General features: G+C 39.4%; 1 protein-coding gene across 2 annotated transcripts; it reads left to right on the forward strand.

The window, feature by feature from the left end:
• The first annotated feature begins 12,316 nt into the window (after positions 1-12,316).
• On the forward strand, positions 12,317-113,268 carry NOX4 (NADPH oxidase 4). Of its 2 annotated transcripts, XM_036385659.1 has the most exons (18): positions 12,317-12,373; positions 13,114-13,209; positions 22,271-22,381; positions 23,278-23,362; positions 24,019-24,116; positions 25,975-26,002; positions 28,229-28,301; positions 32,774-32,854; positions 36,710-36,938; positions 38,933-39,097; positions 39,228-39,290; positions 54,606-54,666; positions 77,194-77,275; positions 101,492-101,611; positions 105,005-105,113; positions 105,666-105,734; positions 107,805-107,905; positions 112,788-113,268. In XM_036385659.1, the coding sequence occupies exons 1-18, from the start codon at positions 12,317-12,319 to the stop codon at positions 112,906-112,908; spliced, it is 1,749 nt and encodes a 582-aa protein (XP_036241552.1). In that variant the 3' UTR covers positions 112,909-113,268. The 2 variants fall into 2 exon arrangements, with proteins under 2 accessions (XP_036241552.1, XP_036241561.1); XM_036385668.1 differs by lacking the exon at positions 101,492-101,611.
• The last annotated feature ends 16,379 nt before the right edge of the window (positions 113,269-129,647 follow it).

The following is a 129,647-nucleotide window of genomic DNA, read 5'->3' on the forward strand; positions in this document are numbered from 1 at the left end:
TGTGGATTTTTGCTAAAAGAGATTAAATACATTTGGTTTGCCATCCTTAATCCTGTGGGACAAAATCTTATAAAGGATAAATTACACATATTGTAATCCTTTAGACATAAGCTTTTGACCAAGTCTGGGGCTAAGATTGGATCCAGCTGCACCTAGGCTTCTTTCTGACAAGGAGTTTAGAAAGAGAGGGTGTCCCTTCTGCACCTTGTGACACAAGAGAAGGATCTCCCTGATGAACTTTGTCTGAAGCTTCCATTCTGCCCATGGCAACTTCCACTTCTACAGTATTCCTTTACTGCCCATCACTGAGTTTCTTAAGAAGCTGGTAAAGGAAAGGAAAGATCTTTTTCACAGAAGACATTGGTATTTTGAATCACAATGAAAACTATCTAACAAAGTCTTGTTTGAGAAAAACAAAAAAGTGCCTTTAATTTTTGTAGTTGCATTTTTTAATGCCTTGCAAATGTTTATTATATCATCTTGAAATGTATCACAGCATGTCAGAAGATACACTGTGAAATTCTGTATCTCAAATTAAAACATTAATTGAATACTAATAAAAATACATGATTTTCTGAATCTACGGGCTTCTACTGTAATAGTGTGACACAAAGGAAGAAGGTTAAGCATCTGGTGAACTAATTTAAGAAGCTCCTGGTTTTGACAAGTTGTGTTAGCTTGTTAATGTTCTACTCAGCAGCAATGTGAGGAGCTGGGACTGCAGGTGCAAATTCATACTTTTTATACTTTTATTATGCTTTTCCATTGTAGCAGAGTAAAAACATTACTTGTTATTGTCTTCCTTTTTGCTGCCTGAATTTTGCATCATTTAGTGCATTGGATGAGAGTTTCAGTGGCATGTCCACATTCCAGCCTACCCTGGAAACTGGTGGTAGGGGAAAAAAATACAGGACTAAATCTCCTTGGACTGAGGACTAAAAACATAGGTTCAATATTGGATGCCACTCAATTATAGGCTTTAGATCTAATGGTCATCCTCAATGAGCATGTCTTGGTGGAAGGACAATCTAGGTGACATGTAGCTCTACCTGCAGAGAAATATGATGAGAATGTGTCCGTGAATTCCTTCGCCAATGTGTAGCAAGGCAAAGAAAGGAGACAAACATTGAGAAACAAAGTAAACAGCAACCAGCTCATACAAATAATTTTATGCTGAACCAGCTTTTTCCTATTGAAGCATTCATTTCTGTCAAATAAAATCTTATAGATTTACATACTTAAAAATGCTAGTATCTTAGTGTTTCAGCATTCTCCTTGTAGATGCTGGAGAATGTTAGCTGATGAAAGACTGTGGCATTGAACTGAAAAATTTATTTCCTCTGGGAAGCAATTTAATTACAGAAAAATATTTTTCATTTTCACAGAAAATTGACTATATCTTGTTTGTTTATTTCTTTTTGCTTCTGATGTCAGTCCATTACCATAACTGGAAGGAAAATGTAAATGCATTTCATTCCTGGCAAGCGTATTTCACCTTCCCCTTGTGTTTCTTAATCAAACAGCAAAATTAGCTTGGCATTAAATATTGAAAAATTATGCTGTTTATTGACCTTTGGATTTTAAACATCTTTGTAAATATTTCCACTCTAAATTCTTGAAAAGTAATTAATATTAACTGTTTATTTGATACCATAATTCACATTTTGGCCTTCCAAAGCAGGCAATAACAGACAAAATTCCACTGAGGGTACAGGGCAATAAAAGAACATCCAAAAAATCTGCTCAAGAATACTCAAGCATATCATTCACTATTTAAATGATTTAATGTACTTCAAATTGAATTTGTAAGAGAAAAAACTTTTGCTTTTTAATAACACTTAAAGACTGAAACTGCTTTCGGGCAATAAATGACCAAGTAAGGAGGAATTGCTGATGTAATTCCAAAAGCCCAGCATAGCTGAAAGTAAATGTTATTCATCTATTCTAGTTTATAAAGTGTTCATAATACTTCACACAAAAATAAATGAATAATGATAAGAAAAAATATTTTTGGCAGAATGAGAGCATTTCATTCAAGTTATATATTTTCCTTATGATGGAAATTGGAATTAGTAATCAATTAATTTTGTATGTAAATGAATTGAAGAAAACATGTAATTAATATCTATACTATTCTTTTATTTTATTAATCAGTGGAGCTAGACTTGCAGAAAGTAAAAATGTTCAAAGAAAACATGCATGAAGAAACTAAGCATTTGCTCCTAGAGTATTTGCAAAAAATGTTTGTTCATAAAGAATATATATTTATTTTTTCCTAGCAAGGCATCCAGTAACAAACAATATTATCTTCATATGCATTCCATGCTTTCTTCATCAGCTACAAATCTTGACACTCTTGTTGAAGGTGTCACACCTTTTCTATTTCTTCCATTTGTTTTTTCTTTTTGTTTTTATCCTGCAACACATTCACATGGAAATGTAAATTTTCCTCTGCTTAATATGTAGCAAACGCTGCCCTGCAATAAATTCAGCTTTTTCATACTTGTCTTTTAGAGCAGTAATGTGCCTCATATCTGGGGATATTTATTTTCAACAACTTTTCATTACTGGACCTCAGTGACTTCCTATGCTTCTCTCAGTGGAGGGAATAGAAGCTGGTTACAGCCCTTAGTTTCAGTAAGGCTTAACATAATCCACAGTGCCACTGTTCCCAGGGGAAGCATTTGGCCAACATTTTAGACCTTCAATACAGCAAGGTGACTGCAGCAAAGATTTCAGGGGCACTACATAAATAAGGGAAAAGACAACACTGCTGTCATATAACGTGGTCAGGGTGATACTAAATGGTTATGGAAATAGGCTACTCTCTGCATAGCTGAGGGGTGCAACTACCATACTAGAAGTTTAATTTCTCCGTTGTGGAATTGGTCTCACACAAACTCCAGACCTTTCATTAGCTTGTTGGTAGGTTCAGTTCAAGTAGCCTCACCAGAAACAATGTTTCGTTAATTTGCAAGGGTTTGCATAGTGCTTGTGACTCCAGAGGAATAAGGAACATTAACTCTAATATAAGACTCTGTTATACAGTGAGGAGACTTTCAGCTTCTCCCAGAAGACTGTCTAGTACAAAAGCACAAAAAAAGTAAGTTAAGACTTGTCCCAGTTTTCTACCCAGATATTTTTCAAAGTAAAGGCACATTCTGACAAAAAAAAAAATTGTATCAATAGCAAATCATAAGCCTCTAGATATTCAATAACTCTTAAATGTATTATTAAACTTGAAATACATTTAACATTGTCCTGGTTTAAGATGAATTTGGGAGTCGCCCCAGGACGCTCATAAAGGTTCTCAAGCCAGCAGCAGCATTTTGTGTCAAGGTTTTTCATAATGGCTTTCTCTAATAGAACTGGCTCTGTTACTCAGAATACTGTGAACAAGGAGAAATACAAGCCACATTATGTGCCCAGCCTAACTGACATAATTCCATGCACCTCAGCAATGTTGCTTCCCATTAACTCCTGGGCAAGACTTTGGTTCAACAAAGAGGTTACATATGTGCTGAAAGCCCTCACTGAGCAAAGAAATCCCTTTACTTAACTGTAGGCAAAATTAGACTGGATCTAACTGTGCTTGTTTTGGGGTTTTTTTGTTTGCTTTTTTTTTTTTTTTAAGTTAAATGTGTGCCTAAGACCTTTACTGGATGAGAGCCTAATTGAATAAAACAGCATATTTGAGTCGATCCCCTATAATCTTCTCAATAATATTCACAATCTTTCTTCTCTAAACTATCTTTCCTGACACCGTTTACCTTGTCTTAGCACTAAATGCAACATGATCCCCTGAAATTTCCATATGGCACTGGGCTTCATAAAACTGAGTAAGGGGTGGGGATCCTCTGATATTATGCGATTGCCTTTGTCAGTCATACTAAGCAAGAAATATGAGTTGAATTTGCAGTGAAATTAATTGCCAAGCAGGAAAATTAAGTATTGCTTTTACAAAGATAGCTGAACTCTGGTGTAAGGCCATTAGTTCAGAAAATAAGAAGCATATTCTCAAGAAATTTCATGAGAATTTTAATATAAGAAAGAAGAGAAATGTTGTTTTCAATATTAAATAAAAAATAAAACATCAGAATTAAATTAGCAATTCTGACCCAAAAACCTGCTGCTGAAACTGGAAGGAATAGTGAATAATTGTGATCATTGTGATCATTGTGATGACTTCTGAAGATGTGTTTGGAGTGGAAGGCCTTTTCTTAAACTGGATCATTTATTAGTCTTCCACTTACTCTGAGAGATATATACAGTCATTTTCATAAAACAATAGAGCTCTAACACTTAACAAGTTCTTTTTTCTTTCTTCGCTACTCTCACTGGAAAGCTGTTCCAGCACACTGCTGCACCTTGTATAATTTCTGGACTAAATTTAACCATGACCAAAGTATAAATATTTATTCACATACTGGTGTTCCCCTTTATTTAAAGGCTGGTAGAGAGCTTTGCCTCATTAGTGTTTACACTTTCACCTCCAAGCACAGCTGCTTTGTCTGACTGAATCCCATATTTCTCTCCAAGCCAAGCAGATCTTGCTCTTTCAGTGAAACTGCATTAGTCCTCACCTGCCCAGCAAGTGCAGGTGTATGGCATAGACAACTTTTCTGCCTGAAGTCTGTACTAATGTCATGAAGGTTCCAGTCTTTGCTTATGTGCTTTTGGGTTAGTTTTTTCATTGGATCATTTGCTTTTGGTTTTGTTTTCTTTTTTTCCTGTTTTGTTTGCTTGTTTTTGTGTCGTTTTGTTGGTTTGTTTTTTTTTTTTTTCTGGTGCTGTTTCAGGCCTTCACCTTCATGTGGGCATTTAGAGATTTTTGTATCTCTGGCCATGGCAAGTACTACACTTCAGATTGCCTATCTGTACTGGCAGCAAGACACATCTTGAAGGAAAGCAAAAGGCCTCTTTCAAAAAGCAAATTTGAAAGGCAGAGTAATTAGGAGAGATACATCTGAGCAACTATTCCTTGCATCTCCATGTGAACTTCTTTCTCAAATGTGCAGACAGAAGTGAACTTCCACAGAATTAATCTACAGGACACATTCAAGCAGGTTTTACGAAGACAAATGTAATCCCGAAGTAAATAAGAGTAATAAAGTTGTGCATGGAACCTAATTATAGAGAATTGAGACGTGTGACAATGTGAATAAACAAAGAATGAACTCTCCCTCAGGTAGGAATTTGTAATATCTGGAATATCTGACTAAAATATATCTTGCTATGTCAAAACTGCTTTTCTGATTTTACTTTTTATTGTAATCATAGATAGAAGTCAACTTTATTTCTCAGACACCCTTTGTTAGCTTCATGCCCTCCTTTGCCTTGCCTTTCTGATTTCTTTTTTCCTGCTCCACTAACTTTGTAGTAAAAGTGCAAACACCAGTTTGGCAGAACTAATGCAGAATAACGTGCTAGCCTCTCAGATCTGCAGTCTTGATGCTTTTAAATTTATATTCTTCCAAGGAAAAATGTTTTTTCTAAGAGTTGGGGAAGTATGAATGTTTACTCAATGTTGATACTTATGATGTTTGCATAAGCAAGTTTTTGGATGTTGGGTTGTAGACTTTAAGAGTTTCTGTAAACTATGGTCTGTAAACTATGAGAGTTGTAGTTTGTACTATAATTGTTTAAATTTTTTTCCAGTTAACTGAGACTGATGTTTTCTTGTTGAGTGCCCTGGAAAACTTGGATACTGCAGATTATTTGGCATTGACTTTAGTATCCTGGCACTGAATGATCCCCTCTGACATAATGTCAGCATGCACTACGTCACCTTGGGATGTGAGCTATGAGAAATGTTTTATTTCTTGTCTGAAGTTACTGCTGCACGCTCTTAACCAATTCTCCTTTTCCACCTGAGTTGTGACTGTGTTGATATGAAGCCTTTCTTGATCAGTTTTTTTCTTAGTTCATGGATTGTTCAAAGAAAGACTATTAATGATTCCACAAAAACTATGGTCTCTCTTTGAGGGATTATCACCTTTTTATTAAATACTGAAAACGGATTGATATTCAGTGGTAGTGTGTTAAAGCAATTGCTCAGTGACTTTTTTTTTCCACACCAGCTCTGTTCAATAACTTTTATTCATGGTCTGGAAGCATTAATAATATTCAGTTCAGTGCTGTAGTTAAAATGGCTAACACAGTAACTTTGCCAGTCTTCACCAACAGGTGCTCCAGACACACCATTGAAATCAAGGAAGACAAAGGCAGAGACTGGGAGGATGCAGAACCACCTGACTGTAGGAGAAGATCAAGTTTAAGATCACCTGAGGAAAAGATGCACAAGTCCATGGGACAGGGTGAGATGCATCCACGGATCCTGAGACAACTGGTGAATGAAGTGGCTAAGCCTCTTTCCATCCTATTTGAGAAGTTGTGGCAGGCCAGTGAAGTTCCCACTGACTGGAAGAGGGGCCACATGACCCCCATTTTTATAAAGGGAAATTAGGAAGACACAGGGAATTACAGGCCAGTCAGCAGCATCTCTGTTCCCACCAAGATCATGGAGCAGATCCCTCTGCAAACCATGCTAAGGTACATGGAAAACAAGGAGGTGATTGCTGACAGCCCTTGACTAAGAGCAAATTTTGCCTGACAAATCTGTTTGCCTTCTATGACAGGGTTACAGTGTTGGTGCATAAGGGAAGAGCAACTCATGTCATCTGCCTGGACTTGCACAAAGCATTTGACACTGCCTCACATAACATCCTTGTTTCTCAACTGGGGAGACATGGATTTGATGGATGGACCACTTGGTGGATAAGGAAAGGGATGGATGGTCCCACTCAAAAAGTTGCAATTAACAACTTAGTGACTTTTTTTCAAAGAAATTCCAAACAGAGTTGATTGGCCAAATACAGGAATAATTGGCTGAAAACCTTTTGAATGCCATCTTGAGGGACTCCAATGGCCTCTAAAATAAATGCAATATGCATTTTAATCCCTGTAGTATTCTTAGACCTGGTTCCCACAAAAAAAAAAAAAAGGAAAAGGCCCATAAATTCAGTGTAAGGTAGACAGGACCTAGAGGCTTTTACAAGGAACAAGATGCAGTGTGTTAATGATCCATAGATCTGTGGTTCAATTTTGAAATAAGTATTCAAGAAAATTCTGCAAATAGGTGGAAAAATAAACATAACTGACATTTCTCTCAAATTGTCATGGAATGCACTCCAGCTGTATTTATTATACACATTTTCTCCATGTGCCATGTGCTTGCATTCTTTTGTGATGAATGATGTTGCCGTGTGTTGGAGTCTTCGTGCTATCTTTCTTTCAGTCAGGAATGTGGAGGAGGTTATTTGAGAACAAAATACTGTAGGACCTCCTCTCATATTTTTGAATTTGTAGAATGGAGCTGAGCAGTGGCTGAATGGCTTGGTTTAGGAGAGTGCACTGGAAGTAGAACACAGCCTGCTAATGCTACCAAAGGATTCACACCTTGCTGCCCATTTTGCCATGTCTACAAGAACTGAGGATCAGAACTCCAACTGTTGTTGTTTGGTTTTTCATTGGAAGCCTTTGGACATAAATGTTACCTTTCTGATAAGGCAAATTGTGGGCCTGAGCCAGGCCTAATACTCCTAGACACTACAGTAGCAGTAAGTAATGCATTACCATGAATCACTTCAGCTTCATGGAAATTGATAAACTTGGCTACCACCCAAACCTGGAGAAGAATTTCACCTTAGGGAGGCCTCCAAATCCATCACAGAGCATACTAGAAAGCAAGCTGATCTTGTGGTATGCAGCAAATGTAAAGATCCAGTTTCAAAAAGGGAAAGAAACGATACAACATGTAATGCCATAAAAGCCATATGCCATTGCACAGGATATTACTCACATGGCACAGATCCTCACAGTGACATGTACTTTGATTGCTATTTTACCCTTATGTTGTGACTGAATGCTAGAGTTAAAGGAAAAATGATAAAGGTAAACAGCAAGCAGCATAAGTTAAAAGAGAAAGTTTCCAAGAAACACAAGTTCATTTGTGGAAAAAGCTTTCTATTTCTGGATTCTCTTCTGATTTCAGTTTTCTCATAAACATGTTGAATTTTGAAACTGGTTCTGCATTTTTTCTTCCAATGGAAAAAATAAATGAACTGGCATCCCAAGTCTCCTCTTCCTAGATGATCTCTCTTCCTTAGTGTGCTGTTACCACTTGGCCAGCATCGCTTTCTGATTTTCTCTCTGACCTCCTTCGCTTGCCTTCCTGGCAGCACAGTGGCTCACTTGGGGATTGTTTCCTTCTCTGACCCCAGTGAAAAGCAGTGGTTGGAAAACTTTCCTAGGATGTGAACGCAATGGCTTCAGCTCTTTGAGAAAGATCCAGCTCTCCCACTACTGGGCAAACACTGTAATCACTCAGCTGTTATGCAGAAGCTGCACTTGGTTCCTGTTCTCTGTAATAAAGTCAGTGACAACATTTTCTTCTCCTCCCATGTTCTCAGTGCTAAGGGTAAATATTCTGAGAAGGTGTAGGAGACAAATGCCCTTAGGGATGCATGTAGAATTTAGGGCCTGTCTACCTAAATCCAGACTGCAACAGAGCAGAAGATGAGGTGCCTGGATCGCTCCCCAGACCAGAAGGACAGAGTGTTGTGCTCATAACAACACATGCCATCCCTGCAGGCACTTGCAGGATGGTCACGACATGCTGACATGACATGAGACATAAGACATGCTGACATGACAGATGGAGACACCTAGGAGCTTAGGTGATTTGACTCTGGATCACTCTCAATTACACAAGCAGTATTCCAGCACAAGAAAACTTACAAGCCATGTCTGTAACATTGACTACAACATTCAGCGAAGTGTTTGTTGTAAAGTACCCAAATATACTTCAGGAGAGTAGATTTGAGTGTAGAGGATGTTGATGGGAAGTAGGCCTGGAAGTTGACTTTGCTGATGCAGTAGAAGAAACATTATCAGAGACACTGTATGTTCAGTCTCTAGGATGGTGCAGTGGGTTGTCCTTGGCTGGATCCCAGGCACCCACCAAAGCCTCTCTATCATTCCTCTCTGCAGCTGCACAGGGGAGAGAAAATAAAACAAAGGGTTCATGGGTAGAGATAAGGACTGGGAGAGATCACTTACCAAATACTGCCACAGGCAAAACAGACTGGAATACGGATTATTAAATGAATTTATTACTAACAAAATCAGAGCACGATAATGAAAAGTAAAACAAGATTTTAAAAATATCTTCCCCTCATCCCTCCTTCCTTCCCAGCTTTATCTCCCAGCGGCACAGGGAGATGGGGAAAGGAGGTTATGGTCATTATGTTTCTGCTCAGGGAGAAGAGTCCTTCACATGCTCCAGCATGGGGTCCCTCCCATGGCAGACATTTCTCCATGAACTTTTCCAATGAGAGGCAACCATTCCATGAGCTGTTCTCCACAAACTGCTACAATGTGGGTCACTCTTTCATGTCGTGCACTCCTTCAAGGACAGGCTGCTCCAGCATGGGTCCCCCATGAAGTCACCAGCCCTACCAGGAAACCTGCTCCAGAATGGGCACCTCTCTCCATGGGTATGCCTCTCTCCCTGCCAGGAGCCTGCTTCACCATGGCTCTTCCATGGGGTCACAGCCTCTTCTCTGGCATCCACCTGCTCCAGCATGGGTCTCCTCCATGGGCTGCAGGTGGATCTCTGCATCCCTTTGGACCTCCGTGGGCTGCAGGGGCACAGCTGCCTCACCATGACCTGCACCAGGGGCTGCAGGGGAATCCCAGCTCTGGCACCTGGAGCACCTCCTCCACTCCTTCTGCACTGACCTCAGGGGCTGCAGGGCTGCTCCACTCACATATTCTCACCCTGCTCTTCTCTGGCCCCAGTTACATCTGCACAAAAACTTTTTTTTCTTCTTCCTCAATATGTTATCACAGAGTTGTTACATCCATTTCTGACTGGCCTAGCCTTGGCCAGTGGCACATCTGTCTTGTAGCCTCTTGGGACATGAAGAAAGCATGCTTCTCAGAGAAGACACCCCTGTAGGCCTCCTCCCAACCAACACCTGGCCACACAAACCCAATACAGAGGACTGCCTACCTTAGCACTGCTCTGTCCAGTTGGTAGGACAAAGCACAGAGACCATCATAATCAGAGGATGAATGCCCACAAAACAGAGATGAGCTCAAATGGTTTGAGAATCATAGTATAACTTCTCTAATTATTTGGATTATAACTACTGTCTGTGGTCATTTCTGAGTGCTCTTAAATTTAAAATACACACTCATATACATCTGGGATGGCTTAAAACTGAAAATGAACTCAGCCTTTTCTGTGGAGGAAGAATGTACACGTATTAGTGTGGCACTGGTCTTTGCCAGACTCTTTTTGGTTCTAAGCCCTTGGCTGTTTCCAGGGAGAAGGAAAATAGGGGTGTTTTCTACAAAAACACATTCCTTGCTCTGTACCTAGATATGATGTAGGATCCAATGTGGACGAGCATGAGTCATGTGCTCCACATGCCTTATGGCACTTTGTAAGTAGGCAGTGAAGTGCTGCCTCATGAGTCATCAGCTTCAAGTGAGTGGGCAGTCAGATCCTGCATAAGCTGATTTTTCAGAGCCATTTCTAATGTGCAAATATAGCATGGGCAAATTATTTTGGTTTTGTGTTTGTCTCCTTGGCTTCTGTTTCGGCCAAGACCCCATGTTATTAGGCCTGACATATCCTTCAAGTTTTATTTTGTGGCATCCCATCTTTGACATGCTTGTCCAGAGAAGATTCATCATCTGCTTCTCTGTAAGCAGTTTCCATTCTCCTTAGCATTACAGCAGAAGCAAAAAAGTGAATGGAAATAGCAAAAAAGATAAATAAACTGTACTATTTCTTCTGCTGTTAGGGCTGCTTTGGCATCAAACTATGGTTCTGTTGAGTCTTAAATTCAAAATATGTATTTTTCCTTTCACTAGTTCTCCTTTTAGCGTCATTAGATGATATAAAATGGATGCAATCCTGCTACTTCAGAACTTCACCCAAAACTTCATATAGCCACAGAAATCCTGCCACTTGTTGAGACAGAGCTCCTGCTGCACCAAAACCACTCTCAACTGAGTTTCAAAGGTGCCATGCCTGACTTGTACTCTTTATTGCCAGGGCCACACAGAGGTCAGACATGCCCTCCACCTTGATACAAACTGCAGAAAGATGGCACTTTGTTCCCTTCCATTCTTCTGGACCCTTGGTGTGCAGCTCATAAGGAACTCAAAAAATGGCAACTTGCCAGATAATAAGAGAAAGACAGCCAGCTCAAACTGGACTGGACGAGACTGTTCAGCACCGCTCCTTGGACTTGGCGTCTCCCAGAACACCATCGTTACTCTGCTGTCAGCTGCCACTGCTACTGCTATCTCAAGGGGCAACCTGTGCACCATAATGCCTGGTGGAACTGTTCCGCTGTCTCACAAGGCTGTCCTGTTTGAAAGCTGCTAGCAACAAGCATTGTTTTCAAAAGCTTTTTCTTAATATAAAAATCAGTATCCGGTGCAACTTTCCTTCAAACCCCACCCTCCCCGAACCCAAAGGCCACCAGTAAAAGCAGACTGCCGGCAAAGCACAGCAACCCAGACTCTGGACACTGGATGTGGAATTGCCCATAGCCCCTTTTTCTTGGCTGTCGTTCGACTGTACACCCGCTGTGCCGGCACACAGGAGGCCGCCTCTTCCAATGTCCTCCAGGGACACCTGATGGAGCAGATCAGACTTCAAATCAATAACACAGCCTGTCCCTTCCCGGCTTTCGAGGGCCTCACGTGCTGCCCGAACAGTAGTTTCTTGGACAGCCTCTTTGTTTCACCCGAACTGCAGAGCAGTTGCATGCACGGCTGCTCCCCCGCTCCCTCCTGCTTTCTGGATCACATTTCAGCCCGGTCGGGGATGGGGGGGTCGGGCAAGCGGGATCCCCACAGACGGGATTCTCTGCGGGGAAACGCTCTTCCCAAGGTGGGGGACGCGAGGAAGCGGCCGCACGGCACCGCAGAGCGGCGGAGTAGAGTAGAGTAGAGTAGAGTAGAGTAGGGCAGGGCAGGGCAGGCTGCCCTCCGGAGAGCCCCGGCTGCGCTGCGGCTCCCGGGGCGCTGGGCCGCGCACAAAGGGGCAGCGCCGGCGGCTCGGAGCCGGGGGCCGGCCGGCGGCGCGACGGGGCCGGAGCGCTACGCCCCGGCGGCCGGAAGACAGGGCGGGGGGTGAGGGGTGGGGAGAGGGGAGGGCGGCTCGGCCCGGCTGAAAAGGAGGGCTCGCCCGGCGCCCCCCACCCTCCGTCCTGCCCCGCGGGCGTCCCGCACCATGGCGCTCTCCTGGAGGAGCTGGCTGGCTAACGAGGGGAGCAAGCACCTCTTCCTGGTAGGGGCGGCCCCGGGGCTGCCCTCAGAGGGGCTGACCCGCGGGAGAGGCTCAGGAGGGGCCGGTGGGTGCTGGCAGGCGGCGGGGGCTGCCCCGAGGGTCGGGGAGCGAGGCACCGCGTCCTGCGTGCGGGGCAGGGCTCCCGGCGTGCGGGGCAGGACGCCGTGCGGGTGCCGCGGCTCGGACGGGTGGGCGGGATGTGCCCCGAGCGCGTCCCGGTGCGCGGCTGGCAGGGATGGATGCAGGCGGGTGCCGTGGCCCGGGACAGTGCCCGCCTCCGTGCCCTGCCCGGCTGGCACACGCTGTGCGTGTGCTTGCTCTTTGTTAGGCTCTGTTTGGGAAAGTTTGGGGGAGAAGATGCAGCTTCTTGGAGGTCAAGTTCTTTACCTTCCTTTGTCTCTTTGTTGTTGTTTTTTATTCTTTGAGTCTCTTAAATGCAACGTCCAGCTAAAGGTTTGGGATAGCGTCTTGTATCGGAGTGCTTTGCCAGCTCTCGGTTGTCGTAAGACACAAAAAGTTTTGTGATGTTCAATGAAAGTGAAAGTTTCCCACATAGGGGCACTTCGTTTTAATACTTTAAAGCATAATATGTGCACGAAGTTTGCTTTTCCATTCCATTCACGTATAAACATATGAAGCTACAGACCTACCTATGAGGTTTATGAATGAAATGAAATGATCACTGAAAAGTTTGCACACGTAACTTTTACTTACAATCTCTTGTTTCTGTTTCATTTCAGTTTTTCTGGCTCTCCCTCAATGTATGGCTCTTCGGGAAAACCTTCCTGCTTTATAATCAAGGGCTACAGTATTATTATTTGCATCAGATGTTAGGGGTGAGTGACCTGGACATTACTTTTGCCCTGGAAATTGGGATGTTCGAGGATGGGATAAGGGGCAGAATGAATTTGCTAATCAAAAATGGCACAAACTACCTGTTAACTTTTCAAAGTGGGGAAAGATCAGGTAAGAATTTACTGGGATACTTCTGAGAGTCGTTTAGGAGTAGAAAGTGAGCCCTGTTAAGAAGAAAAAGAGCCAGTCAAGTGTGGGACAGCTATGCTTTTCCCTCTTCTCTACCCTCCCAGTGTTCCCAGCAGCAGACAAGCTCACAGAAACACAGACATGCTCAACAAATGACTGGAGCTCCACTTTTCGTCATCAGTACATTTAGCGAGCTATGGACTCTTGTTGGCAAATTCTTTCCAATCCAGTTATTGTAATATACATGCTTGCTGAGGGACTTCTTTTAATAAGTCTTAGTTCTTTTCAGTCTTTGTCATTCTCATGGATCCTCTGTTCTGTCTAAATTCAATGTAATGCATGTAACTTCACTTTTGATTTCTAATAGTAAGTTCTTTGATTCTGGGTGGTTTAATAAAGATTCAGATGTTTTGGTTTAGCAAGGGTAACACCCACCACCAGCAGATAAACACAAAAAGATACTTTGGAGACGTGAGATACCAGCCTGCCTTGGGAAATTACCCATTATAGTAATTAAAAAAAACAAACTTATGTCTAAAAAGGCATAAAGTAAGGGTTAACATCTTTCTGGAAAATGCCCATGGGTTGCTCAGAATTTGACAGTCTGGGAAAAAGTGTCTGAATAACATGATGCTTTGTAACACTATGTCATACTCAGGAATGCATTTCAGTAGAAAATTGACATGAGATTAAACACAGATGATGTACATCCTAATCTGCTGTAGAGCCTCTGGGGTTTCTTTTTGGTAAATCCAGGGTATATAGTTTCACATGGCTGATATTGTCATAACTAGTCAGTACCATAAAGTTTTGTGATCTTGCTTTGAAATAAGTTGAGTTTATACATTTTTCTCCTTTTTTTTTCCTTCTTATGGTTGATTCAGATGTGTTCAAGAGTGAATCTTAGCACAGATAGTGCAAAAAAGAAGGGAATGACAATAATTAAATCCTTCATAGTGGTGACCTTCTTGACAGAAAAAGCATGAAAACGTGTTTAATTTTACCTTGATTTCTAGTGGCTTTGCATCCCAGTGTATCCATTTGAAAACTGTGTTTGTTCCTGGTGGAGCAAATGGGTTGTTTGTAAAGCAAATGTTTTTGGGTAACGTGTTGGACCAGGTTTTCAGCTGGTATCAATCAGCAAGTTTCTCTCAATTCAGATTATTCATATGCCTCATACCAGGTCATCATCTGGTTGGGATTGTTTTTTTGTTTTCTTATACTTTAAAGTGGAAGTCACTTGCAAAGTAACTTAATGTGTGTTCAGAACCCGTAAGATGACTCAGGCAACAGATTGGTCAGGAGATGAGGACTAGGAGGTCATCCTTTTAAGTTTGTACAATTGTGTCTGCCACTGTGGAAAAAAGTACTACAGAATTTAGGGACTCCTAAAATAAGGCTAAAAATGAAGAGCTAAGCCTAAAAGATACTTTTTGTCAAAGTTATAAAACTACTTTTAACATTTTTCAAAATACTAAAGACTGTAAAATGTACTTGCAATTCACTTTTTACAGCTTATCTAAATGTCTTCAGTAGATCCCAAAGTTAAGGTTTGGACCCTAAAATTTGTGTTGGACTCGATGATCTTTAAGATCTCTTCCAACCTAGTCATTCTGTGAATTAAGCTTTTTTCCTTCTCTTCATTATATCTGTGTATGTGTATTAATCACAGAGATTGTTTTGCAAGGGCTGGGAAAACTGAACCCAATTTGGTTACTTCAGGAGATGGCATAAGCAATACTACAGCTTCACAGGGATTTTTGCCCCTCTTTTTCTCTATTAGTTTTGTATAGTCACTGACCCATGGTCCATCTGTATAACCAGTCTACTCTCTGTTCTATGCCTGTGTAAGTAGTTTACAGAGCCTCTGTGCCATTTCTTGGTGTCTGAAGATTTTGAGATTTCAATTAAATTCTTCATTTTTAATTCAACAGTTGATTTTTTTGTGTGAACAGATTGAACTCTTTAATGGATACTTCCATGACAACTGGTTCCTTTTTCCAGAGAGCTAACAAAGTTGCCCAAAAGGAGTGGCACTTTTTGAATTAAAAAAAGTTTCTGATTTTTTCAGTGAGGTTTCCTAAAGAGTTGGCTTCTTTTCTTTCTTAGTATGCTACAATAGGCTATAATCGCCTTAAGAACATCTGCACTTGCAGCATGGAAAAATTTACCACAGGTAATTTGGTTGTTTACCAAGTAACAGGGAACAAGAAGAGTTGCTGGAGGAAATCGGAGTGTGATATGAAATAAGATCTTGGACTGAATATTCTGAGTATATTCAACTGTGCCATGTTTTTATGCCATCTCTGAGGTGAAGAAAGAGAAAGAATGGTGTTGGTCTTTTGTTCAGTGGTCCCTGAAGTGATTTACTTCCCTTCAGCTGCCTACAGAGAATAAGGCTCATGTTTATTCTCTTCCAATTGCCTTTTCTGTGATGTTGAACAAGATACTTTAGGACAGGATTTCAAAGTTTTTAGGTACTTAACTCTCACTCAGTCTTTCAATAACAATCTTCCTGATCTTTAATTCTACACCTGTGAAAAGGCACCAAGAGCATGGTGGTGTCCTGGAAGTGCCAAGAGAACAGATAAGTAGAAGGCAGTAACATGGTAGGAGGAGGTTGATCAATCTTTATGTACCAGGAAACTTAGTGTTATTTTGTGTCAAACATCTCTGCTTTGCTCAGTTTGACTTCTGTTGATGAGACCATGAACTCTTCACTGTGCAGTCTCTTTCCCCAGGAGTTTTCAAAATGTAATTGGGCAAAAAACACTGAGCAAACTTAATCTGAGTTTGGTGTTGAACATACTTAGAACAGGGGGTTTGAACAGAGACATCCTGAGGTCCCTTCCAACCAGAATAATTCTGTGATTACATAATACTTGCAGTGAAAGTTCACCAGAACCTGGTGGATGTAAATTCCTTTCCAATACTTTTGCTTTGATGAACCATCCCTTTGGATACTGAATTGTTTGTAACACTGCAGGTCATAGTCTTACTGTATGAATGCATTCATTCACACTGGTTTGAAAACACCAGTTTTCAGATAAATTTCAGATAAAGAACCTCATTTTTTAATGATTTCATAGGTGTTAACTTGTGGTCTTACATGGCTTAACAAAGAGAAGCCTGTGAACAAATCCCCAGCAGACATGAATTTCTTATAAAAGAATTTGGCAGAGAGGAAGGGAATATTCTCATCTTTGTGTTCATGATAGGTGCTATAATGTGTAGTAGGAATGAGTTACAGAAGGGGAGAGTCTTAAATTACTTGACTCCAAAATCTTTGTTGGAGATTTTGGTCCACTCAGTCAGTGAAATTGTCCGCACGCATTTCTTCACAGACTTCAGGATTTCTCTCTTTAGTCTAGCTTGGCTGTATTTTTGTCTAACAAGTTTGATTGTGCCTAGTAAAAAAAAAAAAAATCAGCCATAAATTTGGTACTGGCCTTATAGAGCTCAAGTCTTGCTTTAACAGTATTGAATGAAATGCTTGTTTCCTGTTGCTTGAGTTCCCTGTGAGCAGAAAGAGCTTTGAGCTCATTTTGTCGTGGCATGAAGCGTCTCTCTTTCCCCATTCCCTCTCTTGTCCCTGCTCAAATAGCTGTAATGTAGTCAAATGTTAATGCAAGAGATAAGCTTCTGGGTTTCAGACCAAAGTGAAGAAAATGCATTGTCAGAAGGATCTCTTTGGGAAAAGACTGAATAACTGAAAATGGGGCTGAAAAGTGCTGCCTCGCTTTTTTATCTGTACAGTTGCTGCCTTTTTATTGTGCAGTATTGTGCATAACATTTGTCACCTTTATTCACTGCTTGGAATATGTTCCAGTAACTTTTATGTCTCTCCTTGCTGGTTTATCGTAACGACAGAGATTTCACTAATTGAGACCAAATTCCACTTTCATTGGTCGTTATGCAACCACACTGGAATCTGCTTACCCCCCATATTTTAGCATTGGGGAGAGTTGTGTCTTGACCCTTTGCTTGGAGATTATCAGAGAAGTTGGAAGCTCTTACTGCACTCAAGATTAAGTTAGTTGTTTTCTTCATTTTGAATGTCTGATTTAAGCAGAAGAAGGAGTACATCCTACACAAAGGCACTGCTTATAAAATGGGAACATGACCTAAACTTGTAGACAAGAGGAGATGGAAAACCTTCAAAGAATGCCTGTGTGATGAGTTACAAGTGAACAGGGAGAATACTGATTCACAGCAGTGCAGGGAAGATACTCCATACATATTAAAAAATATTGCACCACTTAAAATAATTTTTAAAGAGTTGCAGTACATGAGATTGAGATTTACAGACTCCTTCTCTGAAACCTTCTTCAGGAGCAAAACCAAGTCAAACTTTTGTAGATGTTTTCACATGTTCTAGTAGGTTTCCCCTACACTCACATTTTCCTTCTTTTCAGCTGCTTCATGTTTTTATTGCTAGATCTCCAGCCAGATTTGACAGGCCTAAGAGGAATAATTGCTGTACATACAGTTCAGTTCTGTCCTTCATCTTAAGTTATCAGTGCTGAGTTACTCAAGAGAAGGAGTACTCTACGAAGAAAAGGAAGCTGGGTCAAAAGGAGTCATGTTGCGTAGCGCACTTTGTTCCACTAGGAAAATAATCAACTTTATCTGCTCTAGTACTGATCTGGGGAGGTGGTCTGTCACCTGTGTCTACAGAGCAGCATGTGGCTTGTGAGTCTTGCCAGAACCTTTCAAGGTGCCCTGAACCAAAGAAGATTGAAAAATTTTAAAGAAAGGCTCTAAGAGACAGCATCAAGTGTGGTGTCTCTATTGCACCATGACCTGTTCAGGGTGGTTGCTTGTAGGTGGTGAAGTCTTGAGAAACATAATCACATCACTCTCAGCTGTGGAAGGGTTTGCATTATTCTAACATTTTCTTGATAAAAGATTGACTTAAAAGGTGAGATAGGACAGTATTTGTTGAAATCTTAATTTTACAACCATGTATAAAATATCAGGTTTCTGTGCACAGCAGTTGCAGGTAACATTAATCTCTGTATTTATAAATTATGAACTTTTGGCAGTTCTGGGGTACACAGTAAGGTACTTCAGCCCTCAATCTAATACTGAAATCATTTGCCTAACAGAAAAGCTCCTTTTCCTAGCAAAGGAAGCTCAATTTCTCATTTTCAGTCTTGCTGGCAGCAAGATACAATGAGAACTGACTCTTCATTCTCTGACGTACTTTGTATGTTGTATGAGCACAGCCAGGAGTCCATCTGGATTTCTGTGGACTGTACATCAGACAGGGATAACTAGAGAATTTACATTCTGGAGCTCTTTTATGCTGCTTTGGAGAAGGTGGCAATTCCTTTATGCTTGTCTGGAGGAAAAATCTAACCTAGCTTTTAGGATTTGTAGATGGTCCAGTTCCCTACTATTTTTGCCACAGATTTAGTCTGTAAATTGGAGTAATCCTTTAGTTTCTTTATGATTCTTTGCCTCTCCATGAAATCAGATACCAGTATACCAGAGATTTTGTGTGGGGGTTTTTTGTTTTTTTTTGATCCTGCAGAAATTTCACATGCTACTAACATGCAATAACATTTTTTTAAGACAGTAAAAACTTCAGGAAGAAAATAGGATTATATTTTTCTCATTTCTTAACTACTTAATAAGAGTATATATTCCCTTCTAGACCCAGTGAGTTGCCTTGGAGCAAAAATCATCCTTTATTCTACTATTGTTTAAAAATCTAACAATGTACTGTGTTAATTTGTTACTATGCCTCCCAGGCAATGCAAAGGAAGTTAAGAAAGAGATCTCTTGGAAACCATTTGGAAAGAATTAGTTTCATGGTCATATTTTTAGCTTTTGGATAGATATCAAGAGCAAACTTAAACTCTTTTTCTTCTTGCCTGAATTTTGATTTTAAGAATTTCTAAATGTATTTCCCATTGTTTGCAAATCAGTCATGGGCTTGTTGCAGGAAATATTGCTGTTTATTTCTTCAGAGTAAAACCTTACATGAACCATTGGTAACAGTATTTTAATATTTGAATCATACTTCCTTGAAAATGCTGTAAGTAGTTGTTTGCTGGTCTCTTTTTGTATTTTCTTTCCTTTTTTTTCTTGTATGTACAGGTGTTGATAGCATTGAATTATAATGAATGTAAGACATTCTTCCATAGTAATTGCATTATGAATGAATATTTGCTCTTTATTAAATAGTGGAGAAAAACAAAGGAGGGTTAGTAGGATAGCCTTTTCTGCACATCATTTGTGATTCAAACTTGTTAAATTGTTTGGCATTTTACTTATAAACCCAGACTATGCTGAGCTGGAAGGGACCCATCAGTGCAACTCCTGGCCCTGAGCAGGACATCCCAAGAGTCACACCATGTGCCTGACAGTGTTGTCCAAATGCTTCTTGAACTCTGACAGGAGTTATTTCATTTATTTAACACTATTCAGTGTAGAATTGATTCTCTTCTAGACCAAGCTATTGTTTTGTTAAAGCTTTGTAAGAAACATTGCTGTGCTTGGTAAAGGAAGTCTTGGATAATTGATGTCATGCCTGGTTTATATTTAAACTCAAAGACAACATAAATTCTTGAGAAAGTAGTGATGTATCATATAGGCCATACAACAGAAGTTATTAAAATTTTCAAACTGCTCATTAATGGTATTGCAACTTTTTCAGATTTTGTGTATTAATCAACAGCTACAAAAATGATTCAGTTTGCTTCTGAAGTTTGCATTACATTATTTCTAACATAATTCTTGAGTTTTTCAAGTCATGCCCATTTAATCACTGCAATACTGTAGCACATCAGTAAGCCCCAATAAAAATTCTTATATGTTTTAATACCATGTTTCTGACATTATTGCTTCAATGAGGTGTATAGCTCATTTTTAGCTTCACTTTAGAGGATTTAATGAAAATAGAGACAGTGTTGTATATGCAAACAGTGCATTATAGAGACATTTTTCTTTTCATTAAGTCCAGTCTGTTCAAGGGTTATTTCCAGTTGGGAGACTCTAGAGTGGGGAGGAGAGGATGGCCTAAGTTCTGGAGAACATGGCTTATGAGGAGGGAGTAGCAAGAAAAAAATCTCATTGTGCAAGTGATCAGAGAGTGAAGCAACAGACAAAATTGAAGCAAGGGAGGTTTTATGTAAGGAAAAAGAGGACTAACAATACATTGGAAGAAATAGTGGAGGACATCTGGAGAGTGGGAAAGAACTAAGTGACATGGCTCATTTTAGTCTTATTTCTTATCATTCAGTAGGTTGGAGATGATCTGTTCCTGGGATTTTTTTTCTGGAAATCCCACATTTACGTGGTAGAGAACAAGGTAGCGCACATTTTGTGGGGTAATTGCTCTTACTTCTCATGGGCAGCTTTTGAGAGAGGGTGCCCTTGTGACTGCTCTGTTCTCTGGGAGCTGGTAGGGTCTGGTGAGGAGGTCCCTAGCACTCAGGTCTAACTAAATAATGTAAAGTAGCTGGAAGAGAAAAAGGATTTAGGTGCAGAGCGTTGTTCTTCAGGTATATTGAACATCTTTACCTTCTGTTTGCTTCCTGGTGCTGTGCCCAGGTGTGCTGCAGAGCAGGTGAGGTACATGGATGTTGCTAACTGGGAGAGCAGGAAGTTGTAATGCTTTATGGTACTGGTGTTTAGAAACCCTTTCATGCTGTTGTGCTTCAGATCTTCAAGATATTCTGAAATGCGGTTATTCATTTTGTTTTTACTAGCTTATATATTCATCCATTTCTGTGACACAAACACAAGTCTGTAAATTTTGTTTCTTCTTGATAACAGAGATAAGAATATAATAGATGTTGCACAGATTAATTTTTTTGTCAGAGAAAGTAAAACATGCTCATTTTTTAACGTAGTTTAATTTTGAAAAAGGTAATAAACCTTAAGTAATTTTTGTTAGATAATTTGTACCTGTTTACCTCATTCACATGCTCCTGCAGCATTTGAGTTATCTTTAATATTATAATATTTTTTTACTAAGTTATTCAGGAGTTGAAATACTTGGGGTTTTGAGAACAGTCTAAGAAATATCCTTCCAGAAATCTGTTGACAGTCTAAAAGCATCTTTTATATAAGCTAGTAAAAAGGTAATTCAACCTAGTAACTAGGAGAACAATGGCATTTTGCTAACTTTTTAAAATCATAAATGAATGAGATAATATAATAAGATTAAAAATTCAGGTTTATGACATGAATGTGTGCTTTGTTCATTTATTTGACAAGTGTTTTTGTTCTAATTATGTAAGTTCCAAATATATCAGTGAAAGCATTAGTGCAATTAGATTTCATTACAATTCCCAGCTATTGAGCCGTTAAACTGAAGAAAACCTACTTTCTTAATGTCCAAATATGGCATTGCATAATGTGAATGGATGAGGAGTTTTGTGGCAATTCTACAACAGTCTTTGAAACACTATGACCATTTCAGTTTGATTGAATAAATATTTTTTTACATCTTTTTGTGGCTTAACAGAAAAATCATTACACTCGAGTGCCTGTCTAGTGTCATCATAGTATTTATCACTCTTTTTGTTTAGTTATGTCTGTTGAAGCTTTCAGGTTCTTTCTCAGTGGACACTTACTGTTGTCTCAAATGTTTTGTTCCATGTGACTTTGAGCACTGATGAGGATATTGGATCTTCTAGTAGAAAATTGTAATTTATTATTGACAAAGTTAATTTTTAATAACTTCTTGATGCAAAGATGAGAGCTGTTTCCGTCCCTCTGAGGACAGGACAGCATGCTGTGTGTGCCATGGTTTCTGCAGCACATCATGAAACTTCACTATTTTGATGAGTCAGAGAGCAGGGGAACCATTTGGTTTCACAGCAGAGTAAAAGAGAGACAAGACTGACGCACATACCATTCCCTTTTCCCCATAATCTAACTCTTACAATGTTTGTTCAGCTAGGATTGTGTATTAGCAGAGCTTCGGCATCTGTGCTCAATCTCAACTGCTGCCTGGTCCTGCTCCCCATGTGCCGTGTTCTCTTGGCCTTCCTGCGGGGGTCCCAGAAGGTGAGTGCTGTCCTTGGAATGCAGAGCTTGAGAAGAGGGCCCTGGTCTCTGTTTGGTATAAAAACAATAGAAAAAGAATCTGTTACATCCCTGTTTGTTCTACGCTATGTGCTTGCATGGTGCAAGGATCAGACATCATGACTCCTTTGAAGACAGGCTTTGTCTGGTTTGATTTGACCTGTTTAGAGGGTGGTTTCTTCAGTGCATTTTTGAAGGATGGGGAGTTGCTGTGGAGCTGTAACCAGATAAATTCCCCTCTGTCTTTCCAAACCCTTATATTGGAGATATATGTGTCCTCTCAAGTGCTTCCTGATAGAATTCAATGGAGTAAACCCAACTTTGTCTCTGCATGACCACAAGTGTCCTACTGGAGGTGATAGAATGTTCTACAAAAATACCCAACCTGATACATTTGTTATCATGGGAGAGACAATGTTTAGCTTCTTTGTGATTTGCTAGTTGTTTTTACAGAAATACAAATAATGCTTTTGAGGAACATTTGTGTTTGCTAGATGGTTGCAAATTGAACTTGTCACTTCTGTTAATCATGTGACAATATCTATAAGATTTGATGCCTGTAGTTGTATGTATGTATGCAAATAGACCATTCCTTTTGATCTTGCTTATAAAAGAGTCAGTGATGCCTTCACAAGTAATGCTAGAATTCCTAAATATTAAGGCCAGGAGGTACATTATGTACTCTTGATATCTGTGTGATTTCTTCATTAAGTCCTCAAAACTGTCTCCTTGTCATAATCCAGTAGTTTTTAAATTTAGGTACTAAGCTTGCAAAGTGTTAAAACTAATGAAGCTGCTATTATGTCACCACAGTTGCTGTTAGTATTTTTTTCTTTGCTTTGTTTTGGAAGAGAGTACTTGAATTCTTCTCTTACTAGGTTGCCAGCAAGAAAACCAGAAGGCTGCTAGATAAAAGCAAAACTTTCCATGTGACATGTGGTGTCACGATATGCATCTTTTCAGGTGAGATCTCACTGTGCTGAGCAGCAGCATCTTTTGGAAGCACATTGAAGCAGCACTTTGTGGTTTTTCTGCTGCAGTACATTTGGGGGTAGTCTTGCTCTGTGCTTGCTCGTCTTAAATTGTAAATGCTTTCTCGAATCTGTGTGGGTTTTGGTTCATTTTTTGCTTTAAACACATGGGCATACATTCTAATGTCAAGCCTTTCCTTAAAATACCAGTTTCTTAGAAGATAGGTATGTGAGACCAGGTCAAAATCTGCCCTTGCAAGTGAACCCTCATTGTACCTAAGGAATTTGAGTGAAAAAATCAGGGTACTACAGACTTACCTGCAGAGGAGGGAGCAGTGGAGGCAACTACCCTTTTTTCTCTTTGGTGAAGAAGAAATATTCTTGGCTGGACACCTTTGAATGCTGTGTCTCAGCTGAAGCATTGCAGTACAGAAATCACCACTGTAGTATTAAAAAAAACCCCTAAAATACGTACAACCTTCTGTCATTAATATTTATAAGCTGATTTACTCTTGAAGAATAATTAAGAATTCCTGAGTCCCTGGTATATCTCATGCAGATGATGTGATTATATCTTGGCATCTGGGTGGCCACAGGGAACATCCAGCACTTGTTTACAGATTTACTCAGTTTTTTGTTTTTTTTTAGTCTTACATGTTGCTGCTCATCTGGTGAATGCTCTTAACTTCTCTGAGAATTACAATGAAGAATTTGTGACCCTAAATGCAGCAAACTATCGTGGTGAGGTGAGCCAGCTTTCCTTTCATATTTTGGTTTTAAGCATATAATTTAAATATATGAATATTTGCATATTTAATGCCATTGTGTGATCTGTACAGTGCTCCTGTTTCATGCACTGAAAACTCACCCTTGTGTAGATTCCTGTGGATTTTATTTCTTTGTTTGGACAAAGCATGTATTAAAGCCAGCAAGGTTCTGTCCTGTTTGATTATTAGATGAAGAATGCAATCATCTAAACTTTTCACCTTCCACCTTGTTCTCTTGCTGCTCTTTTGCTTCTCTCTGTTCCTTGGGTGGGCCTGGTTAAGACATTTCTGCTGCTTTTTGGGCAAATTTGTTCTGTATTTCCATTGTTTAGAATACAGTGAGATTTGAAATTGATTTTGCATTTTTCAGCTGCAGTGAATGCATGTATGAGTATATATGCTAAGCATGGAGTTAGTTATCTACATGAACTGATTTCTGCTTGCAAAATACTTGATTTGTGTGCCTTGTCTGACTGAGGTGCAGATGTCTTGCAGGAATATCAGATTCGTAGTCCCTTGGTCAGGTATATTGTAAATGCTTGTGTATTTGGCAATGGAGAGATATTTACTGATTTTAGAAGCAAGACCAGAGTCCAGCACCCTTTCTTCTTGGGCTACAGTCAAGTTCTCTCTTGTTTGTGTTCATTCTAGTCTCTGGTCTGCATTTCTTTTTATCCAGTTTCATTAGGAAATACTTAGAATGACCCTATCCCAGCTGCATCATTTCCTGGAAAAACAGAGCTTGACTCAGTCCAGGCTCCTAAGGACCAGCAACCAAGGTCTTCCATTCCCTGGGTGAATGATCTAATCACCCAGCTATTCAATGGCAGACAGACATGCCAACACCAACTATTCTGCTGAGCTTCTGGGTTGACTGTGTGTCTGCTTGTGTTAGGAGTGGTCTGATAGACTTCCCTACATCAGAAAGATCAGCAGGAGCTTACCTCAGGCAAGAAGATGCCAGGGTTCTAAGCCCCTACTAAGCAGCCCTAGGAATTTTGCAATAGAAAATGGAGACAATAGCAAGTTTTTTAGGAACTCTAGGATCAAAACTCCTGAATTCTAGGTACTTTAGTATCTCTTGCACCTTTGTATTTGAATCCCACTTATATCCCTTTTTAAACCATGGTGGACAGTCTAGATGCTGCTCTCGTCCTCTCTACCTTGGTATACACATCTGGATTCAGACCAGGTCAGAAAGAGGGTCACTTCATTTTTCCTGTCCTGTATGAAAACTTCTCATCTCCCCTCACTACATTTATCTGCAAGTTTAAATAAAAGTCTTCCAAGCAGTGAAGACAAAACCTCTTGAAGTATAGGTTTTGTCTTCACTGCTTTTGTCAGGGGAAGTGAGGCAGTTTCCCTGATGTTGAAATATTCCCTCTTCCTTTCACATGTGGTGAAGGACACAGGAACATCTGTCAGATCCTTTGTGTTCAGTCTTGCTTCACTAGGGTCCACTGCAAATGTCTTGGTGATGTAACTGGCAATAAAATGCTTGCCTCTTGTCTTACATTTAAATTCAAAACATTTGCCTCTTCTGCTTCACTCTGTTCTCCCTAAGTTCTAAAAACAATTATCTGCAAAATTATCTGAATCCAGATTATAGATCTGAATTATCTTTGCTGGGGGAATGCAGAGGCTAAAGGTTTAGTTTTTGTTGAATTGCAGTCAATTTAAACTGTTACCAAATCCATTCCTGCTTCCAGATTTAGGGACTGCATATGTCTTAAAATGTGTGAGCTTTATAGGCTACTTATTATTGTAAAATTATTCATATAATAGATATAAAATACCATACGTTGATTTTATTTGGTTTTACTTGTCTGTTTTTCAGGACCCGAGGAAACTACTTTTTGCAACTGGTAAGTCATGCAAAACTGAGTGAGAAAACTTTGTCTCTCTGCAGACAACACTTCTTTTGGTCCTGTATTGGCATGCTCCATTTGTTGTATCTCAGCTGTATGGGGTTGTGTGGTTTGTGTTAGTATAACCTGGATTTGCTTAGCCATTAGTCAGGAAGCAGGAGTTACATAAGCCCAGTAGTAGGATGAGCAGCATTTTCAAATCTGTTGTTGTACAGATGAGTCAGCAGAAATCCATTAGTTTCAAACAGAGATTCTCCCTAATATTGAAACCAAATTCCTAAATGATCCAATTTCTAGAAAAAGAAACATAATGGAAAACCAGTCTTTTATGCTTCAGCTGGTTTATTTAAGACCTGGTTGGGTTTCTGAGCAATCTGAACTGTTACATGGGAATCAGGCTTCAGCACTCATACAGAATAAATAGATGAAGACATTTTTGGTGCAGGAATTTAGAAGTGAGCAATGTTTGGGTATGGAGGGGCAGGCACCAGACTGAGCTGTAGCGCTTCATAAGCAGATAAAGTTCCTTCCTGATGCCGTCGCACTTTCTCCCTTATTTGGATCAAACACAAAATCCTGACTTGGTAGCATTTAGGGCACAGTCAAATCAAATCTATGAACAGACAGCAGTTGTTCTAGGTTTGTCAATCCCAATAGGTGTGCTGGAATTAGTGTCTGGTGTGCCAGTGCTTCACAAAAACCCTAGGAAAGGTTTAGATCAGTCGAGAGAAGAGGAAGGGAGAATGTGAACTGACAGAAACTGAAGTCAGAATTATCCTAAATTTAAAATTACTCTGTTCACTCCCTGTCCTAATGACTGGTAATGATCACATACTATTTGTGCTGAAGGAGTGCTCAAGAATTTGCTGCACTGGGAGCTGTGCAAATAAGCAAAAAACCCTTGGTTTCTTCCCAGACAGTTCAGAACAGCAAACAGAAGGAATAAAGAATCAGAAGGATTTATACAGTGATGATGACTTTTCAGATTAGCCCAGGAAAGAACCTCCTTGTATAAGGGTGTGAGGCAGACTGTGGGAGGAACAAGTATTAAAGATTATACTTAGTAGAGGAAAGGAGAGTCAGGGACAGGGCAGAAATGAAACACTAAAAATGAACTGATAAATTGGGGCAAGACTGAGTGATTTCAGTCTGATGGAGAAGATAATTGAAAAACTGGACATAAAAGGTGACCTCTGGCTTGTGTGACAGTGTAGGAAGCTAAATCAGTGCTGTACTGCAATTGCATTGGAGGTATTAGTTTAGAGTTGAGATTCATTGCACGCTACACATCAAATCAGATTGACAAAAAAAATTAGGAAGGAGGCAGTGGACAGAATGCATATTTTTTTATTGCAGCTGCTTTTAACTGCAATCTGTCCATGAAGGAGGGAAATCAAGTTTTTTTAATGAAGTCCATGACAAAGCTTCCATTGAATGTAGGTCTGTAAAAACTGAGGAGTGAGTTGTGGTGTGTCAGATTTTGGGTATCAGACTTTTCAATGAATGAATATTGAGAAGTTTATAAAAAGGTAAGATTTGAGATTATCTCTCCTTTGACTTAAAAAAGACCTGAGGATAAACTAGTTCTCATAGAAGTCTTCACTTGAGCAGATGAGTCAAATCATTAATATTTTTAACCTTTCTTTCCCAAGTTCTGGCTGCAGATGACTCTCACAGACCTTGCTCTATGGGCAACAATTTCAAGCATGATACAATGCCATGGAGAGTAATTTCAGGCTCTTCCCCATTCCAGAATGAAATGGCCTGGCAAAAAATTGTAGTGACAGCTTGCATAGAAATTGATTTGCTTGAAATTCTGTCCCTGAACAGGTTTTTAATTGTCATGATCAACAGAGTGTAGTGTTTGGAATAAAAAAGAGACAGAAGCTTGTACAGTCAATCTTGCATGTAAACAGTGTTTGTTCTTAGTTACCTGCTTAGATACAGATGTCACAAGCAAAAGATGACAGGAGCAAAGACAAATAGGAAATTGTGATGCATGGTGAAAGGCAAGGAAAAGGGATATTTTTCTTTGGGAAGGTGGGAAATTAGACAAGAACTCTTCTTTCCTGTCTGGTTTGATACATGAGTTGTGCTCAAGAGATAAGTTTATTCAAGAGTTTGAATGAATCATGATTTGTATGTTTAATTCCACTTTCTTAAAAGGTCATAGTAGACAAGTATACCTCTTCACAGTTCAAATATAAGTTATTTCCCTTTTAGTTCCAGGTCTGACTGGAGTCATTATGGTGTTAGTATTATTCCTAATGTGTACAGCTTCCACATATGCCATCAGGTAAGATTGTTATGCTAAAAAATGCCATTTCTGTAATCATATTCTCCTACTGACTAGAGTGTTAAAAATACCAGTTTTCTTGTCCATTTTTTCCCTAGCTTGCAGTAAAATTAGCACAGTGAATTTTGTATGAAAACAATTACAAGACCTGATTGAATTGCCTTCTGAAAAAGTACTGTTTAATGAGTGTGCAGAGTTAAAAATGTGGACCTTTAAAAATTTAAATAGTTCTTTTATTCCTGGTTGTAGGGGAGGCAGTAAACTCAGCAATTTGGAAGTGCAGTGCATAAATTAAGTCCAGTGGAAGAAAAATAAGATGTTATTGTTATCTTAATTATTTTCACCAATTAATTATAACAATAAATTGTAACAAAAAAACCCCAAAAAAACCAAACCAAAATAAAAGCCCAAAATCCCAAACTATCATCAATGAAAACTATACTACTGAAGTTGAGCATTGCTCTTAAGAGCTCTGCTTCTGGTTGTAAGATATATTCTTTTTAATGTGAATTATAATATACCAAGCAGCAATGCAGTATTGGCTCGGAGCAGCTGCTGGGTTTTCTAGTGGTCTGGTCCTCTGGTGGGTTGACATTCTGTACAAATGTTAATGAGCACATATGATAGTACCTGTGAGTGACTGATACCTGGGGGGGGTCTAGCCCAATGTTGTAGTCATTTTAAGTATTGGATTCTGCAATTGAACGTGTAAAAATAGCCCCTTCATTTTTACAGAGGTTGAATTCCCTATGTAAGTGCATCACCTCAATTCAGCAAACATGGAAGGATGTATTAATTATGTATCTTCAAACATTAATGGTGCTCCAGTGATGTGAGTTAGATATGTGGTTATGAACTTTGTTGAACTAATCTGTCTTTCCTGAGTAGCTGTGTTACCTGGCAGTGTTATCCTGTGATTTGAGAAAGTAGTTCAGCAAATATTTGTGCATTTTCAGTAGACAAGGCTTCTTCCAGGGCTGAGACTTTTGTGAGGCACTGCAGGCTACTGAAGTGTAGGATTAGACTGCACATTACATGGTCCACACAGATAGCTCTCTTACAAAAGAAAGACAGTTTTGGGAAGATGGAAAAATAAAACTATTACTTTATTCTGCAACATTGAGCCAGAACAAAGTCCTGGCTGTCTTCTTCAAAGCCAAATTAAATTAGAAAAACATCATGTATTAGTGATTGGGAAACTTAGAAAAATATATGTAGTTGTAAATATTCTTGGAAATAATTTTGGGGGTCATGCAGCATTTTCTGAAGTTACATGCTTTTTAGTTCCTTCCACAGTCACTGTAAGTGCAAATATTTTCCCAGCTTTCTGCCATCTAGCCAGCAGAATCAAAGCCCCAAAAGAGATAATCTCTATCTCCTCTTGCCCTAGCAATAATTCTTACTTGGAAATTTTATCCTGGCTTCTCCCTCAGGCATAGAGCTCAAGCTTGTCTTTATTATGGTGTTTTCTCCTAAGGGAACAAGTTGCTGCATACATTTCTATGTCCCTTTTCAATCTCTTTCCCTGTGGATTCTCATGTGCCTTATGATGGCTGAGCATACAGTACAGTTTTAGGAAAGCTAATTGTAAATGTTCACTGTCTATCAGAAACTGAGCTTTTTATAAAGTATTTCAGAGGCTGTTATAGTCTTGGATTTCAGCCCGAATCTGCTCTTGCACACTGGTCTGCTTAGTGATTTCTTCCTTTGTATGTTCTTCCTGAAATTGTTCTGTGCATGAGTATGCCTCTATTTTCCTGCCTTTTCAGTAAACTGTGAAAATAAGTATTAGAAGGACTGAATTAGCTGCTAATATTTTAAGAGGATAAAGTGATTATTAGTTGAAAAATTTTCTAATTTTTTTGCAATGTTATACCTGAGAATTAGAGCAACATTTTTTGTTCAGTAGTTGTTTTCAGTAGGGTTATGAAGTTATCAGAAAACACAATAAATCCTCTCAATAAATGTTGACGTTCCTGACAACTTTAAAATTAATGATATTTACTACTTGGAAGTTCGGTATTTAAAATAACAATAAAAAATAAGGTGCTGCAGTGCCATCTATTTTTGTAACCAAATATTCTAGTCTTCAATTTCATCTTCAAAACTACTGCATATATCTTCCTTTTCAAAACTGTCTGTAACAGGATTAAAAATATTTTTCTAGAACCGTGCTGCTTAGTGTGTCCCTTTAAAGCATGATAAATTCCTAGTACATTTCTCAGTAAACTAACTCTTTCAGGTCTTCATCTGCAAAATTCTAAAGTAGGTTAACCAAAATTAAATATTCAATTTACCTCAAATTTTCAGGACTTTGCATTCCTAAGAAATGCATCCGTTCTGTGAATAATGTCTATTTTAAGCCCTAGGAAGGTAAAAAAAGTAAATATTCTGAAGAGCTGTGAAAATTCATGTGTATCAATAGGAAGATTATTGACTATATTAGAATACTAATGTATGTATCTGTAATTTAAGGATACAAGTAAGAAATACATAATTATTACAGTGTTGGAAAATACGCTTCATGGTAAGAGGTTCAAGGATTTACATACTTGTATAATTTAAGGAGGTGAAGTTCAGAGGGCCTGCTCACATTTAGGGCAACTTAATACATGTGAGGAAGCAGGATTTTATAGTAGAGATATCTGTAGGAGTGCTGAAAGAAGAATAAAATTATCAACAAGCTGGAAGCTGACATTTAGACGTATTCAGGAAAGAAGTGTACAGTAATTTTAATCAATAGCAATAATTAGCTGTTGAAAGCAACATGTCAGAAGCAGTCCAGGGATTGACTTTTCATCACTGAAATTTTGAAAAATTGGTACATTCTGAAAAAGATGCTAAAGAGCCAATAAAACATTCAGTGTGCAGCTTTTGGTATTATGGCATGGAACCAAATTAAACCAGAGCTCCAAGGCCTGTCCTTGTCCCTTCTTATAGTGTGGGGGTTTAACCTAGACCATCTTTAAGGTCCCATTCTAGGATTCTATGACCTGTTTTGAGATAGAAGGTCTGTTTTACCCTCTTTGTGCTTTCCAATTGTGCTTCCACTCTGCACACCATTCTTCTTTTTTGCCTCTTACTGATGATTACTCCCACAACTCCTCACAGATACTGATGAGTGACTGCATGAAAATACCTCCCAGGGTGTGGGGAGTTAGAAAAGGCTTGAGCTGCTTCAAGGAGGAAAAAAGTGTTAACACTGAGCTGACTGGGGGAAGAATGGCAGGGTGGAGGGGGGATTTCAGAGCCCCTTGCTGTTGCTGTATTCCTTCTTTTGCCTCCTTTTTTTTCCTCCTTTGCTTCCTTCCTTGTTATTTTGCTGGCTTGGATTTTATTTTGGTAGCTCTTGGACTGTCAAGGTTATTTTTCCTCTCTTGCAAAAGAAAACAAATAATTCCTGTAACAACAGAACTAATGCAGCATATGTTTCAGTTGTATTGAAGGAAGAGCAGTTAGCTGGTTGTGTAGAATACCATAGGAGGGAAAAAGCTCTGGAAAAAAAAGAAGTTAGCTGTGTCAGAGGAATAGCTTCTTAATCCATGCTCTCAGAGCTAAAAATATTTTTTATTTAATAATTGTTTCAGTTTATGAATGGGGGTAGGTTCTTTGGTTTTAGAAGGAACTCTCCTACCATGCTGTGTAGTATGAGAGGTGTGTTTGTGTGCTGTGAAGTAGTGTATTTTCTTAGTCATTTCATTGTTGTTTGTTGGTAACTATTTTACTCAAAAAACCACCCAAACAAGCTTAACAGAAAACAGTTCCAGATGGGTATTTGCTTTGGTCTGGATTCTTTTTATATTTCCTAACAAATTACTGATAAAAGGAAGTCACCTTCACCTCTCCTGATCTCACAATGTTCTTCTTGTTCCTCCCAAGACCAACAGTCCTGGAGCAGTAACGTATTGTGGCTTCCTGCCCTGAAAATTTTCCTACTGTGCTCTTATTGTCTCCTTGCTCTAGGTCCTATTCTTCCTGTGCCTTCTTCCACTCCATACCCTCACAAAGTTTTTACCCTTCCCACTGGCCCTTCTGCTGCTGTCCATGCTACCTGTTTGTGTGCTGCAGCCTTAGTGACACGTTAAACTGTACTGGGGCCGGGAGAATGTAAGGTGACTCTCGCTGTAAGGAGGTTGAGTTTTGAGACTGCAGCTGTAAGGATCTCATGGGGACTAACTAGGACCTGTGAAAGCAGTCAAGTCTCCCAGTTTCAGAAGAGTTCTCCATCTGGCTCTGTACTTCTACACCCTTACCTCTCCTTCTCAGCTTGTTACTTCTGTGCCAGTCACTTGTTCTCCTCAACACTTAATTGTGTGCAAGTACAGTATGCCTGTGGGAAAACATTCTGGGCTTTGACTATTTTGCATAACTGTGCAGTGTATAATGATGTCCTGTGTGCACAGGTCTGCTTTTAATTAGCAGTGATTCCATCTGAGTTGAAACAGCATTGAACCATGGTTTATTCTTTTCAGGGTTTCAAACTATGACATCTTCTGGTATACACACAACCTTTTCTTTGTCTTCTATATGCTGCTGATGCTGCATGTTTCTGGGTAAGTAAATGGAAAATACTCTTCCTTTTCCTGAAGCACAACCAGCACAAAATACTCTTCCTTTTCCTGAAGCACAACCAGAAAGAGCAGTTTCCTTGATTACTGCCTTTCCTGAGCTTGCTTGAGCAGAGTGGGCCAACTTTGGTACAAGACATTGTCCTCTGGTGTGTGTTTAAATAAAGATCAGGCTGTAGCTTGGAGACTTGTGTATGCTATAGCCAGCTAGCACAAACTTTTTCACTTTCAAGATTATTCCTTTTCCATTCAGTGTCTAGTGAGAAATCAAGAAAACATAGCTTCTTTTTCTGCCCTCTCTTACCTTTTTGCTGAGACATGAATATAAAGGAAAGTTGCTCATTCCTTACATTTTCCTTTCTGCCTTCCTTTTTGACTCCAAAGGAGAGGGAAGGAATGGCATCTCCCTAATTACTTCTTTCTCTTTGCTTGCAAAATTTCCTAGTTTTTCTTTTTTTCACAAACATCAGACCAGTGTTTATGTGCCAGGAAGCTGATGGTCAGGTCTGTATCAGGCACAAACAAACTGAGCTCTGTTGCAAGGTAAAACATCTTCCAGAAGTTACGACATATGTCTGCGTGGGTTGGGGGTTGGACTAAGTGACCTTTAAAGGCTCCTTCCAACTCAAACTATTCTATGATTCTGTGAAAATCTGTTCCATTAACATCTCTGAAGTTTTCTTTGTGGATGTAGATGCAGAGTGTAGAGAAGGGAAGGTGTATTTGAATGAGGTTTATTTCTTCATGTCATCAAATATCTACTGAAACACAGGGTGCTTGAATGTGTGACAGTACTCCCTTCTGCTTAAAGTAAACTTGGAGAGGCAATTGGCCTAGCAAGATCATTGTAGGAATAAGTTGTGGAATAAAATGTGCTGTTAAAGAAATCATGAGTTCAAAGCAATTGAAACTTCTCAACACAATTCCAGTTCTCTGAGTTTGTTGGGTTTTTTGTGTTATTGTTTGTTTTGGGGAGCTGTTTGGGTTTTTTGGTTTTGTTGGGGTTTTTTTTGGTTTGTTTTTTTTTTTTTTTCAATGGCATAGAACTTGTTTATGGCTAGAGAAAATGGATCTAACCTGTTCTCCCCATCCGAGGCTAGGATGAATTTTTTCGAAATTATTCTTGACAGGTGTTTGTCAAATTCTTTAAAACATCTGGTGACTGAGATCCTGTAACCTCCCTAGGCAGTCTGTTCCAGTGATTGCCTTAGGGGTATTTTTCTTGTCCAGTTTAATTAATCTCCTTCACAGTGTTATCATTTGCCCGTTGTTTTCCTAACCATGTTCCATTTACCAAGTTTGCAAACCAAGGCTGCAGTAATACAGCAAGTATTGAACAGGCATATTTCTGGTACACAGCCTCCTTCGTACTAAATTACAAAGGTATTCAGTGCAAATCTGAAAGAACTGAGTGTCAGAAGTGGGAGAAGAATGAGTCATGGAGAGTGGGAGTCAGTTCAACTTTAAGATGCCTAAATGTAGGTCTCTACATGTTTTCTCAGTGTCTTTCCCATTATGGTCTAATGAGTTCTGATAAATACAGCCAATGGAGCCTGAAGGATGCTTCATGTAATTTGCTGTTTCAGAGATCTACATTCAGGTGAGCTGGACTGATTCCTGGCTCCATTAGTGATATTGATAAGATCAATAGGATGTGGCCAAAAGTTGCATGAGGGGTGATTTAGATTTTACATTAGGAAAAATTTCTTCACTAAAGGGTTGCCAGGCACTGGAACAAGCTGTCCAGGGAAGCAATAAAGTCACCATCCCTGGGAGTATTGAAGAGATGTGTAGATGTGGTGCTTAGGGGCATAGTTTAGTGGTGAACATGGTAGTGCTGGGTTAATGGTTGAACTTCATGATCTTCGAGGTCTTTTCCAACCTAAACAATTCTGTAATCTCTTTTGAGAATAAAGGAAGCTTAGATATCCATGCTTAGGTTCCCAGATTACTCCTCTGTGGGATGTCTTTGTGATTTGCAAATGCATAGCCATTACTGTACAGAGCAAGGTATATTCCATGGCTGAACTGCACAGGCAGCTTGATTGAGGTTTTACCTCTTAGGAGTAAAGTATTTCCACAGTATTGCTGGATTCTGGTTTTGTTTCAAACTGTTGCAGGTATGTTCTTACAGTATCCTTCAGGCAGCCAACCACTTCTCAGCAATGTATAAAGTGATGTGATTCATCTGTCATGTTTGTTCAGTGCAGAACTCAACCTTTCTGGGCACTGATCTTGGGTGTGTAAGACTTACTTTTCCTTGGCAGCTTCAGAATTGGGAGTTATTGAGCTGCTGTTAACAGGCAGATTTGTGATCCCTGTCTGCCTCTCAGCATGTTTATAATAGGTTAAATAAACTAGAGATCACTGGAGGGGATGCTCATGTTTGCAGCTACTCTCAAGGCAATCATCTTTGGGGGTGTGCTGAGAAGAGAGAAGCTGTGGGAGTTGCTGGCAGGTATGCACACAAGGTTCACTGGAAAAATACTGCACGGGCTTTGACTTCCAGCTAAATCCATGAAGCACCATAATATTTATGGAGCAGGGAACTAGCATAATGCTGGGGGTATCTGTCACTTTGCCAATACGTGGTGACCAGCAGTGCTACCAGATGCAAGTGATAGGCATGATTGAGCAATAAATGCAGGCAGAAGCATGGGTGTAGGTGCAAGGACACTTCCCAAATGATTCTCCCAGGGTCAGATGGAATTCAAGAGTGAGCAGGCTTAACTTCCAAGCTGACATGATTCACTAGACCATGTAGGAAGCTTGTTACTAGCTGTCAGGACTGCATTTTTGTAGGGAAGATTGCCAGTAGCCTGTCAGAGCCCATTTAGGTTGGGAATATTGCAGATGTCCTAGTTCTCTTTCTTCTGAGTTAAACTCTGTTGCTGCTGCTGCTGTGTGTATATTGAGGAGAGGAGGGAGGAGCACCTGTCCTTATGTTTGATTGTATGCTTGAGATGAGCCTTCATAACAAGGCTTAGCACTCAGAGAGCATTGTCTCAGTATGCCTCATTTCCCACCCAGCACCATTCTCTACAGGTGTCATTTAGCTTTTTTTTTATTTTCAATATATTCTTCCTTGTGGTTTTACTGTAACCAAATCTAGATTTGGACACAAGTAGTACTTCTGAGGAATTTTATTACTATTATCTGTTCTTCCCTGTTTTCAGTGATTTGTTCATGTACTGGCAGAGTGTCTGATGTTCCCAATTTTTTCTTCAAGGTTTTTAACTGCAACTTCAAAGTTCTCACTTCATTTTACTGTAAATTTAACTTAGCTTGAGAAAAACTAAAATAAGGATGGACCTCATAAAATAATTTGCAAGGAAGGTTCCTTGGCTACCATGCAGGACTTTCTTTTTTCCTTCTATTTGTATGTAAACATGATAAACACCAAGTAGTGGGAACATTCCTGCAGTTTATGATTTGGCAACTTGGGCTACTTCTGCTACAAGACTGCCTTAAAAGCAGGGCTTGCTGACTGTAGGGAGGATGAGTGAAAACAGCCTGTGTGTGATTGAATTGGAAATGCGATTATTTAATTTTTTTTTCAAGGCCCCCACAATATTTTCTCCATTTCAAGTAGTATTAAGCTTGAGGCTGTTCAGTGGGGGAGTTCCAAGTGAGCTGAAAAAGTTAAACCTTGACTCAAGTGACAGAAGGCTCTATTGTTGCAAAGTTTAAATCCCATGGAAAGTCCTGAAGGCAAACAGAATAAAATTTCTAGCAGAAGATGAGGCTTGTGACTGCTTTCTGAAGTCCTCTCTGAATGAAGATAAGTTGTTTGTTATTTTCTGTTACTTCAGAGTCTTTACTTTTTTTATTTTCCTGTAGGGGAGTGCTCAAGTACCAGACCAACTTAGAGGAACACCCTCCTGGTTGCTTTAATCCTAACAAAACGCTCCGACAGAATCTGACTGTGCCAAAGGCTTTTGAAGAGCTGTTTCCAGACTATACTACTGAGCCTTTCCCAGAGGACCCACCAGTACCAGAACCCTTTGTACAAAATAGCTTTATGAGAGTTTGTTCCGAGGAACCCAAGTTCCAGTCGCACTTCCCAGAGGTCTGTATGATCCGACATTTCAGGTATTAAAAGCCATGCCAAGCCTTTCAGTCAGCCATAACCACTAATTATTGCTTTTCCAGACCAGATGTTTTAATACTGGAAAATATTATTAAAACCTTTTGAGGCATTCAAAATTTGGTGGGGAAAAAACAATCTGTATTTAACCCTGAAGTACATTACAATGTGGTGCATGGAACAGGGAGGGTGGAAAAATGTCAAGAGATTGGCTGTAATGTTCTTTTTTGAACAACACCATAACGGATGCATTGATCCTGCTAAAAATGTGATTTTACAGCATAGCATTTCAGAGCAAACATTTATATAACATTTTGTAAGGTCCTTTTGTAAGCATTGTGTGGCAGTAGTTAATTGAAATAATCAAGCTCCATTTGTTCTCTTTTTTACCATGCGGATGCAAGTCCTAATATGCATTTCTGGGTTGCAGTTGGTTGTGGTTTGGCTTTTATAGTCTGTTATTTGCAGACAGGCTTGTTTTATGTGTGGCATGGACAAATAAGTATGATGAGAGTGGAGACAGAAAAGCCTTTTCTTTTTTCAGTTTTCCATTTTCCTTTTGTTTCTTTATGTTTTGTGGCAGCTTTTTCTTTATAGAATTTTTTTTCTTTTCTTTTGAGAAAAGATGAGCTGGGTTGTATTGGCAAGTAGCCTGAGGAAGCTTGCAAATATGGAGTTCATGAGTCCAAGGCCCACCATTCAAAATGGTCCCATAACAGACCCCACAGGAGTTTCTCTTTGTTATTATCATTGTTGTTTTCTGTTGAACATGTGTCCCCCTTACTAGCTACACTGGGAACTCATTTTTCTATGGAGTATGTAATCCTATTGAGAAGCAGTTAATTCTACATTGAATTCCTCCAACAAAGCTCTTTGGATTGGTATTTTGTTGTGGTAATATTCCTGAATTATAACCATCAGTGTATATCTGGCTCCATATGACCCACAGGGCAGCAAGGAGTCTTCTTAGGGGCTTAAGATGCTTGCTTTAGAGCCATTAATGGGAAAGGAGTCATGGAATGAAATGGCCACTCAATATTCTCCTGACAGCTTTGAAACACTATTTAGGACTTTTTTGAATTTGGAAATATTGTGATACCAAGTTGAAAAAAAACCCCAAAACTGTGAGCTACAGAAACTAGTAGGGCTTTTTATTGTTGAAAATAAATGCTCTGCTAGTTGCAAGAGATGTTGATGTGTAACGTCAGAAATTGGGAAGGGAGGGAAGATGGATGAGGGTTGAGGGGCACTTCAGTGCCACAGCTTGAATGACTGAGCAGATGTGGAATTAGTAGATAAGTCTGCCATAAGCTATTGGTAATTGACTCTTAGGATGGGGTTTAGCTGAGCAGCTGCAAATGTCTCCATCTGGAGCATTCACCCAGGACTCCCCACATAATCAGTGCAGAGGAATGGGTATTTCCAGGGCATTTTCTGTCTAGCATACACATCTTTCATGGGAGCAAATGGATTGTGATTCAGAAGTGCCCATTCTATGTTGTCTATGATTTTGCACTAGTTTAATATCAACATAATTTCTATAGCACAAGAATGAAGTTTTCTTAGGTTTTTACTTGAATCTGAGATGGCTATAAGAAGGTAATAGTTAAATAACACTGGAAGTCTGACAGTGTTTTTCCAGAAATGTTAACCAATTGTATAGTACTCTGGTCTGTGTAGGTACTGTTTCTTTCTTCGCTGAAACCAGCTGCAATCTAACTACATCAAACCAGAATAGCAAACGAGGTCATTAGCATTTTTTTCCTTATGAGTTTTATGATTGAAATTGCTGGTGCTTGTGGGTGATGCTGCTGGTTAGACTGATTAAGGCTTTGGAACATTCTTCGGTTTCTGCATGTAGAGAGAGACACGGATGTTAGATGTGAAGTGAGATCTTGAAAGAGCTCATGTAGTTGTGAAAATCGAAGACAGAAAGTTAAAATTCTATGAGATAAGATATTTTTGTTCTGCCTTAGACCTGGTTCTGGATTTCTGGGCCGCTGTGCCTGTACTGTGTGGAGCGGCTGTACCGCTACATCCGCAGCAACAAGCCAGTCACAATCACCTCAGTGATAAGCCACCCCTCCAACGTCCTTGAAGTCAGGATGGTGAAAGATGACTTTGAAGCAAGGCCTGGTCAGGTGAGCTAATGTGGCCCTAAAGAACCACTTTGCTTTCATGTAACATTATCTGTAGGGATGAGTATCACTTTATAAGTCCTAACCCATTGCTGAATGTTTTGAATGTATCCTTTCTACCATTTTATTTCAGTATGTTATTCTCCACTGTCCGAGAGTGTCTGCCCTGGAAAGCCATCCGTTCACTCTTACAATGGTAAGAAATAGTGTTCTTTTCTGTACTTTCTCTTTTATTTATATTTGGTAAGCAAATGGTCTTTGTTTCTCTCAAGGTGACAATTCTCTCCAGAATAGCTCATGTTTCATTTATGAGGGTACCAGTGAATATGAAATGGCATGATTATTATGTGTGACAGTATTCAATACATATTTAATTTTCTCCACTGTTGAGAAAAAGATAATGGGAACTTTTTTCAAAGTCTTCCGTAAGTGAAAACCAATAATAAATAAATCCATAAAAAAATCCATAAATAAATCAATTAAATCCATGTGATTTTGGAAATTCTTTTATAAAAGAAGTTTCAGCCATATTTCTAGACCTTAATACAGAAGGGGCACAAATTGTAATGAGCTTTTGCCACCTCTCTTTTTCAATGAGAACACATTTCTGTGACTGCCTTTTCAAAGGTAGAAAAAATCAAGTTAAAAAAAAAGTTTCTAAAATTGTCTTGTGGTTTTGTTATTTTTTTTAATATTAAGAGATGTATTGATGACTTGATGTGATATACCAGTGAGGTGATGCAATGTTAGGATTGCTACTTAAGTTGGTCTAGAATGGGAACTGAAACCTGTAGAGACAGACTGGAATAACATACAGTTGGGTTCTCTGGGAGTACATAGTGCAGATTCTGCTAAAAAATCACTGTACTGGCTGGCTAAATTGTTACAAAAGCAGAATATGAGGTTGAATATTGTGGCAGCCTTTTTCTTCCAATGGGAGTCAATGCTTTTGGATTGCCTGAATTGGACATTCTTCTTCAAGAAGACTGTGGAGATAAATGTTCATGTGTGATTGCTTTCTTTGGGCTGATAACTGATACTTTATTCCTTCTGAGTTATAGTGAGTGCTGTGGAGCAATTGAGATGTTTTTATGCCAGCTGATATTCTGAGGGCACAGTCAGGTCCAGTTCTTTAGGTTTGTGGGGTGTTTTATTTTGGTTTTTTAATTTACTTTATCTATGCTGAGCTAGGATTCACAGGGGAACCGACACTAAATTACTTCCAAAATCAATTTTGTGCTGTAAATCTAGGAATGAATCTCACTTAAAGGAAGCTGCCTCTGTATAGCTTGGTGAAGCATTCATTGCACTTTTGCAAAGTTTTCATGGGCATTCACTTTACCAGAGCAAACCAGAGAAATGTGTTATGTGTTATTTATAACACATTATTTATATATAATGTGTTAATGGAAGTAGTACTTTTAGGACTGTCCTCTGTATAGTGCACAAAGATAACTTGATGTGGAATGCTGAAAACTTACATGCATATATGAATTTATGCAGAATGGCTTAGTCAGAACATATTTACATTTTCTTATGACATTAGTAATCAGACCATACATTTCAAGAACTATTTTAAGTCTTGGGTAGCTCTTTCCACTCCTTTTGCCCTGGTATAGCTATAAAGCTGGTCTGTACCAGTGGGCATATCTTATTTAAACATTAATCTTAAAACATCATGTTCCTAATTTCTCACTGCACATCTCAGTCAAAATTAATATTATGGTAATAATTTGATCATTATTAGTAAATGCACAGTTTGGAAACTGGAACTCTTATTATAAAGATTTAGTCTTCTTGTGTTGGGACACTGCTAAAACAATGAAATTTGTGGTTTTAATTTTTAGAAATAATGTCATCAAAAAATATTTGGCCTGGTTCAGATGAGAGTTTTTGTCAGAGAAGAGACTGCTGACACAGACCTACTGGGTGAGGTCATAAGATGAAGTTGAATCGGATGTCAGATTTCTTGCATGAATTGAGAATTTCATCCAGTATTTAAAATGGCATATTGTGACAATACATGTTAAGTAAAATTATTTTTGCAGATGAACTTCTAGAGCCAGGAACTATGGAAAATCTCTTGTTGTGAATTTGAGTTTTCTTAGTGAACATAAATAAGTGATAATGTACAGTATATTTTCAATATGTAATTGGAGTTGATAAATTACAGTTTGTGTAAGTTTTACAGCCACGTATTAAATATCTAACATTAAAATTAGCAATTTCCACTCATGCAGAGTGCATCGTATTTTAGATAAGTAATACTAGACCAGGAAATTCCTGTTCATGCTCAATGTTTTCTACTTTTAAGTATGGTGGTATCCTTCAGCACAACAGCTTATCCTTCAAGGTCACATATATATTCTATTACAAGATATGAAGTTATCACTGAGTTGATACACAAGGGTATTTTGCTACAGCATTAACTCTACTGGAGAAGGGCTGTCATCAGGGTAAATGACTTTTACAGAATAATGAGGATTCTAAGTGTCTAGATCTATGACAATCTTTTTACCCAGCCTAAGCCAGGGGCACATTTCCACATGTCCTTCTAGGTCAGAGAATATGGTGTGGGCTGATGTCCTGCCTAGAAAGCTTTTTTGTTGTTTAATATGATGCTAGCCATAGGATAATGCTTGTAGAATGTGCATGCAAAAGCTTAACTCAGTCGTTTTAGACAATTACTCTAAATTGCCTAAATCAGTCGTTTTTCCACTCCCATCTGACCTACTTGTCCAAGCAAGCTGGAACGCTACTGCTGCTTCTTTTGTGGAATGATCATAATCTTTCCACAAAAGTTATTTTTCTAGGTTGGTGATGGGGCGAGTGGCTTAGATCCACAGTAAGAAATTCATGAGAGGTTTGTGTGGCTTCAGGTACTGGAAGTACACTGCCACAATGACTTCAGCAATGACTGCAGCAGAGCTGTGGGGGGAGACTGCAGTCTTCTTCCTGGCACTGTTGTCCTGCTTATAGTTGTAGAATACTTTGGTTGGAAGGGACCTCTAAAGGCCACCTAGTTCAACCTCCCTCTGCAGTAGGCAGAGACATTTTCAACTAGATCAGATCCCCATCCAGCTCAGGGAATGTTTCCTGGAATAGGGCATCTGCCAGATCTCTGGGCAACCTGTTCCAGTGTGTCACCATCCTCATTGTAAAACATTTCTTCTTTATCTCTAGACGAAATCTACTCTCTTTCAGTTTAAAAGTATTACCCTATGTCCTATTTCAACAGGTATACTAAAAAGTCTTGTCTCCAGGCCCTATGTGATGTTCTGTTCACACTGGTGAAATATCTCACTGTGCCTAGAACATGCTTAAAAGAAAAGAAATTACCATTGCAGACATTGTACTCCTAAATGTGGGTAATAACCTTAAGTGGAAAGGAAGGGGTGAGTCAGCATGAAGGAGTCGTGGACATATTTTACTAGTCCCTTCCCATTTCAGGTTGTGTAATATTTACAGTTTAGCTCAGTTTCTTACATAACACCAGGGTGGAGGAACACACAGGGAGGCTGTGTAAAGACACTGAACTCCCATTCCACTCTGGCAAATCTCCCATGTGTTTTGCTCAGAGCCAGAGGGAGCTCTGAACTGTAACCAAGTGAGCATAAAGAGGCTTTATTCTTCTTGCAGCCTGCCTTTGGGTGCTTTGCATTGATAAGGTCCCCTTGAGCCTTCTCTTCTCCAGAAGTGAGAGCTGAACAGTCACAACTCTCTCAAACTTTCTTTGTGGGAGATATGTTCTAGTCCCATCATTATCTTCATGGCCTTTGTCTGGACTCTCTGCAGTATGTTCTTGTCTTTCTTGTAGTGAAGAACCCAGCACTGGACACAGGTCTTGAAGTGTGACTGAATAAAGGAGGATCACCTACCTCAACCCTCTGGTAGTGTCACTTGTACATTCTGAAATTTGGACACTTAAAAACACCAGTTTTCTCTCATGAGCAGCGTGATTTTCATTTCTGAAGTGTGTTTCTACTGCTTTTTGTTCACTAGTGACTTTGTACTCTCTAGTGCGACTCCTTGTCTTTGGGAAATCTGGGAAAGGTAATGAATAGCTGGCCCAACATTTTGGATTCCTGCAAGTGACCTGCTGTACAGTTCTAGGTAGTGCTTAGTGGGCCATTCACTTCATAGTGTCTTCATTGCTCCATTTTTCTGATTTAATTTCCACAAAAAAACCTTTCTTTTTATCATGTTTTATGATGCTTTTTTCACTGATTTTTACACGACTGTACCTATCTGTTACTGTGATGTGTAAGACAGTGCGAGTCACATTCTCAGTCCTGTACACCCTCATGTCCAATTTAATTATTTTAGGTAGGATATTCTTGCATCTTAGAATTGAATTTGAGCAGAACACAGTCAGTTCCAAGATATTTTCATCTGTAGTGACTAGAATTACATTCTGTTTATAATTACTTTGAGTGTTTGTAAAATGGACAAATTATTTTTGTGTGTTTTCCCCTTGATGAATTCTTTTAAAGAGATTTGTCTTTCAGATCAAGTGCAAGATATGGTCTGGAGATCAGACCATCCAGAGAAACCATGCTCTGCTTCCTGAGACTGCAATTTCTTTACCCTTTTTGGAGGAAAGTGTGGAACTTGTCTGCCATGGAATGCAATTTAAATGTAATTGTCTAAATCAATCTTTAGAGACCTTGAAGTCTTTTTTTTTTGTCTTTTTTTAATGTTCTGGAGAGTGTTCATTTCCTTCAATAGTGTTCTGGTTGCTCTTTGTTTTAACCTGTAGGAAGAAAAAGAGACTAAGGCTTGCAGTTTACATTGGTTTTTTTTTCCATCTCTATCACACATTTCCCCCTTGCTGTTGAGTTCCCTCAATTTGCAGCACCATGAATACATGACTGCATGCTTCCTTTATTTTTTTTTTTTTTTACTAATGAATGGCATTGGAGACAGATTCCTATTTAGACTATATAAATTAGTGTCCTAAGTCGCTTTTTCTACTGTGTTTCTGGAATTTCTTGCATTAGCAAGCAGTAAGTTTCATGGAAACAGCCTTGTGTTTTGCAGATTTTAAGTGCTTCAGAAGATGTCCTAAGTTCTCTCATGAGGTCTCTGCTGAATCCACTACAGCACTACAGAGTCAAAGCACAAACTCTCATAAGCTCTAGTTTAGACTGCTTGGCTATCAAAAGACCGGTGTCTACTCCCAGCAGCTCATAAAGCTTGGTGACCTTGTTATTTCAGTAGTGTTGATTTTCTTGTGCCAAAGGAAGGTAGGAAACAGCTACATCACTTCATTTAGAATTTAGACTGTAACAGACCTTGAAATAAGGACAAGAATAAGACATGAATCCTTCTAAATTTGGAGATGGCTCAGATCTGAGGTTTCGTTTGGGAAAATTCTGTTTTGCAACAAACATCCATAATTGCAGCATCAAATAATCTGTTATTCCAAAGTTTTGATATTTTTGGCTGTCACTGGCAGTTGTCATGCCCCTGCTTCTTCCTTGGAGCTAAAGTCTGAATATCCTGAAACTTCCTTTGTTGCCTTTTCTTTTCTTCAGTTGACATATACATGTATCTTTATATTTAAGCATAGGTAGCTTGCATAAACACTTGCTGAGCTTTCCCTGTGTCTGTATAAGACATTCTCTGCATATCCACTGATTAGTAGCTTTATGAGATAGAGTTAAAAGAGACAGGTGGCTCAGAAATAGCACATAAAAAGCAAAAAATCAAAACAAGCCAAACCAAAGATCCTAGTCTTGAGACTCCAGGGCTTTACGAAATATGTACTTTATTAATAAGGTAGGAGATTGCTTCTTCAGACCCTCTAAAGAGTTTTGGCTCTTCCTTCAATGTCTAGATCCTAGTTCTGGTAACAGCTAAGCAGTGATCAGCTACTGGCAACAAGAGGTTTGAAACATTCTTTGAAACTAGAAATTTTGTTCTGTGTCAGAGAGTGCTCTGACCTCCCCTAATTTAGTGCTGCATTTAATCTGCTTTTAATTCCCATTGAAGTAACTGAAAACTGGAAGAGTCTGGTAATAAAAGCTCCAAGAAGTTCTGCCCCTCTTCTGATTCTCCCTACTTTTGAGCAGATGGTTAATTTGAAATAGATCACATCAGGAGGATTTGTAGTGCAACATCTTCCTTCCTTTCCTTCCACATACATACAGGTCTGTATAAGTAAGAAAACTCCAGAGGGAGGATGATATGTGTGCATTTTTAACAAGTCAAAACTGAGTTTTTAGGAGAGGATAAGTTTGCATATGCAGATACTCAGATCCAAATGTATATTATTAAAGAAGAATACTCACTTGATTAATATCCAAATAGTAGACTAATATTATCACAGACAGAGAAAATTTTAAATCCATTTACCATCTCAAGGTAAATAGAAGAATTACCTGGGAGGTTTTTGAATGTACATGACAAGTTATATACTGTACCTAAAATCTCAGAGCTATTACTTAATCATAGATTCTCTACCTTTAAGGGTTTTGTTTAGGTTTGATTTGTAAATTTTTTTTGGTAGATTGAGTTTTCCTTGTTACTTCTGCATCTCCGTTAAAGTCCATTTGGTATCTGGATTTAGATATGATGGGATTACAAGGTGGTGGTCCTGATCTGTACATTTTATGGTTTTGGGCCTGATTCCTTGTCAGAAAAATCTTAGCAAATATTACACTCAGTATAAACAGCATCAAAAGTAGCACATTTGCTTTTGTAAAATAAAACCAGTGTTTTGTAAACCCAGAGTTGTCTTTATCCTTGATAATCCAAGGTTCATTTAAAATTAGTGAAGATCTTAAAAGTCTAGCAGTGGAGTTTTAGCTCTAAGCTTCTTTAAGCCAGAAATTGTGTACTGCATAAGGAGATGATGGAGAAACATGTGCCCTGCACTGTAAACTTAAGAAATAAACTATCCACAACAGGAAAAGCCTAGGGGCCAAATTCTGAAATATTTCATTAAAAAAAATGGAAAAATTGTTGGAACGTTGCCTGAGTAAAAAGTACGTAAGGACATCAAGAGCTAAGTTCATACTGTCTGATAAATACAATAAAAACAAAATCTAACATGATGACATTCTAATAAGATTTTTTAAATATCTTGTGCAAATAGTTATGAAACCTGTCTTTATGAGATGATTTGCAGAGTGTTTAGGGAAATTGTGAAGTATCTTGCTGGCAGGCTAAAGAAATCCCTAGAGCTTGTCTGCTCTTCATAGAAGTAGAATATCTAGCAGCTGTTTGATGAAGAATTTAAGTAAAACAAAAATAGAATAGATAATTATTGCAGATGTCTTTAGTACTTCCTTAGACTTGTTTGTTTGGTTTGGGGATTAATAGTTGTGAGGTCTGTATAAAAACCCTACGTAGACCCTGACTTTTATTTAAACTTTCAAATCTGACTCCTTCAGTGAGAAGGGAACACAGAAATTCTTACACTCAAGTTCACTAAAGCCCAAGTTCTCCTTCAGCAGATACTTTAAAGAGAAGGTGGCAGATCCTCTAATCAGCAGGGTTTGGGTTTTTTTGATTCAGTGAAAGTAAACTTACAATACATAATAAGCATGTACTGACTTCAACAGAGAAATGTGTTTTCTCCCATCAGAGATAGTGCTTTTAGTTTGACTGCTAAGTCAGGTGAGAGCAAGGTCTAGGAAGTGCAGGAGAATATCAAAATAAAACAATCAAAGAAGACCAATGACCTTCCCCCCCAACAAACAAACAAGAAAAACAAAACCTGAGCGCAAGCTTTAAGCATGAATACAGTTAACACGTGGACAAAATATTAGAGGAAATTAAGTGCTTTGTCTCTTGCTGTCCTAAAATTAAGACCATCTGGCTGGTGGGGCTCTCTGCTTTAGCCTGGCAAAATACAGTGTGTGCTGGTAGGGGAGTTCAGAGGGACACAGCAGTTCCTCAAGGTGGTGGTGATCTGACTGGAAAACCTGTTGATCCTTTGGTTGTTCTTTCCATGAGTGTCTCACACTACTGAAAGCCAGTTATAATGACCTTGGAGGTGGCCCATTGTTTTGCTTGGGGATGATTGGACCTTCTTGTGCTGTTGAGTTTCCTTGTCCTGTGTTTGTTAGCTCTGTGCATTGTTACTTGGCAATGTGTCCATGTACCCTTGGAGGACTTGGAGAAGCAGCCATGGGCAGAAGCATTGTTCTTCTGCTTTTTGTTCCTTCAGGGACAAAGGCTTGCATCCTGAGCATCTTGAAATGTTGTGATTTGGTTTCTTTTCCCCCGAACCAGCAACTTGAGAGCATAAATTATATAGGCTGAATACTGCTAGGATTGAAACACTTTTATTTTCTCTCTTATAGAGAGTTGGACTTGATGATCCCTACGGGTTCCTTCCAGCTTGAGCATTCTATGAGTCTGTGATGTGTAGCGTGTCTGCAGGGATGAAAGGGTAGTCAGCAAGTTTTTTGCGTTGGTTGAGCTGCAGAGGAAAAGAAATGCTGATTAGTGTCTAAAAGTGTACCTTTGTAGTGAGTGCATCCATAGCAGCAATAGAGTAGCAGTTGCACTGTTACAGATCTGCAAGAAAACAAATGAAGAAATTTCATATTATATATTCAAAATTTTATTTTATGCCATTTTGTGAGTATTTTACAAGTATTGGTCTATTTACAATCCTAAGACAACACTACATTAAAAATTTGCATTTTCTTGTAATGCAAGAGTAAAATCCAGGAACAAGTAGATTTTATAGATAGGAATCTCATAGACTGAGACCTAAAGAAAACAAAGATAATTTCTAACACTGAGAGTAATTTAACAACTGAGATTTCAGGGAGTGAATTAGCAAATGCTGATGAGCTACAGACTCACGGGAATTAGCGGGTGTGGGTTTGTGGTTTGTGTTACAGAGGAATTTAGACCCCAGATGACCAGAATGATCCTTCTTGGAGCTGCAGCTGCCCAGTAATGCATCCTGCAGTTTGTTATGGTGTGTTTTTTCCACTAGCTTGACTGCAGGTGTCTGAGGTTGTACAGCAAGGAGTATATGGCAATGGAAAGTGAAAAATATTTGGAATATGTTGCTGCAGCTGCTTGCTGGGCTGCTTGCTGGGAGTTGGTTCTACCATGGCAGGGCTCTGGCTGAAGCCATGGTGTTTGAGGCATGGTGGTCTTGCCTTGGTCATCCTGGCACTGCTGATACTTAAATCATGCTCCATGGTTAGGATTTCCTCACATTCAAGATGTTATAATGTCTGCCAGTTCAGTTAGGGTAGCTGTAAGGCCAAGTCTCTAAAAGGAAAAGCTTTTAACCAAAATCCAATCTGTGAAATAACATGATGTAAAAATAGAGACATTTTAAAAAATCTCCAAATGTTTGAGGAAGAGATGTGTTTAAAAGAATACCTCCACGTAGTAACTTTTTTTTCCTCTGAAAATTGCTTCTTACAGGATTAATTAGTTAAAGCAGGGGTAGCCCAGTGTTACAGAGTTCACCTCTTATGAGTCAGACTGAAGTCTAGCTACTATTTCTTGGCTACCTTTATATAGCATGCCTGTGTTTGTCATCACTCCTCTCCATTTTCTAATGTCAGAATGAATCATTTTAGGAATGTTTGTATCAGTTCTGTATGAAACCAGACAAGCTGCAGCTTACTGAGCTTCCAAGGTTCATATTTTCTTGTCAGTTGGCAAAGCTGAAAACTTTCTATTTATTTTTTTCTCTTTTTTATTTTTTCCCTTTTACAGAAGGAAAAATATATCGGTCGTGTTTAGTTCTTCTTTTTTTCTCCTCATTTCTGCCTCTTTTCAAAACCTGTCAAGTCTCTAATGTGTTTCTCTTGGTCTGGGTAAGGGTTCATGGAGTCTGCAGCAAGGATGTACTGATGAATCAGGGTTTGCAGTGCAGCTGGCTCACCCTGGCAGGCAGGAGCATGGAAACAGGGTCTCTGCACTGTTTGCAGTCCCTGCCAGGATATCTGCAAATCCATATTAGGATCATATAATGGGTTTTTACTCAAAGTGAAAGACTTCTTTGAAGGAGTTTCCTTTTATGTAAACAAATCCCACAACAAGCTTTTTAATTCCCCCAATCAGACACTTTGTTCTTCCAGCTGTAGCACAGATCTTCTTTGTAATTTTGGTCACTGTTCAGGCCACCTACTGCAGTGCCAAATGCAGAGATGGTGTTTACTGTGGTGCAGTTTACTTGAGAGCAGTATCTCCACTGGAACTTGTAAGGAGCTTTATTTGCAGAGCCACTGGGGGTTTGTAACTTGGGCATCCCTTTCATCTCCTTTCTTCTGATAACAGATATTCCTTGGTGTTATCCTGGTGCATGCATTAGCATTTCTGTGATAGTCAGTAATTAGAACTTAGCACCTCTCTAAAGAGACTTCACAGTTCTTATGGTAGAGGTGCGCAGAAGAACTGGAAACATTCAGGAATTAACTTTCTGTTTTCTTGCTAGTTTGCTGCTGTCTCACCCCATTCCCTGCACCCTAACACCTAAAAAGACTGTTTTAAAATACTGAATAGCATTTAATAACATTAAAATAACTACAGTAAGATTTGTCTCATTTCTTGTTCTGAGCAGTAGATAAGCTGTGGTGTTAAATATTCAGGGTACTCTAAGCTAGAAGCACAGATGTTCATAACACAATTTTCAGTTGCTTTGTGCTGGGCTCTCATGCACAGATTTCTCCAGTGCTCATCGCCATGAGCAGGTTTTTGTACTGGTCTAGAATCACAGAGTCACACAGGTTGGAAAAGATCATTAACCCAGCCCTGCCATGTCCACCCCTAACCCATGTCCCTAAGCACCACATCTGCATGTCCTTTGAGCATTTCCAGGGATGGTGACTCCGTCACTTCCTCAGACAGCCTGTTCTGATGCTCGACCACTGTTTTGGGAAAGAAATTTTCCTAATACCTCATCTAAATCTCTCCTGGGGCAACCTGGAGCTGTTATACAGTGGGTGTAAAGTAGAACTGCTATGATCTAACAGTAATTAGTTCGCTCACTTTACATTAATATAAAAGCAAGGTAGAGGACAACAGAGAACTGTGATCACATAACAATATAAAATTGTTAAATAAAATGTATTTCAAATATGTGATAATCTAGTATTGTATTATAAATTAGTTAAATTATCCAGTTTATCTTGGCATGGAGATAGATAGTAGAGCTTAGGTTGCTGGTGAATGTAATTAATTTAGTGGTTTATAAGAATAAAGTTCTCCAGGGATTGTTGTACAATCCCTGTGTGATAACTGGCATTTGTATTCCAAGTTAGCTTGAAGAAAAAAAGGAAAAAAAATATGGAAAGTTGTTTTTTTTATCAAGATGTAGAACAACCTGTATTCTCTAAATTTTGTTTACATGTAAGATTCCTGTAATTTTGTTGAATGTGAAAATATATACAAAAATAGGCATTGTAAACTGAGGGAAGTATTCCATCTTAATGCTAAGAACATAGTTTGGTTTCTCTGAGGGTGTAAATCTTCACATCTGTATCAAATTTACTAGAATTTCTTTGGCTTCCAGTTGGTTTTCTAGAAGGGCCAAATGCTGGAAGATAACCTGGTGAATGTAGACATTCATACCTGTAAAATCTTAGACTTTTTAAAGGTATAGATCACCTGAGGTTAGAATAAGATGAACATTACTTCATGTTATTACAGTATCTGCAAGAGTTAATTTGTGTATCATAGCATTTTAATCAAATGAGTGCAGCAAACAAGTTCAAAATGTGGAAAGGATTACTGAAAAGCCTTAAGTTTAATATTGTCTACTCTCCCTTCTCATTGCAGGCTATTCAAGTTAGTGATTTCTCTTTTTGGAAAACAAGGTTGATTTAAGGAAAAGGACCTAAGATAAAGTATTTTTTTTTATTTTAAGATTGACTAATCTTTATAATTTTCCACTGGACAGTGTACTGGGTGATAAAGGAAGAGTAGGGAGCTTCAACATAGTACAGTGGATTGTTTCTTAGGGTTCCCAGGTTAAAAGCAGCAGGGGGAAATCGAAATGTTATTTGCCAAAACACAGTTTCAAAATAATTTTAATTGGTTTTGTTCACAGCTTCAGAGAGGGCATGATGCATTTCTGAGGCTGCTTTGGCACACCTTCATTTAGGCAAGGCAATACCCCCAGGTACTAGTATGTGATGGGAATTGTCTGGCTGGAAAGGACTCAGCACAGAGTGGCTATGGGGTTGTGGTGAACACCAAGTTGACCCTGAACCCACAATGTGCTCTTGCAGCAGAGAAAGCCAAGAGCTTCCTGAGATGTATTAGGCAGGGTTGCCAGCAGATGGAGAGAGGTGACCCTTCTCCCATCAGCCATATATCTAGAGCTCTGTGCCCAGTTCTGGACTTCCTAGCACAAGAGAGACATGGATGTATTGAAGCACAAAGAGTCGTGAGGATGAGTAAGGGACTGGAGGATCTCTGGGTATGAGGAGACCTGAGAAAGCTGAACTGAGTGACAAGAGCAGAAAATAGAATTAGTCTCCTCAGAGGCACCTAGTCACAGGATAACTCAAACTGGTAAACAGAAGGTTTCATCTGGACCTAAGAGAAACCCCTCTTTGTCTCTGAGAGTGGCACAGGTTGCCTGGGCTGTGGAGTCTCCATCATTAGAGACCTTCAAAGCACAATGGGACGCTCTCCTGGGCCACCTGCTCTTGCAGACCCTGCTCTCACAAGGGGATCGAAGTAGCCAATCTGCACAGGTGCATTTCAGTCTCAGCTATCGTACAATTCTGTGATTTCATGAAGGTTAAATATATAAGAGAATATTTTCATTGCACTTCAGTGTGCATTCCCAGTGGTCTGTTAATAAATAACATGGGAAAATCTGCCCATTTTCATGATCAAACTTCTGAAAAACTGTCTTTGAATATTTTTTAGCTGCTGGAATGTATTCTCCAACAGTCTGGAAAAAGTCACTGTTTAGCCATTGTGAAAAAAAGCCATTGTGAAAAAGCCATTGTGTTTACAGAGATGAAATGGGTAAAATAAATGTTCTGTGCAGTAAAAATATGTAAATACAAATTTCAGAGTTAAAATTATAGGCATGTAGGAAAGTCTGAAAGTCAGAAGAGGCCTGTGGAGATCATATGGTTTGACCTTCTGGTGCAAGGACTGTGGATGATATTATTTAGTGTTGTGTGAATTAGCTGAATTAGCAGGAGAAATTGTACCATTTCCCTGGCTGCCTGTTCCATGATACAGAACATTTTTCTTATATCCAAATGAAATTTCCTCTGAAACAACTTGTACTCCTGGTCTGGTGTCTTGTTGCCATGCATGGTTCTGAAGAGAGTGAGCACCTTCATCTTCTCTTTAGCTGTTTTCTTAGTTATTCGTAGACAGACATCTCCCCAAGGCTTTTCTTCTGTGGGTTACCCAAGCACATTCCCTTACTGACCCCTCTTTGAATGTCAGGTTATCCAGTCCTTTCACTGCTTTGGTGGTCCTTTGCTGGATCACCTACATTCTTTCTCTCTTTTAAACTGGAGGAAATTCACTCCACGTAGCCCAGATAGTCATGCTTCTTCTGGTAAGATTTAGCAGCACAAGGAGATTTTTCCAGAACTCTATGAGGATGTCTCATAGCTAGTAATAAGTATCAAAATAGGTTTCCTAAAGTCTAAAGAGAAATAAATCTCACTTTTATTGGATAATTTTTCAGGGTAGTGCAGAAAAGAGTTAGTCATAAGAGTGATGTAAAGTATAACAGATTTGAACCTATTCTGGCAGGAGACAAGGGGTATTCTGCCCTTAACTTTGTGGAAGCAGGGAATAACAATTTTGTAAAAGATGTGCTGAACTGGGACTGTGGATAGTTGGACCAAGAAATTCAGTCCACCTCCTGTGAAACACAGAGAGCCCTGGGGCAGCCCACAGTGCAAAACCCTACAGAATCCTCCAGAACAGACTTTTTTGCTGCCAGTATACACCTTCCCACCTAAGAGACTGCTTGCTTGCTTTTATATGGAGAACTAGTCTTGATATTTTTGTTGAAAGATGCTGCAATGAGACATAGCAAACACTGGCCTCATTGTGTGTTTGTCTGCATCCCTCCCTTGATGCTGTTTTTCTTTGGAGACTAAGACTTGCTAAAATAATTGGGACTCTGGGTTTCTGTACCTCATTTTTGTAGGAAAACTTGGAATATAATAAGGAGTTACATAAAAGTGTATCTAGTAATCATTCGTTGTAAAAGGAGTGCTCTTCCCCCTCAGGAAAAAGGAGTGATGGGCTGGGACTTTGTATTCCCTGTTTAGTTTTTCCAAGATATGTAGATAATACTAACCTTTTGCCTGTGTCTGCTGCTAAATACAGAGCTGACAGGAACTGATTGTCAGCTCTGGGGTCAGTGGCTTCACAGTACACAGAAAATATAATCTTGGGAACACTGATGGCCAGAAGGTCCAGAACAGAGCCAGGAAATATCTTCATAAGCATGGTGCATGTGTATTTGGTGCATGGATTCTCTTCCTGCCCCTTCTTATTTATAATATGGGCCCCTTCTTATTTATAATATGGATGTGTTCTTTGCATTTAAGCCCTCCCCTCAAAACTGCTGTTTGTTCTTAGTAGTGGGAAAAAAAAAAAAACAAAAACAAAAGGGACAGAACATCATCTGTTGGGTATTGGTTTCGTGATAGAGCTTGGAATGATCATTAACAGGTTCTAAGAAAGTCATCAAAACTCAGGAATAATATCTCTTATCAAAAAGAAACTGATGATATTGGTTTATTGAAGGAAAGTGAAGTTTTCTTGATGTTGCTTGTCCTGTTTATGTGTGCATCATTTGAATTACCTGCAAAAGCTGTCCAAACAGTGCATTTGAAATGTCCCTCTATCAAGGAATGGAAAGTCAGGGGAGTTCCTTAGCCCTTGACTGGAGGTTTTCAAATAACATGGTGTAGATAAGATTTTAAGTGTTAACATTCCTGTGTTGATAGTCACAATCAATAGCCTTGAAGTGAGGGCACATGTGTGGAGCGAGACAATGGTGGCTGCAATGTGATTTTTATGACATGCTATGGAATCTGGTGCTTTTCCTTTGCAAACTGTAAGGTCTTGTGAATTGCTTACAGTTTCCATTTAGAAGAAAGCATCAGTTGTATGAGAATGGTCAGCTTGAAAACATGGGCCTTGACATTCAAGAATCAGAAGTCTCTTAAATGCCTTAAGAATGGTGGGGCAGTTCCTGATTCTGAATGATGTGTCAATAGTAGAGGAATACTTCCATTCTGTTTTTGGTATCCTTGCTGAGTACTGCTTAGTGAAGTGTCTGTTCCAAATCACATCAGGAAACAAGCATCCAGACTCCTCTGTGACCAGAAGAAAGGGTTAAGTCTGAAGGGATACTCGGCATTCTTGGCTTCCCCAGCTGTGTTGATGATACTTCTTTAAGGGTACAGCTGCTGGTGTGGCTGTTTAGGAGCAACCTATTAACACTAGGTTCTGTCTTAACAACTGTACTTTGAATGCATTTTTTTTTCTGTTTCTCAGAAGTGGTGCTTAATATATTTAATATTTTTAGTGCCCTACAGATACCAAAGCAACGTTTGGGGTCCACCTAAAAGTAGTAGGAGACTGGACAGGTATGTAGAAAACCAATTCCTTTTCAGAGACAAATGCCTTTACTTGAACTGTTATCCGTTTCTGGCTTCTGCACAATTGTTCCTTGACTGTGGTGCATTCTCACTAGAGATTGTTCATACTTGTTTTCCCGAAGTTGTTTTTATTACATTCTTGATGCAATCCCTGCTTTATTCAGATGTACTATTTCTTCAAATAACATGTTTTTTCCACTACTAACTGATCTTCTGATTGCACTGTAATAATTTTCAGCGTTCCTCCATTTCTGCCTCTTTTTTTTGTTTTTGGGTAGTCTGCTACCCCTGTGCAGTGCAGTGCCTCTGTACATAGTAGTGTCTGCAGAAATGCTGAAATGTGCAACTCCCAGATAAGCGGATTTTGGTTCCAGCAGTTTGGATAGCAGCCAGGTTAATTAACGCCTGTGGTACACTGAGATTACAGGTTTGCTTTCATGTTCTTCCATGCTCTTCCATTGCTCTTTGAATGTCCTCCATACCAGGGGTGTAAGCCAGGATTCCCTGCAGAGGGGTAGGGCAATTTGGTGCTCTCTGTGACAGTTGTATACTCAAGTGATAGTTGTCCTTATTCCGTAGTGTCTGACTTTGTTCTTGCTCAGCATAGCATTTCCTTGTAAGGAAGACAGATACACAGCGGGGTCTGGTTCATTTCTTATGAAAAAATGTTCTCCATGTTAATTTGTATCAGCTTGTGTGTTTGTGGAATTGAGTCAAATGAGCTTGTCACCCTAAAAGGGATTAGACCAATGCAGAGATAGTAAGTCTGTGCATATTTGTTGAACTTTCTAGTCTGGCTACATACTTGCCTCTGCCAGACTTCAACAGGCAAAGGCTGGGAGGGCAATGCCATATGCACATGTGTTCCATAGACCCCCTGATTTTCTCTCCTTGCTTGAAGTGTTGGCCAGATGGGCAGATTAGCCTCTGGTCTGCCTCAGAATGATGGCTCTTTTGTTGGCAAGTATCATTCCTACATGGGAGGTGACAGTAGGCTATTTGGAAAAGTGGGATGGAGAAGTACTAGCTAAATGATTTTTCCAAAATAAGTGGCATCTTTACAGTTTTCTGATTACCTCTGTGGTGTGAATTCCTCTCTTTAAGCATTTATGTATTATTCTCCCAAGTCAGCATCTATAGTCTCCACTGAAAGGAAGATCTGTCTAGGTTGGACTGTGTGATATTCAGGAACTGTCACATTACAGAGACCATTTCTTGTAGCAGTTTTGCTAAACAGAGATATCTCTCCCAGTGTCAGATGTGCTGTCAAGAAGCAGACAGTTTACCCAGCCCTTGGTGCTCCATCAGTACCATGGAGCCCTGTTCTCACTCATTCCCTTAAGCCCTGTGACAATTAATAGTCTCTAATCTGCTGACTGTTTGAGGAAGGATTATTATATTTGCCATGTTCCTTATTATCTTTCTTAAGCATGCTCTAAAGGCTGCTTCTGCAGACAGGATATTAGACTGGAGGAGTTTTTATGAGACATACTGTCATTTGAGCTCTTTTCATGACCTATTCTCTCAGACTTTATCCTATTTATTAAAATTTTCTTTTGTATCGCCATCTCCCATTCCTGACAGTTTATACCTGACACCAAAGAGACTTGACAATTTATTTCAGAGAACTCAATTACAAGCCTAAATTAAAAGAATGCAAGAGAGGTGCAGATATGCTGTGAAATGCAGAGAAGAACTGATTAGTTGAGGTATTTCTCCTCTGGATAACTTTAGCTTCTTTAGCTGCCTGCACCTGGGAGATGTGGTGAAAGAACATTTCCTGCCACTAGCTGTAAGGACAGGAGAGGGAGTACAGATTACTGGCAAACCAATTCTGCAAGTTGTTTCGGGTCAAGTCTCTTAACAATGTCCCTGACTGATACCTTGAAAATGTAATAGAATACCTTGTGCTGTAGGTTGGGAAAGCAACTCTATGTCAAGAGAAAAGGGGCAATAGTATTTTCAATTCTGGATGAGAAGTTGCTGTTGATATTTCCCATATCCCAGTGTGTATATTTTAGATTTCAAATAAAATAAGCTGAAAGAAGCAGCTTTAGGAAAAGCCAGTCATTCCAGAAACAATGCTTTGCATAAGAGCCAAGAGTTAGTAGATTTTCAGGTAGTACTGTTATTTGCTTTTTAAAATCAATTATTTAAACAGTGGAAAGTGTAGGACAGAAAAAGTAGGTAAGAGAGGAAGAAGCTACAAAACCAGTAGCTCTGAGACCTTTGCAAACCAACTGGTAATCTACACCCCCTGTTTCATGCTCCATTCAATCAAAGTGGTGCTGTCGGAGCTTAGAACAGCTGAGAATCTGCCCCCCTCAGAAGCTGATTTGGATAAAACCATAAATTTCTTTTCCATTATATAAGCACCCATATCCTTTTCCAGTACAAATCTGAGATCTCCTATTTCTCACCCATGTTGTGGTGGTATTAATAACTGTATAGTGCTTAAGTTAAGCATGTTCATCACAGAAAACAAACACACGATCACTGGTATTGCTGTCATGTGCCCTCAGATGCCTTTGGAGCACATATTTTCACCTGAAATGATTCCCCTAGCTCCCTTTGTAGACCTCTGACCTGTTTATGTGTCTAGTTTAGGATAAGACAAGCCAGGCTCCAAGCACGCCTTTTTCTATTCCTTCATTGTAAAGAGTATGTCTATATATCTACATCTATCTGACTGCCGCAGAGGTAGGTAGTTTGGTTCATTGGCATTTAGTTCAATGGTTGTGATTTTTCCCATGTAAACATTTCTAATTTGATTTATCATTCCATATTTTGCCATGGGTATTGTGAACAGGGGAACAGATATCATAGACCTTCCTAAAAATGGGTTTGTGATTATGCAATTGCTGTCCTTGTGCTGACTTGCGAGCTGCTTAAGTCCCCACCTGATGTATTAACAGAACATTCTGTGGCACTGTGAAACCTGTGGCTGTGGAACATGGCTTAGTTGGACAGTCAGGACTTGGGTGCCCAAGTTAGGATGTGTTTACAGTGGCTGATCTGTGGTGATTGCACACATGCAGGTTGGTTTAACCTGTCTTCCTCTGTGGCTTCCTCAAGCTGAGCTGGTTGGGTGTTTATACCCTGCAGTAACGTTGAAGGTCCTGCAGTGTCGCATTCATGGGTCAGAGCTGTGAGATGCATGGATGAGCCAAAAACCTGATCTTGTTACTGGCTATCCTCTCTAAATACCTATTTTGTTCTGTTTCTCTTGGTACCTGTGGCCATCTATTTTTCCTTTAGCTTTGAAGTAATTGTTGGCTTAGTATTTACAGAACAATTTTTTTCAAGGTTTTTCTTGTCCCACTTATTGTCTAGTTTATCCTCAGCATTGTCATCTATCAGCCTTATGTCTCTTCTGTCCTTGCTGCTGCCTCAAGTACTAGTGCTTGTTTAGTTTTAAAGTTGACATTTCATCTGGCAACTCTGGAGGGAAAAAGAGAGGCCATGGGCCATGCCTCGTATCCAACAATTTGACAGCAGTGAAAAAAGACATGGCAGTGTATCAAGACAATGTGTCTCATTCACTAGACAAACCTGAGGGTGTGAGACAGAAAGTGATATTGATGATGCAGGAATAACAGGCTTCAGAAGCCATGCAGCGTGTTTTTGTGGAAAACAAATACACAGCACTCAGAGGTGTTGAGGTGAGCTGCATGCCTTAAGGCAGTGAAATATTGCTGTTATGTTGCAGTGTGTTTCTGGAACAAATTGATGTGGCACCATGTTTAGAGCAATGATGCTGTTCTGTGCTCCACAGTAATTTGTATAATTTTTACCTAGTAGTGACACCATCCTGCTGTGCAGTTGTGTATGTTCCTGGAGACATTTTCAAGGCTTGTTCTGAGCACTGTGATATTTATTGTGGGTATGCCATAAAAGCACTTGAGTACCACCTGTTAAATCTGAGAGTTCTGTCCCATAGGCTATTACATGTTGTGGCAGCAGGAGGTGGTGATGTGTGCAGGAACTGTCCAGATAGAGCCAGAACAAACAGATTATGGAGTACTGATGTGCTTCATCCTCATAAACTCCAGATCTCATCTGAAAATATTTATCTTTGCTTCATTTTTTTTTTGTTACAGATGAGGTTATGCCTGGTAACTGGCTCATTCAGGTACAGGTGACCTTATTTTACAGGGGACATGGCATAATGGGAATTTTTGTCACATATTGTCACAGTCCTTTTTCTGGAAGGTCCAGCTTTGGAGCAGGCAGTTTCATGAGGGAAGAACAAACAAACCATTTTTCAGTTAAAAACAACAATTTTTCAGAGCATGGCAAGTGTACGAAAGCATCTTGTTTAATTCCCTGTGAATTAAAAAAAGAATTTTGTTTAATTCCCTATGGAGTAATACCTGAGACAGCAAACAGTACACACCCGAAATTATTTGTTTTTAAGCAGAAAAACAAACAAAAAAGTAGGACAGTTCTTTGGGATTTTAGAGTCTGATTAAGGATTTTTCTCACATTCACCAGAAGAAGAAAATGACATACCTTTTAAGTGTCTCTGAAGGAAGAATGATCTGAACATTCTGGTCTGGGAGAGTTTGTCAGGAGTATTTGCATGACCATGTTAGGCTCTTGCAGCTCCTGATTTATGGGATGCCTGGAGCATCCCAAGGCTATGCATTCCTGTGCTTACCTGGAACATCTCACCAAATGTAGGATCTAGCAAAGAGGCAATATTTTAGGTTCAGTAACCCTGAGAACAGTTTGAGATGTATTGAAGCAGTGGCTCACTCAGCATCTCCTGCATTGGTAGTGGATCTTGATTCTGACTGAAGTCATGTGTGGAACAGAAGATGACAAGAAGGAATAATCAGACTATAAAGTCTGTCCACAGGAAATGACAAGGTTGTGCCAGGTTCACTGTAACTGCTACTGAGTTTCCTTAAAAAATATCTACTCACTGGTGATGAACATTTGGTCAACTCTTTTGCTATTACCTCAAGCTCTGTTTGATTTGGGCCTTTTCCACTCCATAGTAACATTTTTTTGTGTTTAGTTATTCCATCAGATTCCTGGCAGGCTGTAAAGGTGTTAATGATGTGGTGCTGTCAGCTGTTCCAGCAAAATCTGTGTGTGGTTTTGGAAGAACAGGACAGAGATGAGATAGGTGCTATTTTCCACTGATAGATTTTTATGACTAACAATTTTTGTATTGTCAGGGAATCTTACTTACACTTCTGAGGAGGATAGCAGAATTGAGTGATAAAAAGGTTTAATTGTGTTTCCTTTTAATATAATTTGACATTAGTAATAAAATAATACTGCTACATTATTAGGAAGTTAATATGCCTTAACAATATGATTAGCCATAGTGTACTGTAAGGAATACTAATTTTATTGTTCATTGCCAATAATGTTCATTATTTATTTATTCCTTTAAAAAGCTCAATAAAAGGCAGAATTAAGAGACTGAAGAAAAAGGAGAACAGATTTAGTTTACTGACTAAAAGGGGTTGAAAGCCCTTTTCCTCTGATTAAACAACTAATGCTAAAGGTGAACACATCTGAATTTTTGGCTCCACACCTGGATTGTTTTACATTAGTTGAACTCCAGCTGACTTAGTACCAAAAACAGTGTAACTTGACTCAAATCCAATTTGAACGGTTAATGATTTTTTTGTCTAGAGGGGGAAAAAGATATTTGGGTGAGAAAGTTACATTGAAGGAAATTTTCTCCTACACAGAAGTCTTTTCTTGGTGCATCCTGTTATTTGTAAACTTCCACCCTTTTGCGTATCCCAGGCACTTTTTAATCATGTAATGATTTCGAAAATGACATGACTCAATGATGTACATTTCTTTTTATCCTTGGATACATTATGCACTGGATGTGTGGATGTTGCTGTAGTTAAGAACTGATTTAAGAACACAACATTGCAGGATTTCTTGTCATACCTCAGACATTTTCAGCACTGTTAGGAGCTACAGGAGTGAAGCCTGTGGAGCACATTAGCATGTACCAGCTGATAGAATCAGAATGAATGTAGGGGGAAAAAAGCAAAAAGCTCTCTACTTTGAAAATAACATTATTAGAGTGAAAAGCTGTAGGACATGTATTTGAGTGGAGTGCCAGGCATATTTCTGGTTTTGTAATCACTGTGTGCTGTGTTTGCCTACTTAAGGAGACAAAGTTGCTGTTCTGGAGTTGCCTTTGTTTCACCATTTTTCTGTTAATGTCTGCTTAGGGAAGACTCATTCTTATATAGTTTCTGTGCAGAGGTACGCAGTTGCTTCAAGCACTGAATATACGAAGTTTTGCTGGATTTTCAGGGTCCTTTGTGTGAGCATGGTTTCTAGAGAAATACAAGAGTTCACATCAAAATACCAGCTCTTCATGCATATCTGCACTTCCCTGGGGCAATAGATTCTCTTAGTTGCCATCCAAATTCTGCTGAAGAACCCCTGCCAAATGTCTAGCTTTGTTCCCAGTTTATTGTTACTTCTCCCTTGGGGACAGAAGAAAAAAATAGACACATTTCAGATTTGGAATTTTGAGTTACTACATTTTAACTAAAAATTGTTGGTTAAAATATCTTAAAAGTAGACTTGAAATGGTCCTTTTTGGGATCCTTTTCTAACAGATTGTAAAAATTGCCATAATTAATGAGGAAAAATATATTTCAGCTTTAGAACATTAAAAAAATGGAAAAACTTGTGTAGGAACTGTAGATATTTATAAATTTTATGATCAGAAGGAACATTTATCTTTACATGCTCCCAGCTCCTGCATGATGCTTGATAGTTTCTCCGAATAATTTCTATACAGAAGTTATATTACAATCTTGGGGTTGGAATATTCTGCAGAGTTTTCAGCTTCAACCTTTCATGGGCTCTTTTTGTACTTTTGTGAAAATGAAGCTCAACTTTGTGATGATTACATAAGTTAGTAGGTTTTGTCCCATATTTTTAATTTTTTCCTTTTCTCTGTTTTGCTTTTTTCCTCATTTCAGCACAAGAGCCACTACTAGGAAATGTGTGTTCATTTTTGTTGTTGCCCGTTTCTGTGCAAATATGTACAGAAAATGAACATGGCACCTTTGAATCTTCTATTTGGCTACCGGTTGTATTAAATCTGAGTTTTGAGACCTTGTATTTGTCTGGTTCTTTGCTTCCTGCACCCTTTCCACTTCTGGCATTCCCTTGAGATACAGAAGCGGGGTTGCTTTTAAATGGCAGTCTTGTTGGTTTGGGCTCTGGTGTGATTTAAAATGACTCTTTTGCATGAAGACCACCAGTAATGGTAATAGTTGAACTGTCACTGTATTGCACTATATTCCTTGGTCTCTTCTACCTGTCTGCTTATTTCTACTGGTGCTTGGATTGGACGGGAGAGAGGGGCCATCACTCGCTCAGAATTTGTGCTGTGTTCAGCACTTAATTCTGTGGGAGTTGATTAAAACTCCCACAACCTTGCAAATGTCATTGTGATCAAATAACGTGGTCAAATGAGGTTTCCTATTTTCACAACAAACATTATATAACTGCTTGTTGGCATAATATTAGCTTTGAAGTTCTATTTAGGATATCCCATCTCCTTTATTGCAGTATTTTTTTCTTTAAGTATATTTACTCCACTTTTTGCCAGCTGCATGTCCTTACCCTGAATTTCAGTCATCCTTGAAACAGCAGTTAGGTGTTCCAAAATGCCTTTCCATTCCAAAATGCATTAAAATCAATGTTGGTCTTGTATGTGGGAGGCAAATCCTACACCCCAAATTTTATCATCGGTTCCCTACAGTCCCTTGCAACTCAGCTTTTCATGTGCCACCCCATCCTGTTGCTCAGTCCTGTCCTTTTGTATATGCATAATTTCTCAGATGCATCAAATACAAGCTGAAAAATTTGTGTTTCACCGTAAGGAAATAGTTTGTGATCCAAGAATTTTTAAGGGCATCTTGAAACCACAGCTCTCTTTTGTCCTAGTCCTCCCCTGGAAAAGGATCCCTTTAAATCATAAATATTAATAATAAAAATCTGCCACCAACCACTTGTATCAAGTGCAAAAATAGGATTCAGGTGTATGTGGTGGCCTCAAAAAAGTTGACTTCCTTAAAAGAAAGAAGTCAACCCAAACCTCAGAACTTGCACTGAAAGCATCATGTCATGAGAAATGGCAAGCAGCAACTTTCCACAGCTTCTCCTATCAGATATTTTGGTATGTGCTGTGAACAAAAGAGCTTGGTTTAAAATATTTATGGCTACTCATTTTATATAAACCACACACAAAAATACATGCTAATTCCAGCTCTAAACTCAACTTTGAACCTCGTGGTCTTATGCCTCAAAGTTTGGATACTCCAGTGCAGAACACAGAGGTGGAGGCAAGTTCCTAGTGGGAATGGAGTCAGACTGCCAGTGCAGTCCATGTTTTAATATAAAGGCATCTTTTATGAGTGTCAATCCACTAAATTAATTACAAATTAATTTAGTGGATTGACACTCATAAAAGATGCCTTTTTATTAATTAAAACCCAATTTTTTTACTTTCATCAGGTCCTTAAATTGCAAAAGGCAATGAGGCAGAAATGTTTTAAATATAATATACTATAAAGTTGAAGATACAGCCAAGTAAATTAATTACTAGTGCATCCCAGTTTTGAGGGAGACTTGAAATGGTGGCTGTTACATGCTGAATGTGGCATTTCTTTGAGACAAAGGACTCAATTATCTCAGTATTAACTAAAGTGCTGTGAGGAGAAACTGTAGGGGGGAATTTATAGCCTGGAAATCACTTTCCAAAATGCAAAGGAGATTGCATAGTGGTACAGGGAGTAGACTGTGCTGTGACAGCAATAAATAGCCCTTTGGCATGTAGTGCAGCAGCTGATGGGCAGGGTGCACTGTGTATTTTGTTTCACTGATATTATAACCCACATTTCTGCAGCCCGGGCATGTTCCTGTTCTTCCTCTTTCTCCTTCTTTAAAGCTTTTTTTCCTCAAAGTGGGGACAAAGTGTCAGAGCTTGTTTCAAAAAGGATACCGTGACTCCTGTTAATATAGTTTGTAACATTTGTAGCAGATAAAACCAAAGTATGTTACAATGATATAATCTTTCATGAGAGGGAGGTATTCTAGGAAGAAGTAAAATCTTTCATTAGATCAGCTGAAACAGCTGGAAAAAAACAGGTTGTCTTCCAGGCATGCAGTGCCTTCAGCAGGTTTGACAAAGAAGCAGGGAAGTCAAAGCAAAGAGAAGAAATAACATTCCTGGCTACTTTTTAAATCAAGCTTTCCCTTCAGAAATGTGAACAATAAAATTGCTTAGTAAATGAATAAAATATAAAATGTAACACATATTTTTTTAATAAAAATAACTTTTTAATAGAAAAATACTAATTGATTTTCAAAGAATTCATATGGTCACAAATACTGTCCAAAAGCCAGAAATATCACTTGTAAATGCTCTCCCAACCTCTTCTTAGGATTTTTATGTCTCCAGCTTTCTTTATCTACTCTTGGCTGTGTTCCCAGCTTAGGGTATATTTGCTGTAACATGCCATGGTCTCACTCTGTCCTGTGGAGACAAACACTCACATCTTGGAAGAGTGCAGTTTCTGGCAGGGAAACTGGGAAAAGAGTTGGGCATGTGAGAAAACTTAACTATGACTTGCCTGAAGTATTGCATTTGATTTATATATACATGCCCACACATATCTCTAAACTTTCAGCATTTGTGTGTGGTTTTTAAATTTTTAATTTTGAATTTTTTTCTCTTATAATCTCATTATCCTTGATAAACCACAGTTTGATTGGAAATGTTTGACCATCTACAGAGAGTAAAATTTGGACAATGGTTTACATCACTGTGTTCTTAGTAATTTGAAGGTAAATTCTTCTATTCTGCATATAGAAGCTGATAATGAGTGGATGACTGCTTAGCATTGTGACTTACCTGGGATCAGAATTTTTTAAAGAAAAAATATTAATAAAACCTAAAATTCCGTAGCGAACACCATGATATGAATAAGAGAAAATGCTTCTCTGCTGGGAAGAGAGCCTGGAAAGTCTGTGGATCCAAATAAAAATATTAGTGTTTTTATATGCATTGGAGAAATAGGCACTCAGTGGAGGTGACAACAACTTCTTTCAGTGTTGAAGGAGGATTTGGGGGAGAGGAGGAATTTCAGAGCTTAGTCGATATTTTGGGTATTGCTCAAGTGTCTTCTGTGAGGATTTTACTGTACTGTCAGTTATAACAAGTACACCTACATCCTCCAGAAAGCCTCCTCATGTTATATGAAATTAAAATAAATCAGTGGGCAGTTTGTGCTCTTCACTGCAACAAGCAGCTTTAAGGACTATCTCCTGTCATAAATTTAACATATTCCCTTATTCATTAAACACACTGTAAGTGCCATTTCCTCAAAGAAAATGCCACAGACACCCATGCACATTTCAGAGTCAAAGCTGTGGTGCTTTGCTGTGCTTTGCCAAGTGACTGGTGCCAGCCTGACAGCACAGGGCTTTCCCTCAAGGATTTCACTTACACTGTGTCAGCTGAGTGTCTCCTCAGCTTAGCTGTGACTGGTTTGAAAAAAGCAAAATATTTAATTAAAGACATTTTTATAATTTCTGTTATTTGATGTTTTCCTTTTTTAATGGGTTGAGGGGATTATGCTAATTGTGCCCTGTTATTAACAAGCATGGCAAATGAAACTTTCTCAGCGCAATTTCCAAAAAAAACAGCAATTCCTTAATCCAAAAATTTGTTAAGAAAGAGTATTTCTTTAAAAGTGTCCCATACTTCCCAGCACATATACACCAGCATGTGCCATGTCTGCTTGAAGAGGATTTTATCATTTCTGTGCTATTATGTACTGCTGAGTTTGTGATGGTGCATTGATGTGCTGTTATATGCCAGGTTGTGACTGGTAACTGATATCTAGTGATAGTTTTTACTTACAGGAATTGGCAAAATCACTTTTTCAAATAAAGATGTGCCAAGTCATTTCCTTACGGTCATGTGATGAACTGTTTGATCCAAATCATGTTAAACCACTTGTTCTCTGTTCTAGGGAATAGTTATCAGTTTTAGTATTGCATAGTAAAATTTTTCAGCTTTACTCTCCTGTTCAAGGCTGGGAATACATTTTCTGTTGACTTGAGTAATAACAGACTTTCTGTCATGTAAAAACATTTTTATTTAATATTTCATTATGTTCATAGCAGTATTACTGGAAAGATGGTGGTTACAACCTTGTAGAAAATCCCACAACATATTTTAACAAAAGTCAACACAAGAGCTAGTGCTAAGTCAATAAATATAGGTATTTGTAAGAAATTATGAATTAAGAATAAATGAAAACTACCCAGACTAGGTTGTATGTAATAATTTATATTCAGGCAGCTGTCTGGCTTAAGTTCTCAACAATGACTTGTCTAATTCAAATGTAAGAAGAAATAGCAGAATTGCTCACATCAGAGTGAAATGAAACCATGTTTTGGATACATTTTCTGATACACTTGTGTGCATTACATTTTATCACCTATCAAAAAAAAAAAAGAGATAAACAGTATCTAATGGCTCATTTCATTTGTCAGTCATTCAAATGATTTCCTGCTAAGATTTTGATATTGCCCTTTGAGAGATGTTATAAGAAATGGAGCCTCAGATGTGATTAGATCTTCAGAAAAAATGTACATTTTTTTCCCAGTGGTTCATCCCCAGCTGACTAGCAAAATTTATATAGGAAATAAGATCCAGCTGAGCTCTGCTCACGTTATCCTATGTAATGCTTCAGTGTAACTGGTGCTTTCAGAGAAGAATTTGTGTGTGTTCTCTGAAAGAGACAGGCAGCTGAAAACACAGGGGAAATGATTTTTAGATATCAGTGGAGTCCCTTAGCCCCCTGTTTCTGCTTTTGTTTCTTACTTGCAGCCCCACTGTTATTTCCTGCTGTTCAGTTCAGCTAAGTGTTTGGCTGGACAGACATTTCCCACACAGGGTGCCTGTCAGCGCTGCTCACTCCCAATGCTGTATCCAGCACAGTGCAGCTTCTCCTCTGGGAACACCTTAGCACCTTCCATGCAGGTATTCACACAGCCTGGCTGTGAGCAAGGCCAGGTTAGGCCTGATGATCCCTCTAAGGTCAGCTAAGCCTTGGTGATTAGCAGCATCACAGGGCTCAAGGCTGCTGTTGGAGGGATGAGGGTTGGGCCATCTCTACTTCATATTCCAAGGCTATGAGTGAGGGTGAATTAGCAAGGAAACTCCCATTCTCTTTCACAAACTCCTTTTTTCTTTGGCATTCCCCTTCTCCTCTCATCCCTGCCCCAGCTAAGAGAAGCCAGTATTTAACCTGCCCAGCCAGTCTGAAGCTTATTGCAGGGCAGTGTCTTGCCCCTCATGTCTATCAGCTGTGCAGGCAGTTGGCTCCTAACCGGCTGTGTCCCTCTTTCAAACTGACATGGGTTTGCAGTTTTGTCCAAAGGTGGCAATGAATGGGAACAGCACAAAATATTGCTATTTATATTTTTTTTCACAATCAGACCTCCTGATTATATCCTAGAGTCATGGAATGGTTTGGGCTGGAATGGACCTTAAAGATCATCCAGTTCCAGCCTTGGAGACGCATAAAACCCAACTGAACATGGCTACAAGTCGCCTGCTCTTTCTAGCCATGCTTAGACCAGGATTAGATTATCTCCTGAGATTTCTTCTGCCCTCAACAATTCTGATCCTCTACAGTTATTACACAGTAATTTATTTGCATATTTGAGAGTAATGATGAAGTTGTGTCTGTATTAGTCAGAGGGTTAAATGATCCTATGCTTAAGTTTAAATTGTCACCAAATAGGAATAGGCAAAAGCCCAAGAATGTGTTCACAGTGACTGGTAGTGGTTTTGTTATGGTACAAAATTTCAGTCTTGGATAGAAATTAATTCCATTATTTTTTGACTGCCATATTAATCTGTCTATTGAAAAGTTCTTGTCACTTGTTCAAATGTGTAAAATATATGACACTTGCAAACATATTTTTAGACCTGGCTAAAAATACCGGTGGATGTATGCATGTGGGTATGTGCTGGTGTTTAATATATTTGGTGACAAGCTAATACACATGGCTGGCAATGATGAGACCATGGCAGCCCAAGAATAACACTTTGGAGTCACAATAACTATTTCCATGAAGACATCAACTTAGTGCTCAGCAGCAATAGAGAGAAAAATTATTAGGAGCCAAGTAGAGAATAAAGCCAAGGAGATGACTGTGCAGCTGGTGGGTACTTCTGTGGTGCTACCAGGACTTCAATCCTGTGTGCAGGTCTGGTCTTCATCACTCAGACATGACACTGCCCAGGGCTCAGGAAGGAATGGCAAAGATGACCAAAAGCATGGAGAGGCTTCCAAACATGGGATAACTGACTATGCAGGGACTCTTTAGCCTGAAAAAGATCTAATTCAGGGGAATATAGCCATAGTCTGCAAAATCATGCATAATGCAGAAAGAGTGGGTGGGTGGAGCCTGACTGTTCACAGTTTCTGCCAGTATCAGAGTTTTTGGCCATCAAATACAGTCAGTAAGATTTCAGAGCAAACATAAGGTGATGAATCTTCATGTAATAGGTGAGAAACACCTGGAACTCCTTGTCAGACAGTGTGGAATGCACATGGGGACTAGGCAAGTACATTAAAAAGGAATCTAAGAATTTCTTATTAGACAAACCACGTTAGAGTCAGGAGACACACTGTCATAGAAAAGCTCGAAAGCAGAGGGGTCTTACCCTGTGATCATTCTTCCATAGATGTGTCCATAAATGAATCTAGATATTAGAGTAGGGGGGCCTTGGTGTGAATCAGTACAGCCTGATTAATTGTGCCTTTGCTCGGCCTTTTAGAGGCAAACCCTCTGGAGATGTGCAGAGCTGGATAGTATTGCAATAATTGCACATCTGGATAGTAGCTCCATTTCAGTGTTAAAAAGTTCCATGTAGCTTTTGGAAGGTTTGGCTTTCTCCAGTTTCTGTATCAGATTACAAGTTACAAAGAGAGAACCAATTAAATCCTCCTGCTTTGTGTAGTTTGAGTGTATTTTTTTTCCTTTTTCTATGAAAGAAGGACTTTTTAGAACAACTGTCACTACATTATCTTAAAGTCCAAAAGGCTATACTGGTGCCTAATCATTTCATCTGGCTTGTTGTGAAAGAGAAAACTACAGCACTAGTGAAGGAAATAGTAGTTGATCCTCCCTGCATTTGCTCATGGGGAATTAAAAAAGCAAAGTATAGCCCTTCATGGCTACATGCAGCAACTGTAGAATGCAGTGCTATAAAAAAATCTGCATAAATAAGTTTTCCTTCAGAGCATATATTTATAAAGTATTTTTTAAAGTTGAGATTCTGTGTTGTTTAGAAACTGTGTTTTACTGTGGTACTGTGTAAGAGCTTAGCTGTGGAATGAGCTTTACTGTCATGACATAAATAGTCTTCAAATACAGTAAGTATCTATCTCTAAGGCCAAAAATGTTCCTTGACTAAAGTTTCTTGATTATTTTGAACTCCAGCACTCAGCTATTTACCACCTCCACTAGGGAGTTGCTGTGTAACCTTCAGAAGGATTTCTAACTCAGTAGTGAGCATCAAAACTGCTTGACTTTGGTGTTGTGTTCTCTTCTTTTCCCTGGCTGTCTGGGAAACCCAGGTCTTGCAGTGTAGCTAACAGGCAGTCTGGGTCACTCAGTGATGTCTTGTCAGGTCAGTCGTACAAAATGCAGTCTAAATATGGTCCTCCACATCTCTCCTCCCTGTTTTGAAACAAAACAAATTATGCCTTTTCCTTGCCATCATTTATCTTCTAACCTTTTAAGGTTCCTGGGACAAGAACTGCCTTTTGCTCTTTTTCTTTTTCTTCATTTGCTGATACATGGCCATATATACCTTGTGGGAACTCAGCACATCACTCCGGATGTCCAGAGTTGCCGAGAGAACCCTTGGGGGTCTCGGAAATCCTGGAATGTTGCCAAGAGTGTTTGGTGGCTTGATTTTGATCCATCCACAGAAGTGACAGCAGTTTGAGGACATGAAAATCACTTTAGAGTGAAGGGTGTAAAAGGGACACATTTATAGGGTGAAATATAAACTTTAAGGTTTTTGGGACAGGGGGGTTATGGAGACAAGATGGAGGGATCAGGGCGTGTCTTGTCCTTCTTCTTTCTTCTTCTTGTCTTCCATCTTCTGTGGTGATGTTGGCACTTGGGGATTGGTTTATGGTGAAGGTGCACTTGCCAACATGGGTGAAAAGTATTGGAAAATAAAGGTAAATATCACGTACATAGATTTTAGTATAAAAAGACACGACCGCCCCGTGGGTGGTCAGAGTGCCTGTGACTGCTTGCAGATCAGACCTCTGTTGGGCGGAAAGAAAATTCTGTAGATAAGAAACAATAAACAATCGGAAGATCGAAAAGCTGAAGAGTCCAGACTCGTCCTTTGAAACGCGTGCCACCCAAGAACCACCCTACCCGTGTCCGGGCAGAGACAGACAGCCGAAACGGAAAATACCTAAATCATGCAAGATGTGTGATTATAGTGTAAGTGAGGGAGATCTAGTTAGAAATAAATCCGTCCAAGCAAATTTTGATGTAGCAGTTGTGACAAATTTAAGGACACAAGAAAGCACCTAGAATTCCATCAGGGAAAGGATTTGCCAATTCTGGAATCAGGGAGGGAGAATGATTTTGAACTGGTAGGCACACAGCTAGAGAAAAGAGAAGGAGCTTTTTAGGGTGCAAAGGCAGGTTAGGAGGGAAAGCAGGGCATACAGAGACTTTCTGTAGAGAAAGGAGGACTATTCCACAGGTCCAGAGAGACTGGGAGTTCACTGCAGATCTATGTAATGATTAGTTAAATTCATATTTCCCCCTCCCACTCTGCTTATAAACTAAAGTCCTGTAAAAGAAAATGTTGAAAGGAAGGATGATCACTTTATTCATCTACCTTAGAAAATGAAGAGACCGCTTGCCTTTCTGTAAAGGCTTCTCTGTTTCCCTTAAATGAATATAAAGAGCAAAGTGTTTAAATATTTTTTTCAACTTCTTGAGTTTTCACTAGTTTTCAGGGTTTTTCAGTAACTCTGTAAATAATGACGCTAATTAGTCTTTCAGACAACTGATCAGGAAGGAAGGAAATGGTGATGAAAAATAGGAGAATTAAACTCTGTGAGGCTTAATGGACTGAGAATCATGGAAGTTCAATCTGGTCAAAAAGCCTATCTCTATCAGCAAAATATGTATGTTTCAGGGAAATTCCGAGGTTGATGATGTAATCATTTTGGAACCTTTTGATCATCAGCATTAACTCATCACCTTTTTTTTCCTCACCTTTTAATCTGATGGAAGATATTTGTAGCACTGACTCTTCAAGAGGAGAGAAGTGATAACTCTAATTTCAGGAACTTCAGCCATTAATAAGCCACAGGTCAAACCAAAATATCAGACATTTCATTTTTATGCCATCTTGTTGCCCATCATTGTTTTATAGCCCCTAACTGGAAAAGACTTCTTCCTAATTGCCTTTTATTTTTACAAGGCACTGTAGAACTACTTATGACAGCTTTTCCAAATTTACGGAACTCGAAAACAAGTCATATTAGTGGATTTCAAATCCTATTAGTTATCATCAGCAGTTTTAAGAAAGCTGACTTCTTTTTAAATTTATTTTGTTTTAATTACTGCAAGTTGGTATTTGTGACATCGAAGTTGTTCAAGCCACTGTAAATTTTGCATAAAACTAGGCAGTTTTTTTAGTTTGAAATTGCAGGACTTACAAGTGTCCTTGTGGTGAAAGGTGGAACTGATATTTGTTGCTCAGAATGCAGAAGAGGTAATTACAGAAACATGGCTACAAAATATCCAAATGTAGAAGAGTGTCACTATAGATAGACCATTTGGTGGTCTGATGAAGCTGTTCTGTTCTCCCACTCTCTGGTTGCTTTCTCATCACATTTCTTTTTATCCTTATTAACTTCATTTAAAAAAAATCCATAAAACTGGTATTAATGAAATCCTTATCCTGTTAAGCCAATTGCCATTGGTGTTACAGTGTTCTGAACTGAGTTGATTGTATGAAATTTGACCTTTTTTTATTAGTGGTTCAGAAAATGGTCCAAAGGTGTTGGGTAAAGGTAGTTGGGATAAGCAAACCAGTAATGTCTCAGACTTCAGGTATATAGTGCAGTGACCTCATAGCTTCATACCCATCAAACTCTGAAGGAGCAGGGATTTGATTTTTCAAGACCCTTGGAATTCAGCAGAGTGAAATTACAGAGAAAGTGATTTTGCTGTTATTTTCCGTAAGATATTTTGTAAAAAGAAGGAGTGAGAAAAGACAACCACAAGACCTGACTTTTAAAGTCAAACCTTACACAACTGCAGTGCGTGACTTTTGGCATAATTTTTGAAGTGCTAAAGCAATAAGACCTTCAGGGACGTGACAGCTTTGAAAAACAAGGCCAGTGCTCATTGTGCCACAGCGTGTTTCTGTATACAGAATGTGAATAATAATGTGTTTTAACTCACAGGGACCTTCTATAGAAATTATTTTTCTCCACTGTGAGAAGACCCAAATATTAAAATACTGCAGAAATTTCCTTTGTTTCTCTTTCCACTTCTGTAATAGTGTATCCTGGAAGGACAAAACTTGACTGTGTAACCAGTTTGAGTGACCTTCACACCATATGCCCATTCTTGCTCTTATTTTTCTGACATTACTGTCAACTCACCATACTGAGCACAACCCCATTCTGTTTGAGAACAAATATGGCATTAATCTAAATATTTTAAAGGGAAAATTTCTCTTGAAATGCATCCTTCTGTCCTTGTAGATTAACTGGCTTGGCGTTAACATGTATTACCATAAAGATGGTAAGGGTATTTATAACTGAGGTTCCAGTAGCTGACTGGTGAATATATTATGCTGGGAGGGAGAGGAGGAGCAAAAGGTAGAACAGAGAGAAGAAAACTTAGATAAAAGACAGAGAAGAAATAAATATATAGGATACGTTAGATCCATAAAGATTTCAATGGCAAACTTTCTTTTCTTTAAAGTCTGCAGTCTTCCTGATTTAGGAGGATAGGGCATAAGACTGTGTTATTGCAACCAGTCTGCAGTCATCAAAGGTAACTAATTATACTATATGTTTAGCTAAACATGTATAGTCTCAATGAGACTGCCTAAATTTAACTGAGGACTTCTCACTGATGAAGAATTTGGAAAGAACTGTACACTCAAAATAAAAGCCAGGAGGAAGTTGAGGCACTCATCATATTGAAAACATAACATAAATTTGAGCATAAGATGTGACTGTGCAACCTTTCTTGATGTCTTGTCTATAGGCAGACTTATGGGAGCATCAGTGAGACAGGCTGCAGTGTCACACACAGCAGATCAACAAAACAATCAGTGGTATAGCTCATCTCAGAACAATGTGAACAATACTGTCGCTAGTACAGACTTTAACTCATGCAAATTGTATGAATAGAATGAGGAACGGAAAAGGTAATTGCCAGTTTTCAGAAGTAAGCAACCTTGGCTAAGTAAATGTTATTCTTTTTTATTTTAATGAATCAGACCAACACCTAGACAAAAGCATCACAGGAAAAAGGACTCAATTATGGAAGATACCTCTCTAAAATTATCCAAGTAATGAAAAGACTGTGACTTGTTTTAGTTCTATTGGTCAACTACTGATTGCAACTCAAAATAATGTAAAAATGTTCTAATGATTGGTTTCATTAGTTCTCAAGTCTTTCATTTGTTGTTGTAGTATGAATTAGAACAATGTCTTAGGTTTCTTTAAAAATTCTTCCCCCTTTGGGAAGCTATTGTTGTGACTTTTTTTCTTGTGAATTCAAAAGCCTTCTCTTGTAAAGCATCAGTCTTCAGATATTTCCTTTTGTAAGAGCACCAAAAGTACCTGTGCTGTCAGTAGCTACCAAGGCTCTTGTCACCTCCCTCATCACCTTGTTGGATGGTCTTAAAGGCAATAGTGTCATTTGTCTAGAGTGACTTTGGTACTAGGCACATATTGGTGTAATAGGAGCATGTCATAGAGCTGAAAAGTGACATGTGTACACAATGGTCCCATGGGACAATTCAGTCCTAAAGACTCCTGCATGCACAGGACATGGAGGTTAATGTGCTGGGAGAAGCTGTATAATAGATTTGAGATGAGGTGCAACACTACCATGTAGTGTGTTTCTGTGGTGTTCTGGTTTCAGCTTGAACAGAGTAAATTTTCATACTAATAGTTGGTACAGTGCTGTGTTTTGGATTTAGGATGAGAATAATGTTGATCACACATTGGTATTTTAGTTGTTGCCAAGCAGTCTTTATGCTAAGACAGGGACTTTTCATCTTTACATGCCCTGCCAGTGAGAAAGTTGGAAGGCATAAGGAGTTGGGAGGGACACAGCCAGATCAGCTGACCCCAGCTGATCATAGGGATATTCTGTAAAATATGGCATCGTGTTCAGTGCATAAACTGTGAGGAAAGCTGGCCAGGAGCCACTGCTCAGGAACTGGCTGGGCATTGGTTGGCAAGTGTGAGCCAATTGCATTGTACATCACTTGTTTTGTATATTCTAATTATTTTTATTATTATCACCATGATTATAATTTCTTCCCTTGTCTGTCCTAATAAACTGTCTTTGTCTCAACCTATGAGTTTTCTTCCTTTTACTCCTCTAATTCTCTCCCCCATCCCACCATGGGAGGAGTGAGCAAGCAGCTGTGTGAGGCTTGGTTGCTGTCTGAGGTTAAACCACGCCACATGGAAAAATGAGTAAAGTCATATGGTGAAAAGAAAATACATCTGCCTGGGAAATTTGCCATAGCGTGGGGGGAATAAAAAAGTTGACTTTAGCTAAAACAAGATCTAGTAGGAATACTGTTCAGGCCAATTTCAGATGCCGTAACTTGGCTGCTTTTGCTCCAGTACTGGCCAGCCCTGTCACATTACTATTCAAAATATTTTCAAGATCGCTGCTTGCTGAATTGAGTCCTGGAGTGCAGCCAGGTGGCCTTGATCAATGTGAAAGGGCAGCAGCACAAGAATAAGTCACAGAGTAGGAGATAGAGATGGAATATGGCACAGAGTAGGAGATAGAGATGGAATATGGCACTCTGCCTGGATGATATCCATCTCAGACAGAACAATGGGTGCGACATATCTGCACACTCACTGAGATGTGTTTTGTCTCTCACTGAGAGTCACAGATCCTTACCAAGATCTGTCAAATCAGCTTCACTCACCTACCTGTAATGTGGTGTTGTACAGCATTGAACTGAGTAAGAGCATGTCTCTCTGTGTTTGACATTGCTGTCACACCTGGTTACAGGCCCTCAGAAGTAAATCAGCCATGCCACTGCAAAGACAGATCCTTAATCGTGGTGTCTCGCACCTGCGTCCTAGAGATCAAAATCCTCAAGTCATGGAAAGTGCTGTCACTCAGTGTTTGCCATGGTAAACTTCCTCCCATTCCTCCATCAGGCACACACAAAGGCTGTTGTTTGAATGGAGGCTTTTGTAAAGGACACCTGGAAATGCATCAGTAGCTTGGGTTGTGTGGGGAGATTACTGAAGCAGGGGTGGAAGTTAATGTGCTGGCTCTGAAATATGAGGGATATTTTGCATTGGTGAAAACTTTCTGTAGCCTTTCAGTTCTTGTCCATTGGCTTTTGAAGATGGTAATGTATCATCTTTAAGTATGATAGGGCATGTGTGTGTACATCCTATTGCCATGTACCAGAAGACTGAAAGAAAAGCAAATTTCTCCATCTTCCTAAAATTTCAAGCAGAGGTCAAGAAGTAGTGTAGGAAAGCAAGCTTTTCCTCAATACAGTGAGCAGTCTGTTTCCTGAAAGGTACTCATTGGAGTTAACTTTCATCTTTACAGTATTGCATTTATTGAATTTGTTTTGTTGGCCACATCTGCTCTTTGTTCCAGTTAGGTACAGGAAGTCTAATTTACATTTTGAAGATTTGAGAAGAATTTTGGAGGTAGGAGTGCTTATTTCTTTCAGAATTGAATATGAAGAGGTGTACAAATAAAGGAACAAAGATAAGCCCTTCTTTCTTCACTGGCAGATCCTGGTATCTTATCCAAAATGTTTGCAATACATCTTAGCCAGCTGAGAAAAGACTCAGGTGTGAGATAGCTGACCTTTAAAACTGAGGCCTTAACAAGAGAGTTTTCCTTCTGAATTAACTGTGCTTTTTTCAAGGTATTACAACTTTATGAAGTATGGTTCGGATGGGTTTCTTTCCACTTTAGAGGCTACATAGGCAGAATTGTATCCAAATTAATGGAGCTTACTTTTGATGCAGAATATTGCATAAAACTAAATGTTTTTTTGTCTTGTAACTTTCTTATTCATAAACTTGGTGTTAGATAATTTTAAGATGCATAGGAATCTGAGAGGAGGAGGAGGACTACACTTACCCTCAGGTTCAGTTTCCAGAATGAAAACTTTCATGGAAGAGAGTTAGTTTGGAGAAATCCATGGTACAGCTGCCACACACACCAAAGGCTACAAACTGTGGTTTAGCAAAGGAAGCATAATACCTGTAGCTGAAGACTTTCAGCCACAGTTATAAAGTATTGAAGGAAAGGTAGGAGGTGGAAAGGGCATCAGTTCTGTGCCACTGTAGGACAGATTAAACTTGCAGGTGACGGAAGGAAAGAAGGAAACAGAGCACATCCCATGCTATGGAGAGCTACTAAAGGAATTTGATCTGGGTGGGAAATCCCATTCTATCCCTGAATCTTAATATCATGTGAATTTTAAGGAGGTTTCTATCTTTCATGACTGAGAAATCTGGACTGATAGAAGGTCCTTCAGATCCCACTTGACTTACTGTGTCTAACCACCTCAAGAGAAAAGCATAAGAGAAAGGCTAACTACAACCACCCCTTCATTTGGTGGTCAGTGAAATTAAGTTACAAAAGCTTTAGCTCCTGCAGAAAACCCAATCATGCAGTTTTTGAAATAGATAATTATGACAAAAAAGAAATCCAGTCTTCCAACCATCCTTAAAACATTGAGCCTGTTACCGAAGGATTTGTACTGCAGTTTAATTTATATGAATTAATTAATCTGTGTTTTGTTTTGACTACTGTGTTCCTTGAGTGTGAATTCTTAGGGGCTCCTCCTTTCTGTTTAGACTAGGCTCTTCAAGGCAGGGACTTTTTATGGCTGGCTGTGCGTGATACTCAGAAGACCTCTGTGCAGACCTTAGAAGCTTATAGGCACTACTAGAATTCAGTATTGAATGAAAAAAAAAAAAGACATTTTAAATATTAGGTTTTACAGGAAACAGTGGTTTTTAGTCCCTCCATGCTTAGTTTTGTCCTCTGCTAAATATTTCTGGAGAAGAGAATTCACTGATATTACTGCTTGCTTACTCGTGGCCTGAACATATAATGCAGAGTCACAGTCTGGGTTTGTTTTTTTTTCTTTTCTTCTTTTTTTTTTCTTTGTCCTGACAGAAAGATTTCGGGATTTACTGCTTCTGCATTCAAATCAAGATACAGAGATTCTGCCCATCTTTCAGCAGAGACGCTATCCCAAGTAAGTAAGATTGTCTTCTTGGGAGAAATAAAATCTTTATCTATTTGCAGCGAGGGAGAGTAAAGCATTTATAGCACTGCACATGCTTTTGGTGCAGAATCCTTAGACAGAGCTGTCAGGGAGCCACACTTGCACTGATCTCTGCAGTCTTTTGACTGATGTTGAGGAGAAGCAAACACGCATTGCAAGCACGCTCAGCTGTCAGTGGGGGAGGTGGTGATGGTGGTGGTGGTGGTGGTGGTGGAGCACAGATGTTGAGTTGCCTGGATCAGTGTCTGATGGAGCTTGTTTCTCTGTTGACACAGGTAGATGTTTTATCAGGCTAATCCCCATTCTTGTCTTCTGGGCTTCCATCATTGATGGTGACAGATTCCCTTGAATTTTAACAGGCTTTCCTCTGAAAGGCTGCAAACACTAGGAAACATTTTTTTCTGCCTTTTTTAAGGGTATATGTTTGCCTATATCCCTAAAGGGATTTAAAGAGTAGTGTTGAGTGTTAAGGAGGTCTTGAATGTATTGTGTATCCTGGACAATACCTCTTCTTTTTCCAAGTGACATACCTGAGTGAAGCAATAAAAGCTCTTTGCTGTTTTATCTACTAGAAGAAACAGTCACTTTCAGCTTGAACTGAGGCAGTGAAGGGGAAAGAAGAAGAAATAGTGCTCACATTAACCCTGACCAGAATGAGCAATGAAAGAATGCTAGTGCAGGGTGGACAGAGGGTGGATATGGAAGAAAGAATGTATTTAGACAGTCCTTCAATGATGGTGAAAACAAGCACAGTTATTTATTTTAGTTATTATTGTTAGGAGGTTTCTGAAATAGACAAGAAGTCAGTGAAGCTAGGTGTCAAATCTCTTTAAATCTGATAATACAATTTTTTTTAAGAACAGACAGTTAGGGAGGCTGAGTGCTGAAAGCCAGTCACCTCCTCGCTGTGAGTACTTGAAAATAAACTACTCAAGGATGAAATCCTGATTCTGAAAATGACAAGTTTTGCTTTGACTTCAAGGGAGACACAGATTTATCACCCCAAATTTCTTGTTTGCATTGTCCATTGTCACTATATTACTGGATACTGTGGAGGTCCTATATATGAAATAGTGGAAGGCACCATATGTGTATGGATTGATTTGCTTGTTTTGTTAGGACTTCCATGAATTATTACTTTTCTCCTTATCCTTTGGAACCCTGGCAGTATTATGCTTTGCTTGGCTTAGATTATTTCATTTTTGATATGGACACTGTCAGACTGGTCTGAGAAACCAGTTTGTTGTCCTTCCTCAAAGAACAGACTTATCTTTATATAAATCATTCCTAAGATGTTTGACTTTCCATTTCATTACATTCAATTTATTGCTAGCATTCTTGGCAAAAAGTCTACTAACAATATTACACACTGTCAGATTCATGGGCAAATGAGTTGTCTGTTGTCTTCTGACAGAAGATGTGTTCAACTCTTCAAAGATCACAGCGCAAATATCTTGTATGGAGCTCTGCTCCTCTTTGAAGTTATAGTGGCCTTGCATCTCAAAAAGGACACATGTTTTCAGCCATGTTACTTGGGAAGATTGTGTGCTTCCTCTAACATGCAAAAGTTGGCCAAATTTTGGCACCTAAGCAAAAGTAAGTTTGCATATGTTCTTCAAAGCAATAGATTCTTGTTTATAGCATCATTGATTGGTGCAAATTTGCTCACTTGTTACAGAAATTTATCATATATTACAACCTGTTTAGAAACTGGTTGAACACTATTGACTTATCCAAATTTCCCCAGGGGTTGTCTTTTGAGCAAGGTACTTGAGTTTAGCAAAGTAGAAAACCTGTTTATCTTCATAATATATTTTGTCTTATTCCCATATGATTTTTTCACCTTTCCTATTCTCATTTTCTCCAAAGGGTTGGTTAACAGAAATTAAGGTAGTGAAGAGACAAATCTCCTAAATCAGTGTCCCTTTATGACTTCAACTGAGCAGTGGCTGGTTGTACTACATTAGGATCTGAGTAGAAAGACCATTTTAATGAGATGTTGTCACAGGGCACAAACTCAAGCTTGCAATGATTAAAGAAATCTGAAGAATATTGAAGGTTAAAAATAGAAGAGAATTTTTAGTAGTGACTTAGCTGAATAGCTTGACTAAGCAGGGCTTAGTAGGTAGAAAGGATAAAAGTTTTCACATATTAAAGAGACAAATGTCGAAAGGAAGGAGATTGGATAGGAGGATGTTCAGCACCACTCAGGATATTCAGAATCATTGCAATAAATATTAAAGGCTAAATGTGCAAACTATAATCCATCAACTTTTGGAAGAAATAGAAACCTTGGTGTTCTTACTTGAATTATGTTCTTGTTCATTTACTACATTAGGACCTGAGCTCTTTCCCAGGTAACAGCCAGATAATTTTGGGTGCATCTTGTTCTCAGAGATGTCCATGCACTGGAATGTCTGGAAGAAGTTTTCTAGAATATGCTGAATTTTCTGTGGTAGATGTGTCAAAGAAGCTTGCTTTTCCCTCCTAGTTGATGGAGAAATGTGTGATATTTTTATTGTCCTTGTGTTTGCCTGAGTTTATTTGGACAGCTTTGGCTTAGCCAAGGAGCCAATACCTGCTCTGGCAAGCAGCAGATCTTACAAAGATCAAGTCTTATAAAGTTACACAGCACATCAGCTTGGCTTCTTGATGTACCACTGTGTGCCCACATGGCATCATGAGCACCAGTTCTCACCGTGGCCTCTGGGCTGGACACAACGCTCTGCCAGTTTGTGGGACAGCACCCACCCAGCCAGCCCGGCCTGCAGTATTTGTCCTCTCACTTTTCTTCAAGGGGTTGCAGAGCAGAAGGGGCTTGGCTCTATCTTATGCTTCAATCCCATGCCTAGAGTTTTTAAGGGTTTTTAATGAAAACACACTGCACTGCATGTAGTTACATGTAACAGGACTAGCAAGAACAATCTAATCCGGGCAAGTCATTTTGATACCTCAAGTGACTAACGTGGTTCAGGAATCAGATGTGACCACATACCCTTATCCACTTAATCTGGAAACTGACCTGTCCACAAAGAGAACTATTTTGAGGGGAAAACCTGTCTCCTTGCTGACACGAAGCCATTACCATGTCCACAAGGTTTCACATTCCTGAAACTAAGAATAAGCCTGCAGCTGTGGGCAACCAAATGGATTGGGGTGCACAGCTGCCTGAGAAAACCCTCCGCATGCAAAACAAATGACAGACATATCTGCAGCTCCGTCCTGCTCTCCCTCACTCCACAAGCCTGCTGAAGTCACTGAGGCTGGAGTTAGGCCAACACAATCAGGTCTGTCAGCAAACCAAACTTTTTCCAACAAATCTTATCCCGACTCCTTACTTTTCAAATGAGCATTATGGCCCCTGTATCTCATAAAAAACCATTGAGGGTTTCACATTTAGCACATTTCTGCAGGAGCTTTTTTCATGTTGGTATCTGCTTCATGCTTTCCTTGCTTGTCCACTTTGCTGATTTTATTCCTACATGTTTTTTCCACAGTTTCACTCATAAAATGCAGGAACTGCTAGAGTGCAGCAAAGACTGCACAGGATTGCTCCTGAAGAAGGCACTATGCTCATTAATTTGGCTGCAGGGTCCAGCATGTGATAGGGTGCTTGGTGGTAGCAGGGGCTTAGGTTGCTCCATCCCTGCTGACTCCACTCTGCTCCTGACTGCCTGTGCTTTGTGCACAGGGAAAGGATATGCAATTGCCTTGAAGTGCCAGGGAGAAGTGCCACTTGTAGCTGGGCGTGATAGTGTCAAAAGAAAAAAGCAAACCCTAAAGAACAGAATGATAAGGAAAGTGATAAAAGAAGTGCAAGAGTGAGAAATTAGGTTGATGGGTGAATAAGGCAGGAGAGAGGCTGACATGGCACAAAGCAGCACTTAAAGAGGGATGTGCCAGAAATGCTACTGGCATTACAGGTTTTTAGCATTTTTTTTTCTGTCTAGAAGTAACTTGACAGTTCAGCCATACTTTATATTTTCAAGTTAGAGCTGAAATCCTCATATAAATATGTGGGGTTTTTTAGAGGGATTATTTGCTTCTTTTTTTTCCCCCTTCAGAAATATTTGCAGTCTTCACTCTTATCTTCTGTGGGTTTGATAAAAAAGTTTTTGGGTGATTCACAGATTTTAAGAACAGAAGGAGTGGTTATGTTCCAGCTAATTTGAGTCCCTTCTTAACATAAGCCATAGAGAATTACTGATAATCCCTGCAGCAAGTTTTTCCACTCAGCCAGAGCAGGAATTTAGAATCAAATTGAGATGTTAAAATCTGGAAAACTCACAAGCCTTTAGATCAGCTTGTTTCACTTGTCAGTTTCTTCACCTGTGATAATTTTTTTAACTTCAGTTTCCAGTTTCTGCTATCTCACTGTACCATTTTCTCCTGAAGAAGAAAGTCCTGTACCATCTGAAATGTCACCTCCATACAGAAGGGTGGAGATGAGTTTAAAACTTGCCCTTATCTTGAACAAAATAAATAATAATTTCTTGCAGGGTAAGGCTTGCTAAAGAGGTCTCTCTCCCAAAATCTTAAATCCTTTCAAAAGTTTTCCCACTTACTTTTAAAATAAAGTGAAATAAACAAAAACAAAAAGCTCAAAAGGAAAAAAAAAAGGCAGAAATGAAGAAAAACAACATTTTGGTGACTGTTTCCATAATGTGTATCAAGAGAAGTAACAGCACTTCTTCATAGAATAGGGAGACTATCTAAACTCATAAATTTGTCTGTATAAGAAATAAATCTTTATTATTTAAATGGAATAGCAAAGTCTTGAATTTTGGAGAAAAAAATGAACTTAAACCTATCAGGTATGATGAAATAATATTCCAAATGCATTTAATTTTAATTCTTTTGTATATGTTCACAGTAAATTAAGGTAGTCTTCTTGTGTATGCACAAAAATGCTGGTAATTTTCACATCATGAAAAACCCCAGAAAATACAGCTTCTTGATATATATGTATGTATCTTCAAATACATATTTCTGAAGGTCATCTTTGAAAAGCTGTGGTGAAATTTCAGCTCAAAAAAGCTAAATGATGTTATTCAATTCTCATCATGGAGAAGTCTAGACAAATAGACGGCAGAAAGTTAGTGCCCTCCCTAAACCATTGTGTCTTCTGGTTCCCAATTATTTATTTTAATGATAATGGATCTGTGGCAATTTCCTACAGCTTGAGATCTGAGCCAAGAAACAGATAAAATTTCATAAATAATACCCCAGGAATAAAGCTTATGTCTTATTTGCAGCTGTCTTGAGAACACTTTTCTTTTTAGAGGAAAATAATTTGTGTCTAACACAAGAAAGTAGTGAGATATGGCTGCTGGAAGTGATGCTTCTCAGGCAGTGCATCCACTGAGATTCCCTTGAATCACAGATTGAAATGAGCATAAGAGCAGCTAGCAGAGCATGGCCTAGAAACCCAGTTCAGTTTGCATTAGAAACAAAGGCAACAACTTCCCTGATGTTCTTCAAGGGGAAAAATTGTGACCTATGTGTTCATCACTGAGTCTTCATTGCAAAGGCAAAGAGATTTTTAATTTTAAAAAGAGGTGGAGAACTTTTAAGGAGTGGTTTTCTATTAAAGGCTCTCTGTGAAGTGCTTTACAAAAGATGTCCTCTTATTATAGAGGAAAAACCGAGGCATGGAACTCTGATGTGAGGTACCAGCATCATCCAGGAACAATTCTCCTTGGGATGAGACCAGAAATAGAAATCAGGTCTTCCACAGTCCTCTCAGTTGTGTGCAGTTGGCTCTCTCATCTGAAATAACATCTATCCTCTTTTCCACTGCAAAAACACGTGGCCTGCCCATATTGCTGAAATCAGATGGGAAGGTGCCAAATGAAGGAGCCTTTCAGAAGTGCCCACACAAGCACTTTAAATGCTTTGTGTGGCATTGTACATGAAGCATGAAAATTACTGGTTTTGAAATGCTCCAAGATTTATTTCAAAATGCAGGCTAGAAGCAAACTATCTCATCATCAGTCTCTGTCCTCAGAAACCTGAGTTTCAGAGAATTTTGATGACTTGATTAAAAAAGAGACTTTGATGACTTGATTAAAAAAGAGACCTGCTTAAGGAGGAATGACCTTTAAAAGAAATTCAAGCTGTTTGAGAATAATATTTTTATGAGGTTAGGGTTTTGTCTCTTTTTTTTTTTTAATTTTTTTAGTGTGGCTTTTTGCAGCAATAACACCTTATTCTGTAGAGTTTACAAACCAGTGCAAGGCTGAGCTCCATGATAATAAAACCTTCATTCTAATTAAAGTCCATTTTCCTGTCATTAGAGGTTTCTACAAAATGGAAAGAATAATATCAATGGGGTAGCTGGTAGCTATTCATTAAAAAGAGCAATCTTATTACAGAAGTAAAAATGCAACTATTGGATCTAAATTTTTTTGAAACTGAAATGAAAACAGAAAGAAAGAGGACAGTAATTCATACTGTACATTACATATTTGAGCTCAGATTCTGAAAAGAGCACATGTGAACCCATCCAGATAATATCAAATGGAACCAAATCAGTATCTTGAAATATTAGGACTACACATTAAACTAAGAAATGGCTCATAAATTTCTCAAGACATAGGCTATATTTGTTTAGAGTACCAGTACAGTAGTGCAGTAACTTGCAAAATAAAGACACTTTTGTTCTGTTTCCAGTAGCCTCAAGTTCATGTAACAACAGCACAGAGTGAACCAGTTCCCTTGATGTCAAGAGGAATTTTGCTGCTAATTTCAATAGGGCTCAGACCTGAAATCTAAAGCACAAGTATAAATCTTTCTAGGTAGAAAGATGTGGGGAAAAAAAAAAGATATTTGTGCAGCAACATACATGCAAAACTGAAGCTCCATGTGCATATGTATTCTCTTTTAGATGCTGCTTGAACTTACCTGTTTATCATAGCATAGTTGTGGCTCATTATGGCTCATAGCAGGCATGAACTGTTCCATGCAAAACATTGTGGTGATCCTAGTTGAAAATGGGAAATGGCTGACTGAGAATAAAAGATGATTAAACCTCTCACAACTTTTGGGAGATGAAATCATTGCTTTGTTCAAAGTGAAGGGGGTAAGACAAATCATTAGAGATGGTTTTCATTTGGCTGTCTGGGAGTATGAGCATGGTTTTTGATAAAGCTTGCCAATTAATTGATACATACATGTCTACTACTCAACAGCATCATGAGACTGTGAGGAGTTATCTGCCACCAGATATCTTGAGGGATGTTTTTTTTAAAACAACTCAAACACAAGTTATAGTAGTTTGATACTGAAAGTATTAGTGAGGTTCTTTGATTCATTATGTAAGAGAGTTAAAATGATCTCTTCTGCCCTTATATCCAATTTTATCATAGTTTTAAAAGTAATGACTTATATTAGTTTAAAAAAAGTAGTTTCACAATTACCATAGTTACAGCAATCCAAGCACCAGGCTCTGGAAAAGAAGAGAAACAAGTGCTAAGGAGTTTTAGTTGTTGACAGTATTAATTTCCTCCTGGAGTTAGCAGTCTGTGCAGCCTACTCCATGCAGGGGTTGAACTTGATCACCTCCAGAGGTCCCTTCCAACTCCAACCACTTTTTGGTTCCATGTGACTCTGGGTAAAAGGGGACAGCATCATTCATTCTGTCCTATACGCCTACCTGCACATTAGCATTTTTATTTTTGGCCCCATTCTTTCAGTGAGGGACCCCAAGGCTGTTAAAGGAGGCAACATCTTTGGTGTTTTGTTAGTAAGTCTTGGTGGAAAAAGGAGAAAAGAAAGATTCCAGCTATAATAGGGGCAAAATGGACTATGTTATGCCCCTAAACATTTGGAGGAAAAAGAAGAATCTGCCTGCCATGTTGTCCTTTGTGTTTCATGTTAGACATGAGCCATAAATGTACTTCCTGGTCTTTAACAATGGTAGTAATTTATCAACACTCTTTGCAGTTCTGGCCATTTGCCAAATAGGTTTGAAGGTGCAGGTAAAGTGTGAGATAAGCATTTCATGTGTATTACAAGTGTCTCTTCATGCTTTAATACTGCAGAGGAGAGGAAAGCACAAACATTCAAGACAAAGGAGACTGTTAGTATTCTAGTTTTGCATAAAATGGGCAAAGATGGTTTGTTCTTTTCAGGACATGAGCCTGGATTTAAGTTTTAGCAGCCTTTTGGTGCGTGGCACTGGTGGAGTGGTTTAATTCTGAGTGCCAGCTCTTTAAGGTATATGTGAGGGAGACACTCACATTTCTTTTTCATGAAACTTGTTGGCCTATAAACTCTTGGTGATAATCAGAGGCAGCAACAGGCCCATGTTGATCTAACAGCCATTCCTCGTCTCTTCAGAGAAATATATAGGAGACCTGGGCTGTGGGATGCCAAGAGGACCACCCTGAATTGAGCATCCCCAAATATACACGTCAGCCCCATTTCATGGAGGAAGTTGTCTCAACATCTGGGCTAGAGCTTAGCTCAGAACTATGAAGTTGTAAAAATTGGCAGTGGTGGAAAAGCTGTCTCATCCTATAGTATGTTATTGTAGATGTTAATTATCCTCACTCATGAGGATAGGAGTTGGCTGCTCGTTGATAGTGCCCAGTGGGCCAAGCCTAGCCCCAAGGAAACTTCTTCTGTGACCTTGTCAAGTGGTTTGAAAGAATCACAAGTGCTTTTGAATGGCCAGACAGCTAGCAGCTGGAAAACATTGCTAGCAGCTGCAGGACTGCAACAGTCATGATATTAGCTGCCAAATCCTTTCTGATTGTTGCCTAATCGGCTGGCTGAGGCTGCTCACAACAGAGTTGGAGACTAAAGTAGATAAGTCCAAACACAAAAGCTGTTTGAATAGAGGATATGTACTGATTTTTTGGATGTTGAAGATAAATTTGGTGTTATTCAGAGTTTCTGGTTGTTGTTTTTTAATAGAAGAATCTTGTGGGTTACACATTTGCAGAAAATTATTAGTCTAAGCATCTGCTCCTAACGTGAGGCATCAGGTGTGTCAAGTGAGGTGATTAATGATGCGTTTCTGTTGTATCAAGAATGTGGTGACATTTTTTCTTCCATTAAAGCAGTGAGAGAAGGTGTATTGTAGGCACCAACCAGAAAGAAAAGATATGAAAATAATTTGCTTTAGAGCCTAATAACTTTGATATAATACTTTGCTTTATGTCTTAATTATCCATTGCTGTCAAGGTATCTTTATAAAACAAGGTTTAAATTAAATTTTTGTGGGGTTGAAAGTCATGTAGAATCAAACTCTCATTTAAAATCAAACATTTAAAACTTTTTCATTTCTCTGGGAGCTTCTATAAAGCAAAATTGCTGCCTACTCCAAAAACCCCCACAGCATCAGGGTCAGTCCTCTTACCTCAGGTCTGCTTCACCAGTATGGAGGTGATAACCTATATTACAAATGTTCTCTGTATTCTCTCTAGTTTCAAAAAATACTCCAAAGTGTCTTATGAAAGCAAAATGCCTGAGAGTTTCCAAGGTCTTGTTCTCCCTCTGCATGGTGCATCATGATGTTACATAAGGATATTATAACTTTGTATTTCCACTCAGTGTATACTGTGTCTTCAAGATTAAAATAGGTTTTCTAGGTACATTAGTGCTGGTGATTTCTAATATTCTTCATGTTTAATTAGTTCTTTTACTTGCATGGATAGCTGAGGTTTCCTAAATAATATTTGAAATGCACACATGCATTTACAGTGGTTTCTTCAAAACGAAGGTATTTGCATCCCTTCTCAAAAGACTTTTGAAAACTATTTTTACTTTTTTTTTTTTGGTGCCTTATTTCCTAATGTTGTTGGGGAAAATACAGCAATGGAAGTGGCTGTTAGCAATTTTCTATCATGTGGTGCTCTTTTACCACAACAAGCAAAGAAATGGTGGCAGAACTGAGCCATCTATTTTCCTGTGCTTCAACTTGGACAAGGTAAATCATGTAGGTGTAATGTTATCTTGTGAAGGAGTCACAAACCTGATGTTCTGGCTGTGTGGGCATCATGAAGATGAAACTCTGTGATCTTAATAATACACCAAGAGTATCTCCTGCCACTGCAGTTTTTAAGGGAACCATCTCTAGGATTTCAGCACGTCACTCCATGAGTAAGAGTTTGAAGTGCGTTGGAGAGATCCCACTCACTTTCCTCAAATCTAGGAAACTGGCATTTCATTCAAGCTGGTATAAGGTAAACTCTGGAGTTGTGAACTGAACCCAGGCTTTCCATGATTTTTTTTTTAGTATAAGCTGAAAGAACAACTAGAAAGTATCAAAATATATTTATTAAGCTGATGCAGTGAGCAATTCAGAGTCAGAAGTTCAGTGCCAGTGTTTCTGAGTGCTGCTGTCCTGAAGGATCACTGCTGGTCTGTAAACAGCAGTGTAATAGTCATTGGTTACATATTTAAGTTATGCCAGAGTGAAATGCTGTGCTGCTTTCCATCCAGAAAGAGCAGACTTTATGTGAAGGACAGTTGTTACATGCCAGCCCCTCTGTCACCCCTGTTTTGTTTCAAGGAGACAACATGAAATTCTGCATCAACTCACATATGTCAGACATGGCTGCTGAACTGAAGCAAAAGGAAAAAACCTCTACTATAATTTGTTTTCTGAATAGTGGGAAGGGAAGGGAAGGGAAGGGAAGGGAAGGGAAGGGAAGGGAAGGGAAGGGAAGGGAAGGGAAGGGAAGGGAAGGGAAGGGAAGGGAAGGGAAGGGAAGGGAAGGGAAGGGAAGGGAAGGGAAGGGAAGGGAAGGGAAGGGAAGGGAAGGGAAGGGAAGGGAAGGGAAGGGAAGGTCAGATGTAACTTTCTATTTTGTGCACAGTCCATACATTACATGGAAAAAGATTTCTTAGTTCAAAAGAGTACCCTGTTGATCAGCAGAGCAAAATGTAATGAGCTTGTTCAGTGACACAGGCTGTAATGAGAGTCTCTGGGCACTGCTCTTCTGTGACAGGCAAGCCATGTTGGTATTAATGGACAACCTCATCTCCCTCTGTTTTGTACTAGGAAGGAGGGTTGAAGGAATGTCTTGTTCATTTATTTGTGAATTGCTGTGTCCTGATGTGAGAACAGGCTAAGTTCAGCATCTGCAAATCTTCTTTCACACATGGTTCCATTTGAACATCTTAATTCCAAGGTCTAAGTGCAGCAGAATGGCTGTCCCTGGAGCTCAGCCCCTGCTTCCCTCTTTTCAGAGTCAGCAGAAGCTGAGATGGGGAACTTTCCTAGCTTTTACTGCTCCATCTGTAGCCGTGCCTTGCTGTCTGAGAGCATAGTTAGTGTGCATCTGTATACATTTTGTCTTTCTGTTGTTAGATGGCAGTAACTGGATATGTAATGGTTGATGGTTAACTTTTTTAATTGGTGCATATTTGCACAACAGTGAAGGAATCCACTTTAAAGAAGCCATGCAAAGAGGAGCTATCAAAATTTGATCTGTCTCTCTCAAGTAATTTGATAGCAAAATAGAGCAGGTTGGTTGCAGGCAGCTCTTAAGAGCATCACTTGATTTAAGAAATCCATTTATGTCTGCATTTGCTATTCCAGCTATTTGTGGGCAGAGGCACCCCCCTCACCAATTTAACTTTGTTTTTAGTTATTTGGCCCTGCACTCAGATTCTGGCACCAGTGAATAGCATGTGCACCATGTAGAAATGTTTTGGCAATTATATCCAATTAGGTTTAGCTTGTTCTCTTGTTCGATCCTTCTTATGATATCCAGTAAGAAGACTCATGACTGAGATATTAAGCATCTATTAATAAACCAAAAATATCTCAATTTTGCAGAGTCTGGGGTCTGTTTAACTCTGTACTGAAGGTTCCTTGAAGAATGAAATTTCAAGGGAAATTATCATTAAAACTGCTTCACAGAAAAATATATATTAAAAGTAATTCTAAGTCATGTATGGTTTTATTGTCATTGGGCCACTTGTGTCAAAAACCCCCCTGGGCACTCAGGTATTTGAACACTGTCATCTAAGGTTAGCTGAACTGATGAAATAGGATTAACACGGAGATAACAAGGATGGTGGCTTTATCCACAGTCATCTTTCCCCTTTCTTTAATTTGTTTGCCTTGGCAAGGCTTCTCCAGTGAGACATGAAGCTATTGCTTACCCTTTTTTAAACTGTCAGGTCACATCTAAAGATAAAAGCCATCAGTTGGGCAGCTGGAAACCATAAAACAAATATCTAGAAACACTCCTTTGTGTAATGTTGTACTCCTTTCCTTTTACTTGCTCATTAAAGATTCTGATCCATTTATTGATTAAATTTATGACCACCATTACAGGGTATTTATGGACCTCACAAACTTTTAATGAAGTCATTTTTGCAATGCTTGTCTCTATCTGAGAAATACAACTATTTCTGTCTAACAGGTAGATACTGTCACATGTCAAGCTGACTTGCCCAGGTTCTCCTAAGAAAGGTATGACAGAGACTGGGTCGATCCCAGCACAGCACCTAAGCTGCTGCATTCCTCCTTTCTCTTTTTGCTCTTTGTAAAGTTCCTATACCAAGGGGGAAGTTGATTAGAGATCTTTAGGCACTTACACAGCAGTTGAAGTGATGTTAGAAACATTCAGTGGTGGTTTAGCAAATGGTTGATATATGCAGCCATTAGGAAAAACAGTAATGTAGTTTTCAGAATCTCAGAGAGGATTCAGAACCAGACAACCAGACAGTATATTCTGGACAACCAGAAAGTATTCACTCGTCTGTCCAATTTTACCTTTACAATTTGTTTAAAATACAGGTGTTAAGGAATCCTTAAACAGAAGCAAACTAAGTGATATGTGGAACACCTAAATCACTGATCACAGCTGATGGATAAAGAGTGAGGTCTTACAAAGATGAAGTTTAGTAGATACACAGAACCTAGAGGGCTGGAATTTAATCCAGTCTGTACTACCCATGTCCTATGGCAAAAAAGCTGTTCCACTAAAGCTAATGTACTTTTATAGTGTATTTCTGCCTGATAATACACCTTATACTCCTGCAGAACTAAATTCTGATATCATGCAGTTCAGTGGCGTTTTTGCCATTTGTTTTGTACTGGAATCAGATTTTTTTTCTATAGAGAATTCAGCAAAGTATTATCTAGATAAGGATATAGCACAGTGTATTAAATGAAGAAAAAGTCAATGTTGACAGGTGGGAAGCAGCAAATAGTTCTTAAGCAGAGAGCTTTAAAATGAGTAAGGTATCAAATAGGGAGCAATTCATCTTGGGATGTGTTCTTTTAATATATCAAATAATGAATGATAAGGAGGGAGATGTAAACACCAAGTTAATTAAATCCTTGGATGATATTGAACCAGGGAGGATAGTGTATATCAGAGCAGCTGGAATGAAATTTCTGAATCATCTGGCAAATTTTAGGTGATGGATGGAAGAAAAGGAAGATGAGTTCCAATAGGCAGGAATGTCAGACAGTTCATCAAAAGAGAAATTGTTGAATAAGAAAGACTGACATGGGGTGGGGAAACTGTTAGGCTCATACTTTATAACAGCCTTTGTCTGTGTGTATTAAAGTGTGAAATGTTAGCATCATAGAATCATTAAGGCTGGAACAAAACCTCCAAGATTATCGAGTCCAACCTGTGACCAAACATCACTAAGTCAACTAAACCGTTCCACTAATGTAGTGCCTTGCACATTCATTTTTTGAACACTTCCAGCAACGGTGACTGGATGTCACCAAAGTTTAACCATCCTTTCAGTGAAAAAATTCTTCCTCATGTGCAACCTGAACCTCCCCTGGCAGAGCTTGAGTCTATGTCCTTTTGTTCTGTCGCTGGTTGCCTGGGAGCAGACTCTGGCTACAGCCTCCTTTCAGGCAGTTGTAAAGAGTGATAAGGTCCCTCCTGTGCTTCCTTTTTTCCAGGCTAAACAACGCCAGCTCCCTCAGCCACTCCTCATAGGACTTAATCCAGACCCTTCATCAGCTTCATTGCCCTTGTCAGTCTGGACTCATTCCAGCAGCTCAATGTCTTGCAATGAGGGACCCAAAACTGAACACAGGATTTGAGGTGCAGCCTCAAGTAAAGTTAAGCATTAAGCTAATTAAACTTAAACTAAACCCTATCTCATGAAGAAGAGTTCTGAGAATGTGTTGCTTTCTAGTTTCACCAAAACAAAGAGCATTAACTGAAGATGTAAGTGACATTCTGGAAATTACAGTGGATAAGCATGAGAGAGATGGAATTAAAAGTGTGAACTTCTCCTCTCTGACTGGTCAACAGTGTCATTTGAGATTAAACCTGAGACACAGTCTTGGGATCTGCATCTCACAATGATGACAAACATGGTGGGGATCAGTGTGGAGGTGCAAGACACTGATTTTGTGCAAGAAGTCTCACGTGTCACGAGTTGTTGTATATAATGACAAGACCAGTCACACCCAGTGGTGTTTCTCTGTATATATGCACAGCAGCTTCAGGAATCCTGGTTGATAGGAGATGATATTGAACCTGCAGGAGAGGCTCCTTTGGCTTAGACCCCGACTCTGTGCCAGAGGTGTTAATTCTGCTGTGACGGCCAGCGTCTGTTCTGTTCAGTCACCTTGTCCTACAGGAGTGTCTCACACCCAGTGGGTTGTAGATCTCAGGATATTTATGAAAAGTGAGGGTGGGAAGGGTTAGGAAAAGCATGATGTATTTGCAGTAATTAAATACTAGTCCCATATCTCTCTGTCTCTTACCAAATCTCTCACCTGTTTTGTTTGGGACCACCTGTTCTCTGTAAGCTTCTTAAATGTAACTCAAAGAGAAATGCTAAAAAGTAAGGCTCTGTTAATATGAGCACATAGAAAGGTAAGAGCTTGAAGGAATTAAAAAATTCAAGGGATAAAAATTTCTTTATTTTGAATAGCCTAAGGCAGCTGCACAGAGGCATCTTTGTATGGCTAGAAAGGTAATAGCAATGACACTGCCACCTATGAATAATAATGCCATTATACAGGGACTTGAAACTGGAACACTGCAGACAATAATAGGCCATTCACTCTGAAAAACAGAACTGGAAATAAGAAGCTGGAGCATAGTCAGAGAAAAACAAAGAGGAGGTCAAGATAGTCAGGACTGCATTGAGCTCATCTATGATGTAATGCAGTATATTTTCTGGTGGATGATAAGCTTCTGCCAATGAATCTATGTGCAGACTCATCTGTAGGCTTCTGTTGACTTCAGAAATTCCTGCTCCAAGTTGGGTGATCTCATCTTTAGTCTGCCATTTTATTCCAAATGTATATGGTTCAGTCTACTGCTGGGCAGGTGTTCTTTCTTTACATTTTGGCCTTGCCAGTTGTCCGTATCCCCTTCCAGATAAGAGACTCTCTGCCTAAGGAAATGAGCTGGTCTGACCATCACTGAACATCTGGAAGCCATCTGAAGTTGCATTATCACTATCTTGCAGACCTCTCTCTTCAACTGTCAGAGGCATATTTAGAGAATTTCTTTCTAGGCTTTCTGGCAGCTAAATTCAAGCAAAGATACTTTACAGACCCCAAGCCAATAATGACTTGCTTCATGAAACTGCCCCAAAGGTAACCTAGTTCTATAGGCATAATCACTGGCCTGTAGAGGATGTGAAGCTCATGGAGAACATCAACATCTTTCCTTAAAAGAAGTGTAGCCAAGAGAGACATTGTTTTAAAAAGAGAGTTTTCCAGATAAAAGATGGGCTTGTGACTGGACAAAGGCACTTTGTTTACCCAATGAAAGCCCTAAGACAGGAAGGAGTTTGCAGTGAGACACGGAGATTTTTCTAGGGATTGTATTACATTTTAGATAGAATATTTGTGTTTAGGTTTAATATGTATTGAGGATTCCATTTTATTGCAGAAGTAACTGCTTCATTCCAACTGCAGAATTTGTTGTGAGATTTGCCTTTCTGTGTTTTTTTCTTTATATTGTCTTAATTTTGAATTCTTTGTCTCAACTTAATCCAGTCCAGAGAGCCTGAGTGGGCTGACTTTAGAGAGAGCTATGATATGACCGTCCTTGTCTTCATATTGATCTGCTGGCAGCTGTATCTGCCAGCACTTCAGTCAGCTGCTTCTCTCCTCCCCTTTTGTTTCTGAAAATACCTAGCTAGGATTTTAAATCTTCTGCTTTGTCATCCTTGTGATTTGTCAGCAGAAGCCAGCTTTTCTTTCCCCATCCCTTAGGTGTACTGGAGCTTGACTGGGAAAGCCTACGGCAGGTGACGATGTTCAACTAGAGTGGTCTTTTTTCCCCAGCCTACTCTATCCAAAGAAGTATTTTGCCCTTTGGTATAATATGTCTCCTGAGTATATTTGTAAATGGAAAGGACCTGCCAGGGGTATAAAACTCATGTATGTGCTGTCTGGCTTTCCTGAGTCCTGAACTCCCATGTAGTTCTCCCATTCTTACTTCAATGGAAAATACCCAAACCCTGGCTTGAGGGCTTAAGTCTGCATTAGGCTTCCAGTACTGGTTAATATATAATAATTAGAGATGTGAAAAACTTGAAACAGCATCTGAAATATACAATGGGGTTGCATCAATATGCATCAGTATGGAAAGGGGTCAGTGGTCTTTGGTGGTCTTGATCCCCTCCTACATTCCAATCCTGCTTTTTGACCTCACTCCTGCACTTGTGCTGTGCTCTGTTGTGCTCTTCTCCAGGAGGCAGAACAAGGATATTTGTCCCAGGAGAGTGCTGCCCTACATCTGTATGGCCCCTTCTCCAGCCACATCCTGTTCTTTCTCACAGTGTATTAATGCAAACAATGCTTGGCTGTTGCTACCAACAATCTTTGTTTGGCTCCACAGCTGTCCATCCAGCTGTTGCAGTTTGCACCATGAACATTAGCCACCTTGCCTTCCAGGCTTCTACAGAAACTGATGCTGCAGGTATTTCCACTGGTGTGGAGACAAGGGATATCCTGTCTCAGTGAGTAGCATTTACCAAGCGAGGAAAAGGACCAATATTGGCGCTACTTCCATGCCATCTGTCACCTCTCTGAGATGACCACAAAAGGCGGCAGTATAGGCAACAGAAAGCTTCCTATAAATATTGAAACAGACCAAAGATAAGTGCGGAAGTGGATTGCTCTAAAGCAGAAATACAGTTTGCAGTGAGATAAGCAGATAACTACTCTGTCAGTGAATGGGTTGTGGAGAAATATGGCCAGCACAATCTACCTAGTTTTGGTTGCTGGTATACAGCATTTTATCACTTAATGATGTAACAGATAAATTTTCAAAAAGCAGGATACAATAGGTGGTGCAGCTTTTACAAATGCTCTTCTTTTAATTTTTCTTGATTACTTTAGGCAAAATTGGTAGGACAGAAGTTTATAGAGAGGAAAGGCACCTTACAAAATAGAAATTGAAATTGGTAAAAAATAAGGTGTACAACGGGATTTCTTGTTATAATAAAATTGTGTGTTCTTTAATCAAAGGAATACATTTTGAGAACATTTTGTAAAAATGACCTTAAAAAGGTTGAAGAATGGAGAAGAATTGTTGCAACATTAATTAAGAATATTGACCCAAAAATTTGGTACAGAAAGTACACGTACTTTCAGAGAACAAAGTTGCCTCAGTTGATAATTATAGTTGAATGTAGTTCTCATAGTGATTTTACAGACCTTTTTAATGGAGTAAGTGAATGGTGTAAACTGTTGCTTCTCTCCTGTAATAGTCAGCAATGAGTAGTCAGAAATATGGTTTCTCCATAAATACTTCAGGCAATATTTAGATAATTATATTCAGTTTTGAGGGAAACTAACTTGGTCTGAGAGGTTGCTTTCAGATTGCTGTGAGAGTCATGAACAAGGAGGAACCATATTTATAAGGGTGTCCATTAGAGGTGCAAAGTCTGTTCTCTGTTGCCACCAGTGGTACTTCAATCTCCATGTTTCTTTGAACTTCTTGTTCATAGTTAGGAGGTTCTTTTCTTCTTTTCTCCTCCTCCTCACTCCTTTGTTATAAGTCCAGCTCCCAAAAGGTAATTGTACAGCTTTTGCTGCTTTAGTGTTCCAGCCCACTCCAGCAGAATCTTCTCGAACTTGCACTGTGTGTCATAGAAACGCACAAATCTCGGTTTGTGATTTACAGGAGAAACATTATCCATATGGGTGCCTGCTCAGCTGTTCTACTATCTTACCCTTATCATCATGCCTTCAAAATACTTCCTCTTGCTAAGGATGTTGTAGAGCTGAAAATGCTTCTTTAGTTACCTCTGGGCTCTTGAGAGTATAAAAAGCTGAAAAAAGTTGATTTTGTTTTGTTTTGCCCAGTCAGACAGAATTAAATGGAACTGAGATGTAATGAAACTGATGGTTCTTATAGGATTCTAAAAATAATAATGATTTAGCAGGTTTCTATTTGAAGAAAATTTGGTGCTAATTGATTCTATAGTTTTTTGAGCCATCCATGTTGTTACAATCAGATATTTCACTAGCTGATCAAGGACTCAGCTTCTGTAGAAAAGAGAAGGAAACCTCTGCAAGCTCTAGTACATACTGTAAGAATATGTTTGAAGTTGTGAGGGAAAAAAAAAGTGAAAAAACAACCAGAAATTAAACTCAAGCAGTTTAAAAAAATCATTAGAGGATGGCTAATGAAACCTGAATTAGAATCATAACCCTTTGCAATCTTGCACAAAACAGTATATAAATTTAATTGGACCCACTGGGTTTTGCAAGCTTACTTGTCTAAGGGGCTGATCATTGCTTTAGTGGGAACATCATCCTTCACAGTGTCAGGAGTACACATGGGAATCTCTGATCACACATGCCAGATGTCACATTTTGTGACACTTTTAAACCTAGAAAAGTTGTTGTAGTTTTGGAAATCCGTAAAAGCCAAGGATGGCATGCTTTGTTCACTAGTGGTTCTTTTGTAAAAGGCTATTGTAAAAGTACTGAAATGCTGTCAATAATCACAACCCCTCTGGTAAAATGGTGCCAAAGTGTACACATATAAATTAAGGTTTAAATAATGTTGTGAATTATTGTATGTTGACTTCATAAAATGAAGTGGCTGTCTTGATTTTTGCTACAGAAAATATTTTAAAATCTTTGATAGTAGTAAATGCAGCTTCTTTGAAAAATCACATCATTTGTTGTAGCTAGGCTTTTACTGGAAAATGTGAATTGAGCCTTGGACTCCAAAATGTTCTAGAACAGTGCAGTAGTCCATTTTGCTTTCTGCAGACTATGAAAGATGGTCTCTGATACAAATTTCAGATTTGGATGACTTCCAGCAGTCCTTCTCTGATCTCTGTTCTGCTGGTGCCCTGAAGAAGGAGTCATGCATCAGGAAGCCACTGTGATAGACAGAGCCACACAGCAGAGAGACAAACCAGCTTAAGCTGGAGAAACAGCAGACAACCGATGGATACAATCAGACAGCAAGATTCAGGGAAACAGTGGGACAGTACAGATCCAGAATATGACTGAGATACAGGGAGCACATCAGGAGCCTGTTTTTTTAGATATCAGAGGAAAGAGGAGTCTTAAGAAGGAATTTGAAGGGAGATAATGAGATAGCTCTGCAGATGTTTACTGTGAGTCCCTCCTAGGCATGAAGGAAAGTGTGGGAGGAACATGGAGGCACTTGTTTGAATATTTGTCATGTGGGGGTGGAAGCTGATAGTGTGGGTTATCAGAGAGAGATTATTGCATCTCTCTGGTGCAGCAGAGTTAGAGCCGCAGAAGAACATAAGGAAACTGCTTCAGCCATCAGACAGTTGGTTCCTTGGAGTTCTCAGGCTGAATCCATCAGTACTGAGATGTGGTTTTGGTAGGACAAGTAAAAGAGAAGAACAAGCATGTGAGAAGAGTTGTTTAGTTGATTTTGGAGAATGTCAGTGATGTTTTCCTAAGGAATCAGGAATCCATTAGCTTTATTGACTGTGTCTTATGACTGTATCCAGAACTTAGTGTGCTCACACAAAGATACCTTAGTAAGAACTGAATATCAAGGACATAAAATCTCATGCTGCTGCTTTAAATCCTTCTTCAGCTGACATTGGTAAGAGCTTTGCCTGAAACCTCAGTCAGATTAGGATTTCACTTTTTGTGCTCTATGCAGTACTTTGTATCCAAGCATTTTGTTCAGCTTGCAAATGATGATTCTGCTTTAATTAAAATTTCCTATGAGCTCTTTTTTTAACTCCCCTATCCATCTGTTATTGCACTAATATCCCAGATAATGTCTTACAGTAACTCCCAGAGAGCCTAGTAAAAAAAAGGGTTAACATAATTTACTGTTGGGTTGTGAAATACAATCAAAGCATTATCTTTTCTAAGGGCTCCTACAACTTGAAGTAAAGCATGGCTCTGAGAGCCAATTCCAAGAGATGTGAGCAGGTATCTCCACACATTCACTTATGGAAAATAATGACTTGGATCTCAAAAGCAGTACAGCTGCCTGTGTCCCTGAGACAGTTTAAGGGCAGCCCCATGTTAGTGCAGTAGCATTGCCCAGCACTAAACCAAGCTGGTTTAGTGCTTGTTGGGCTATTTTTGTACCACTGCACTGTAGAATGAAACTGTGCTTTAAATAGAAAATATCTGTTAGATGCTTTTTAATAATGTGCTCTGCTATTTTTTCTGATGTATTCTATTTTGAAGAGCTTTTTTTTCTTTATCTGAGCTAAAAAAATTGTGCCAGTAATAAGCAAGAGCACTCCTAAGACTGGAAGTAAATATATGTGAAAAGAACAACTTGTTATTTGAATAAGTTTGCCTGAAGGGGCAATTTCTAAACTTCTAGTAAAGTTCCATTCCCTTCCTTCATGTTAATTAAATAAAAGCTGGGAGGATATGAGAGTGTAGCATGGTAGTGTGATATATCTGGGCCACAGCTCAAGAAGTAAAAAGTCATCTTAACCCCCTTGTCTTTTTATTGAGCACTGTGATATTTTATTTTCAATAATGAACTGCATTTATGCAAAAGTTTTCTGTCCTACCAAATGAAAGGAGGAACATGTTGACAGGAAACAAAAATTGCATAATCTCTGCAGAAATCTATGACTGAATCACTGCTCTGTTCAACCCTGTGCCATTTGATAGGGGATCAGGAAGTTTCTTGCTTTCACTGGCCTGAATAAGAAAAGGATAAATGACCACTGCCATTAAGGCATCAGGGCCACATTTGTCTCAGTTATAAATTATCTCCGTAGTAAAATGGGATTATATAGTGCATGTTTATGACCTCCAACAAAATCTTCAAGGGAGATCATGTTATGCTTGGAATCAGTCTTTTCAGGCACTCTGAGTGGTGGAGTGGGTTAACACAGTAGCAATATTTCTCCAGGTTTTCCCCCATTTCTCTTTTTCACACTTGGAAGCAGTGACTTCTGGCTGCTGTGTGCTGGACCACATGCAGACACAGCAGGAGGCCCTTGGCTTCTCTGACTGCATCTGCTGTCCAAGCAACTGCTCCTCACTCTCTCAGAGGAAGACACAGTGGGCAAATAGAAATATTTTGCAGGCCAGATGGGGCTAATGGACCACAAACTGGAGCATTCTGACCAAAATGCATATTTAATTGCAGGTTGTTTCTTGAATTTCTGGCAGGCACTGTGCTTGACTGGTTTCTGGTGACCAGATCTAGTTTTGCATTTTTCCACTCCTGATCATGTCAGTATTATTCAGAGGCACTCAGACTTTCCAGGAATTTCTTAACCCTCTGAGATCAGACATACATACATACATACAGACAGGTAGTCCCCAGGTAGTGCAGTTATGTTAAGTGGCACTCCTACAATAAATAACTGTTGTCACATCCACTGGGGTAATTTCTGGAAAAATGTGCTCTGATTGTTTTTGTTTCATTGGGTTGTGTTTTTAATTCAAAATGTTGGCTTTAGGTTTGTGTATCCAAAGGAAAGTTAATGCTGCTTGTCCAGAATGTAAGGAATTTCCCTCAGGCCTGTGCTTTTGCCCTTCATACCTTTAGGAGCAATTCTCTAGATTTCACCAGCTAGGTGGGGCTGATTAGGGTAACATGTATATGAAGTAGGCCAGGAATGACAGGGTTGCTGGTCATTGTTATCCAGTTATTTTGGGGGTTTTGTTTGTTTGTTTTTGACATACTCCAACATCCCAAAATTAGATCTCTGTTACATCTGTTACATATACATCTGAGATCCGTAACATTTGTGGACTTCTTTCAGAATATCCCTTGGAATAGATTATTTCAGTGTTACAACCTGCTTCTCAGCATTTCCCCTGTTGCTTATTTAAATAAGAGCTGCTCCTTTACCTCCTCCATCAAACAGTGCAGCTTTTAGATCTCTTAAAGCAGCTGCTGCTGCACTCTGCACAAGCAGTGGTATCATTTCATTAGTGGAATATTAAGCCTGGTTAAGTAATGTGGTATAAAGTGTTATGTAAGAGGAAACATTTAATGAGCAGATACTTAAAGTTCTGTTTACTTTGTATGCGCATGACCAGTTAAGTTTTTCTTGGCTGTATTGTATAAAACAATATGTCTGTCCTAAGTAAGGAGTGAATTTGTTTTTCTAATATTCCCATCATGCTGGAACTAATACATCTGACATTGCAAAACTTTGAGATTCTCCAAGAGAACGTAGAATACTATAGAGACTATAAATGCAGAAATAAGAGTAAGCATGTTTAGGTTGAAGATGGTTTAGGTTTAAAATTTGATTGCTTAAAAATATTTCCAATGCCTTCTGATTTCTTTGGCTGGGCCAGTGTCTTCTCCCTTTCTCTCCAGGTAAGACACCAAGTATGGAGTTTGTGAGACAGGACACAGTTAAAAATCAGCCTTCAGATCCATCAGAAAGTTTGTAGTTATCTGTGTTCAATTAAGGCATCCAGAAGAAGGAGCCTAACATATGAGGCATATCAAGCAACAATAGCAAAGGGCTGGAAAAAAATTCCTAAAAAGGACCATATTGGCCAAAGACACCCAGACAAGATAGTGTCTTGACTGGTAAGATGATGCCAAGGGTCATACCACAAACCTAAAAGAAATTAAATCAGACTGAGAACTTAAGTTATGGCTAAAATCCAGCCCTCCAAAGGAATTAATCAGATGAGGTTTAGAAGGCTTTTTCTGGGAAAGGAGATGTCTTCTCTGCCTTTAATTCCCTGGCTGTTGTTATAAAGGAGACTCTTAGGCCCTTTCATTAGATGTGGAGTATGTGCAGCTTGGTTGTGCAATAAGTACCAGTGTGTGTGCATGAAACTGATGTGTGTTGGAGCTCCTTAGTGGACTCAGGCCAAAGCTTGCTCTTGGTCAACAGACCTGTGGGCAAGTGCTGTTCCCTGAGCTGCTGCACACAGTGCTGGTCCCACCACACTCGGCTGTGTTCAGCAGTTACCTCAATAAAACGTGCTGATCCAGTGAGTCAGTCATACATAGAACAGGCCTTGAGTAAATGTCCTGTTCGAGTTCTCTTTGCAGCAGTTTCTAAAGATGAATCTGTTACTGAGGTAAGATATGCAGTTGGTTTTCCATAGAAAATGAATAGAGTGGTAGAATAGAGTGTATGAAATCTTACAGCCCATAAATTTTGAATGAGTGACCTTGCTCAGATTGTCAGCATGGTAGGAAAGATTTTGTAGGAGGTCAAACTTTTGAAAATACCTAAAGCTGACCTTTAAATTATAGTCAATGTACTATCCAGTACTCTCTGAAGTGTTAAAAATGGGTTGGGAATGGGACACAATCTCCTAAATAATCTTTTAAATCAAGTGGACAGAATGGTTATAATAATGATAGGCATGAGTCAAAGGGGAAAAACTTAGCAGTTTTTCTCCCCCTTCAGAAAATGTGTATAGATGAACCTCCTAGGCAGGCCTAGCCAAACTACTTTATTTCTTACGTATGACCCTCCAAGTCATTGTTTCTAGTGCCATTTCTTTGCCCTCTAACACTAGACAAAATAGGAAGCCATAATTTAGTCACCTCCACTTGTTCAATTAAAAAGTAGCTTGTCTAATCATGGAACATGCCGAAAGATTTTAGGTAACAGTTTTTCTTACCACCTGTACATTCATTTCTGCCCACATAAAGTTTTCCAGGAAAACGACTTTTACGTTCTGCATCTGAAAACTAATAAAAAATTTTAAACAAATCCTTTGCAGGGTTTTAATTCCAACTTGTTTTTCTTTACCTTTGTCTGGTCTTAACAGCTTCCTCTAAAAGTGTGCTTTTTCTCTTTATGCAGATTGTATGTGGATGGACCTTTTGGAAGTCCCTTTGAGGAATCGCTGAACTACGAGGTCAGCCTCTGCGTGGCTGGAGGTATTGGGGTTACACCATTTGCATCTGTGCTCAACACACTGCTGTAAGTGAGCTTAAGCCTTTAAAGCCATTTTGCCCCAGTTTAGAGCAACAATGAATGACAGAAAGGCTTTGAGTGTCTTAAAAAACTTCCACTGGCATAAATGAATGATTCCTTGAAAAGATGTAGAGGACTGAGATGTCCCTAAAGGGCATAAATCCTCTCATACCAGCTCTGTAACCCAAAATGTTGTGGCAGGGATGCACCTGAATTGGGACAATGTCACCAGCCTCTGTATCCTGCCACCAATCAAGCTTGTGATTAATCTAGTCACAGCCTTTCAGCAGGACTTGTTCCCCCAGGCCCAGCTTAGATGAGGCTGTGTACTCTAACAGTTTTTGGGAGTCAGAAAATTGTGACAATCCTTCTGCTGGAAATGCAAGACCAACTCTCCTCGTTTGACTTTTTAAATGTCTAAGCTTGATGTTTTAATATAAGGGGATCAATCTGAATTCAGGTAGTATGCAGATGTTTAACTCCATTTGAAAAGTTTAAATTTTAGGCATGCATTTTTCTATTTTTCCTTTCTTGTTCCTCTATTTTTAAATTTCATTTTAATGTAAAGCCTTTGATATTCTATGCAGATTAAACCTTCCACCTCTTTTTTTTCTGTCACATTGACAGCATGGTTCCCACTAAATCTTATGCTATGTGAAATAGGCTTCCTTTTATGATTGCTATTGATTTTATTTATATTTGCTAGAGTTATTGGTTAAGGGCTCCAGTCACAGGTTAAGTGAGTGTATCAAATGCCCAGTATAAACAGCCAGCCAAAGCAGCAAACCTTCCCTGAGATGCCACCAGGCTTTGGGAGGGCTTTACAATGCACAGTTAAAGCATTTCTTGCAAGATGAACACACCATGGTCGGCTCTAACTCCAAAGGGAAGCTGAAGTGTGGAATTTAGGTGCTGTCCACATTCTTCTGTCCTTAGCCTGGGCTGGACCTGACAGTGCCAAGTGCTACTGAAAGTTATTAGCCTTGTGTGTCTCATGGTGCTGCAGCCCCCAAAGACCATCTTCGGCTCCCTTATTTTCTTTTCTTGAGAGCATACAGAACACCTTCTCAAAACCAGGGTGCATTTTTGCTGAAAGCCTGGGGCTCAGGTGGATAAAATGACTGTTTTCCTTGTGATAGATTATCCCTGATACTGTTTAGCAAAAATGTCATGGAACACAAAGATGGGCCAGCAGCAGGTAATTAGATGTTTGCCTCTAATGTGTGTTATCTGAGGCTGTAGGAATTCTCACAGACACTCCAAGAAAATGGTAGTGTCCAAAGGATTTTGCAACGTCCATTTATCTGCATAAAGCCATAAATTGACTTCCAGGGAGCTAATTCCATAACCTGCCTTTTTAGCTGCTCTTCCCTTGTGCACTGTACAATATACAAGGGAATCATTCTGGAGAAAAGTAACAGTCTTAGTCTGTTTCCCTCCTCAGTATTTAAGCATCAACAAGACACTGGTTTAATGGCTGATCTGTGGGTGTCTTTGCCCTGGCTTGGAAGCAGATATTGGCAGGTATGAAGATGCAAAATGCCTGATGGTGCCAGCTCTGTAGAGCAGCCAGGCCAGTCCTGTTGTGTCAAGGACACTCAGGTCTAGGAGAAATCCAAAGCCTGTCCTTGAAATCTTGTTTCCTGCTCCATTGTTTTCCTGTTGTATGTACATAATTTGATTCATGCCCCTGCCCTTCCTCCACTTAGCTGTTGAACCCTGTGCCCTATTTTAAGTTATGATGTACTTTATTGAAAGCTAGAGGCTTTTATGCACAAGTCTGTAAATAATGGCTATTATGGGCAGTGTAACACAGAAACACAAGAAATGGGGGTTGTAATGGGAGATTGCACCTCTCCTGCACAATATATCCTGCTGGAGGTAGACCCCGCATATGTGTCTGGAGTGCTATTTTAAATCTATGCTGGACTTGTTTGATGAATTCTTGCAGTCCAGCCTCTTTGTCTGGATGCAGTGTTTCGTCACCTAGAGTGGTGTTTTGTTATCGAACTGGGGCATTTCAATACAAAATGCCTTTCATTTTTCTCTTTTATCCCTTTTTTAGTGAAAAGCATGTTTTTTCCTTGCTACTGCTTACAGTTCTCTTGTCATATCTGACCAGATTGTGACCCTTCCTAAGTGCTTGTCTTAGTCTAGGCAGTCAGAAAGAGATGGAGGAAATAGTGTTTGGAAAGTCAGCAGTTAACAAATAAAAAATTGGAAATCAGGACTTGAAAGACACTGTACTCCCGGGTCCGAATGCACTTTTTTTACTCTCTCTGAGGAGTTTACATGAAAGGTGAGTTCTCAGTTCTATGTGCTGCTGAGGTGCTCATCCTTGCTCCTCAGGGCAGAGGTATGGAGAGGCAGGATACTGGTTGGAGCCATCACTTATATAGATCTATATCTATATCCTGGCTGGATATGCCAGCAACTCTACAGTTTGGAATAAAGGACAGTGGGTATGGTGAGATGTATCATGAAACTTTTTGACCAGGCCTGGCTCCTAGGATTGGCATTTCAATTTTAATTTTAAGTGAACAGGCTATGGCATTCTCTATCTGAAAATCATTCTAGGAGGAAAAGGAGGAAACTGTGCACTGACCATTTCAGTGATTAGAACAACAAAAACCACTGTTGGCTAACTAAGAAAATGTTTCCTGAATACTTGTGCTTTATTTGAACTCATTATTCATCAGGATATTTTTATTTCTATTTTCTTTCCTAGTTAATTCAAACCCTTCCTTTGTACTTATTTGTGTTTTAATTGAATTAAAAATCTGCATGAGAGTTCTGTTTTTCTAAATGCAATGCCAGAATCTGCCCATGGCTGCACTTTATCCACCAGCATTTTCTGAGGTCTGTAATGTATCACACAGTTCCCTAACACAATGGAGCTCTGATTTCATTTGGTCTTTGTGATTTTGCTACAGTATTAATTATAATCAACCAAAGCCTTTCACATAGAAAGGCAGAATTAAGACCCGACATGATTACATTTGTCAATATTTTCCACTTACGGGCCTCTTTATAAACCTAATAAAGCGTTGACATAATACACTTGAACTTAGAATGTCTTCTTTGCTTTAAAATAAAAGTTTGATGATGATATATGAATCCTTATTTGCTGCTCAAATCATCTGTATAAGTGACAATTTCCTAGTGTGGAAGCAGTGTCTGTGATGGCTGCTAGCTCTGTGCTAGATATTTAATATTCTCAGGATAATCTGAATAGGCTGTGTTGGTCAATTCAGCGTCTGATGTGTCACAGCTTGAAGAGCAACTTAGCAGTTAGCTTCTAAAGGAAATTCATGTTTCCATTAATAAATATAAAGCATCCTCATTAATGTTTCCTTTTTAAATTATAATTTTTAACTACCCACACATTTTATTTTCAAGTGATGGCTGGAAATGCTACAAGCTCAGACGACTCTACTTCATTTGGGTGTGCCGGGACATTGAGTCTTTCCGCTGGTTTGCAGATCTGCTCTGTATGTTGCATAACAAGGTAATGGTTGTTGCTTGGAGGGGTCCTGACAACTTAAATGCAAGGTATGCCCACACCACACACCTGGCATTCTGTAGAGGATGGCAGCCTTTCTCAAAACGAGTGAGCTCCAGCAGTAGCTTGGGCTGCCTGATCCAGGCTTCATTTGTTCTTGGATCAAAACCAGTTTGAGTATCCATCACCAATGTTTCATTGCAGTGTTGCCATGTTCCAGTAGCCTGGACGCTTACCTGTGTCCAGACTACTTTATGAGAAGGAAGAAGAAGCACATGCAGTCTGGGAAGCCTTGAGTGGCCTTTAGTCATTCTGCTAGTAGGCAGATTGAAAAGGGAGTGGGATTTATAATTTCAAGTATATTTTAAGAGCCATGTGTCTTCCTAAAATAATATTTTTTACACAGCATGATGTGCTATACAAGCACATCCTCTTCAGTGAAAAGCTTACTTCATTGATGCTGAAACCCATGTACCTCAGCATAGTAGGCACAAGTGACTTCACGCTTGCATTAAGAAAAAGAATATTATTTCACTAGCTTTTTTTATCATCCTCCAGCTTTGGCAGGAGAATCGGCCAGACTATATAAATATCCAGCTGTACCTCAGTCAAACAGATGGAATACAGGTACGTGGCCAAATGTTGTTTGTAAACTAAACTAGACCTTGGAGTAATAGGCAATGCAAACTGTCAGTCAAAGGCAGAAGGGGATTACTGCAGATGGTAAAAACAGGAGATGAGGCCATAAACTCGGGTGACTGATTGATTAATAGAGCAAGACAGCCAGTTCATCCCCACAGCATTAAGAGAGTCTAGTGCAGTACCCTTAACTTGATTAGGTGCAGGCAGAAATCCATATCTCCCTTTTCTAGGAACAAGGTCCTTCCAGGCCAGGCCACAGACCAGACAGTTGGCCGTGTTCGATGGGAAATCTGCATCGTTTCTGGGCTAAGAACCAAACCAGAATAGTTCTAGGAACTTGCAAGCTCAAATCTTCTTTTCCCATATATGTTTTGAAAGAATCTAGCTATTTTTAAAAACTTTTTATTTCATTATCTCATATATAGATGAAAGGTAGAAATTTCTTGATGTGTAAGACTGGAAATTATATGGAACTGTCAATTGACATGTATTGCCAATGCTAACGCCAGGCTAATTCCCCAACTCTTGGCATGTCCTGTAACTATTTATGCTTGCAATCTTCATTTTACATTATGTAGCACATAAGCCTAGGTACAAGTCTTAACTGTGCCGCGTCAGGAAGCTTTCCATTGACTACAGGGGGCCCAGAGCCAAGCCTAACAATTACTGGAAAACATGAAATGCAGTGAAAAACCATGCCCAAAGGATTTTGATCTGCCTGCTATCAGGTGGAGATAGCATAACATTTACTGCTCTGGGAGGAACACAATCTTGTAGTTTAAATTATGTGGTAGCTACAGTAGTTATGACTATGACAAATGCAATGCCTGGACAGCATATGTTGATGGAAATGGAATGCTTGAAAATGCCTAATTGATGAACCTGCTATGTAATTTTTAGGTTAAAATTAAAACCTGAAGCTGGACTGCAATGCAATGTGATAGGGAAAGTGAAATAATAGCCAATTCAAAGGAAGTTTTCTGATACTATGTAGTATACAAATACTTCATAGTGATGCTAATTAAGCAGCTGCTGAATTTATTTAAGTCAGCTTTTTGATTGAAGTCCTACTTTACAGTCACTTTTTTTGTGGCCGTTGAACAAAACTGCCATGAAGCATAGTGCTGCTCATAATTGCTCAAGGAGAAGTCTCCATGGCCATACAGGTTGTGTGTTCACTGATGTTAGTCCAAAGTGCTGACTGCTGCCAAAATTCAGGCAGTTACACTTCTTGCTCCCTTTGTGAGAAGCCCTTGTGCCTGTGTGGTAAGAACTCACCCTGCAGCGAGTGCCTCTTGTCTACAAAAGCCCAAAGAAGGCTGAGTTGGCCAGGACTGTGTTTGCATTGGTGTGAGCAGTGTTTTGGGTTGTTCAGCAAGGCAGGGAACGTGGCAGCCTAGATAATGTGTAGCTCTCTGCCTCTTGCTGCTGTATTAGGACAGCAAACCCAGGGTTGTGCCCTGCAGTGGGAGAGCATTTCACCTTATCAAAATGCTGGTGAGTTAGCATTCTGGAATGGAGTGGGTTCCATCTGGGGAGCAGTTTTGTCTGCTTTCTGCCGTTGCAGCAGCTCAAAACAGTTGGCAAACTACTCTCAGGGAGAAAAGTAAGATTTCCCTTGTTACTTTTTCAGACCTAGTCATTTTAATAGTTACTTGTACAAAGTTTAAAAAAAGACTTCAGACAAAAATATGATTTTTGCATCAGCAGTATTTCTTCCAGTTTAGCATTAAAAGCCAGTGTGGGAATGAGTAACAGGAGCATGGTTATTGTTTTATGGATTAAATAAATTGGTTTAAAAGTAATGTAGGAATTAATGAGCAGCTGCATGAGGGACAATGTATGTAACTAACACCAAGGAGAGCCATTGAAAAGATACTAAGCAGAGGTATTGGTGCATAAAATGGCTGCAGCTCCCATCACAGCTGTTTGGTACTTGTGCTCAGGTTTTACACCTCAGCACTCTGGCAAGTCAGCCAATAGCAGAAATGGGAGCCCTGGGTGATATGAGGCAATTTGCAAATCAGGCAGAATGGAATTTTTTGTTTCTTGCAGAAAATAATTGGTGAAAAATATCAAGCTTTAAACTCCAGGCTTTTGATTGGACGACCCCGGTGGAAGCTCCTGTTTGATGACATAGCAAAGTGCAATAGGAGGTAGGTGCTCGTCCATGTGAAGGGTGCCACAGTTGGATGGCTGGGCATATCTGTTTCTAGCTATGTTTGTATGAAAATATTTCTGGGATTTATCTTGCTGAGAGATAGCCTATACAAACTGAAACACTGTGTTTTTTTTTATGTTCAGAGCAGTTCAGCTTCTCATGCAGTTGAGATGTTCAGTGGCTCAGAAAATAAAAGCAGCAGATTTCCATCTCACTGCACAGAGATTACATGTGTTCTTGTCCGTGGCAATGTCTTGCTTTCAACATACACTGGTTCTTTATATAAAGTTACATTTCTTAAAATTGTTGATTTGTGATTTGTAATGCTAGTATACAAACAGAATTCGCAAGGAAGAATTGAATTACCTGTTTTGTTTTTATTCAGAAGATTATTGTCTTTGGGTATTTCTGGCTATTTTTTATTCTCTGTTAAAACCTGGCAATGCCTTTTTATTGTGCTGGGAAAGCATATTATGGTCTGAAAGACAAGTGTAAACCAGAGAAGGCATGCATATAGAATGTTTTTGTCCAGATCCAACTTTGGTGGTTGAATATTTTTCCTGCTGCTGGCAGTTCATTGCCTCAAAAGCTGATCTGAGAGAAGGGACTGTGTGAATCTTCCCTAATCCACTTCTGGCAAAGTCGGTGGTGTGGGAGAAAACCCCCCTGAGTAGCTATTGACACTAATCTGGATGCATTGGGTTTGAGAGGTGCTCTGCAGAACTTTCCCTCAAGAAATTTTTGTTCTCTCTTGCACTTGCAAAGTGAAATCTACCCATGGCTTGTTGACTCTTCTCTTCTGAGGCTAGATATGACTAGGGGACACTGAGCCCTGGCTCTTGAGAAATACTGAGTGCCAAATGTATCACTGTGGGCAGTGTGAGCTGCTGACAATACTTGTGTTGGATTCAGATCATAGAGGATATTGTGAGCAGGACACCCCATAGGCTGCTACATCTCAAGTAAAATTTTCACACTTAGAGAAGGGGTTTAGAGCAAAGAACCATGGGAAAGAAAAGGAAATAGAGAGTTCAGAGGGCCAAGCTGACTGGGCCAAAAGATCTCTGCATAGTGGGCTGTAGACCTTTTATGCTCCATTCTAATGTCTTTGTTTAACTGTGTGAGTACAGTTTTAAAAGGTGAAAATTATGAGGTTCCTGCCACTTCCCTCTGAGGATGTAAGAGCACATAATATTGATGAAGCCATTAGTAGTAGTAATAATCATACTTGATTTTTCTTTTTTGCTTTCCATTGCATTACTCCTAATTAGACTTCAAGTACCATTTCCTCTGCATTTTCACATCAGGTCTTTAAATTGGGCTGCCATTTTCAAGCAAGGTATCTTTAATACAAAAATAATGTTATCTTTTGATTATCTTGCTAAGATGTAGGCTTTGTCCCTCTTCATCATCTCTTTATCAAGGTTTGTATAGGTCTGTACCTATAGATGTAGTTACTGGTAATGGTGCACAGTAGCGAAGCCTTTGACAACCTCAGCTGTCCTGCAGAAATTTACCTTTTGTAGCTAATTATTCTCTGTATTTCCTTGAATGAGATGGGAACTTTAGTTTTTCCCTCTAGTCCTATTTCCAGGTCTGCTACTACCTTTATTTCAATTCTTATTTCTCTGTAACTTTCCACCTAAATATCCCTGCTGCTATACAGAGACCAAAAAAACCAAACTAAAGCAAAACAGGTCAGTCAAGTTGTTTGCAACATCTGGTGCCAGTGTTCAGACTTTCACATTTGCAATCATCCCCTTGGGCTTGTTTATGGGCAGCCAAGATATTTTCCAGTTTTTATCTTATGATTTTAGGAAAAGCTGCATATAAATAAACAGGCAGCTGGCAAAGCTTTCTGTCTCTCTGTGTAGCTGTTCTGATTGCCGTGTGCTTTGTGAATTGTTGCTGTTGTTGCTGTATGGGTCCCAAATAAGCAAAGTGCATTTGTAAGTGTCTGAGCTTTGCCAGACCTTCAGAGCGTGACATGGGACAGCCCAGCATCAGATTCCTGCTCCTTTTTGATTTTCGGGAAAAGAGGAGCGGATGTATGCCATCTACTGTTCGTATTTCATATGACACCTGCAGACCCAGCAATCTGAACTGGAACAGTTACATAATAAATTACTGTTCTTGTTTTTTTCATGCTTTTTGTGGGGGAATGGAGCAACAGCCTTGTTCCTGTTCAGTTGTGTCCTGGATAAAAAGCTTGCACCATGCTCAGTTTGCTTAGGTCAAAAGGGCATGTGCTTTTTTCCAGGTAGAGAACGACCTAGAAAAAGACATGAATACCTGTAGGAGAAAAAAGCATGGAGCACCATGATACGTTTCTTGTCTGTTCTAAAGGAGAAACCTCTCTCTAGGAACCAATGTGGGATTTAAAAGAGGAACATTTCAGGTCCTGACTCTATCCTCTCAATGTAGCAAAATATTTAATCTCTCTCTCAACTCCTGCTGTTCATAAAATGGATGTAAGAATATGTGCTGACGTGCTCATCCCATAGGAACACTGAGGAATTACTTGCTTAGTGCTCTGAAGGAGTAAATTCTATGTTGAAGTTTATAATCATTACAAAGAATGGCCTATAACATAGTTTACTTAACTGTAAACATGTTAATGGCATTAATGAAGATTTTCAGACATAGGACTATACAGTTGCCTGTGTTCATCTAAGATACAAAGTGAGCCTTTGTCCTAAACAAATGATAGATAAACAGTCAGGGTAGTAATATGCTGTTCTATGTGGTAGCTTTCCTCAGCCACCTTTCTGTTTGTGTTCAGCAGCTAGGCAGGATCTGGGGGAGGAGGGGCAGAGGCATCTGCAGGCAGGGATGGACACAGGGGAGGAAGATGAATGGTGTGCGAAGGGGTGTCCAGACTAAATGCTGGTGGTGGGTATCCCAGGAAGGCAATCTGAGAGCCTGTGGCTCACTGCACAGAACAGTGACTCAGCTGGGTTTCAGGAGACCTTAGCCATGGGTCTCTTGTGTGACTTCAGGCAAATAATTTAACCTTCCTGTGATTCTAATCACTAGCAAAAAAATCTGTATACCTTGGAAGAATGTTACTGGGATGAGAATACATTGGCACTATGTATTCACTTTGTTGGCTGTTTATACCTAATGAAAGGGAGAGGGGCAGCTGAACTCTTTGGGGTTTATTTTATCAGTTCACTGTACTAATTCAACTAAAGAAAAAGAAAAAGAAACAAACAAAAAACCCCAAACCCAACAACAACATTCATTCTTTCAATTAAATACACAGTAGAAGCCAGAGGCTTGCTGGCAGCTCATGAATCCTTTTTCTCCAGTGCGCACAGATTAGAGAGATTTCAGAATCTGCAAGTGCTGAGGATTCTTATTTGAGAGCAACAAGCAGCAGCCCTCTCATTATTGCAGCAAATTCAGCCACCAGCACAGCACCCATTGCCATTAAAAGGAGCACTGCCAGAATAGGAAAGCTTAATAGATAAACATAAGGGTGAGAAAAGTCTGAATTATGACTTTGCCTGATTGATATGAGAGATGAAGTCATTGAAGGCAATTGCAATCTGTGTTATAAGATGCTGCACAAGGACACCACTGCAGTTACCTGCATAAATTTTGGGTCATTTTTGATGTTTGAGTGCTCAGCTGTACCATGCCAGCGTTGCTGTGCATTGATGCAACATGCACTGCCATGCTACTCTGGCAGCTGCCTGCCACCTGACATGTACACATAGCAGTATGAACCAAAGATTTATTCTTAAATCAGTTCCCTCCTCTCATCAAACACATGCAGGGAGCTTTAAACTGAATTTGATTATTTAGCATGTGCTAAAATATTGTATATTAAATAGTTATTGCATAAAGTATCGAAACAGTCCTGGAGGCAGAACCCAGAACCCAAATCTCCATCCTCTTGGTGAGTGCTGTAGATCACAATAGTTAGAGCCATGTTCCCTCTTGTATGCTTTTTCTTCATCCTAGTAAATCTTTTAGATATTTTTCTGTAGTGGCACAATTTCAGCAGGAAGAAGATGATTTTTTTTTTTATGATACAGAAAATGCAGCACCTGTATTGTATTTCCCTGCTTTCTTTCCCTCTCCTCATCTTAAAAAAAAGGGAGATAGTGAATATTGTGAATGGCTCAGTCCTGCTGTGTTTTGTTCTGATGTTGGCTAAAGTTCTGAGCCCTGAAATGTTGTATGGCTGTAAGTCTGACTTGCAGCCTATTTTTAAGGTGACCAGAGAGCAAAGAGCTGTTGACAGTAGAACGGCGTGAAAAAGTCAGGTTGACTAAAGGGCCAAGATCTATGGGTGATGAGCAAGGATCATACTCTGTGTTTGACTTCTTGTAAGATTTCCAATATAGATGCTGAAGGAAAAACTACATGCTAATGTGAAAGTAAAGCAGTAAAATTATTCTGTTGCTGCCAGAAATAATCATGGGTTAGTAGTGCTCTGTTTTCATTAGTGTAACAAATCACTGTTAGTGATTAGAGATGCTTGTGTAATTCATGAGTTACACTAAGGAAGTCTTTACAGTGAGACATATTTTTAACAAAAAAAGTGATTAATCATGGGGAAAAAATAGAGTGAAAAATAGTAATATTTTATCATTTGGTATCTTGAGACTAAGATGAAGCACTTCTTCCTTAGAGTTGTCTTAGTCAGATAAATAATAAGGTTTGTTGTAGGGATACTTAGGAGAGATGTGGTGGCTTCAGTAAAATTAACTGCGTCATCTAGTGAACTGTTCTCCCCTTAAAATCTGTATGTAGGTGGCTTGTGTATAACACCATGAGGCCAGGGTCCACTTCTGTCTCTTATTGGAAATTACTGTTTATTCACAATGTCATAACTTTCCCTCCCCTCTTTTTTTTTTTTTTAACAGGAAGACCATTGGAGTTTTCTGCTGTGGACCAAACAAAATCTCTAAGATACTTCATAAACTGAGCAACAGCAGCAACTCTTATGGGACAAGGTTTGAGTACAATAAAGAATCCTTCAGCTGAAAATCTCTTGGAGCAAGACTCTCTAGAAGATAAAAGTGCAATTTTTTGTTTGTACAACATAAAAGTTCAGCTGTGGTTTAAACAGACAGAAATGTACCAAAGAATAGCACAAATGTTTTTATTTATGATTATTTAAGACTGATGGATGCAGCAGTATACCAACAAATAATCACTGCTTTTACTCAAATACGCTCACACAATATTTGTGGTGGGAGGGATTCTTTGGATTTGTTTCTGTTAATTAAAAAGTACAGAAGCTGGGGAAAGACACAATTGCATTATAAGCTGATGGAAGAAGAATCTGTGGAATGTTCGAACTTCTTCCACTTCAGTCCTCTGAAGCTGGATCAGTAAAAGATACCCCAGGTTAATCCAAATGGCAAAACATAGTGTATTAAAAGACTCTTGCTTTTGTTGGTATACAAATCTTAAGGCTTTGGGGTGAAAATACTCCATGTTAAAGATTTTATTATACATTGCAGAACTGGGATTCTGTATTTAAAATATAGAGTGTTACTCTTGCTAGTCTACTTCTGTAATGAAGTTAACCTAAGAAAAAGTGAGCACAATTGTGTAGCACCAGTGGGCAGCCTCTGCTGTGATGTTAGTCACAGCCTTTTGCAAGCACGCATCTGTATGTGGAGAACTCTGTATCTTGCATCAGTTCAGTATTCAGTGAGTTTGCAAAATAATTATGATTTATGCAGTCATAAAGATGGAGCAAGAAAAGCAATGAACAGGAGCAGACAGGACCTGAAGTTTTATTATACCACACACTCAACATGGAAGTTGCACTCACTCTGCACTCACATGCCCTGAATGTTAAACACTTAAAGCTTTCAGATGCTCTGACTGATTATTTTACAGCACAGCAGGTTGAAATCCAGTTTTAGGGGTTCCAGTATGTTTGGTTGACTCTGATCCTTTAAGTGTCTTCCCTGGAGCCCCCTTTGTTTGCCCTGGTGCCACTGAAAGCAGGATGAGACCAGATCCACAGCAGAGTGAGAATGAACCCTTCAGCTCTGTGGCTCCTTGGCTGATGTGTGCAGATAAAAACCTTGCAGGAGCTGCAGTATGCTTTCAGTTTGTTCCATAGAGGAAGATCTCAAAACATCCCAATTTTAAGGTCTCCTTCCCTTCTCTTCCCCTCAGCTATCTTCTGCCCATAATTGCCATGGGAGAGCTAAAGGCTGAAACTGGTACTTCATAAATTTTTGGTTCTGAGGAGCACCTTTTTTTTGTCCATCCAAATAGCCAATCGAATTCCCCTTATTTCTTATTTTCTCCTTTTCCTTACTTTGCTGAGATGAGGGCATTTACACAGGGATCAGACACTTAGCTGGCATAAATAGGCACCACTCTAGTGTCTCTTAATAGATCATCATCACATTAACATGGTGAAAACCTTTCCCTTTATCTCCAGCAGAAGCTTGGGAGCAGTACAGTGTAGTGTTTGCAGCATACACAGGCAGAGGCTGGCTTGAGAACTCGTGCCTGTGGTTCACCTGTATTTAGGGCAGTTCATTTGCTTTCATTTACATCTATTCAATGAATACCTTTTTTATGTTAGTGGGAAAGGCACTAAATTTCTGCTTGGGACACAGACTCTGTACCAGAGTCTGCAAGTATCAGTGTGAGTGTTCAGAGGGAAGCATTTTTCTGGTAGGTGGTGTATAGGCATCCCGCATGTGTAACTAGTGAGAATAAGTTTGGTCTTTGCCTTGGCAGCTTCTGCTCAGGAGTTGCTCTCAGTGAGCAGCAGGGAGGAGGTGCATCAGTGAAGCCACGTGACTTGGCACTGAAGTCTTTACCTCTGGCTCTACCCAATTTGAAATCCAGGCAGGAAGCAAAGAACCAGAGATAGACTAATTCCTACTGGTGAAAATTCTCGAAGTAGCCCAGATGAGAGAAGCCAAAATAGAAATGCAGTGTGAGATGAGAGCCTACATTGCTGCTACTGCTTTTATTTTTTTTCTCTTTGAGGCAGAAAGGACCATTATTTGCCTACTGGATCTCATTCATCCATCACTGTAAAACTGGAGGTGTGCAGCAAAGGATTAGATTCTTTTTAATCAGTAAGATTTATTTCTAATACTGCCTGCATAGATTTTATAATAAACATAAAGCTGTTGGCAAGATGCATAGATACTGGATATTGTAGGTCCTGCATACTTTTTTGTTTTCTGGCTGTCAGTTTAAAGCATGATTGAAATCATGCCTGCATCTTTTACCCACAACTAGAAAGTGATCTTTTCCTCTAGTTTTGGGATTTAGTATCACATGCTTTTAAAATACAGTTTAGAGTCATCTAATCACTATGTTGTTTGTGGTTTTACATCTCCTCTGACAGATATCGGCTCCATTACCATATAATGAGCAGCTAGTTTTGCAGTTAGCTCTGTGCTAAAGCAGATTATATTTTCTGGCTCAGCTTCTGCATAGGTAACACTTTATAATTAAAATAGTTATACTAGTACTGTGCTGTTATTCTGCATTGTTGCAGGAGTTGATGCTGTTTGTAGGCATGTTAAACACATGTTGTTACATTAAGCAGTGCTGTCACAGCAAGATCAAAGCAGATCCAGGCTGTCCTCTTTTCTGTCTTTGTGCTGTATCTGACTCAGCTGACCCACTTGTAAAACAAGCTCTGGACTGTCTGCCTTTCTGGAGTGTTTTGAGCCTTAATTAATGTTTTGGGATCACTTTGGTGCACAAGCAGTAGAAAGAGCTATCTAATTGCTATGCAAATGTGCTTATGTTTTATTTTGGGAAAACCTTTTTTTTGCTGATTTGAGTAATCGCTAGGCCAGGTGAGGAAGAGTTTGGGGAAAGTCTAAAAGCTTCAGTTGTTTTTTTCCTTTTCCTTGAGCTATTCTTCTGTAAGAGAGGCAAAAAGCTTAAGGGTTGTTGAGTGACTGTGACTTGGCTTCAGAAGTGGCAGATATTATGATAAACACAATCTTTCTACAGGCTGTGTTGTCATTGCTCTGAGTGTGTCTCCAGCTTGCAAAACAGAGTCAAGCCCTCTTTTAAACTTCATTGCTTTTATATCTGTAAGCCAAATATATGTAAAAATATAACTCAGTGCCAGACAAGTAAGTGAAGGCTGACAGCACTCAATTCCACATTTGCAGATCAACTGGATTTACGTAATTGAGCATCACTTAGCACTTTAAACTGTGCCTTGTGAGTCTGTCATAAGTGTCCTGCTGGCAGGGGAAGGATCCCGCCCTGTATTCTCCCAGTTTTCACTCAGTCTTTCACAAAGCTGCAGACTTCTCAGTGTTTGTTCAGCAGGGTCTTTGTGTTTTATTAATCAGAATTGTTTCAGGACTCTTTTTTTAGACCAGGAATGTTTCCATACCGTGATGAAAACCAAGCCTTTTCCAAGCAACAAGAATCCAGCCCTTGTGCAGCAGCGTGGGACTCAGGGCTTTACACAGCTAACAGCAGGATTAATCAGATGTACCCAAGACCTATTCCCACATCACTGAGGTTACTTGTGTGAGTAAATGTCCACTGCCACAACAAAGAACAGCAGAGGTGAGCCCTGATGTTGTGTGGGAAGGCCTAGTGGGGACTGACCTTCACCACCAAAGTCTGCAGAACAGTCTGTCCCTCCACAATGATTATTCCAGCCCATTGTTTGGAGCAACACTTCCCTGTTTCAGTATGTGGTACTACTGCTGGCATGTGAGTTCTTCCTTGTCTTTTTCTCCTCTTCTAGCCTCTAGCACATAGGTGGCAAAGAGATTTGAAGCTGGCTGAGGGAGGGCAGATAATGCATTAAGTGGCAGAACAGCCATATTGGGAACAGTAATTCAGCTGTAGCAGCCTAACAGAGCAGAGAAGTAATGATTTAGTAGGACTTGGAGAACAGAAGCCCTAAGAGCTGTTCTAAGCCCTAAGCCCTAAACCTCTACTCAATGTTTAATACACCAGGTTATAGTTTCAAACCACAAGACATGGCTAAGGGAAAGCAGACACGAGGCTAAAGAGTCCTTGCCTATAGCAGTTCAAGGACCATAAGTCAGAGAAGAGGCAAAGTTATTAAAATGCAATGTTTACTCTTTTGAAAAATAAAAGTACTTCTAGGGAGATTAATTTTCACTTCAGCCTGGCAATCATTTCATAAACTCACCAGTTTGATCTAATGCAAGGTGGATCTCCTTCTCTGGATTATGCATCCAATTTTTCTGCCTATTTTCCATGCTTCACAATTTCAACCAGTTTTTATTGTTTTAGCCAAGAGGATTTAACAAGAAGGTTTAATCAAAATGCCACTGGTGCCTGTGCTGAGCTGAGATTTTCTGCTATGAATATACATTTTTCAGGGATATATATATATGTATGTAATATAGCTGATGACTCAACTGTGAACAGTGATTTGGGATTTGCATTGTTTCTGCTGCTGGTGTGTTTCATTAAGGCCACTATGGTGATGCACTGGCAAAATGTATGGAGCTGAAATGAGATTCTTCATTCCCATAAAGAGCCTGGTATTTTAGTGCCTGTACTAAGCATAGTAAATCCTAGAAACTGAAATTTCCTTTGTAGTCACAGTAGATTAATTAGCATCTTTTAAGGTTAAAAACCCTGAGTCCTCTGCTGGTCTGACATGCATAATGAATGCTCTGACACAAAGGTTTTGAGCAACAAATGCTTCTCCTTAAAGGGCTGGATGAGGATATCTAAAGGTTATTATCTGAAGGTTTAGTATCCTGCTAATTGTATCACCCATGTTGTAAGAGGGATGAGATCCATTTTGGTACCAAGGAATGCTGTGTACTTCCTCTGTTATGAATATCTCTAAACTTGCAGTGTATCCTCACGGTTTACCATGCCTGAAGTATTATATTCTCTAGAGGGATCCTATTTATAAGACACAAGTGCTGGATCTGTACTAAGAGCAGTGGATCTGTCCCATTATTACATGGACACAGAGAGAAAGCTGGGAAAAGCCACACGTCCCAGTTGCAGATTGCTTCTTAGCAGAGCCCTTGCATGAGAGGGAAGGCTGTTCCTGGAGCTCCAGGTAAACTGCTGTCAACTGAAGAGCAACCCGAGGAGGGCAGGAGAGGATGATAAATGCCAGTAATAAACAGGGTGAAATATTTTGTACCTGGGAACCACGGGAGGGAGGAGACATTCTTCTTAGCTTCACAGTGTTAGAAATTAAAACCAAACCCCATTTTCTAGATGTGCATACCGAGTCTCCCTGAGGGTTGAGAGCTAATGTATGCAAATGCGTTGCATTTCTGTGCACAACTCAGTGCTAAAGCCCAGAAGAAAGCTAGTATATTATAGCAAACACCCTGGAAATAAAAAATTCCTTTGACATAAAACCTTTACTCTTTCAAGTTAACTTACTTCTGAAAAACATCTACTTCTATTCTGCAGCTGTGGAATTGGGAAAAAGCTTTACCTGTTAACTCCTTTTCACCAAAATACTAGAGTGTAGAGTTCTCTGTGTCAGCTGTAAGTAGGTTTGACAGTTTGATAAATAAATTTTGTGTTTGTTGCTGCTGACCCTAGGAAAGGACAGCCTTGAGGATGAGAAGCAGTGTTACATAAATGTCTAGTGTACATAGCAACGCTGAGCAGGGAGATGCTGCTGCATCGCTTTTGTTGCACCAGTCACTCATTAAAATTCTGTCATTGCAAGGTCACGTTGCTCATCTCATACTCTGCAACCCTGGGGAAGAAATTTGGATGAGAGATGGGGGAGGAAAAGCGAAAACTTCCTCCTTGTGCTGTAACCAAGAATACATTCATCGACAGCAGGGCACTTGTTTTGATTTCAAAAGAGCATGCCATTTCTTTTTCAGGGCTAACAGGTTCCCTCCTGTGTCGTGGTGTTTGCATTTTAGAAGTGTAACAAAGTGATAACAGGTTCCTTCCAAACTGCATATATAAAGCCTCAAGCTTTTGCTTCTCCCTTGAATAGTCTGAGAGAAATGCAAAATACCAGAGAGCACATAGAGTGGACTGTGTCCCAAACTGCACTCGGCACAGACTGGTTAGGAATGCTGCACAGCAGCTCTGCAAGCTGCTGGGAAGAGGCAAGGCTGAGGTTGTGGGTTTGGTCCCCTGCTAGACCATTCACTTAAATGATGATTCTTGTGGGTCGTTTCCAGCTCATATTATTCTGTGATTCTGTGTAAATGGTTTAAGGAGAACATATCAGAGATACCTGATCTGTGGTCAGAAGCAGGCCAGGTCACCACACTGGCTGTCACATCTCTGAGCCATGATGAACCTGAGCCAGTCCTAGGTGTGCTTTGGCAATGGTGGAGTCATTGGGGCTCTTGGACTGTGTCTGCAGGGTGAGACGAACAGTGTTTTAGACAGAGCTGGATGAGCCTCCTGTGTGCACTTTCAAGCCTGGAGCTCAGAGCTGTCATACTTGAGGGTGAATTGTGTAGGCAATGAGGTGGTCTGACCTTTGGGTACAGTCACAGTTCCATGGTTAGCCAAAGGTATGGACATACCCTGTGGATTTCTCTAGCTTTGTAGAGGCATGTTGTTCAGGGCCAGGGAAGCATGTTATGTTACTGTGCCTCATTAAGTGTTAGATGCTTGAAAGCATGTACTGTTTAGAACGGAGGAGGGTGGTGAATGCCAGCTTCCACCCACAACTGAACACACCCTGCCCATTTTTCCAGTAGTGTTCTTGAGGAATAAATGGCAAAATCTCTGCAGAGAAGACACAAGTGCTGCATTTTTCTTATATTGTATCAGAGCAACATAATTAACTATTTGCTATGAATGTGAAGATTCACTTATGACATTATTCTTTCTGACTGTTTAAGCCCTAGTAACAGTTTGATACACACTTTTTGAACAAAACATAATGTCCCAAAGCTTTAAAATACAGCTTAGATAGAACTTGGCAGGGGATCTCCACCTGATAGTGAAATATCATTGTCTGTTGGAGCTGGATGCATTTGTGCTTCATTCATCTTGGTCTGCTCCATCGTTATGGAAGATTAGAGGGAGCTGGGCTTTCAGATCCTTCTCTTCCTTTCTGCATATAACCTCAACCTTCATCTAGAGGTTTGAACCTTTGGATCACTGAATACGTCATCACCCATGTCCTTCACATAGTCCCATCACATAGTCCTTCTTTTGTGCTCTTCCTCCCTCTATAGCACAAATTGTATTAGAGGTTTTTTCCACTCCTTGTTTCCCATGACTCAGGAAAATACCATTCTGGGAAATGCAGAGGGCCTAAATTTTATTTGCAGCATGCACCAACCTGTGTAATGTTCCTGGTGTTCACAATCCAATGGGGCTCTTGTAGTCTCTTTGATTAGCTTCAGGAAAATGAGGGGTGCAGCATCCCAATGCTGGACATGCCTCTGGCAATCAGAGGAGGGGCAGTGCTACAAGGACAGATATGTAAAAAATGGGAAAACTCATAAGAGGAAAGATCACATCATCTTCTGAATGAGAACTGGGGATTTGGTTTTGAAAAAGTCAGGTCACCCACTTGTGGCTACCATTGAAATTAAGTCGTACTGCTTTCACACATAGGCATTTCAGGACACTGGGCAGTGATGGAAAGGGTTTCTTCTTTCAATTACATTTGGTATTTCCACACAGCCCCTACTTTATCAGCTGCATATAATTTCATTCTTTCACTGATTAAATATTTTCTCGCCTGGTTTCTTTGCTTCTGGGAGCTTGAGAGCTCATTGTTTATAAAGGGAAAGAAGAAGTATTGTGCTGTTAAGCAGGCAACTCCCAACACATATGTTCAGCTCTGCATCTTTGACAGCGAGGTCCTGATGCTGCTGTGAGTGCAGAAGGGCAGATCTTTCACTGAGATTCAGGTGTGACCTGGACCCTCTTCCAGGCTTCATATATTGATGAAGCTCAGAGCTTATTAATTAGCTTTTTCTAAAATAGTTACCCTTAATCCAAATGTGCCAGGTTGTGAAACCCTTACTCACACTGAGTTTTCCTCTCTCTAGGTTCCTTCTGATTATTTGCAGGAGCAAATTTGATGAAACATGTTTGGGCAAGAAATGATTCTCTTGGTCTGTGATAGTTGAGAAGAAGAGTCATAATTGTGTTATCTCCCCTCAAACTGATGTCCAAAAAAGTATTTTGAAGGGTCCAGCTATATTAGTTCCATAATGTGTATATGGGCAGTTTCTTTAAAGATCTGTGATTTTACATTTTTTTATGTAAATCTAATTTCATTTTCAGAACCAACCAAAAAAAAAAAATCCAAAGCATCTTTTTTACATTGAAAATGCTCATATGACCAAAACATGTCTATTTTAAAAGAATTCTTCCAAGATGCTTAGAAGAAGAGTGGAAACCAGCTTGTAAAAATTCTTCTTTTCTAATAGCAAAGCATTCTTTGGTTTTGATTTTTTTTTCCTTTCCAACTTTCATTAGTGAAAAAGTACAGTTCAAACTAAGCAATAGTACCACAGTCTGAGCTTCAGCAATTCAATGTCTTCCTTTTGAAGCAAGGCATCTCTCTAGGATCATGTCTACACTGCCATCTGAACCTTCCAGGCAATGTCTGTAGCAGGTCTAGACTTGGGTTTCTGTGAGCAAGAAGACATGATCAATTTTTGTCTTACTTTGGGTATGTATTTGGGACTCAAAGGCCATGTGAGAGTTTGATGTGGTAAACAGGCAGGAAGGAACTGGAGCCCCTGCTACAAGTGTGAGTATGCTGAAAAGACCTTAAGCTTTTATTCCACTAGTCAAATTAATTAAAATCCAATCTCAGGAAGGAAGATGTGGGCCACAAAGGAAATTCTTGCCATCCCTAAAATTTGGAAAAAGCATTAAACTAAGGTTGGCTTTCCAATTTTTCTGTTAAGAAATGAGCCATGAAAGTAGTTATTTACAGTTAACATGTATAATGAGACTGAAAAATTAATGTCTTGTCTTTTCTGTAGCTGCGGGTCTTAACTTTCTCATTTCTGACTGCATTCTTCTCTCACTCTTTCCTGTCCCAAAAGGAAGAGACCAGAAAATTCTTTCTGAATTTCCAGTTCTGTAATTATATATCTTTGCCACTAGAGGTGAAATAAAAATAATTTATTAAAAAGGAAAGCGACATTTACTTTTTATATCTCTTTATAATGTGCAAGATAACTATTTTAGAAAGTATTCACATAAATGTCCACAATTTTGAGTACTCAATGTTCTTTTCAGTGGTGCCTGTTTATATTAATGTAATTTCAATCTGTTTTTATATTTTTATAGATCAGGATGTGGTACAGTTCTTTGAAGAGAAATGTCTGCTTAGTTTCCAAGTAGAACAGAAAGCAAAATTTGGCCGTGAGCTTTTATTTGTGTAAGTTTTTCACCCAAGCTTGACTTTAAGAAAAAGAATACTGGGATCATGTCTATAACAAGTCATACTCTTGCTGTGTGAAACAGCCCATTTTGTAGCTTCAGCTTGCTGCCCTCCAACACAGCAGAGGAACTGTGTTTCATGACTGGAAATACTTAAATACGTCATTGTTGTACCTGCATGCCTCATAAACCTTCAAGGAGTAAGCAATAAGCTTTCTGAATCTGTTAGTTCCACTAAGACAAAGGAAAATTTTTACCAGTTATCTATATAATGAGGCAGAACTAGAAAACTGATCATTAAAAAAGCCTTGGGTTTTTATTTTCCTATTTTTCAGGGTTTATTTATTCTTCTCTTTTTTATGAGTCAGGATCAGAACTCTTTTCCTCAGTGTGCCTTCCTTAGTTACACAGTGTTGTGAGGGTAGATTGGCTGAAAAAAGGACTCAGACAGGGCTCCTGAGCTTTATCCCATGTTGTTACAGAGTTCCCCTACAAACCAGTAACTCTGTGCAGGATTTTCAGAGTAACATGAAGAATTCAAATCCACTGAGATTTTTATACCCAACTGCATCAGGTTTCTTTCTAAAATCCTGTCTTCTTTTTGCCTACCAGTAAAATGGGGACAGCCACACTGGAAAAGAGTTTTGATTTGCCTGGCAAATAGTTCTTCATTTGAAATTTGTTTGGTTAAAATACAAAATCCTTGTTGCAGTATGCAAAAGGAGGCTTCTTGCCCAAAATACTCATCTGAATTAGCCATTTTATCTTAATGGCAGACCTGACAACTAAACTATTTGGCTGCTGAGTTCTTTTGCTGTTCAGATGTTACTTTTACATTCTGTTATATTAGCAGATCATCTTAATGTGATTTTATGTCTTTTATTGTATTTGACAAAGCACCATATGTTTATACATCATGTAATTATGGCACTGTACTCTAAAAGTATTTACTTTACAGGAAGCTTCATTACTTTGGAATAAACAACCATTCCAAGACTGAGCAAAACATGGTTGAGTTACTGTTTGTGACCTGATTTCAATTAATGACATACTGCCTTAATCATGGAAGCATTGTGTATGTGCATGTGTGCATGTGTATTACTGCTGGAAGGGGAGGCTGGGATTTCACTCCTTAGCAGAGGTTCTGATACTCTTTGTGGTGCCCTAAATTTGCTGAAACATCCACACAGGGTTCACAGATATGCTGCAGGAGACCCAGGATCCTCTGGCATGACAGAAGTTGGGTTGGATACCCAAAGTACCAGAATTGTACTAAGCACCCTTGTTTTGTCACCCAGAGTAATTTTCTGCCTTAGAATATGAGGCGTGTGCTTATTCCATATATATCGGTGGCTGTGAGACAACCTTAGAAGCAGAATACATTATCTCATCCTCATCATCACTGGAATTCAGCAGAATATCACTCCACTACACCCTGTCGTTGTTTAGAGCACAGTGGAAGGAGAAAGAAGCATCTGCCTCATTCTGACCCATCAAAATCAGTTATGAGAAAAGTTCCTTCCCATATCAGAAGCGTGTAGAAATCCACTCCACCTGTGCCAAACACTTGAGTGCCTGACATTGAAACATGTTCCGGGCATTTGCTTTATTCTGCTTGCTCTGGTGAAATATTTCACAGTGTTCTCAGACCATGCTGCTTTGATAGATATTAATCTGAGAGCTGCTATTTTATTATGATCTCCAAGACACTGCAGATGCTACAGAAAATCTGCAACAACTGGTTTGAAGCTCATAATTCACTTCCCAGTGATGTGTTTAGGAGTCTGTTGGGTGCACTGCAGGCTAAAGCACCCACTTCCTGCAAGATGTTGGATGTTCTGGGAGCTGTCTTCCTAATCATTCCTGCATTTGGCAGGGTTGTGGGTTTTTATAGGAAATCTGCACATCAAACAAAGATTAATACAAGTATGCAGAGTTCTCTGAGATTTTTCAGAATTGTTAAAAGTTCTGGGTAATTTATTTTTTAGTAGTAAGGATATGTAGTTAAACTGCATGTATTGATCTCAGAGTTGTGTTTTTTACTTTCTCATTACAGAGTGGTGGTGATACAATGATGGAAAAATGTACCATCCCTCCAGAATAAGGAGTTTAACAGCAGCAATATTAAAAAAAAATCCCAACAAATATCCCTGTATATTCCATCTCATTTATTTTTAGTCATTAAATTAAAAATGTACAGGGAAAGCTAACAGCTGCAATTTAGAGAAGTTCCTGATCTGTGCAACTACAAAAGGTGTTTACTTATACTAAATGCGGGGTCAGTGGCAGGCAGGGCAGAGTTATCAGAGGAAAAAATTTATATTTTCAAAAATTATGATGGTGTTTTTCATTAAGAGAAATGTCCTTTCCCACTCACCTTCCCCATGCCAAGTAATGAGGTTTGGCAAAATGTGTTTTGGCTCTTGAGTTTTGATATTCTGTCTGATATTTGGAGAGTTTTTATGGGAAAATATATATTTCACAAATGCATTGGGTCAAAAGAGAAATCTCAATGTTCATGTAAGAAGATTATGGAGAAGGGAACACAATTTTTTTTTTTTTTTTTAGCAAAACCTGGCTGAAAATGCTGATGCAAATAATAAACTCTCCTTACAGCGGACAACTAAGTAAGTATTGCAGTCTGCTGTTTTCCGGATGGAAGAGAAAAACTTCTTCCTTCTCCCCACTTCAACACTATATGGACCATGACAAATTCTTGATATGAAGGCAAGCAGAATAGTAGGCAAAGACTGCTCCCAGTAACCTGTGAGCTTTTCTAGAGAGAAAAAAACAAGCAGCTGTGGGCTCAGCAGCTTCTGTCTGCCTGACCTGAGCACCAAACTCACATAAATCTAAGTTATTTAATGGACCAAATCTCCTCAGGTAAATGAACACCTTCTCCCGTTGTCAGGGAGAAGATATGAAAACCTTTGAAGACCCTCCAGGGCAATCTGATACACCTGACTTAGATTTTTGCCTTTCAGGTTACAAAGTCATTTCAAAAGTGATGTTTTGTCCTGTCCATTGATGTTACAGGGAACAAATTCATTTATTTGGAGAATACAGCATGGGTACTGGTTAGAAATGAACTGGCTCCTCTGTCCTAAATTATCTCAGCTGAAGAGCCATTTGAAAATAATATTTGAACATTTGAAAAATTGAAACCATCTGAGGAGTACACACAGGTGGTTCCTCACCTGTTCCTGATTCTAATAATAAAATCTAATAAAAAGAATAATACCCCCTTGCTGGTCCCACCAGCCTCTGAAAGCTGGGAAGCAGCTGTGCAATCCAGCCAGTCTTGTTCACTGCAGGGAACCTGATGCTTTGCCTTAAATGTGCCCAAAAGCGCATTGCAGGCATGTGGATGTTACAGGAGGGCTGAAGAGTGGCACACAGGGATAATTTATAATCAATGCAACAACTTGGATTGTTTCTCCCGAAAACCAATCAACTTTTTTTGTAAGTAAGATGACTTCAAATAATCTGCATTTCTCATCCATCTTCTGACTCCTCCCAAATTCCTATTAATTTAATGGCTCCATAATTTATCATTTTCCTTTCTGGTTTCTAGTTAGTATATGCATAAGCATTAGACTGACCTTAATAACACTGTGCTTTCTAATCTGAAATTGTGCATTGTGAATTGCTGACTGATGGTCTGAGTAACCAGCAGCTTGTCTTCCTCCCCAAAACTGTTTTCTGATTTACCTGAAACTTAATTTTGTTGGACCACAGTTTCTGATCTTTTACAGATTAATTTTGCAAACAAGCTTTCCTGTAACTTTTTACAATAGTATGTCTTCTTGTAGCAGAGTGTCACCTTAATTAGGATGGCTGCAGAGTTTTCACAATCTCTCTGTGCCCAGACTGCTGAACACAATTTCTGAAGTGACAGCCTCCCTGCAGACATCCCTGCTTGGTGCTTTAGAGTGCCATGGCGCCTAGGATGAGACAAAAGGCTACCACTTTTAAGACCCAGTGTCTAGACTTTTAGACTTAAGCATATTTGTTTCACTAAAAGGGAAGAGTCTTTCGATTAGAAGTGAACTGATTTTCTGAAGTAGCTGTGAGGAAGACAGAAAAGCCTGGTTTTCATTTTTGCTCTCAGATGAGAGTTGGATTCTCAGTTGATTCTTCCTGAATATTAATAAGAGGTTGATGCTTTGAGAGTCAGCCCTCAGGGTTAAATAATTGAGACCACAAACTATAGAATTAAAAGACTAAAATTAATTTTAAAGTAGCATCTCAAGTCCATGATGGTGTGAAAGAAGACATGGACCCTAAATTCTCTAATGGTCTGTATCTTCAGTGGTCACTGGTATTAATTGGCAAGATGAAATGTAGAACAAAATGCCTCTGTTCTGACTTGAGAAATCTTACATTCCCTTGCTTTTGTTATAAATGACTGTAACATCATTCAGATGAAAGGGGAGCTGGAAAAAGTCTTCAAAGTGCCTGTCTACAAACATGTTGCACTACTCTTACGGTTATAGTAAGTGTACAGTTATTTCAGTATTCGTATTTTTGCTATGAGTAAATGTATTTTGCTATCTGCTAATGAATGTGGTAGCTCTTTTACTCTGGGATGTGTGTGGTGCTTCAGTTTTTTAAAAAATCACATTTTCTTGTAATTGTACCATTAAGTATTTCTGTGTACAAATACTGTCATTTTGATAATTTGGTGTTTTTCAAGCTGTTTAACCATGTGTTTATTTCATACAGGTCATCTGACAGTGTAGTCAGCGTAAGTAAATTTAGCAGAGCACCACCTTGCCAATCTGCCATAAATTTATGAGAAAATGGTCCAGCCTTCAAGCTTTTAGTACACCTTCCTGATATGTTCATCTCTGTGACAAAATAGATGGCTTTTTTTTTTTTAATGTTATTGCCTTTGCATGAAGGAGTCATATGCAAAGAACTTAAGCTTTAGCACTTCTTCCAAAAATATGGATTTTTTTTTTTTTGTGGTGTGTATAGACTACTTATTTGTAATAGCTTGCACAAAGGAATGAAGGTGAGTGAAGACATTAATGTTGTAGAAAACTTCCTATGATTAGTCACTGGTGGGGAAAAACAGAAGCTGATCACAAGGAAAGTTGTACTTGCATGCAAGGCAAAGAAAAGCCTTATTCATGGCCCTGCCATAAGAGGCTCTGCAGACTCTTTATATTTATGGCATTGCTGCCAAAAGTGCATGGGAAGATGTACATCAGTTTGAAAATGTAGCACATTGAAATGGTTGTGCTTAAGTTTTCGAAGAAACCAGAAGCAAATTCAAGTCAGAAACATTTTAACATTGTTTTGATTATGTGGAAAATGTGTGAAAATTTGTTGACAATATGTAATTGACCTGAAAATTCCTTTTTTCCTTATTATTGCCTGAAAATGTTTCTTTTCCTATAAAACAGTGAAGAAAAGCAGCAGGTTGTTTTTATATACCCAAGTTCCTTTGAAATCCGTGTGTACATTACTGTACATACACCACCATGTCTGTATCATCACCACTACTACACCAGCCTCAAAACTGTGGGACAGTCCCACCACTGAGCCCCCAGGGATCCTTTTCTGGTCAGATAAAACAGTGCAGTCTGGGAGGAAAGGAGAGGGAATCAAATTTCATGAAGGGACGTTATTGGAAGTGCTCAGCCACAGCGAGGGTCCAGAATTAATGTCCGCTGCCAAATTCTTGGTTCAAAGAGGATATTTTATCCTGTATATGGGGAAAGTCCTTGTTTTTCTACAAATTTTATTAATCTATCAGATTTCTAGAACTTTTTGGCATAATCTGAATACTGCATAACTGATGCTCTCAAGAAAGGAAGATAATGGACAGAACTCTGGGGAAATGTCCATTTATGAAATGGGATATCAGAAAGCCCTAATGGGTGGAGGATGAATATGCAGAAATAAGTTGATTTTATAGTTATAAGAGTTATTTCATATCTAATTCAAAGCTTATTGCAAAAATTACAGTTAGAGGCCGTTTTTAATGACAAGGTCTCATTGCTGCCAATTTTCAGCTCACTATGGAGACTGATTCAAAATTTACATCCATACACATGTGGGTACACAGATGGTGAATTACAGATTTAACTCAATGGAGAGGCCAGGTGCTAAAAATACAAATTTGGGTAAAATGTGGAAGGGAGAGCAGAATCAAAAAAACTGACAGCTGTTTATTGTCTTGCCTTGACTAAATGTAACTTTTAACAGTCTGAGGAAGTAAGAGACCAGGCTAGAAAATTAAAAACTTGACAGAGGTAACAGTCTCTTGCAAAGGGCAGAGACATGCAAAGCTGAGTACCTTATAATGAAGCTATCAGGTATGCTCTAAGTTTCTTAATTTTTTTAGTGTGAAACATGTTGATGGTGCTGCAAATACATCCCTGGACATTTAAACTGGTGGACTCCTCATTTAACAAGTACTTTTGTACAAGCCTGACCTCAGTGCCCACTGGGTGAAGGTTTATGTGGTTGCCTGGTATACATACACAGGATCTAGATTTTCAAGCACCAAGTACTGTAATGCCCTGGTTTTGGCATTGATCCTGTCAGGATATACTCCCCAAGCCTGATCCATCTGCCTAATGGCAATGAGAAGTATCTTGTTCCAAGATACCTTGGCCAGACAGAGGAAAAGGTAAAAGCAGGGTTTTGTTTAAACTCTGATCATTCCAATTCAGTGAGATCACATTGCAAGCACAGACTTGTGACATTACCTCATTCCCAATTTAAAAATAAAATGCAGCTCCAGCTTCTCAGGGAAGCATTTATGAAGAAAAGAGGTCCTTCAACATTTAATTCAATGTGTATCTCGGCACAGAAGTAAACACAGCCCTAAGCATGACCCTGAGAAGAATGTGCCATTGCATTTGTAGCTTGCAGACAAGAAAGCACAGGTGTCTCTTGGCAGTGCTGGTGGCCAAGAAAACATTTAGTGCCATGGTGATAAATGAGGCCTCTCCTTCTTTCTGACCCATCCAAAAACGTAGGTGGCTGGTCCAAGCTAAGATGCAGGGTCCCCAAAATGCCAAAGGGAGGGCATGTCTAGAGGACAATTTCTCCTGTCTCAGAACAGTTTCTTTAAGGCTGGTGCTGTCAGTCCACACCTGGCACAGCAGTGTTTGCTTCCCATGCCGAAGAAACCTAAACAGCTTTGCTCAGAGAAGAGAGGCAGCTGGGGTTCCATGTGCTCAGAGGCAGATACCTCTCTGAAGGGGTTTGACTCCCAGCTGGCATCAGGCCACTGGTCTGAGCAGAAACACCACAACGATGGAGAGAACCAGCAGGTGTTGCTTGTGTAAATTCTGTCCTAGTTACTAAGATGAATATACACTGTGCTGTCTATTCCTGGCCACAGACCACGTTGACTGTTGGAAGCAGGCCTGTGTTCTTTGTTCCCTCTCAAA

The sequence above is a fragment of the Molothrus ater genome, chromosome 2 (assembly GCF_012460135.2).
Source record: "Molothrus ater isolate BHLD 08-10-18 breed brown headed cowbird chromosome 2, BPBGC_Mater_1.1, whole genome shotgun sequence".
NCBI lineage: Eukaryota > Metazoa > Chordata > Aves > Passeriformes > Icteridae > Molothrus > Molothrus ater.

Bases quoted from the DNA above. Each gene is read 5' to 3' on its own strand.
- NOX4 (XM_036385659.1), top strand. From the start codon at position 12,317: ATGGCGCTCTCCTGGAGGAGCTGGCTGGCTAACGAGGGGAGCAAGCAC. The intron at 39,098-39,227 runs GTGAGCTAATGT...ATTTTATTTCAG, and splicing joins TTGAAGCAAGGCCTGGTCAG to TATGTTATTCTCCACTGTCC. The intron at 105,114-105,665 runs GTAATGGTTGTT...ATCATCCTCCAG, and splicing joins TCTGTATGTTGCATAACAAG to CTTTGGCAGGAGAATCGGCC.